The 102862-nt window shown below is 41.4% G+C and overlaps 1 protein-coding gene across 1 annotated transcript; it reads left to right on the top strand.

Annotated features, from left to right (window-relative positions):
* The first annotated feature begins 18428 nt into the window (after window positions 1–18428).
* lamb1a (laminin, beta 1a) lies at window positions 18429–97313 on the top strand. The gene is made up of 34 exons (XM_077595902.1): window positions 18429–18444; window positions 19101–19204; window positions 20247–20458; window positions 26496–26634; window positions 30337–30410; window positions 31548–31736; window positions 31836–31899; window positions 31974–32176; window positions 36127–36247; window positions 37311–37499; window positions 45053–45229; window positions 46976–47088; window positions 47290–47369; window positions 50551–50686; window positions 52127–52285; window positions 64807–64934; window positions 68868–68988; window positions 69126–69327; window positions 69398–69541; window positions 70830–71061; window positions 76188–76351; window positions 76719–76943; window positions 77048–77265; window positions 79949–80045; window positions 81631–82000; window positions 82091–82275; window positions 86475–86704; window positions 91086–91289; window positions 91360–91504; window positions 91744–91951; window positions 92070–92211; window positions 93851–94027; window positions 94146–94305; window positions 97000–97313. Exons 2-34 carry the CDS (start codon window positions 19174–19176, stop codon window positions 97137–97139), a joined length of 5379 nt encoding a protein of 1792 aa, XP_077452028.1. The 5' UTR covers window positions 18429–18444; window positions 19101–19173; the 3' UTR covers window positions 97140–97313.
* The last annotated feature ends 5549 nt before the right edge of the window (window positions 97314–102862 follow it).

The following is a 102862-nucleotide window of genomic DNA, read 5'->3' as shown; positions in this document are numbered from 1 at the left end:
GAATCACAAAAAAGCAGATCTGCCAAGAATTAGTGTCCACAGTCAAGCCTGTCTTGCATCTCCATGGACTGAGAGGCAGCCGTGCAAGAAGGAAGCCCTTGCTCCAAAAGCGGCACCTTAAGGCTCGACTGAAGTTTGCTGCTGATCACATGGACAAAGATAAGACCTTCTGGAGGAAAGTTCTGTGGTCAGACGAAACAAAAATCCAGCTGTTTGGCCACAATGCCCAGCAATATGTTTGGAGGAGAAAAGGTAAGGCCTTTAACCCCAAGTACACCATGCCGACCGTCAAGCACGGTGGTGGTAGTATTATGCTGTGGGGCTGTTTCGCTGCCAATGGAACTGGTGCTTTAAAGAGAGTAAATGGGATAATGAAGGAGGATTACCTTCAAATTCTTCAAGATAACCTAAAGTCATCAGCCCGAAGATTGGGTCTTGGGCACAGTTGGGTGTTCCAACAGGACAATGACCCCAAACACACATCAAAAGTGGTAATGGAATGGCTAAATCAGGCTAGAATTAAGGTTTACCAATGGCCTTCCCAAAGTCCTGACTTAAACCCCATTGAGAACTTGTGGACAATGCTGAAGAAACAAGTCCATGTCAGAAAGCCATCAAATTTAACTGAACTGCACCAATTCTGTCAAGAGGAGGGGTCAAGGATTCAACCAGAACCTTGTGGATGGCTACCAAAAGGGCCTAATTGAAGTGAAAATGGCCAAGGGACATGTTACCAAATATTAGCGCTGCTGTATGTATATTTTTGACCCAGCAGATTTGATCACTTTTTTCTGTTCACTCATAATAAAGTCATAAAAGAACCAAACTTCATGGATGTTTTTTGTGACAAAGAAGTATCTGTTCCAATCACTCTATCAGAGAAAAATCAGAGTTGTAGAAATAACTGGAAACTCGAGAGCCATGACATTACGTTCTTCACAAGTGTATGTAAACTTTTGACCTCAACTGTATATACACACAAACACATACATATACATAAACAGTGGTGTGCCGTCAGGGTATTCAAGGCCTTCTCTGCTGGCCTAAGAAATATCTGAATCACAGACTCATGTTAATTATATTTTGCCCATGAATACTTGAAGCATTTAACCAATCACATTTCAGCCATTATTTGTTGCCAGGGTCAGAAATTTGCCTCAAGGCCTTCACAATCAGTTCTGCAGGCTCTGCTGCATTAAATAAGCGTCAATAAGACTGTTGCTTTAACCAATCAGAATTCGATTTGGTGACACCAAGGCCTTCTCGCAGACGTAGGGATACGTCAATGCCTTCTCGCAGTCGTAGGGAAACGTCATCACGTTCACCAACTATGATTGGCTATTGATAGAGTAGGCGGACCAAAGCCAAAGAGAGCCAGCCAGAGATCGCAAACTCCACCCACAATGGCCGACGGAGGAAAACAAATGGATTTGGTTGCAGATTTGCTCACAAAGCCATTTTCCAGACGGACTTTTCTAGAAAAAAATGGACATCATTAAAAAAGGGTGGTCAACTCCGAAGCTAGCAATCCTGTTACAACCGGGAAAAGGGTTTGTTCGCCACTTTCAGTTCGCTAACTACGAGCGCTACCCCTGGCTCACGGGCTCCGAGGAACACTGCAAATTGTATTGCTGGGAGTGCTTGTTATTTGCCACCGATCGACATGGTGTTTGGAGCAACACTGGATTTGCAAATTTGACTTGTTTAACCAAAGCAGCAACGAGACACCAACGCACTGCCGGACACATACAAGCAACGGTGGTCTCCAAAAGTTTTGGGGAAACCCGAGTGGATTTACAGTTCAGCTAGCAAGTGCGCAGGGAAACAGAGCGCCACAACGAAAAGGTAAAGAAAAATAGGGAGATCTTAAAAAGTTTGATAGACTTCATTTCGGGGACACTTAGCACGACACACAATCCCTTCTGCGCAATAACTTTGGGGTGTGCAATGACAATGTGCAATATCTTTGAAATCTGTGCAATATTTTAGAATCTGTGCAATATTTTAGAATGTGTGCAATATTTTAGTATTATGTGCAATATTTTAGAATTCACCTAGCCGGGATGTGACTTTTTATACTTTTATACTACTATTTATGTTTTTTTTTTAAACTGGGAAAACACACTTTGAAAAGCTTGGAGTAGCACCACCAATTTTGTTATACGCAGCTGTGTATGATGACAATAAAGGCTTTTGAATTTGAACAATGAAAGCGCTGCATCCCCAAACAAAGGAAATTATGTGGAACTTCTTTCTCTCATTGCTGAGAGAAACACGGATTTACATTCCCACCTGTCCACTAATTAAGTGATTAGTGGCACGTCGGGCAAAATACAAAACAACCTGATCACTGCTATTGCTGAAGTGATGCGTGGCTGGATGATTCGCCTAAAGACGTTTTGCCGACGGACGTTTGACAGACGGACAGGTCGCCGAATGGACGTTCCACCGAACGGCCGTCCGGCCGAACGGATTCGGCCGAACGGAGGTTTCGCCGAAACGGGATTCGCGCACTCGCCCCGCCCCCGGATCGTGTGTGTACAAGTTTTTCAACCTCGGCCCGTGGGCCATATACGGCCCGTTAGGATTTTTAATCTGGCCCGCCGCCGGCGTTGTCCAAATTATAGTAAAAATCAATGATTCATTTCCCTTTGCCGCTCATCACTCTCAATTTATTAGTCTACCGTCAATGGCAGCCCGGGAATAAGCACTATTGGGCGGGCATGTCAGCCCGGGAATAAGCACTCTTGGGCGGGCAGATGTAGCAGAACCAACCGAGCCGTGAAATGACAACAATTGGGTCAAAGTCATCCTAAAACAGCATTTAATGATGAAATACAAATACTGGAGCTTTTTGGACATTAGAACCGAGCCCAGGGAAGTGAATTCCTCGGTAAAATGCTGCGATGATGTCGCGATAAGGCAAAAAAACGTCTATATACGTCCATTCGCCAAACTGCTCAAAATGCGTTTAATGATTAAATACAAATACTAGTATTATATATACAAATACTAGTATTTGGATTTAATCATTAAACGCTGTTTTCGGCTGGATTTGACCGAATTTGAGAGCATTTTGAGCCGTTTGGCGAATGGCCCTGTTCTTAAAATGTCCGACAAGCGACGACGTCTAGCTCCGCTGCCTCACAACGCGCAGCGGATTACTAGTCTGTATACACGATACCTATGGCAATACCAAGCAAAAAAAAGGACTCGTACGGTGTTTGTAAGGTTTTTGGGGGGTTTGTAAGGGGAATCATAATCATTTATAAGGGCAGTTATCGGCAGAGGTTGACAGGTATGGTACTGTTTGTCTCTGTAATGGTGAATGAGACTGTGCGGTGTGCTGATGGATTTAAAGCACATCTGGATGATTTTGAATTTTGTTTTTTTTGCTTTACACATTTGGCATTTTTGAGCATTCAGAAAGGCATTTTTCAATCCTACAGAACAACAAACTGGATGTAGAGTTTTGTCTTGCAAGAGTAAAGGAGTTTTGTGACACAGTTGAGCGCGAGAGGAGCCCATATGAGGAAATCTACGAGGCCACTGAACGCAGTGCGGGTGCTCCAAGCGCACAAAGAGGTCAAGTGCAAGATTCTCGCGTGCACTACCACGAACTCCACAACAGGATTCTGGACAATATTATTTGCCAGACGCGAACCAGATTTCAAGAACACGAAAGACTGATGTTTCTCTCCCTCCTCGATCCGCGCAGAAGTTTCGGGCATACCAGAAAACTTTCCCACATGCAGCCTTCTCCAGCTTAACCCAGAGCCACGGAGCACTTTTTGATCTGGTTAAGAACAGAACTGATTGTAATGTATGCCACAGATGATTTTACAGGAAAATCTCCCACTGATCTTCTTGACTTCCTTCAGCAGAAAAATCTGAGTGAGAGCATGGGGCGGCTGTACACATTAGTGGGTTTGACAGTGACCATCCCCGTGTCCACTGCTTCTGTCGAACGGACATTTTCAGACCTAAATAGAATCAAAACTTATGCAAGAAATACAACAGGACAGACTCGACTTTCAGCATTAGCTTTGATGGCGATAGAAAAGAACTTCTTGATGGACCTGAAACGCACGTGTAATCTGTACGACAGATTAATTGAAATCTTCTTGGGGAAAGAAAGGAGGATGGATTTTGTGTATAAATAAAAATATTTTTTGTTGAGTAAAATGTGTCTATTTTCCGAAATAATATTTAAATTTTTGGGGTTATTATTGATTATTTTTATATGTCTCGCAGCTGTAGCTGCAGTAAAGGTTTAATAGACATAAAATAGTTATTGAGCGTTGGATTGATTCACACGTAGCACTATTGAAGGCCCAGGTGTGAAATGCACGGCCCGCCACTGATATACAATGAATATATGCTATTGACATGCCGAATGTCCTGCTGTCCTATTCAAAGATTAACAGTTGTTGGATCTAGTTTGTTAATAAGTTGGTTAATAATGTCTTGCTGCTCATCAAAAGTTGTAATTTCATATTAGGGTGAAGTTAAATGAAGAATGTAGTGCAGTGCACTGTATTCACATGTTGAGCTACATCGTCAATGTCTGATCTCTAATGAAAACATTACCTGCAACAGTCAGACATAGCCCAAGTAGGTTTCGAGACAGTAATGTTCTGGCTAATGTCCATGTCAGCAAAATGCATATAAACAGAGCGCACAGAGTATAAATACTGGTATATTGCTAGACTTGTCTGGAGGGGGCTACATGGAAAAATTAAAACATCTGGAAAGATAAATTGGAAGAAAGTCTCTGTCATCAGTTCCAAGCACAGATTTTTGTTTAAAAGAGTTTTCTTTAGATATTGGAGGCAGGTGTTTCATCAGCAGACTAACTGCAAGTTCAATGAGTGACATCTCCTTTTGCTAATCAGCCTTTAAAGTTTAAAGGAGCCTGTTTTTAACAATTGAATGATATTGATTTGGTTTTTTTAGTTTTTTTGGTTCTCCTTGTTTTCATTCATTAACAGAAGTATAAATGCCAGCAATATACCGTTGCTTTCACTTTAAATAGACATTGGTGTAACTCAGTCCTGACTGAAAATACTTGTACTCATCACTCGAACTGGATCCTATTCAACAGGATTAGATAAAATGGCATGTGGGTCAGCTGGGACACACTCAAAGACAGCCAAGTACAGAGTTGACTAAAGACATTAGAATGTATGGTTCCTCTCTTGTGATTAATATTTCGCTACGATCAGTTTATGCCTAAGCTTTACTCGTTTGACTAACTTCATGCATTATTGGCAAAATGTGTCAAATGAAGGTGTGTAAGGTTTTAAACTAAGGGCCACAGGTCTGTGATAACAGAAGATTATGCCCGCAATAACAGCCCCTGCAAAAGTAAGACACAGGAAATGATCATCGATTTTCGGAGGAATCCTCAACAGACCACTCAGGTGAACATCCAGGGTACAGATATTGAAATCGTGGAGAATTTTAAGTACCTGGGTGTTCACCTCAACAACAAACTAGACTGGTCCACAAACATAAATGCCCTGTATAAAAGGGGCCAGAGCCGCCTCTACCTACTGAGGAGTCTACGGTCCTTTGGAGTGTGCAGGACACTGCTGAGGACTTTTTACGACACTGTGGTGGCATCTACAGTGTTTTATGCAGTGGTCTGTTGGCACAGTATTCATGGACAAAATATAATTAACATCAGTCTGTGATTCAGATATTTCTTAGGCCAGCAGAGAAGGCCTTGAAGGCCCTGACGGCACACCACTGGTGTGCATATATATATATATATATATATATATATATATATCGTGACCGGACATTTCGTCGAAAGACGTTTGGTCCCCGGACGTTTGGTCCCCGGACGTTTGGTCCCCGGACGTTTGGTCGATCAGACGTTTGGTCGACCGGACGTTTGGTAGAACGGACGTTTGGTAGAACGGACGTTTGGTCGCCGGATTCGCTCGCTGTCAAATTATGACAGAGTTTACTGTTGATATTTTGATATTAGATATTTAGATATTAAACTCACTCTCTCTCGCATGTTTATAATTTTGAGAGCTGGTTTCAACAGTAACAATCCGGCGACCAAACGTCCATTCTACCAAACGTCCGTTCTACCAAACGTCCGTTCTACCAAACGTCCGGTCGACCAAACGTCCGGTCGACCAAACGTCCGGGGAACAAACGTCCGGGGAACAAACGTCTTTCGACGAAACGTCCGAGTACCTATATAATAAATAAATACATGAATAAATATATAAATAAATAAGCGTGTTGCTGAAATATATATATATATATATATATATATATATATATATATATATAAGCTTGTTGCTGAAATATATATATATATATATACCGTATTTTCACGACTATTTGGCGCATCGTATTTTACGCCGCAGTGTCAGTAACGAGTGCTATTTCTGTATTTTAGACACACAAAGCACGCACCATTTTATTAGACGCATATATATTATATATTATATATGGATGAACATCGAAACGCAATAGCGCTGGCTACCGGAAGCAGCTTATTTCCGGGTTCCGGTGCGCAGTGACTGCTGGGAAATATAGTTCTTGCGCGCTACACCCACACGCTTAAAAACACGCTTTAAAAAGGCAAGCTCGAACAACCGTGCAAGCAGACACGTTCGCCCAGGCGGCAACGATCCATTGACAAACCGTAGCGTAAGAAGCCCGGCGCTGCCTGCCACTTTTCGTGAAGCTGTGTTCGCCAGCGATCATCCACTGCTCCCACGCCGCTCGTAACTTTGATTTGAAAGCCCGGTTGCTCGGCGCTCACACAGGGCGCTCTACATTATAAGGCGCCCTGTCTATTTTGGAGAAAAATTTTGACTTTTATGTGCGCCTTATAGTCGTGAAAATACGGTATATATATATATATATATATATATATATATATATATATATATATATATATATATTTATTCATGTATTTATTTATTCATTAACTTACTTATTACCTATCTATGTCTAAAATGCCTTTCCTATTTTTGCATCCTCACCCTCTTGCACCCTACAAAAATATAGCATTTTATTTTAGGTGTTTTGCTATTACATTTAATATGGGTGTGAAATGAGCAGACTCAAAATGGATTGTTTGTGTGCTCTGATGATAGACACCCATTCTTAAACACAAACAAAAAGACATGCAAGGAAATAATAGTCAGGAATAATGAGCAGCTGATCAAAGTTCTTAACAAGAAGACATACAGTTCAATCTTACAGTGTACACCCACTGTCATAAATTAGAGCTTTTTTACTGGTTAATTATATGATTGGGTGTTACGTCCGAATTTTCTTTTTTGTGAGATTGAAATGGATTGGGGTAGCTCTGAATGCACCGTCCTCGATGCAACCGATGTGGTTTTTATCCAGTTGTAGGTTTTTGATTTACTCTCTGGCAAAGGCAAAGGAGCGCCTCCACCTCCTTTTGCGGGTGAAACCCCCTCAACCCTATCATGGACTATGAAGTTGTAGTGATGCTACACTGTGTGGAATCTTTCGCCGGGACTGTCCTCTGCTCTCAAGAACGAATTGTCTGCTTGGGATGACTCATCTTCTCTCAGGGAGTTGATCGCTTTAGTCGTTCGGCTGGACAATGGACTGAGGAAGCGAGTATGACGGGGACGTCTGATGTCGTCTTCGGGAGATTTCTTGACTGCTTCCTTGGAGCATGCCATTGGCAGGTCACCAATGGTCTCAGTGATAGCGGGAGCCCCAGTCTCGATGGGGGAGGTGTGCTTGTGGCTAGGCGGGGAGCGGCTAAGGCAGATAAGAATGAGCGCGTTCCAGGCACCATGTTCTCTCCTGTGACATGGTTTCCCGATGCCGATCTGGATCTCCAAGTTCATGTGTTCCTCTCACCAAAGGCATCCATCCCTTCAGGAGGACAACAGTCGTTCTTGTGAGATGCCTCAAGACCAATTAAAAGAACTAGGAACACCTCAAAGCGGTACGAGACTGAAACTAGTCGATTCAGGGTCAGATGACTGTTTTTTTAACAATGTGTGGTTGATAATCTTAAATGCCCATAATAAGTATAATAAGGTTTGCTATGTCCAAAAGGGTGTTTCTTGGATCTCCATGGGCGTTTCTCAGGTTTGTTACAGATCCACTGAAATTCAAAATGTCCGGAAATCATTTTGAAGTCCAGTTTCCTAGTTATGCCATGCTAATTGCATAGTTGTGTTATGCTCTCCTGATTAAAAGTGCACAACCCTAATATTGGCAAAGGCATTGTGTAAATTGGAGTACCTTTGGCTATCCATACTGTTTACAATCTGCGACTGTAGCTCCCGGAAAAGCATCGCCAGCGAATGATAATTTATTTTAATTTGGGGAATGTCCCAGCCAAATATGATGAACACAAGGTGGTTTTTAGTGTGGAGCGCAGAAAAACCCCTCCTCCGAATCGTTCATATGACAGCGCTATTGAGCTTCTAGCCAGTGCACCATTGCCCAGCTCAAGGTTATATCAAGTCTCCAAATCCAAACAGTTGGTGTTAAGGGACTATATATCCTCATCACTAGCTGTCAGACAAGGCGGCCCGGCAGCTGAGTGGTTAGCTCATCAGCCTCAGATTTCTGGGGTCCTGGGTTCGAATCCAGGTCGTTGCTCCTGTGTGGAGTTTGCATGTTCTCTCTGGGCCTGCGTGGGTTTTCTCTTGGTTCTCCAGTTTCCTCCCACATTCCAGAAACATGTGTGGTAGGCTTGTTGGACACTCTAAATCAGAGTTTCCCAACCTTTTTTGAGCGGCGGCAAACTTTTTGCATTGAAAAAATCTCAAGGGGACACCACCATCTGACGATCTTTTAATTTAAAACACTGTCACCTATATTAACAATAGTCATTTTCTCATCAAAGTTTTATGAGCAGGAATCACATAAACCTCCAAAATTATTCCAAAATCTAATTTTTCACACTGACTTAATGTCACCAAAAGTTGATGTCCGCGGACCTTGAACAACTTCCGATGCTGAAAAAATAAGTAATGTAATGTTTTTGATCGCATAATTTTAAGACTTTTCTCCAAATATTACTTAAATCTCCTAATATTACGCAAAAAAATGTTGTGCTCACACAGACTTTAGATCGCCAAAAGTTGATCCCCTTGAAACGAAACAACTTCCAGCTCATGTTAGAGAAAAATAAGCAACAAAATTACTGTGTCACCATTTGAAACTTGTAATAGTCTCATCCCAACTCATTTTCTGAAGTGATTTTCTTTATCCTCATTAGTATGGCGTCGGGGGCGGTCTGGTGCGAATCCCAGCTGTCTCCGGGACAGAGGCGGGGGACACCCTGAATCGGTGGCCAGCCGATCGCAGGGCACAAGGAGACTGACAACCATGCACACTCACACCCATACCTAGGGGCAATTTAGAGTGTCCAATCTGCCAAACCATGCATGTTTTTTTTTCATGTGGGAGGAAACCGGAGTACCTGGAGGAAACCCACACACGGGAGAACATGCAAACTCCACACAGGCGGGGCGTGACCTGGATTTGAACCCAGGACCCCAGAGCTGTGAGGCTGACACGCTAACCACTCGCCCCACTGGGATGCTTTTAAAAGTTTCTCACTTTCTGAAATATAAGACCGAAAAAAACACCTGTTTTTTCCTTATAAAGCCTTCCAAATATCTCTTTAATGCAGGATTTGATGTCCAATATATGTGAAAGAGTATGAAAATAAATTATGCCATCAGAAGCCATGGAAATGTACAGCTGCCTTATTATAAACTGAAAAGGTCAATATACTAAAATAAACTCCAATAGAATCAGACACTACTTGTCTCTTCTGTCTCAATGGGTGTTCTAGTCTTTACATTGCCGAAGTGCCTGAACATGTGTCTCATAGTTAAACCATTTCAAAAGGATTAACAGAAACAAACTTCCAGCCATAGGTTTTAAAATGATCATTCATGGAAAGGAGATACTGGCTTCTTTAAGGTAATTACCACAACCCTGCAACCCTAGATATGCAGTATGGTAATGAATAAATGTTGGGACTATGTGTGTTGCTTAAAATAAACAACCTTGCTTTTAATCCAGTGTGTTTGCACCACTATGTCCAATGTCTAAGAATAGTCAGACAAACCCTTAATCTCTCATCATTGTGATCGTTTCCTGTCATAGATGGATCTTCCAAATAGGGATTTTTGGAATCCGAGAAGAGCAATTGCCTGTGGTGTATACACTGGTATTGAACACAAGGAGTTGATAATACTTACACACTAATTACTTGGACTGTTCTGAAAAAACTACCTAATTTACTCTTTTTTAAAGGAGAATTAAACCCAAACAATAACAAAAAAAGGTTGTCCCGTTGTGACCCGTTGTGACCTGGTAATGCTGTATTTTCATTCAATTTTAAGCAAAGCAACCGAAATTATGTGGAATTTCTTTTACCTTATTACATTCAGCAATACAGTTCACAAGCTATGTGAGTGCATGTATGTATGTTTTAGACTTTTTTTGAATACTTATTTTAGAAAAAATTTAATGTTGATCTGAATAGGGTTTCTCCATCTGAACTATAATAAATAATGGAGAGGTTGTTTTTGTGGCAAAGGCTTAGTCGTAGTCGGGAGTAAAAAGACTGGTGAGATGTCATCCAGAGATGTTAGTGTTTCTTCAAGGGATTTAGATAACTATCACAGCTAGCCCAATTGCAATGCCAGCCTGCGTTTCAACTACCAATCACTTGACCTCATTCACTGCCACACACGGCCATGTCCCCGCCATGCCCAGCTTTCTCCCCATCATTGCTCACCAGCTGGAGAGCTATGGTTGCCAACCGTCCCTCGAAAAACGGAATCATCCCATATTGAAGTATGCGTAATCTCCGAAGAGAGGCACTTTGTCTCTTATTATCATGAAACTTGAGTGTCCGATTTGTCAAAAGAACGAATATTGGTAGGATGCTTTTTCAAGAAAATGCAACCAAAGGTATTCCCCTGCCAGTTTTTGACGAATGAGCATACGAGTATAACAATAGGAAATCCTGCTCATCTCATTGGTCAAGTTACGGTCGCTTGTAATGAAGAAAACATGGCACTATCACCAAAAAGTAATGCAGCATTGGGATTTTTTTCTATATATTCATAAAGACATACATACATGCATATGCATTCATTCAGGGCAAAAGGGAGACACAGTAATCCCTCGATTAGGCCAAGAACTTGTATGGTAGTTTAGATCCCGACGAAGACCATGAATGCGAGCCTCAGCCAAGCACCAGTGACGCGAGTGAGCCTCGTGAATTTTCAGCAAGCAAGGGTTGGTTCGAAAAATTCAGACACAGATGCGGCACTGACAGAGAACCTAAACAACTTTTTTGCTCGCTTTGAGTCCAAAGCCTACCACCCAGTCACACCACATCGATCACTAAGTACATCCCATACAAAACGTGGGAAGAAGCCCCACCCCACTCGTTGTGGAGGTAGTGGATGTGAGACGTGTGCTCCAAGCAGTCAACCCCCGGAAGGCCACATGGAATACCAGGCAAAGTACTTGAGGCCTGTGCTCACCAACTAGCACCAGTCTTCACGGACATTTTCAACCATCATCCCAGTACCCAAGAAGTTACCTGCTAACAATCTGGGTGACTACCGCCCAGTACCTCTCACACCAATCATCACTAAGTGCTTTGAAAAATTGGTACTGAAACACATCAAAGCCTGAGTTCCTCTCATCCACGACCCACATCAGTTTGCATATCGGCCGAACAGATCCACCGAAGATGCAATAACCACTGCCCTACACACTGCACTGAGCCACCTTGAGAAAAGAGGGAGCTATGTCAGAATGCTTTTCGTCGACTACAGCTCTGCCTTTAACACCGTAAGACCGGCCATTCTTATCCCCAAGTTGGCCAACCTGGGGCTCCCACTTTCCACATGCTTTTGGATTGAGGACTTATTGACCAACCGACCCCAGCACATGAAGCTGGGTAGCTACCTCTCATCTGCCAGAACGCTCAGCACCGGCTTTCCCCAAGGATGTGTACTGAGTCCACTACTCTAGTTGCTCTACACACACGACTGCAGACCCACGCATCCTGAGAACATCATTGTGAAATGTGCGGACGATACCCGGACATTTCGTCAACGGACACTTCGTCACCAGACACTTCGTCCCCAGACGGTTCGTCGAACGGACGCTTCGTCGCCGGACAGTTCGTCGACCAGACACTTCGTCGCCAGACACTTCGCCCAACCTTAACCACTAACCTTAACCACTATTAAAGAAGACAAAGGAAATTCACATATTCTTTATTAAAGAAAATATAACAGCAAAAACTCGCTCGACAACACAAACACATTAACATTTGGGCGTGTGCAAGTACTAAACACACTACGCACAAAACGGTTCCTACGTTGAGCGCTCCATGTTTGGAAAGACCCCAAAAAGAATCAACGTGAAGTTCACAGATGGGAGTTTTTATTTTTCTGTATTAAAGAAAATAAAACAGCAAAAACTCACTCGACAACACAAACACATTAACATTTGGGCGTGTGCAAGTACTAAGTGTGCTCATCTCTAAACACACTACGCACGAAACGGTTCCTACGTTGAGCGCTCCACGTTTGGAAAGACCCCAAAAAGAATCAACGTGACATAACAACTCAGATGTCACGTTGATTCTTGTTGGGGTCTTTCCACCACTTCAACCTGCTGCCCTCTGGAAGGCGCTACAGACCTATAACTGCCAAGACAAACAGAATCAAGGACAGTTTCTTCCCAAGAGCTGTCACCATACTCTACTTGAGTTCTGCACCTAGGATCTAATCGAGAATTATTACTACTACTTATTTACTGTTTACCACCTATTTATCTATTACTATTTCGTTATTATTTATTTATCCTTAATATTTAGTGATTATTTATTTACCATAATTATATATTGATTTTCCATCTGTTTGCTTGTTTGTTGTTGCGTCCATAGACGCAGCAAATAGTGCAACTAGGCGCTGCACATCTCCAAAACCGTGGAACCGATCCTCGACTTCTGACGGAACAAGCCCGCCCCGCTCTGCTGACGTCGCTTGGACTACTTATTTATTCCATATTTATTGATTATTTAGTGATGATTTATCTCTACTAGATATTGATTTCTATGTGTCTGCTTGTTTGTTGTTGCGTCCATAGACACAGCGAGTGGTGTGACTTGGTGCTGAATGTCTCAAAAAAACTATGGAACTCATCCTGGACTTCAAACGGAATAACCCCGCTTCATTCTGCTGCACTTTGATCCGCCAATAAATGTTAAAAATGATCTGTAAACAAATGCAATCAGAGCACTCTTAGCCACTTTTATATGTTTCATCGTTGATTTTTTCTTAGCAATCCACACTTTTTTTCTTTATTGAAAGACATTTCATTTGCAAAAAACACTTTTTGTTCTGTCTTTAGTTTTGGCATTATTCCACCTTCATATTTATGCTTTAGGTGGGAGCAGCAGCAGCCAGTCAGGGCTGGGTGTTGCATGCTTCTGGGCTGGACAAACAGACAGTCTAACGGAGTGGTGTTCTTGCGTACTCTAAACTTTGAATTGGCAAAACTTATCCATTTGAGGGCGCCTTCCAAATAAATTGTATGTATTTGTTAGAAAGTTTACATTGATGAAATAATAATAAAAACAACAACAATTTAAAAAAAACCATAAAACAAAATGTGCATTTGGTGGGCACACTGCGCCCGTGTCTTTTGCTGGCACCCCAGGTGATTGCTTGGGCGGCTGAAGTGTAGGCTGCATCTGGCTCCAGCAGTGGCGGTCCGTGCATTTTTTCGTAGCGCCTTCAACGAATCAATCTAACTCCCAAAAACTATTTTATGGCTATAAAACCTCTACTGCAGCTACAGCTGCGACACATAAAAAATAATCAATAAATCAATGCACCAAAATGGGGTAAAATCCACTTCCTAGCAGCATTTAATGATTAAATACAAATACTGGAGCTTTTCAGACATTACAACCGGGCCAGGGGGGTGATTTTCCCGGGAAAAGACAGCAATAGACGTCAGTGGCGTATAGGCAAACATTGCCCAAAAATAGGTAAATCCAGCCGAAAACAGCATTTATGGATTAAATACAGATACTGGAGCTTTTTAGACATCAGAACCGGGCCCAGAGTATCATTTCCCCGGGACAAAGACAGCGATCAACGTCGATACGTCCATATACGTCCATACGCAAAACAGCAAAAAATGCACTAAAATGGGGTAAAATCCACTTCCTAGCAGCATTTAATGATTAAATACAAATACTGGTGCTTTTCAGACATTACAACCGGGCCAGGCGGGTGATTTTCCCGGGAAAAGACAGCGATGAACGTCAATGGCGTACGGGCAAACATTGCCCGAAAATGGGTAAAATCCAGCCGAAAACAGTATTTATTGATTAAATACAAATACTGGAGCTTTTTAGACATCAGAACTGGGCCTGGAGTAATAATACAATTACTTACAAAAAAAACAATATCCATCCTCCGTTCTTTCTTCCTTCTTTTCTATCGAAGCTAATGCTGAAAGTCGAGCCTGTCCTGTCGTATTTCTGGCATAGTCCGTCTTGAAAATGGCTTTAAATCAACACAACAATATATTTACTTGTGCAGCTCGCTCCAAATGCAGTTTGGTAGCTCTGGCTAATGGCTAGCCTCATAGTTGAAATATTATTTAGGAATATAGCCATATTTTACTCACCAAAATCCTTTTTAACTGTACACAATATCCATCCTCCTTTCTTCCTTCTTTTCGATCGCCATCGAAGCTAATGCTGAAAGTCGAGCCTGTCCTGTCGTATTTCTGGCATAGTCTGTCTTGAAAATGGCTTTAAATCAACACAACAATATATTTGCTTGTGCAGCTCGCTCCAAATACAGTTTGGTAGCTCTGGCTAATGACTAGCCTCATAGTTACCAACTCGAAATCTAATTGGTTAAAGCAACAGTCTTATCGACGCTTGTTTAAAGCAGCAGAGCCCGCAGAACTGATTGTGAAAGGCCTTGAGGCAGATTTCTGACCGTGGCAACAAATAATGGCTGAAATGTGATTGGTTAAATGCTTCAATATGAAAACACACATCTGGAAGCAGTGAAACCAGGGGGAAAAGCAATGAAAGGAAGCTAACAGACCATTTGGAATAATAAGTATTGATGGACAAAATATAATATGATTCAGATATTTCTTAGGCCAGCAGAAAAGGCCTTGAAGGCCCTGACGGCCCGCCACTGGGCTCCAGCAATGACAAGACCAAAATTGCCGACTAGTTCACTGATTGCATGAAAATACAGTTCATCTTGTGGGCTAGGGGCAATTTTGGGACTTGCCAACAAGCTGTTTTAATGAAAATCGTGAACCAGTGAAGTAGTGGGCATTTTTGTGCTTACATTAAATTAAGTGACCTCAAAATGCTGACCAGTTTACCAGAATTTTTCAGATAATGTAGACCGGACATGGCTGTGATAATCGAACAACCGTGAAGTAGCACAACCCCATTTATTATGACCAGATGGTCAGGCTTCCATACAATATTGAGAAGTGTATATTTTAAATGTTACACAATTACATGCATAAGATGATAATTTAGTGGGCAGTTTATTGAGAGCTTTATTCCAAGTCATGAAAATCCTCTTTGTCAGATTTGAGAGGCATCGTCTGGTCAGCAGGAGGTTTATGGCACACAAGAATCATGGTGATTGGGAGTTGTGATTGCTGTTTCTTTTTTGTACAAATACGGTTTTGTACTAGGACACCGTCAAGGCGAATGCCAAATTCGATGGCTGTGACCATGTTGTCATCAATCTCTGGGACACCTTGTTGCAAACTGCAAGCCCCATTCAAAATTTCTTGCTTATTTCTCAAAATACGAAGACCACGTTCTTCATACTCTTTGCCGTCATTGTTTTGGGGGAAATGCAACTTCTACTCCTCTCCTCTGTGGCGTCCACTCGTCTTACCCGCCCAGAGAGCTCTCTGTTTGGATAAGAGCCAGGGTGTCCGCCTGGTGCCAGCACTTAGAGGGAAATGAAACTTCCAACTTCCACTCCACTCCTCCGTGGCGTCCAGCCATCTTACCCAGAGAGCTCTATTTTCGGAAAAGAGTGACGGCGTCTGCCTGGTGCTCGCCATTTTTCTTATTCGGAGATGAGTTGAGTGGCAGTCCCCTGTCTTCCGCTTGCAAGTTTCAGCACAAATTTTGATATTTTTATGAACATTTTTTATTTGGATAGTTCAGAAAAATACTGTGATAGACTGAAGCCGCCAATGTGGTGGAGGATGACATTAGTAGTTTTTTTTCTTTGTAAATGATTATCATTATCATCACTGAAGTATAAATATCCTTGAACTAGTTATTTAATGGCCATTTCCACTTGTGCACTAGTATTACAGTAATACTTTGACATACGAGTGTCCAAACATGGGAAATTTGAGATACGAGGAAAATTCTGTGCACTTTTTTGCCTTGAAATATGAGACAAATTTGAGATACAAGCATACCAGATGGTTCCCGATGTGGCCATCCAGGTGGCCGAGTAGTCGAGAGGCTGCTTTTGAGAATAGAATCTCTGTTTTTTCGCAGCATCTCTCTCGCGTAAAGATATCTACGAGCACAGGTTCATTGCTACTGGAGATAGCATGATCAAGTCGATGATCTGCATAAAAGCCAGTGGAATCGACATGGACTTGAAAGCAAAGCAAGTATCTGAAAAAGACACCAGCGAAACCCTTCAAAGCGAGTCCTGGGTGGTTCGATAATTAAAAAAAAAAAAGAACTGGGATACACTCAGGTCTGAAGCATGTATTGTGGAAGGAGAGCTAATTAATCAGGTATGCTTAGGCCTGTGCATACTGACTAGAGTCAGGTTGACCTGCAAAGAGAACATTCTAGAATTTCCGCCAAAATGATGACAGTAAAGGGCATATATTTCATGTTTTCGATAATAACGGCGTGTAAAAGATGCAAGGTTTGCAAATAAAGAGTTGGATCTTGCGCTGTCTAAACCAGAACGTGTCTGATCGTGGAGTCTGTTCGAACCTCAATACATGGAGAAGCAGAAAGTTCCGACTTGAAAGCCACAGTGGAATACAATTAACATCTTTGCCTCGGTTATCGCATAAGAAGGTTTCAATTTAGTGTAACGTAAGATTAAAACTTATTTTTAAGGGTCCATAGTAATCTAAGTTCATTTAAATTAAATTTAAAGTTTATGTTAGCGGCCCGGAGGAATGAGTGGTTAGCGTGTCGGCCTCACAGCTCTGGGGTCCTGGGTTCAAATCCAGCTCGTTCCACAAGTGCGCAGTTTGCATGTTTTGCGTGGGTTTCCTCAAAAAAATGGTAGGCTGAACACTCTAAATTGCCCCTAATGAGGATAAAGCGGTTCAGAAAATGAGTGAACGAACGAATGAACGGATGAATATTATGTTACGAGGGCGTTGCCGTCAAGTCTCTCCCCTGTCCTTTTCTCTCTCCATCCTCCGTACACTCCGTGCTACTGACTGTCTGTATTCAGTAATGTCACATTTTAGTATTGAAGATCATAACCTCGAGATAGGTTTTTGTTACTTTGTGAGTAGGTGGTGAATTAGAACAAATAAAAATATGTTTTACTATTGTAATATCCTCTTTTTGGTGTTTTTTAGAGGGTGGGAACTGATTAATTTGTATTTAGTAACTTTCTATGGGAACATTTGATTTGAGGTACAAGTAAATTTACAAGTAAATTGACATTCGAGCTCGGTCCCGGAACGTATTAAGCTTGTATCTGAAGGTATTGCTGTACTAGTTAAAAGGCTGGTTTATTGAGATACAGGTGGAATAATTAATGACTTGCCTCTCAAAATAATATGCTGTCAAAATACCTGCTAGTCATTTTGTATCCAGTTTTTTCATCAGTATTTTATTCACAAGAGGCCAACTCTGCACCTAGGTTTTTAAGGATTAGTGAGAACATATTTGTGAAGTTGAATAAACGCTTGGAACTGATCACTGTCCTAGCACGTTTGTTATTTTGTAACAGGGAAGAAAGCAGTCATCCTTAAATACAAAAGTTCCATAAACTGACGTACTACCTCAGCATTAAAAGAACTTGTAAGTGTTACATAATATTTTTCAGAGAAAATAACATGAATCAGTGCTATTTATTGACTTTTTTAATCATCCCAGCTATCTTTGTGACGGCAAGTGGTACAAAAAATTAATGATTTTTTAACATACTATTATTGATCTCTTTGCTCCTCGTGCTTTGCAAATAAACTGCTTTTTGTCTCAAAGCTTCGCTCTGCAGGCCACTACAAGTTGGGAGTCATTATAATTAGTACCTACTACACAAGGCAGCAGAAACTGAATGAGTCTTTAGATGTGGAGGTGGGGGGTCACATTCTAAAACATCCCCCACCCAGACAGACACTCATCCTTTGTTCTTCTAGGTGAGATTACTGCAGTTTTACCGTGGGGTCGTGAGACAAGGCATTGAGGAATGTGCATGTGTCTGTGGTGGGGGTGTTCTGAAGTGAGGTGAAAAATAAGCAATGCAGAAAAAAAGTAATGAAAAAGTCAATTCGTGTGGTCTAAAACAGGCTACAATCAGTCAATTGCACCTTTTCAGTGGAACACAGGTGGACCAACACCACGTGTAACTTAACATTGAAAACAGACACCGATGTTAAAACAAGAATTAAATTAAGGCGGAAGCAACTCGATTTCATGCCAGACTTACTATACGCGTCTATTACTCAGAAATTAGATTTGTTGCGCTATCGGGGTGAAACTATGAAAGAACCCCCCCTCGCTCAAAGCAATTGTAAAGTTAACACAATCGGTGAAGAAATATCCTTTTACTCATTGGAATCAAACAAACAATAATTGTTGTTTTCATTGCACAATATTTTCATACAGTTGCACATTATATACAGTTGCACACCCCATATGTAGATTTTACACACACACAATACCTTCCAAAACCTTGTCAGCTAAATAGGGAAAATGTCGAGTGTTCACTATAAATTCTAGAAATATAGTTTAATTCTGAAAGGTATACCGGATGCTTGTACGCTTGATTAGTGATAACTTTTTTCAAATGTAGGCGGGGGTTCAAGTCTGATCAATTCCTAAAGTTATGTTCGAGTTTCTCATCTGTTTGATGGTGACCAACCAGGATGCTGAATTCTGAGCTCGTACTTCTATTTGGTGAGAAACTTTAAATATTTTCAATCAGTCAATCACTCACCATTTATTTTCTACATGGCTGTTTTTGTCCGATTTAAAAAAAAAAATAGAAACTCAAAACAGCTCTATGTACGGCAGTATATATATATTTATTGACTCAATAAAGGTTTGATATCAAAATGTAAGGTTATGAAATTTCGTTTTTTTAAGGAACTTAATTAAAAAATCCAATGCAACTGCATTTAGGTGAGTGAACGATGACAATTGTAAAAGACAATATGGGAATTACATGTTTTCTTCGATATAAAATCATGAAAAGGAATGGTTTATGGAGGATGCGTGGTCTTTAATCTCATCTCATTTTCTCAACCGCTTTATCCTCATTAGGGTCGCGGGGGGTGCTGGAGCCTATCCCAGCTGTCTCCAGTCCAGAGGCAGGGGACACTCTGAATAATAATAATAAAAATAACAATAACAGCAACAGTAACAGTAACAGTAACAACAACAATAATAGCAATGCTAACAATAATAATAATACTGCCATTGCCCCTGACAATGCCAATAACAATCTCTCATCTCATCTCATTTTCTAAACCGCTTTATTCTCATTAGGGTCGCAGGGGGTGCTGGACCTGGACTTGAACCCAGGACCCCAGAGCTGTGAGGCCGCCACGTTAACCACTCGCGCGACCGGGCTGCCCCAAAAACAATAATAATACAAATTATAGTAATATTCCATTACATTTTTAAAGCAGTTCAGTGTTATTTTACCAGTAAAATAATTTCGATGGTGTGTTGATATTGCCCTAGATGTGCTTACGAGACATAACACAATTACATGTCCCTCAAGTACTATTCCCATTTCTTACTTATAATTTGACGTACTAAAAACTGAACTGTAATTGTAACATTATTTATTTCACTCAATATTTAGATTTTTTTCGGTCATGAAGGAAAAGTGTCACGAAAACAAGTAATATGCTGATTGCCCAAGAGGAGCTTTTTATTATCTCCAATTGATCCCACTGATTGTCCAATCTTGGGACGGGGCTCCTGCTTCTAGGGCTGCAGGTGCTCACGTTGGTTCAAATTAAGCTTGTGGGGAGCCAAGGCCAGGATCATGTCAGCCTACCAGAGCTCAGTGATGTCTGCACTGAGGGCAGCTGTTACCCAGCAACAGGAGATCTTCTTATTGGGCGAGCACACCAACTTTTGTCAACCTCAACCTGTGGACTAACTCGTCCTGAACCATTCTGCATTGTCAGCCATTTGCAGGTAACAAAACATTGACATAGTGGTTACAAAAGTCTTTATTTGTATTAATTAATATTCTTAACTTGACTCGGTGATTCGGGTCCAGAGAGTGACTTTCAGTGCTGTTTTAATATTATTGTTATACATCAGGCTGTATCATATGCTCTACGGGACAACTTCAATAATAAGACATGACATCTAAATTTCACTTTCCTTTCATTAGCATCACTCTTCTTAAAACAAGACGCACGGTTTGATCAAGTAAATTCGAGTGAAAATAATCTTTAACAGTTTGAAAATAAATCCAACAACAATTACATTTTATTTTTATGCGTAAGAAATTTCAATAAAGGCAAACATTTCAAGGATGTAGGCAAAAGAGTGGTTGTCTGAAGTATATACATGTTACTATTTCAGTCAATCAAATGTCAGTATCTTGGATCATCCCGCCTACTTGTTATGCATTGGCTACCAACTGTAAGAAAGAAGAAAGAAGCAGAAAATTAATGACAACACTGGGCTTTGGCTCGTGACTTCAAAAATCAGACCAATAGAGTTTCTGCCTGTAACAGAGATTCAGAATTCACTTGTTCTCATTTTGCGCCCTATGTTTAACAATGTACAGTAATACCTCGAATATCACGGATAATATAGACTAGAGACCGCAAGAATTAAAAAACTGCGAAGTCGGATCACCCCTAATATTACTACACACTATACCACATGTTTTCCTGCCTATTCAAAAATACAAGAACACAAGTACAATTATCAAGAAGTGTATTTATTAAATATTACAATTCTAGGCATATGAAAAGACTAATGTATTTATCTAATTATAATATATAAATAAAAAATGTAAATACTAGTATTGTAATCACAATGAAAATAGTTCCTCTCCGCTTGATTTAAGTAATAATAATGAAAAAAAAGGTTATTGGGAGCTTTAGACCAAGTCCTCTTGACCAAGTCATATTTGAGAGGCATTGGATTATCAATGGAATCTTCAGGGAGCACCGGAGAGGCAACAAGAGGAGCTTCTTCTTGCGAGTGGTTTTCGGCGCGCAAGAATAGCAACCACCACTTATTTTCTTGTACAATGCTGTACAAGGACATGACACTATCCAGACAAATGCCAAATTCAATGGCCATGTTGTTATCAATCTCCTGGACCCATTGTTGCAAACTGCGTGCCATACTGAAGATCTCCTGCAGATGTCTTAATAACCTGTTTTTGGTTGTTGTTGTTTTTTTTAAGTGGAGAGGAACTAATTTTACTGAGACTACCGTAATTAAAGTATTTACCTTTTTTCATTTATAGATTATAGTTATATTGGATGTTGCGTGGTTGTCTTGGTTGACACGCCTCTGCAACATCACGTAGACATCGGGGACAGTGCCTCTGGATTGGCAGATGGGGTGGTGGTCCCCCTTTTTAAAAAGGGGAACCGGAGGGTATGTTACAATTATAAGGGAATCACACTACTCAGCCTCCCAGGGAAGATCTATTCCACGGTACTGGAGAGGAGGGTCCGCCGGGAGGTCGAATCTCGGATTCAGGAGGAGCAGGATGGGAGTTTGCCCAACCAGTCTACATGTGCTTTGTGGCCTTTGAGAAGGCATTCAACCGAGTCCCCCGGGGAGTCTTGTGGGGAGTACTCTGGGAGTATGGGGTTCTAGAACCCCTGATACGCGGGGTCCCGTCCCTTTATGACCGGTATCAGAGTTTGGTCTGTGTAGCCGGCAGTAAGTCGGATCCGTTTCCAGTGGGGGGTGGACTCTGCCAGCGCTGCCCTATGTAACCGATTCTATTTAACCGATTCTGTTCATCACTTTTATGGACACAATATCTAGGCGCAGACATGGCGTTTAGGGCCTCCGGTTTGGTGGCCTCAGTATTGCATCCCTGCTTTTCGCAGAAGCCATGTTTGCTTCATCAGGCCGTGATCTCTATCTCCCGCTGGAACGATTTGCAACCGAGTGTGAAGTGGTCGGGGTGAGAATCAGCACCTCCAAATCTGAGACCATGGTCCTCAGTCGGAAAAAGATGGCATGCCCTCTCCGGGTCATGGATCAGGTCCTCCCCCAGGTGCAGGAGTTTAAGTATCTTGGGGTCTTCTTCATGAGTGAAGGAATAATGGAGCGGATCGGTTCAGGGTCTGCAGTGATGTGGACTCTGCACCGGTCCGTTGCGGTGAAGAAAGAGCTGATCCCAAAGGTGAGGCTCTCAATTTACCAGTCGATCTACGTTCCCACTCTCATCTATGGTCACGAGCTGGGGGTCGTGATCGAAAGAACAAGATCCCGGATACAAGCGGCTGAAATTAGTTTTCTCCGCAGGGTGTCCGGAATCTCTCTTAGAGATAAGGTGAGAAGCTTTGTCATCCGGGAGGGGCTCGAAGTAGAGCCGCTGTTGCTCTGGATCGAGAGGAGCCAGATGAGTTTGCTCGGGCATCTGATTAGGATGCCCCCTGGACGGCTCCCTCGGGAGCTGTTCCGGGCACATCACACCGGGAGGAGGCCAAGGAGCTGGGGAAACTATGTCTTCTGCCTGCCTCGGGAACACCTGGATCTTACCGGAAGAGTGGGATAAAGTGGCTGAGGAGAGGGAAGTCTGGGCCTCCCTGCTGAAGCTGCTGCCCCCGTGACCCGACTTCGGAAAAAGTGGGAGAAGATGAGTTGAGATGAAAGATAGATTATATATAATATAGATTTATATATGAATACATTGCAGTCTTTTCATATTGTCATGATTTCCTGCGTGACACCGAGAACCCAGGATGCGAGGCATGAAAAAGGCGGTGACAGTGCTGCTGCACAACTCAGGCTTTAATGGCAAATATTCAATACAAAAGTGACAAAATAAACAGGGCAAGAATGCACACCGCGAGGAAAAGGCAAAACACATGACTTACGATTTACTGGGGAAACACGAGGTAGAAAAGGTAATTGAGGCAAACGGTAATCCAGGGTACACAGAGTAGTCACGGTAACAAGGGAATACTCCCACACTAACATCACAAAACAGTCCTGTTAATTTGACGTCACATGGGCTAATTATAAACACAAAACAAGTTGTTTTGGGAGGAACAGAACACCAGGAGGGTCACGAGGTGAGACGTACAAATCACCCAAACAGTACACACGAGAAGAACACGCACACCTCTATCCAAAACTCCAACAAAACATGACAGTACCCCCTCTTAAGGGACAAATCCCAGGAGCGGCGAGCAAGCCCATCAGGGGGTCGTCCTGGCCGGCCCGCAAAGAAGCGGCAAGGTAGCCTATCAGGGGGTCGTCCCAGCCGGCCCGCAAAGAATCGGTGAGCTCACCTGTCAAGTGATCGTCCAGGCAGTGCTACTAGGCTGTAGCGGAGCGTCTTGCCCTGGACAGTCCATAAAGATGTTACGGCGAGGTGGCGGAGCGACTCACCTAACACAGAGGCAATTTTGCCAGCTTCCTTGACCGGGGAGTCTGAAGGCGGATCGCCCCCATAGTCGTCAACTCCACCTCTGGCCTCCAATTCGTCGCTGGGGGGGCCTCCGTCACCGGCCTCCAAGTCGCCACCGGGGGGGCCTCCGTCACCGGCCTCCAAGTCGTCCCCGGCCTCCAAGTTGTCGCCGGGAGGGATCTGCGCCCCCGGCTTCCAAGTCGCCGCCGAGGGGGCCTCCACCCTCGGCCTCTAAGTCCTCAGCCTCCAAGTCATTGCTGTCGTGGCCCCCGCAGAAAGAATTGCGACCGTCGGGGCCCCCGCAGAGGGAATCGCCGCCGTCGTGGCCGCCCGAAGAGAGAATGGCCAGTTGTGTGAGGACCGTGGAACAAATTAGAGAATTTACATATAAAGTACTGCTCTACTTACGAAATTATGAAGTGACGAAAAAAGTTCTGGAATCAATACATTTTGTAAGTAGAAGTACGACTGTCTCATCTCATCTCATTTTTTGAACCGCTTTATCCTCACTAGGGTTGCGGGGGTTGCTGGAGCCTATTCCAGCTGACTTCGGGCCACAGGCGGGGGACACCCTGAATTGGTGGCTTGCCAATCGCAGGGCACAAGGAAACAAACAACCATTCACGCTCACACTCACACCTAGGGGCAAGTTAGTGTGTCCAATCAGCATACCATGCATGTATTTGGAATGTTGGAGGAAACCAGAATACCCGGAAAAAACCCATGCAGGGGTGGGAAGAACTCCACACAGGTGGACCAACCTGGATTATAAAACCGGACCCACAGAGCTGTGAGGCCAACGCGCTACACACTCAGCCGCCGGGCCACCTGTTTTACATGCAAAGAAACTGAATTATTAAGCATGTCTAAAGTAAGCGCATTACCTTCACTGTTTTCCCAGATAATATAAAACACCAACACCTGAAGGAAAATTTATTTTAGCGGGATGTGAGGTAGATACCTTGAATTGGTGGCCAGCCGATCGAAGTGTCCAAGGAAACGGACAACCATTTACGCATGCACTCATACCTAGGGGCAATTTAGATGTCCAACAAGCCTAACATACGTGTTTTTCGGATGTGGGAGGAAACCGGAGACCGGGTAGAAAACTAACGCGGGCCGGGAGTCCATCTAAACTCCACAGCAAGGTCCGAACCTGGGATTGAACGCTTGCTCTCAGAACTAAGAGGCTGACGCACTAATTACTTGTTACCGGGCCGCCGGCTTTATGTTAATGTAGGAAAATGTTTTTCTTTGCTTACAACTTTTGACATAAATGAATTTATAGTGGGGTGCTGGAGCCAGCTGACATGGGATGAGGGCACACACAGAAAACATAATAGTATCTAAAATATATATGTAAATAATATTATTTTGGTATGCAATTTAACACATTACTTTTTTTTACTTTAATACAGACAACATTCTTATCACACACCTCCAGTACGTCTAAGTTTTCCCGTAGTAGTACTGCTTTTTCAGAAAGCCCCCTGTCTACTGATGGAATGGAATGTTTGGAAGAAAATAAACTCCCTGTTGTGTATTACTTTGTGTGTGGCTCTGAAGGGGGTTATATAGTCTGCAGCACTTCCTGCGTTAACCACAACCCCCCTTCCCAACAGACACATATGAGGGTGCTGATATAACAAGAGACAGATGTTTGTCCAGCTGCTTAGGACACTGTATCAGAGTTCCCTCTCTAAAACCTGCCCACTTCTCTCAACAAACGTCTGCCTGTCATAAATCAGGAAATGTAAAGACTGAAAGAAAATATCTTCACATAAATTTAAGGAAAAGAAATGCTTGTTCAAATAATCCAAATATGCATCTCTTTGAACTATGATAACGGACAAAACAATGTTTTCAAAATATTTGGTCATCGTGGAGTGGAGTTAGCATGCAAGACAGACTCACATGCCACTACCATCACTCCGCAAAATCCACGCAGAATAGCTTCATGTTCAACAAGTTCCCCCCCATAATATGATTCAAACAATAAAGCAACACATAACAAAGTTCATCTAAATTTTACATAGTTGGGAATGTGAGTGTGAATGGTTGTTTGTCTGTGTTCCTTGTGATTGACTGGCAAACAGTTCAGGATATTTCCCACCTTCTGTCTATAGTCAGCTAGATAGAATCCGATGGGCCACAAACTGATTCAGAAGATGAATGGATGGAAGAATGTTTCTTTATTGTATTTTGGAAAGTGATGATGTGCTCCTTTTCTCTCTAAAAAGTCACAATTTAAATGTTATGAATTGTCTTCTTTACAATGTGATGAGGCAATCATGAGGGAAACATTATTATTAGTGTTATCATTTTAATGATCATATGAGAAAACTGGTCATACTCTGTATACAAACATATCTCTAGGTAGCCAGCTGTTATCTTGTCAAAATTTTCGCTGTTGTGAAAACTGATTGTCTTTTTGGGTGAGTTTTACCAAACGTCAGGTCATTAAATATTTCTCGAGTTTTGCTGTATATTGCCTCATCTAGGCACAACCACAAAGAAACAGGAATCTGAGGAATTCCAGCCTTAATAAACCTACTATTTGCCTTCTCAATTTGTGCCTCATGTTTCCTTTTTTTTTCTTTGTACCGTTAGGAGGAAAAGAAATGTTTCATGTGTGACTCAGCGACCCCCTACAATCAACCACCCAATCAGACGGGTAGCCATCGCATTGAGAATGTTGTTACTACATTTGCACCAAACAGACTCAAGACATGGTGGCAATCTGAGAACGGTAAACAAAAACAATGGAAGATCAAAAGCCATCACCTTTTGTGTTAATCTACATGGTGTCCTGGGCGAACATAGCCCCTATGACCAAAAGAAGCCATCACCAAAAAACCAACCACTGTTGACCCACAAAATCTGATACATTTAACCACAACCCATTTACTAAATCACAGTATTTATTCAGAATGTTGCATTTCTTAACATCAACAATAGTATACAACATAGAAAGAATACATGTACATTATAATATTAGGCCAAATATTTAAGTAATAAAATATGATTATTTGCATATTGCCTCAAAGTCAACCCTTGTGGCTTTTATTGCAGTCAATTGGTTTGTCACAGTGCCTACATAATTCCTATTAAAAATTGAAATTAAGGAAATAAAATATTAAACAACCACAAAAGTTAAAAACTATAACGGTATGTAGGCTTGTTGGTTAAGGGCGACAGAAAAAAAGCAACATGCCTTTGTCTTCTGATTGTTTATCATCTTCCTCTTTTTTGTAAAATAAGCACCTAATAGCTTGGGCATTTTTCCTCAAAATCATTTCTACGTTCATAGTCTTCTCAGACAGTAATCAAAAGATGAGGTCACTCTTCTCCCAATATCTTTCTGATAAGAAAACGACAAGCGGCAGGGTCAAGACTACACCAATACGTAGGTGTTGATATAGTCTCTTTTCAGTACGGAACTCTGTGAATTGAATTGAATTGAATCATTTTTATGACTACTACTATTTATGTGTGCACTTTATAATGAAGCTCTCATTGTACTTGTATAATGACAATAAAGGCTATTGTCATTATACAAGTACAATGAGAGCTTCACTATAAAGTGCACACATAAATAGTAATACTGAACTGACGAACGTAGGATTGTTAAAATGGCCCAGCAGGTAAAAGACGTACTGCCTCACGTCCCGCTGAATGTCATCACAAAGGACTTGGGCAAAACAAATTGTGTGAACGTGACCATAACAAACCTGCTGGAAAACAAGGATGATACAGAGGATAGTGAATGTCGCTCTTTGGGGCTTCACCTGTTGCAAATTTGCCTATAATGCCTATAATGACAATAAAGGCTATTGTCATTATACAAGTACAATGAGAGCTTCACTATAAAGTGCACACATAAATAGTAGTAGTCACAAAAATGATTTATATACGTACAATAAAAATTAAGCGAGGTAAAAAAAAGACTAAAGTGGTTAGCAACCGGTGAGGTAGCTATGGTGTTTTAGTGCAAGTATCAAGGTGCAGGATAAAAATGTAGTGCTAAGATTGAAGTAAATGTCTGAGAACATTACTTATTGATATGGACCTGGCTGTGTTATGGCATTTTACAAATAGTGCAGTGACAGTACTTAATGGAGTCTAGGTTGGGTTCTCGATGCAAAACTTGAGTTCAGTATGGTAACAGCTCTTGTGAAGAAACTGCCCCTGATTCTTTTTGTTTTGACATGTATTCTTCATCACCCTCTGCTTTGTCCCGTCGCAAGTTTTGGAAATGTTAAGCGCCAAGTTGTTGAGAGCGCACCACTCACTGAGTCTAAGGACCTCATCTCTGTAGTCTGCCTCGTTCTCCTCTGTGATCATGCCCACCACCATTGGGTCATCCGCTAATTTCACGAGGATGTTCTCAGGGTACCTGGGTCTGCTGTCATGCATGTAGAGCGAGTAACGTAGTGGACTCAGCACACAGCCTTGGGGTGAGCTGGTGCTGGGCGTGCGTGCGGGCTGGTGAGTGGGGGTGACTCAGTTTCAGGGTCGGTCTTTCCTTATCCTAATGTGTTCAAGGGGCATCATTAGAAAGCAAGGGGCATAAATTATAGTAGACAAGTGACCGAACCAAGCTCCACTCCCAAATGATTACGTTTTTTTTGGCAGACGCCCATAGGGGGTCTACCAGTTTGACCATTGAGCAACAAACATCAAATGACTCATTTATACGTATCAGACGTACCAATACAATCACATAATCTTACGGAAAATTGTAGTCACAAGTCATCCTCTGAGTCTTACGATCACGCCGGCGTAATCAATCGCACGGCATGTTTAAAGTGCCGTCAAAAATAAACTATTTTACATTGAACATTTGGGAAAGTGTGGAGTTCTAACTCACAGTTTTTATTTCTTATTTATAGACTACAGCAAACCAGAGATATCTTCGATTTAACTTAATCGTAGAAAATGTCCACTAGAATAGTGTTTCCGAACCGTTTTTGAGCGGTGGCACACTTTTTACTTTGCAAAAATCTCAAATCACACCACCAATTGAAAATCTTCTACAGTGATACCTTGACGTACGAGTGTCCCAACACACGAGAAATTTGAGATACGAGGAAAATTCACAGCAAATTTTAGCCTTTAGATACTTATTTAAAGTTTACTGTATGTTACGAGCACGTTGCTCTCTCTCTCCCTCTCCCTCTCTCCCTCTCTTACTCTCTTACTCTCTTACTCTCTCCCTCTCTCCCTCTCTCCCTCTCTCCGTCTTTCCCTCTCTCCAAAAGTCTATGTCCCCTAAACAACTTCTGGGTCACATGGCGTAAAAATAAGCAATGTATCGATTTCATTCTTGTTATTTTATGACTTTTTCTCCCAAGCTTACTTCAATTGCATAATATTACACAAAAAATAGTTTTGTGGTCACACAAACTTTATATCACCAAAAATTGATGCAAGTGAAACTTAACAACTTCTGGTTTGTGTTTCATTAAATATCAGCAAAAAAAATCTTGTGATATTACGATATGAACTTATTGTTCATTATATTTCAATTTTGATCTTATGTTATTCCTTTTTTTTCTCAGAATATTACAATGTATGAGTCCTTGGCAGTTAATTCCTCGCGGCACACCTGACCAACGCTCACGGCGAAACACTGCACAAGAAGGCACTCATGCTTTTTGGACAGGATATGTGATGTTTCATTCATTCATTTTCTGAACCACTTCCCTTACATGGGTTCGGGGGGATGCTGGAGCCTATCGCAGCTAAACGGATACCCTGAATCGGTGGCCAGCCAATTGCAGGCCACAATGAAACGGACAACCATTCACGTTCACAATCATACCTAGGGGCAATTTACAGTATTCAACCAGCCTACCCTGCATGTTTTGGGGATATAGGAGGAAACCGGAGTACTCGGAGAAAACCCACACAAGCCCCAGGTGAACATGCAAACTCCACACAGTGAGGACTGACCAGGGATTGAAACCTCGACCGCAGAAGTGTGAGGCTGTCATGCGAACCACTAGTCCCCAGGCTGTCGTGATGTTATATTTATGTCGGAAGTCGGAATTTGATTACTTTTGTGTCTTATTTTGGCCCAGTATGGTATTGTAATAGGTTATGGTGTCATTATAACAGTTGATGTTGTGTTGAGAAAAAATGTACCAAGCAAGAACAGAGGTCATTTTGAGTCAAGACCTGTCTTTTGCAAGTAAAAATCCTATAAACAGGAGAAGTTTAAAACTTGGACGTTGGATACTTAACTATGGTATTCCTGTATTTCATTGCTCCATTTATCACATGAACACAGAATCATGAATACGCATGACAAACGTAAATAAAATTATGGCATGCATCTGGAATTCAGTTTCTAATCAGATCTGTTTCAAAGCGATAGCCGCTGTTGCTGGTGATTATATAATCAGGATGATGATGAGAACAGTTTAGATTATTGCTTTTCTGTACACAGGTTTAGAAAATGTCACAGTCCAACTGAACCTGGAGGCAGAGTTTCACTTCACTCATCTCATCATGACTTTCAAAGTGAGTTTCAGCAAGTTGAATTGGGGTATATACCTTTGACAGTTGCTGGAAGAAAATGGAACTAATTTTGTCATGCTTGTCATTGTAAAAAAAAGATTCCATAGCATATTTTTCATATATACATCACTATACTTACATATGAACTACATTGCTCTTTTTATATATAGTTTGGTTGGTCCAGTACCCGGACGTTTGGTCGACGGACGTTCGGTCGAACGGACGTTCGGTCGAACGGACGTTCGGTCGAACGGACGTTCGGTCGAACGGACGTTCGGTCGAACGGACGTTCGGTCGAACGGACGTTCGGTCGAACGGACGTTCGGTCGAACGGACGTTCGGTCGAACGGACGTTCGGTCGAACGGACGTTCGGTCGAACGGACGTTCGGTCGAACGGACGTTCGGTCGAACGGACGTTCGGTCGAACGGACGTTTGGTCGACGGATTCGCCGCCGGACGTTTCGTCGACGGATTCGCCGCCGGACGTTTGGTCGACGGATTCGCCGCCGGACGTTTGGTCGACGGATTCGCCGCCGTACATTTCGTCGAACTGACGTTTCGGCGCCGGGTTCGCTCGCTCTCAAAATTATAATCATGAGAAAGAGCGAGACAGAGAGTTTACTGTTGAAAGCGATCAACCAGGTAATCTCTCGCTCTCAAAATTATGATCATGAGAGAGAGAGTGAGTTTGTAATTGCATTGACAATGTAAGAGCATTAATACCTAAATATCTAATATCGAAATTATCAATAAGTTGCGTATAAACATGAGAGAGAGAGAGAGAGAGAAGAGAGAGAGTTTACTGTTGAAAGCGATCAACCAGGTAATCTCTCGCTCTCAAAATTATAATCATGAGAGAGAGTGAGTTTGTAATTGCATTGACAATGTGAGAGCATTAATATCTAAATATCTAATATCAAAATTATCAATAAGTTGCGTATTATTGGCGTGTGTGTACATGTTATTCGTCGCCGGATTCGCTCGAGAAGTTTTAATAATTATATATTTTTAGTTTCACACCATTCTTGATTTCTTGTGGACTGAATTACTGTTTTTCATTGGCTCTTATCCTCAAAAACGTTTTGTCGTGCTGCATTGGTAATTTGTTGACTGTTTTTCATTGGTTCCCACCCTCAAAGACGTTTCGCCCTGCTGCCATGGTGATTGAACGCTCAGCAGACTTTGGGAAAACCTGGAAAGTATATCGCTACTTTGCCTATGATTGTGAAACGTCCTTCCCAGACGTTTCTGCTGGTCCCATGAAGAAGGTTGACGATGTCATCTGTGACTCGCGTTATTCCGACATTGAGCCATCTACTGAAGGAGAGGTAATATAAAGTAACTCTCCACACTTCAGAGAACATTTTCACAACAACTACAATTTCATGTGTTTAAAAAGAGTAAAAAATCTGCTTAATTTTTTTCAGGTAATCTTCAGAGTTTTGGACCCAGCTTTCCGGATCGATGACCCATATAGCCCCCGAATACAGAGTATGGACCTAAACAGATTGAGGTGTTTAGTTGCCACTGCCTATAGATATTTATTGATCATTAATGTTTCACAGATATGCTTAAGATCACCAATCTGAGGGTGAAGTTCACCAAACTTCACACACTCGGCGACAATCTTCTTGACTCACGTATGGAGATTAAAGAAAAGTATTACTATGCAGTCTATGATATGGTGGTACGGGGAAACTGCTTCTGCTATGGGCATGCCTCAGAGTGTGCACCAATCCAAAAAATAAGCTCTGTTCGCGAGGACATGGTAAGTTTTCATGGGGGAATAATGTTCAAATTTTCTCCCTTTCTTATTCTTGATCTTTAACATGGGGATAATTTATTTTATTTTCAGGACCACTCTACTTAATACAAAAATTATCACTTAGAAATACATGTGCGCGGCACAGTGTAGAGCAGTGGTCAGGAACCTTTATGACCAAGAGAGCCATGAACAATTCATATTTTTACATGTAATTCCTTGAGAGCCCTACTCAGAATTTAAAAGTAAAAAGAAACGTATGATTTTTTTTAGGTAATTCCAACACTTTTACAGTACAATAAGTATCTAAAGTATTTGAATAACATTGTTATGCTGTTGTTAATCAATGAGAATATGCAGAATGTGCAAGAGAGTCAAGAAAGATTATGACGAAATCAGTACTAGAGCTAGTGTCGACGCCATTTATATTGTGATATGCCAACGCAAAGCTCCCATTGGTCAATGGAGGAGGTAACGTCGCGAACACAGATATGTGCCAACGCGAAGCTACCATTGGTCGATGTAGTGGCACTAGAGATGGTGTCTGCGCCACTTTGATATGCCCCGGCGAGATTTCCATTGGTCGATATAGCAGAGCTCGGGGTAGTGTCAGGAACACAGTGATGTTCCGACACGAGGCTCTTTTTAGTGCGTCCACATTTTAGCTTCCAGGTTAGCAGAGAGCATAAAAAGAGACATTTCTGGCTCTCCTATGCTCGTATCTCAAATTTCTTGAATGTTGGGACACTCGTATATCAAGGTATTACTGTATCTGAATGGTTGTCTATCTATGCAATTGGCTGGTAACCAAATCAGGGTGTACCTAGCCTATTGCCCATAGTAAGGGTCTGGCACCCCTGTGATCCATGTGTGGACAAATGGCATGGAAGTTGATTGAATAGGGAAAAAAAAACAATAAATACTGTGATCCTTCACCCCTTCATGGCTGATGGCTTTAGTACATCACATTTTTTTATTTTAAGTATAAAAAAGTTCATAAAAATGTCAAAATCCATGGTGAAACTGGAAAGCGGAAAACAGGATAAAAATGGCGGAAGTCAGGCTTCACCTTTTTCTTCGGCGCTGAATTGGGTGGCACTCAGCGCTGAAGAAGAAGCGATATTTCCCCGTAGAATTACCGAGAAGGATGAGGTCTTGCCATTTCCTGATATCTTCGGATTATATTTCGAATCACGCACATTACCTTTGGAGAAAGACTACGCCGAGCCATTTCCAGCTTTGGTTGGATTTTGAGTTACCTTTGAAAAGGCCTCCTAAAGTTTGACGTTCCTTGATATCTTGCATTTCCTGTTTTTTGCGAGTAAATTTGGCAAAAACTGTCAAGAAAGACTATTTTTTTGAGTCGCCATTGAAATTGTCTCCTATATATTGACATTCCTTGATATGATAAAGGTGTAGCACGCCATTGCAGCATAAATGAATTTACTTCTTTTGTACATACAGTAATCCCTCGATTATCGTGTCTTCACTGATTGTGAAATCACTCTTTAGCGATTTTTTTTCCGCTATTAATTATTAAAATACATACGTATATAAATTTACAGTTTGTAAAAATGTGAAAATCCACGCTGAAACTCGTAAGCGGAAGCCACTCTTGCTACTCAGCACTGAAGGAAAATAAAAGTTAGAATAAGGGTGACCCTACTTCGCGATTTTTTGATTATTGCGGCAATGTCTGGTCTACATTAACCGTGATATTCAAGGGATTACTGTAATTGAGCTGGTAGGAACCATGTTAATATCAATTAACGCCCCTGCAATTAAAAGGGAGACAGAGGAAGTGAACGGACTTCCCCTCTGGAGAGGCATGCGTGTTGTGGCGATCTATATGCTGCGAATAAATAAAAAATAAATTCTCGTGAGGTCCACCAGCATGGTGAAGAGGTCCGAGATGTAGAAGCTGGTCTCTCCGCTCAGGTTACCGTGCTGCGCGTTGCAGCGACTGTTTTTCTCCACGAAGCGCTGCTGCTTTCGCTTGGCCACCGGCGCTCATGCGCTGCTGTTTACCGCCCAAAAGTCGCATCTTCCGAAGCGCGGAACTGTAAATTCTCGTTTGCAATAAGACCCACCTGTGAGAGGGGGCCAAAGAGGTCGGTGCGTCGACAGTTGGGCAGCGGCCAAAGGAGGGATCCTTGGCAGTCCAATCCCCGGCTGCAGATACTGGCTCTTCGGATGTGGAATGTCACCTCTCTGGTTGGGAAAGAGGTTGAGAAATTCTGGCTCGACATAGTCGGGCTCACTCCTACGCACAGCAGCTTGGGTTCCGATACCACTCTTAAGGGGGGTTGGACACTTCCACTCTAGAGTTGCCCACGGTGAGAGGCGCCGAGCGGGTGTAGGCATACTTGTTGGCCCCCGGCTCGGTCCCTCTATGTTGGGGTTTACTACCGCAGACGATAGGGTAGCATCCGTCCATCTCCGGGTGGGCGGACGGGACCTAACTGTTGTTTGTGCATATGCACCAAACAGCAGTTCAGAGTACCCACCCTTTTTGGAGTCCTTGGAGGGGTTGCTGGAGAGTGCTCCTTTGGGGGACTCCCTCGTTTTGCTGGGGGACTTCAATTCTCACGTCAGTGAGGAGAGGCGTGATTGGGAAGAATGGCCCCCTAATCGGAACCCGAGTGGTGTTCTATTGTAGGATTTCTGCGGTCGTCCTGGATTGACAATAATGAACACCATGTTCAAGCATAAGGGTGTCCATATGTGCACCTGGCACCAGGACACCCTAGGCCGCAGTTCAATGATCGACTTTGTGGTCGTGTCATCGGACCTGCGGCTGCATGTCTTGGACACTCGGGTAAACCGATCACCACCTGGTGGTGAGTTGGCTCCGATGGTGGGGATGGATGCCCGTGCGGCCCGGGAGACCCAAACGTTTTATGAGGGTCCACTGGGAACGCCTGGCAGAGTCCCCTGTCAGAAGGAGTTTCAATTCCCACCTGCGACAGTTGGGAAGAGGCGGGGGACATTGAGTCCGAGTGGACCATGTTCCACGCTTCTATTGCTGACTGGAGGTGCGGCCGCAAGGTGGTCGGTGCCTGTCGTGGCGGCAATCCCAGAACGCGCTGGTAAACATCGGCGGTGAGGGATGCTGTCAGGCTGAAAAAGAAGTCTCCCGAGGCAGCTGACGGGCACCGGGTGGCCAAGCGGCACGTGGCTCTGGTCGTCTCCAAGGCAAAAACCCGGGCATGTGAGGAGCTCGGTGAGGCCATGGAGAACGACTTCCGGTGGCTTCAAGGAAATGTTGGTACAAATTTTGGATGTCTCAGAAGCGGGAAGCAGTATGTATATATGTATTTACATACATATGTATGTCTGTGTTTATTGCGTATTTTCAAGTTGCATGAACCGCAAATTGTTTTGACAACATAAAGCCTATGTGATCACAATACTGCTTTTGCTGTAATATTTCGAGATTTAAAAAATTAATTAAAGTAATTTGTAAAAATTAGAGAAAAATTGAAAGTTAATATTAGATCTTTGTATTAAGTTTGTTTAATTAGTGAAAAAATCTTTTCACCAATTTAGACTAACATTTTCTCATAAACATAGTTAGTGTGTAAAAAAAAACCTAAAAAACATTTTTCAGCTAAATAAGCTTTATGAACAGGTTTTAATTTCGAACCACACATTTTATCAAAATGTAAAATATGTCTCGCAAAAATGACCTTTAATAATAGAAGTATTGCAAGTCCTGCGATTTGAGTATTGTGCATGCTCACATCATGATGTCGCGGTTCAAATGACACATTGTTCAGGCCTACTTGCAATTGAGTCGTTCTACTTTGGGCCTGTAATTGAAAGCCTGTGTCTTTGCTCTCCATATTCACCGTCACTCTCTAGCCCATGGACAATCTGCAACACAGTCGTTGCGGATTGCTTTTCCAGTGACTCCATGATGTTGCTGATTTTTTTTTCTCGATTTTGTTTCCCAGGTTCATGGTCACTGCATGTGTAATCATAATACCAAGGGACTGAATTGTGAACAGTGTCAAGATTTCTATCATGACCTACCATGGAGACCAGCTGAGGGACGTCACACCAATGCTTGCGAAAGTGAGTAGAAGCACTGGTTCACAGAATATGATTCTCATGGTCAATAAATTGGTGTTAATGTAAAAAAAATGCAAGGTCACCTTTAAAATCCAACAAAAGTCTGCACCTCATTGGAGTTGAGTTCATTCATTCATTATCCGTACCACCTATCCTCACAAGAGTCGCTGGGGGTGCTGGAGCCTATCCCACCCAACTATGGGAACCAGGTCGGGGACACCCTGAATTTGCTGGGCACAAGGCAATTTATAGTGCTCAACCAGCCTACCATGCATGATTTGGGATGTTGGAGGAAGCCGGAGTACCCGTAGAAAACACAAACAAGCCCGGGGAGAACATCCAAACTCCACACAGGGAGGACCCACCTTGGATCGAACTCTCCATCACAGAACTATGAGGCCGATTCTCTAACCACTTGACCACTGAGCCGTCTGAAGTTGAGTTGACTATAATAAATTATATTATTTATTTTCTTAATTGGTTACACAGTGAGAAGTGGGTCGCACGTCAGTCTCACTTTTCTGAAAACAATGGTTCAATCCTGCCTTCCTGTGTGGAGTGTGCATGGTTTATCTATGCCTGCATGGGCTTTCTCTGGGTACTGTTTTTCTCCTACATCCCCAAAACATGTATGGCGAGGGTGCTCAAACATTATTTGCTCCTGCTCTACTTTTCAAGTGGCCACTTCCTGCGATCAACACTTTTTCTGGGCCACCGACAAAGCTCAGCAGTTACCGCTTGTATAGGGGTGCCCACACTATCTCATCTACTAAAGAAATGATCAAGTAAAAAAGACCCAAATCTACCAGTTGAATGCCAAGGTACTAATTGTAGATCGCATGACATTAAGATCGCGATTGATGAGCACCCCGGATTCATAATATGCTTAGTGAGCACTCCAAATTGTCACAAGCCATGAGTGTGTGCATGAATGGTTGAAATTTAAACAAAAACTAAAATAAAAAAAAATCTGTTTTTTGTTTTCACAGAAAGTCTGAATTTTAATCAGAGTTGAGTGACTTGGATTATACATATTTTGTTGAATAGATTTGTCTTCTATTTTCAGGGTGTAATTGCAACCAGCATTCAGATTCATGTCACTTTGACATGGCTGTCTACATGGCTTCAGGAAATGTCAGTGGTGGTATGTGCAATGAATGTCAACACAATACAGCTGGAAACAACTGTGAGCAGTGCAAACCATTCTACTTCCAACACCCAGAGAGAGATGTTAGAGATCCAAACATCTGCGAGCGTGAGTCATGGATAGTCTTTTTGATCGTTTCCAAACAACTTGAGCATTGCAAAAGATATGTCATCACAACTGAAAGTTGAAGAGAAAACACGATTGTCAATAAGAAGTGATTTTATCACTGATTTAGGAGGGTGAGCAAAAAACAGATTAAGGCTATTATCAGTGAAAAAAAGAAATTTTCTGGAGATGAACAAAAATCACTACAGAATATATTAAAAGACATAAAGGCTTCAGTTTCTTCTTTTTAGGTTATTGAAGTACAATACAGTGGTATCTGTACTTAAGAAATGAATTGGTTCCATAAGTAGTTCCATAAGTAGTTTCACAACTTTTTTTGAGTGTAGAGCCATATTTCAAATGGAATTAGCCTAATTTGTTCCACAATCTTAACCCTCTAAACCAGGGGTCTCGAACTCAATTTACCTGGGGGCCGCTAGAGGCCGAGTCTGGGTGAGACTGGGCCGCATCAGGATTTCCACAAGAAAAGCACTGATAAAACTTTCCAACGTTATCAAATATCTTTATTTTTTAACAAAAAATAATGAATTAAATAAATTAACTTAAAGATGAATAAAAAATAAATCAATCAGTAATATAAAACCAAATAATACTAATGAGCATACAGTAGATATACACTGGCTGGCTAAGTAGAGAAAATGAATTATTTTTATTCCGTTTCAAATGTCTGTATTAACAGCTCTTTAACCTTTAACTTTCTGAACTTGAATGGAACATTGAACATGAAATATTCTGAACACGGCTTCTTTTGCCTACTCCTTGCTGCTAGAGACCTGGCAGCGCTTCTTCTCACATAGTCACATTTGGCTTGAGGGAGGAAGCAGTGGAGACCCTTAGTAGAGCTTGAAGATGCTCATCAGTAAGTCTGGACCTGTACTTGGACTTATTGAAGTTCAAGGTGGAGAAGAGCTTCTCACACAAGTATGTGCTCCCAAAAAGGCACATGGTCCGCTTGAACCTTCGGGAAAGTTCAGGGAAGCTGGGGGTCAACTCTCTCAAAAATTGCCCAAGCTTGTCTGCTTCTCCACTCACCTCCCTGAACTTGGCTTTGAGTGCAGAATTGCACTGCAGGTCAATGAGCTCCATTTGAAGCTCAGGAGGGGCATCTTGCACATCAAAGGAGAAGGGGTCCGCAAAAATTTGAAATGTGGCTTTGTGTGTCTTGAAGTCTGCAAATCTGTGATCAAATTCCTCCTGTAGCTTCGAAATGGCCTCAACATACTTCTCACCACTGAATGGTGTGCCTGCATCCACGAGAGCCTTGCATGCTGGGAAATGGCAAAGGTTTGTCTGAGAGAGCTGGGCTTTCCATAACACAAGTTTAGTGCAGAATGCTCTCACGTTGTCATAGGCAGCACTGACAAGTTGCCCCTGGCCTTGTAGCTTCTTGTTCAGTACATTAAGCTCATGTGTGATATCAACAAGAAAAGCCAAGTCCATGAGCCATTTGGGATCACTTAGCACAGGATCAATCAACTCACAAACGGCGTAGCTAGCTTTGACTGCTGCATTACTGTCTTTGGTAGCCTTCTTGAAGAGATCCTGTTGCCTCAGAAGACGGCAACCTGGTTGGCTCTCTCATCTCCCTGGTATTTTTCGTACTCCTCAGCATGTCTCATAGTACAATTACGTTTCAAATTGTATTCCTTGTGCACCGCAACTTTTTCAGTGTAAATGAGACACGTCGGGGTGCCCCTGTGTTCAACAAAGAAATATTGCACTCCCTACTTTTCTTGAAACTGTCTGTGCTCATCACCGACCTTTCTCTTCACGGCAGGCTTTGAAAGAGACATCTCTGGGGCTCTGTAATATGTTTTTCCACTTGGAATGAGTCTCGGGTTGATCTTTCACATTCAGTCCCGCGGGTTTGTGGCGCATGTGCACTTTCGCTCTCCGTTTCAATCGCGGAGATGGCTACAGACACTGACACAGACTGGATCACGGATCATATCGCCTCATTCAGTTCTATGCTGAGAGCAGCGGAGGAGTGTGCGTGCCGAGCGGAGGGATCGGCCTCACGGCTTCTCCTCCGCCCAGCTGATTGGAGGAATGAATGAGTGAGTGAGCGAGGCACTGGACAGCCCGGCCGATGTCCCGCCCTCCAGAGCCGTATACCTCACCGTGATTGGTTCATTCAGCTCCGAACCAAAGTTCCCTCTAATTTTTTGTTGGTCTGAGCAGAAAGACAACCTCCCTGAGCGCACTGAGTACCAGTGTGAGCGACATCATCGGTACTCGGATGATTCGCCTAAAGACGTTTCGCCGACGGACGTTTGACACTCTTGGGCAGGCAGATGTAGCAGAACCGAGCCGTAAAATGACAGCAATCGGGTCAAATCCATCCTAAAACAGCATTTAATGATTAAATACAAATACTGGATGATATCGCGATGGAGGCAAAAAAACGTCTATAGACGTCCATTCGCCAAACGGCTCAAAATGCTCTCAAATTCGGTCAAATCCATCTGAAAACAGCGTTTAATGATTAAATACAAATACTAGTATTTGTATTTAATCATTAAACTAACAAACACTAGTACGACCTGTCCGTCTGTCAAACGTCCGTCGGCGAAACGTCTTTAGGCGAATCATCCGGTCACGACATCATCATTGCTCGCTATTGGCACACCAGTATCACACCTGCCACAAGCAGGTGCATGTCAATGTTCCCTCTAATTTTTCATGTAAAACATGCTGTAAAACAAGAAAAACATGAGTGGACAGAGCTACTGCCACTGGCTGCCACTTAAACGGCGCCATCATGGGGAAAGGGGTAAAAAAAAAAAAAAAAAAAAAAAAAAAAAAAAAAAAAAAAAAAAAAAAAAAAAAAAAAAAATTATAAACAAAAATTCGATCTTTCATATTAAGACGGGGGCCGCAAATTATCGTCCCGCGGGCCGCAGTTGGCCCGCGGGCCGCAAGTTTGAGACCCCTGCTCTAAACCTTTGAAAAAGTGCTTACCAATTTTGTATGAAATATGTAAGCAAATGTATGCATGTAAGTGAAAAAGAGGAAAAAAAATGAGAAAATTATTTATTAAGCCATTAAAATGAATGAAAAATCCAAAAACATTTTACAATGGTGACGAATTTGTTACGGTCAGTTGTACATGAATCAGCAACACACCACCGTCCAGGGCTGATCAGCCATTGTCCGGGGGAAGGAAAAAAACGTGCCATCAATAGGGGCTTTTGGTCGGACAGTCACGTTCATACTCTGCCGGTAGGCTCTACCCCAAATGGGATGGTGCTTTGGTCCACCTGGACATTTTTAGGTCGGACTGGCGGCATTCCCTCCTTTTGGTCCCAGTGGTTGGTATCCCTTTACGGGGTGCCTGCAGGGCGTTGACCTCTGTTCCGGCATAATGGAGACGCAGCTTCCTGCTAGCAGATGGAAGGCCAGCTAGGTCTTGGGAGATAGTCAAAGGGAAAGCAACTCTTGCATGACAATTTCAAAATATATGTACACAGTAATCCCTCGAATAACGCGGTTAATGTAGATCAGACATGGCTGCAATAATCGAAAAACCGTAAAGTAGGATCACCCCTATTCTTTCTACATACCGTACTACATGTTTTCACGCATAAACAAAAATACAAGCACACAAGTACAATTATCAAGAGATGTATTGATGAAATATTACATTACAGGCATATGAAAAGACTGTAATGTATTTATCTAAATATAATCTATAAATAAAAAAATGTAAATACAGACGCTCCCCTACTTACGAACGCAATTGGTTCCGAGCGATTGTTCATAAGTTGAATTTGTTTGTAAGTTGATTCAGTGCTATATTTTGTATTATAATTTATGTTTAAGGCCGATATAAGTATGTTGAAGGTTTATACAAGTGCATTTGTATGTTTAAGGCTTGTATAAGTAACACGCATTGGTTTGTACTGAAAAAAAACATTTAATAAAATGGAGAGAATATGTACAGTACTGTAGAGAGAGAGATTTATGTATTAGAAACTGGCCAAAAGAAGCGACCTAATGACGATTGCACAGTTTTCTTATTTTTTTCATCATAAATGATGAGGTAGCACTGTATGGCATCATTCAATTGATTTGCAAACTTTGTGCAACGTTCAATATTTGGGTCCTGCTGCTCGATCTTTCTGTTTATAAATGGTACTGAATGTGCAACGCTCACCACTCTCACGCGCATCAAGCTTCGTTATTATTGCCACTCGTTTCAAATGAAATGGCTTGCCTCTTCCTTGCAACTCCCTCAATAGAAGCCTTTAGCTTTTTACCAACCATATTCAATATTGGATGCATGAGATATTTAATGATACAAATGAAAAAGGTTCTTTGCACACTGGAGATACATTCACGCACTTCCGCATTGCAACGAAGAAGAAGGTAGATGCTGGGTGAGCTGAGCTCTCACAGCGCCAGGCGTCGGTATTAGCGGCGGAAAGAAGTACTACTCCGAAAAAGGGGCGAAATACAAAATTGGACTTGCGAAAATTTTTGGACTTAAACGCAATTTGCAGACATGTTCGTATGTACCGTTGTTCGTAAGTTGAATGTTCGTAAGTAGGGGAGCGTCTGTACTTTAAGTACTGTACTCACTGAAAATAGTTCCTCTCTGCTTGATTTAAATAATAATAATAATTATAATAAAAACAACAATAACAACATAACAACAACGACAATGACGACGACAACAACAACAATAAGAATAAGAATAACAATAATAACAACAACAACAACAATAATAATAATAATAAAATGGTTATTGGGAGCTTTTGTCAAAGTACTCTTTGTCAGATTTCAGAGGCATTGTATCAGGCGTACAAGGAACATGGCAACCGCCGTTTATTTTCTTCTACAAATATGCTGTTGTATAAATATATGACACTGTCAAGACGATTGCCAAATTCCATGACTATGTTATCATCAATCTCCTGGAGACATTGCAAACTGCGTTGCATATTGAAGATGTCCTGTAGAAGTCTCATCATGCCAGCTTCATTACTGTATCTACGGCGTGAATCCCTCAGAATGCTGGTTCATTTTTTTTTAATTCATAGTGGTTACCACTCGCTTAGTGTCCTTGCAAAAGGATATTGTGGCCGTTTTCGCTTCTTCTTTCTTGGTAAAACGCACGGTAGATTTATTTATGCCGCAATGGCATGCTACGCCCTTTGGCATAGCAACGTCACTTTTTCTCGGTCATGTAATCATGCCTCTTTTTTCCTGGGCTCATTGTATGCCAGGACACTTCGGAGACATTTTCATCGGTGACTCAAAATCCAAACAAAGCAGGAAATTCACTCGCAACAAAACAGGATAAGGCAGGATGTTGCCCTTCTAGGGCTTGTTATATTATTATTCTTCTACGGTAAAATATGACTTCTTCTTCAGCGCTGAGTGCCGCTAAATTCAGCACCGAAGAATAAAAGCCATGACTTCAAGCATTTATCCCGTCTTTCGCTTGCGAGTTGTAGCGTGGATTTTGACATTTTTATTAACCTTTTTTATATTTAATATACAAAACCGCGATGTACTGAAGCCACGAATGTTAAACCTGCAAAGTGGTGAAGGATCACAGTATACCAAATCTTGGCAGTGTATTTATCTTTAGTTTTTATATTTATATTCCGTCTGATATTTTGTAACTTGGTGAGTTTTCCATATCATGGAAGAAAGCGTTTCACATCAAAGCTTTTCATAACCCGAATATTTTGTGTGTAGAAGCATTCGTAAGGATGCGTACCACTTTACATACTTTACATTTGAATTTCCAATTTACTTACCGTATTTACTCTCATATAAGCCACTTTTGTCGGACAAAAAAATGATGACTGAATCGAGGGTACGGCTTATATGCGCATAAAAACACGACATGTACGAAACTGCAGGTTGACGACGATGACACGGTGACCTCACGACAAAATGACCCAAGAATATGCGGCCGATTATTTCAAAATAGAGAAAAGATAAACAGATAAAACACTAAACAAAATGTATTTTGACGTCTATGAAAATAATTCAAGGAAAAAATAAACTGAATCTTGCATAAAAAGTGAAAAAACACCCGTTCCCGTCACTGCTTGTAGTTAAACATGCTCAGACTGGCCAGACGCGAGTACACTTGTGTCTGCTATTGCTCGCTCACGGTGCCTCCATCTCACCGTAGGTACATGCTCTGACCATAGCATTTACCATATCAGTACATCACAATAGTTTAATCTGATCGAAGGTCTTGCGATCGATCGTTAAAATATAAACCTTGATACCTGCGTAATGTTTATGCTATTATTGCACCCAGAGACTTGGTGAACTACGTATAGTACTATGGGCATATTTCCTTGTTGTGCTTACGTTACTTCCTTTTTGAATTTGTCTATGTGCAAACAACACCCTCCCTTTCGGAACACAAAGGAAACGATTGTACATTTGTCATTACGAGATAAAAAAAAATTCCGCTTTGATTTTTTTTCTTTTTATTTCTTGTTTGAAAGAGACAACAATTGCAGTAATATGAACCATAAAAAAAAAATCGAGATATTTCGACATTAGAAGCAATTTTGCCGCCACAACTTAAACCTCTGGTAAGAAATTTGTCATTTATGTCATTACAAAGCATTGGATTCTCATCAAGATAGACTTATTTCTTTTTTCAAATTGAATAATTTGATATTTTGCATTTAGAAAGACGGGCATATTAACTTATGATATTGACCCTAATAATATGCTTGTGATTCATACAGTATCTCAGAAATGCCACGTGTGATGATTTTTCTTAAGATTTTCCTTTCAAAGTATAACACATTTGTACTCCCTATTTAAACCATAAATATGGAGATGAAAATTGAGAATCAGCGGGCGGCTTATAAGCGAGAAATTGTAAAGTTCAACAATTTTAAGGCAATTTTAGGGGTGCGCCTTATATGTGCAGGGGGCTTATGTGGAAGTAAATACGGTATGCTTCTGTTCATGCGTTTGTTCGGTTTATATTTTATTCACTGTAATAGAGTCAACAAATGAAAACATCTAGAACACGTGTCAAAGTGGCGGCCCAGGGGCCAAATCTGTCCCGCCGCATCATTTTGTGTGGCCCGGGAAAGTAAATCATGAGTGCTGACTTTCTGTTTTAGGATCAAATTAAAATGAAGAGTATAGATGTATATTACATTTCCTGATTTCCCCCCTTTTAAATCAACAATTGTAATTTTTTAATCATTTTTTGTTTTTAGTTCAAAAATCATTTGTAAAATCTAAAAATATATTTAAAAAAAGCTAAAATAAACATTGTTTTAGATCTATAAAAAAATGAATATTCAGGGCTTTTAATCCAGTTCTTTTAATCCATTAAAAAAATATATATTATATCTAAAATGGTCCGGCCCACATGAAATCGAGTTGACGTTAACGCGGCCCGCGGACCAACCCGAGTCTGACACCCTTGATCTAGAATAACCAATGTCAAGATCTTGTGAATTTGTTTTCTTCACACTGTTTCTTGAAAAAATAGAATGACAGTTATTTAACCAATTTCTTGTTGCCCTGTGTCTCTGTAGGATGCAAATGTGACTCTCTGGGTTCTCTAAATGGGGGAATTTGTGATGGGAGGACAGACATTAGAGTAGGACTTATTTCTGGCCAATGCCACTGCAAAGTCAATGTGGTTGGAGAACGCTGCGACCACTGTAAACAGGCGTATTATGGGCTTTCTGATACCTCAGAAGGATGCAAAGGTATGACATGATCTTTTACAATAATAATCCATTGAGTGATATGTAGAAGGGTGCCGTCCGTCGTCACACGTTAAATGAAATCATGCTTTATGTCATCTCTATGTTAGTAAGTTTATTCACACACATTTACTAAAATTAGGATAATGAGATGAGAAAAGTGACAAAATATTAACGTGATCCAAAATAATGCCTGAAATGCCAATTGATCAACACACATTGTCCGTGGATAAGAGTGTAAATAGTCTCAATGTTCCCAACAATTGACTGGAAACTAATTCAAGGTGTGCCCCGCCTAGTGCCCAAAGTTGGCTGGGAGGCTCCAGCACCCCTACGACCTTTGTGAGGATAAGCGTAACTCAAATTAATGAATTAATAAATAATCATACAGGCCTAAGGGGGTCCTTGGTTTCGTGACCGGACGATTCGCCGAAAGACGTTTGGCCGACGGACGTTTGGCCGACGGACAGTTCGCCGAACGAACGTTTCGCCGAAACGCTCTCCCCGCCCCTGGATCGTGTGTGTACATGTTTTTCAACCTCGGCCCGCCGGCCATATACGGCCCGTTACAGATAACATTCATTTAGGAATAACAAGGGCATGTACTGCCCCCCGCTGGACATATTTCTAAATACAAGTATGCACTACAATGTGCTGCCAATTTTTTATATTTTTTATTTTATCCTTGCGTTTAAAGTAGTAGCCATTTGGAGATCACACAGAACAGTACGGGACAGAAGAAATAGAGAAAATAAAGTAGTAGTAACAGTAAGTACTACTGTAATGAAATTGTAAATCCAGAAATCCTACTCCAGAAAACACCAGCATAGAAAACGTTGAGATTAATCTTTGAATTAAGGTTCTCAGCAAATCATTTTGAATATATATTTCCCAAAATAATGGGAAATTATTTAAAATTAAACTAGAAGTAAAAGTGTGTTCATGGCATTTTCAGATACTGTTCTCTAGAATTTCACATAAGTCTTCTAGTGTTGTTTTTTCTCAGTGTCAGACATCAATCACCAGCTTTGATAAATTACATTGCATGTCCAAATGACTACTACTTTAAATGCAAGGATAAAATAAAAAATTTAAAAAATTGGCAGCACATTGTAGTGTAGTACGTACTAGTATTTAGAAATATGTCCAGCGGGGGGCAGTACATACCCTTGTTATTCCTAAATGAATGTTGTCTGTAATGGGCCGTATATGGCCCGCGGGCCGAGGTTGAAAAACATGTACACACACGACCGGGGGCGGGGAGAGCGTTTCGGCCAAACGTCCGTCGGCCAAACGTCCGTCGGCCAAACGTCTTTTGGCGAATCGTCCAAGTACCCCTTGGTTTACCCTATATTGTATGCTCTGGGACTTTACTTTCAAACTCTACATTTTGTATGGATTCTCAATATAAGAAAAACAGGTGTATGTACCGGTCTGGTATATGTACGTTATCATCAGGGAGGACAGATAATAGTCTTAACTCCCCGCTTTTTTTATTTATTTATATTTTTTACCCGCAAATCTGTAGTTTATGTTTTTAAATGATAGACCTCTGAGACTGGTAGCTTTTTAGTGGTTATCACTAGCGTTGCAGCGATACAATTTTTCGGCTCCCTATATTGATTCCATAGATTTTAAATGGTTTGACAAGCTCCATTGAAAAGCTATATAATTGTGCTAGCCAAACATTTCAATTAAGGTGCATCAGTCGTGCATATTCAATAACCAAAAAAATGTCTTTCTTTTTAGCCTGCACTTGCAACCTTCTGGGTACAGTTCCCAATGGAAATCCGTGTGACAGTGAGACAGGAAACTGCTTCTGCAAACGACTTGTGATTGGAAAGGACTGTGACCAATGTGTTGTGAGTTAATCGTGTACAAATCAAGCTTAATCAACTAAAACCTAAAAGAATATGGAAGTTGATTATGTGTTGCTATAGTAAGTATGGATTTGTGGGAAGAAATAAGAGCTTAAATAATTTTATCGCAAGTCTTTGAAGGATGTAACCAGTTGAGGTGTCATGAAATTCTAAGAGCTGTTCTCTCTTTGTGGGTGTTCAAAGTCTGAACAGTGGGGTCTCAGCAATGATATGGATGGATGCAGACCATGTGATTGTGACCTGGGGGGAGCAATCAACAACCAGTAAGTTTATGTATGCTTTCTGATGGCCAATTACCATACGTGAACTCCCGTCTCTGAACCTCTTCGCCAATCAACTTAAAGCCTGGCTGTTAGACGAGCAAAATTGCGATCACAACGCTGTCTAAAACTGTGCGTCTTGTGTGTGTGTGTCATCGTTTGCACAAGGGACTAAAGATGGAAATTAGCCCTCGCCTACAATCTTGCATATTTACATACATATATGTTCACTCACATGAATATGAATATGTTCATTAATATGTGCTGTCTGATCTCATCTCATCTTTTTCCGCTTTATACGAAGTCAGGTCGCTGAGGCAGCAACTTCAGCAGGGAATCCCAAACTTCCCACTCCCCAGCCACTTTATCCAGCTCTTCCGGGAGGACTCCAAGGTGTTCCCGGGCCAGTCGGGAAACTCTCCTCCTCGTGGCCTCCTCCCGGTGGGACGTGCCCGGAACAGCTCCCGAGGGAGACGTCCAGGGGCATCCTGATCAGATGCTCGAGCCAACTCATTTGGCTCCTCTCGATCCAAAGGAGCAGCGGCTCGATTCCGAGCCACGCACGGATGACCGAGGTTGTCACCTTATCTCTAAGGGAGAGTCCGTGCATGCGCAGGAAACTAATTTCAGCCGCTTGTATCCAGGATCTCGTTCTTTCGGTCACGACCCACAACTCGTGACCATAGATGAGGGTGGGAATTTAGACAGACCGGTAATAGAGAGTTTCACCTTTTGGCTCAGCTCCTTCTTGACCACGATGGACCGGTGCAGAATCTGCATCACCGCAGACGCCGCACCGGTCCGCCTGTCGATCTCCCGCTCCATTCTTCCCTCACTCGTGAACAAGAGCCCAAGATACTTAAACTCCTCCACCTGGGGAAGGACCCAATCCCTGACCCGGAGAGGGCTTGCGACCTTTTTCCGATTGAGGACCATGGTCTCAGATTTGGAGGTGCTGATTCTAGTCCAGCATGCTTCACACTCGGTTGCAAATCGTTCCAGAGAGAGTTGGAGATCACGGCTTTATGAAGCCAACAATACCACATCACCTGCAAAAAGCAGTGATGCAATACTGAGGCCACCAAACCGGAACCGCTCAACACCAGGGCTGCGCCTAGATATTCTGTCGATAAAATTTATGAACAGAATCGGTGGCATAGGGCAGCCCTGGCGGAGTCCAACCCCCACTGGAAACGGATCCGACTTACTACCGGCTATGCGGACCAGACTCTGACACCAGTCATAAAAGGACCAGACCCCGTGCATCAGGGGTTCCTGAACCCCATACTCCTGGAGTACCCCCCACAAGACTCCCTGGGGGACACGGTCTAACGCCTTCTCCACATCCACAAAACACATGTAGACTGGTTGGGCGAACTCCCATGCCTCGCCAAGGACTCTGTAAGGGTGTAGAGCTGATCCACTGTTCCATGGACAGGACAAAAACCACACTGCTCCTCCTGAATCTGAGATTCGACCTTCTGGTCCTGCTCAGTACTGGAATAGACTTTCCCAGGGAGGCTGAGGAGTATGTTTCCTCTATAATTGGAACACACCCTCCGGGGGACGACCAATCCAGAGGCACTGTCCCTGATGTCCACACAATGTTGCAGAGACGTGTCAACCAAGACAGCCCCACAACATCCAGAGCCTTTAGAAACCCCGGGCGGATCTCATTCACCCCCGGGCCCTTACCACAGAGGAGCTTTTTAGCCACCTCGGCGACTTCAACATCCCCAGAGATAAGGTCCTCCTGGGCCACACGGGCATCTGCCCCCACCATCAGAGCCAACTCACCACCAGGTGGTAAACGGTTGACAGCGCCGCCATTCTTTGTCTGGTCAATCACCTCACACCAGTTTGCCATGGGTGACCCTACAAGGCCCCAGACAACATAGCTCCAAGGATTCAACCTTTGCGGTTTCACTACATCGCAGATTTTTTTCTGGGGGAACGTTTTTTGTAAGTTCATAAAAATGTGAAAATCCATGCTGAAACTCGGAAGCAGAAGCCACTCCCCTGTCCTCCGCTTGCTACTAGAACTCAGCACTGAAGTAAAAAAAAATATATATATATATATATATAGACACTCCCCTACTTACGAACGAGTTAGGTTCCGAGCGATTGTTCATAAGTTGAATTTGTTTGTAAGTTGATTCAGTGCTATATTTTGTATTATAATTTATGTTTAAGGCCTATATAAGTATATTGAAGGTTTATATAAGTGCATTTGTATGTTTAAGGCTTGTATAAGTAACACGCATTGGTTTGTACTGAAAAAAACATTTAATAAAATGGAGAGAATATGCACAGTACTGTATAGAGAGAGAGAGAGATTTATGTATTAGAAACTGGCCGAAAGAAGCGATCTAACGACGATTGCACAGTTTTCTTATTTTTTTCATCATAAATGATGCGGTAGCACTGTATGGCATCATTCAATTGATTTGCAAACTTTGTGCAACGTTCAATATTTGGGTCCTGCTGCTCGATCTTTCTGTTTAGAAATGGTACTGACGGTCGAACGATTCAATGTCCGTGAAACGCTCACCACTCTCACGCGCATCAAGCTTCGTTATTATTGCCACTCGTTTCAAATGAAATGGCTTGCCTCTTCCTTGCAACTCCCTCAATAGAAGCCTTTAGCTTTTTACCAACCATATTCAATAATGGATGCATGAGATATTTAATGATACAAATGAAAAAGGTTCTGTGCACACTGGAGATACATTCACGCACTTCCGCATTGCAACGAAGAAGAAGGTAGATGCTGGGTGAGCTGAGCTCTCACAACGCCAGGCGTCGGTATTAGCGGCGGAAAGAAGTACTACTCTGAAAAAGGCGCGAAATACAAAATTGGACTTACGAACATTTTTCGACTTAAACGCAATTTGCAGACATGTTCGTATGTACCGTTGTTCGTAAGTTGAATGTTCGTAAGTAGGGGAGCGTCTGTATATGTAAAATTATTTTTTTTAAATAGGGGTGATCCTACTTTGCGTTTTTTTTGTTTATCGTGGCCATGTCTGGTCTACATTAACCGCGATAATCGAGAGATTACTGTAGTGTCTCAAAGATGGGGCATAGGATACGGGTTTTGGTTGAGTGGGTGGAGATGAGTCATCAATTATGGTTTCATTTCAAGTCACCTCTGATGCAAATTCACACATCGATACTCTCTCAGGTGTAATCAGCTGACTGGTCAGTGCGTCTGCAGAGATCATATGTTTGGACGTCGCTGTGATCAAGTTGAGTCTGGATTTTACTTCATTGCCCTGGACCACTACACCTATGAGGCAGAGGATGCCAAGTTTGGACCTGTGAGTAACCTATAACATGTTTTCTCATCTTGATTGACAAAATACTGGTAGATAGAAATATACTTTATTCACACACAAAGGAAATTCTATTATAATATACATTTATTCACAATTGCTAAGTTATAGTTTGCCTTAATTGCAATGTAACAGATAGCCTTGATAGCCTTTGACATTGGACTTTTTTCTTTAGCGACTGCATTTCCACCACATTTGATCATTGAAATATGTTATCATGAATAAATAATAAATAATATCATGAATATATTATTAATAGCCACCCAATGACCAATCAACAAACTAGACTGGTCCACAAACATAGATGCCCTGTATAAAAAAAGGGGCCAGAGCCACCTCTACCAACTGAGGAGTCTACGGTCCTTTGGAGTGTGCAGGACACTGCTGAGGACTTTTTACGAGACTGTGGTGGCATCTACAGTGTTTTATGCAGTGGTCTGTTGGGGATGGGGGAGCATGGAGAGGGACAGGAACAGGCTGAATAAGCTGGTCAGAAGGGCCAGCTCTGTTCTGGGCTGTCCTTTGGACTCTCGCTGACCAGGATGATGTCCATCATGGACAGCACCTCCCACCCCCTGCATGAGTCTGTGGAGTCCCTTCGAAGCTCTTTTAGCAATAGACTGCGGCACCCTCATTGCAAGAAGGAGCGCTTCCGCAGATCCTTCCTCCCATCAGCTGTCAGGCTCTTTAACAAAGAAATGGCTGAGTGTTAAGACCTACTGTATGCATGCATGTACATCTGTGTATGTATGTACATACATATATATATATATATATATATATATATATATATATATATATATATATATATATAAATATATATATATAAATAAATACATATATATATATATATAAATATATATATATATATATATATATATATATATATATATATATATATATCACCAACACGCTTATTTATTTATATATTTATTCATGTATTTATTTATTAACTTACTTATTACCTATCTAATTATGTCTAAAATGCCTTTCCTATCTCTGCATCCTCACCCTCTTGCTACTGTGACAACGAAATTTCCCGAATACGGGATGAATAAAGTTATCCAATCCAATCCAATGATGCAGTGCTTCTTCCACCTGACTTTGGTGCGGGCAGTCTAGTTCGATTCACACTCGGTTGCGATGTGATTGTGAGCGTGAGTGGTTGTCTATTTCATTGTGCCCTGTGATTGGCTGGCAACCAATTCAGAGTGTCCGCTGTCTGCTGCATATGGTAGGCCTTGTGAGGATAAGCGGTTTGGAAGAATGAATGAATAAATGAATATTACTAATATGTTTAAATGTGATCAGTCGAAATCTATCTAATTTTTTTCCGTAACTATGGTCTAAATCATAAGCTCTTCCATGTTTCCACCCTAATGAAATATGGTTTTGCTGATTGTCTAATATTTTTGGTCCCTATAGGGTGTAAAGGTGATTTCAAGGCCCAACCCTCAGGATCATAGTCCGACCTGGACTGGTTTTGGCCTGGTCAAAATCCCAGAGGGAGCGTTCCTTGAATTTACTATTAACAACATTCCTTTCTCAATGGAGTATGACGTCCTCATCCGTTATGAGCCTCAGGTAGGACATGGACACATAAAGACTACAAAGGTTTTTTCACAATATTCTGTTGATGGGTGGTGAGAGTGACTGTAGTGTTTTCCGCTGAAGTTAGAAGAAGACCTGCAACTAAAACAGCAGATTAGAAAATAGAAAATGTTGACTTTCCCTTTTGCATATTGGAAAACAAACAATGAGAAATACCTATGCAATCTTAAAGAAGAATTGTTTCCAAGATCCATACATCTTAAGCGAGTTTGTGTTTCTGGGCAGCAGCTTCAGCATGAAAACCCAGACTTTCTATTTGTGAGATACCGTGCAAACCAAAAAAATATATATATATTTTTTACCTTGTATCGAGGATCGTAGTCTTTCGGTCAAGACCCATAGGTCATGACCACAGTTGAAGGTAGAATCATAGCTTGACCAGTACCCTATTTACTGGCATGTGAGCCGCTTTTGTCGGACAAAAAAATGATGACTGAATCGAGGGTACGGCCTATATGCGTATAAATCACAACATGCACGAAACTGCAAGTTGACGACGCCAGGACATGATGACTTCATGATGTAACAGGTCTCATAAAACCCGGACAAATAGACCTAGGGACAGTTTTTTTCCCAGTGCCATCAGGGCTCTGAACTTGTACTAGCACGACACACAATCCCTTCTGTGGATAACTTTGGGGTGTGCAATAACAATGCAATATCTTAGAATGTGCAATATTTTAGAATTACCTTGCCCGGATGTGACTTTTTAAATTACTTATTTATGTTTTTCGTGTGCGGTCGATTGGTCGTCGGTCTTTTGGTCGCCGTCTTTTGGTCGCCGGTCTTTTGGTCGCGGTCTTTTGGTCGCCCCGACCGCGACAACGGGCGACCAAAAGACCGGCGACCAAAAGACCGGCGACCAAAAGACCGACGACCAAAAGACCGACGACCAAAAGACCGGCGACAAAACAAGGTAAAACAACACGGTCTACGCATCAATAAAAGCCAACAATGGCCATGAGCAGTTTCACTGAGCCAACGTGTGAGTGTATAAGAGTTTGTATGTACATGTGTTGTCCCTTTAAGAAGCTACGTCAGTCAGGGTTTTAACAAGTTCTCCAACAAAAAACAGTAAAAGTCCGGGAAATTTGGAGCTTTTCTTTAGCCTAATAATTACTAGGGCATTAAGTATGACTAAATAGTAATTTGCAGTTTGTATTTAGGGAATTTGAGAAACGATTTAAATGGTAATTATCACTTACCTTCCGGGCGACCAAAAGACCGGCGACCAATCGACCGTGTACCATGTTTTTATTGGGAAAAATGCACTTTGTGGTGTAGCACCACCAATTTTGTTATACACAGCTGTATATAATGACAATAAAGGCTTTTTGATTTTTTGATTTTTGATAATGGCGCAGTGACATCATGACACCAGACAATGCAGCCGATACGGTCATTCATTTCAAAATAGAGAAAAGATAAACAGATAAAACACTAAACAAAATGTATTTTGACGTCTATGAATGAAATTCAAGAAAAAAAAACGTACGTATCTTGCATAAAACGTGAAAAAACTCATGTTCCCGTCACTGCTCGCTCGGGGCACGGCCATTTTACCTAGGTCAGGGTGCGGCCATCTTACCTAAGGCCCTGCCGTCTAAACGTAGTTAAACATGCTCTGACTGGCCAGACGTGAGTAGCCTTGATTGTGAAATAAAACAAAATTCCACTTTGATTTTTTTTCGTTTTATTTCTTGTTCGGAAGTGACAACTATTGGAGTATTATGAACCATCAAAATAATTGAGATATTTTGACATTAGAAGCAGTATGGCTGCCACAACATCTCAAACTTCTGGTAAGAAAATTGTATGATCTGACATTAAAAAGCATGAGGTTCTCATCAAGATAGACTTATTTCTTTTTTCAAATTGAATAATTTGATATTTTGCATTTACAAAGACAGGCATATTAACTTCCTTATGATATTGACCCTAATAATGTGTTTTTGATTCATAGTGTCTCAGAAAGACCACGTGTGATGATTTTTCTGAAGATTTTCCCTTCAAAGTAACACATTTGTACTCCCTATTAAAACCATAAATATGGGGGTGAAAATTGAGAATCAGGGGGCGGCTAATACGCGAGAAATTGCAAAATTCAACAATATTAAGGCAATTTTAAGGGTGTGGCTTATAGCCTTGCAGGTGGCTTATATGCGAGTAAATACGGTAAATATCAGCATCTTGCCAAAGTGTGACCAAATACATCATCTATTAATTAACTCAAAACCTAAATGTAAATTCACCTATGCCACAACCTTGAATGCATCAGCCTTAAAATATCACTATCCCCACAGATGTCAATAACTTTGATTTGCATATAAATACCTCCATCCGCCTCTATAGGGAGCTTTGGGCCCTACTTAGAAACTTAGGGAATGTGACACAAAAAATGAAGTTATCTTGCTTGAAAATTTAAAATATCAACGGGTTCGAAAAATCAAATCGGAGACAGTTGAAATCACTGTTAACTAAATTTAACTTTACACAACTAATCAAAAGGCGGATGAGTGGTTAGCACGTTGGTCTCACAGTGGGGGACCTGGGTTCAAATCCAGGTCGGTCTACCTGTGTGGAGTTTGCATGTTCTACCCGGACCTGCGTGGGTTTTCTCCAGGTACTCCGGTTTCCTCCCATATTCCGCTCTATTTTTCGACCTGCTGGGCAGAATTCTGAGATGCGGTAAATTTTATGATGAAAAGAGAAACCAGGTAACATATACATATTTATTTTAAAAAAGGCACAAATACAAGGCGATTCCTGGTAAGAAATTACAAATTCACTGATGAAAATCAAGTGAAACGTCGCTGTTGTAGCTGTCTTCGTCATTCGCATCACCTTCCCCATCAGCATCGAGATTCTGAGTGAGTTCACGTTCATCGTCGCCAGCATTGGCTCGCGCTTGCTGGAGAAGTTGCAAACCAGTCTGAATCGGGCCGTCTGACCTGAAACAATGGATCTGGCAATCCTTCGAGCCGTCGAGAGCGTTGGTCAGTCCGCATCCCTTGAACGACTTGATGATTAGATCCTTCAGCAGATGATCCCAAGCATCGACCATCCATTTCAAATAAACTTCCATTGTTGGTGCTCGCATGTTGCCGAATTTGGTGTAGCTCTTCTCGATATGCAACATCCAGTTCTCATAGAACTGTCGGACTTTGGCCTTGAGTAGACCTCGAGGGCCTGTATAAATTTGGTGCAGCCTCCTGGAATCACGGCCACATCAATATGGACCTTCTTCAATTGCTTCTTGGTGGCATCGCTAATATGACAACAGTATGAATCCCAGGCAAGAAGGCATCTGACCACCTTCTCAGGTTGAGAAAAACCTCTATTTCACCGGCATACCGCTCTATGTTTCAAACTTTTCCCGTAGTGACATTCAATTAGAGGTGACGTTCAATTAGAGGTGCCGTTCAATTAGAGGGTGCCGTTCTATTTTTCAATTCTTCCACCAAGGAGCCGTTTTATTAGAGGTGACGTTCAAATAGAGGTTTTACGGTATACAGACGCTCCCCTACTTACGAACATTCAACTTACGAACAACGGTACATACGAACATGTCTGCAAATTGCGTTTAAGTCCAAAAATGTTCGCAAGTCCAATTTTGTATTTCGCCCCTTTTCGGAGTAGTACTTCTTTCCGCCGCTAATACCGACGCCTGGCGCTGTGAGAGCTCAGCTCACCCAGCATCTACCTTCTTCTTCGGTGCAATGCGGAAGTGCGTGAATGTATCTCCAGTGTGCAAAGAACCTTTTTCATTTGTATCATTAAATATCTCATGCATCCAATATTGAATATGGTTGGTAAAAAGCTAAAGGCTTCTATTGAGGGAGTTGCAAGGAAGAGGCAAGCCATTTCATTTGAAACGAGTGGCAATAATAACGAAGCTTGATGCGCGTGAGAGTGGTGAGCGTTGCACATTCAGTACCATTTATAAACAGAAAGATCGAGCAGCAGGACCCAAATATTGAACGTTGCACAAAGTTTGCAAATCAATTGAATGATGCCATACAGTGCTACCTCATCATTTATGATGAAAAAAAGAAGAAAACTCTGCAATCGTCATTAGGTCGCTTCTTTTGGCCAGTTTCTAATACATAAATCTCTCTCTCTACAGTACTGTACATATTCTCTCCATTTTATTAAATGTTTTTTTTCAGTACAAACCAATGTGTGTTACTTATACAAGCCTTAAACATACAAATGCACTTGTATAAAACTTCAATATACTTATATCGGCCTTAAACATAAATTATAATACAAAATATAGCACTGAATCAACTTACAAACAAATTCAACTTATGAACAATCGCTCGGAACCAATTGCGTTCGTAAGTAGGGGAGCGTCTGTATATACAGTTGTGGTCAAAAGTTTACATACACTTGTGAAGAACATAATGTCATGGCTCTCTTGAGTTTCCAGTTATTTCTACAGCTCTGATTTTTCTCTGATAGAGTGATTGGAACATATTCTTCTTTGTCACAAAAACATTCATGAAGTTTGGTTCTTTTATGACTATATTATGGTTGAACAGAAAAAAGTGATCAAATCTGTTGGGTCAAAAATATACATACAGCAGCGCTAATATTTGGTAAAATGTCCCTTGGCCATTTTCACTTCAATTAGGCGCTCTTGGTAGCCATCCACAAGCTTCTGGCAAGCTTCTGGTTGAATCTTTGACCACTCCTCTTGACAGAATTAGTGCAGTTCAGTTAAATTTGATGGCTTTCTGACATGGACTTGTTTCTTCAGCATTGTCCACAATTTCTCAATAGGGTTTAGGTCAGGACTTTGGGAATGCCATTTGAAAACCTTAATTCTAGCCTGATTTAGCCATTCCAATACCACTTTTGATGTGTGTTTGGGGTCATTGTCCTGTTGGAACACCCAACTGCGCCCAAGACCCAATCTTCGGAACGATGACTTTAGGTTATCTTGAAGAATTTGAAGGTAATCCTCCTTCTTCATTATCCCATTTACTCTCTGTAAAGCACCAGCTCCATTGGTAGCTAAACAGCCCCACAGCATAATACTACCACCACTGTACTTGAAGGTAGGCATGGTGTACTTGGGGTTAAAGGCCTTACCTTTTCTCCTCCAAACATATTGCTGGGCATTGTGGCCAAACAGCTGGATTTTTGTTTCGTCTGACCACAGAACTTTCCTCCAGAAGGTCTTATCTTTGTCCATGTGATCAGCAGCAAACTTCAGCTGAGCCTTAAGGTGTCGCTTTTGGAGCAAGGGCTTCCTTCTTGCACCTCAGCCTCTCAGTCCATGGAGATGCAAAACACACTTGACTGTGGACACTGACACCTGTGTTCCAGCAGTTTCTAATTCTTGTGACTCTCGGTTGAATCTTCACCCTCCTGACAATTTTCTCTCAGCAGCAGGTGATAGCTTGCGTTTTCTTCCTGATTGTGGGAGTGACAAAACAGTGCCATGCACTTTATACTTACAAACAATTGTTTGCATTGTTGCTCTTGGGACCTGCAGCTGCTTTGAAATGGCTCCAAGTGACTTTCCTGACTTTTTCAAGTCAAGGATTCACTTTATCAGATCCATGCTGAGCTCCTTTGACTTTCCCATTGTAGCGTTTGTGGGCGTTTGCATCCAATGAGCCCTATTTAAATGGCTTCAGATAAGTCACCAGCTGTAGTCACTCATAATCACTCACAAGAAGTTAAGAGGCCATGCTATGAAGCTCATTTCACTGATTCGTGTTGCTGTATGTATATTTTTGACCCAGCAGATTTGATCACTTTTTTATGTTCACCCATAATATAGCCATAAGAGAACCAAACTTCATGAATATTTTTTGTGACAAAGTATCTGTTCCAATCACTCTATCAAACAAAAATCAGAGTTGTAGAAATAACTGGAAACTTAAGAGCGCCATGACATTATGTTCTTCACAAGTGTATGTAAACTTTTGACCACAACTGTAGACATATATATATATATATATATATATATAAATATATATCTATATAAATATATATCTATATAAATATCTATACAGACGCTCCCCTACTTACGAACATTCAACTTACGAACAACGGTACATACGAACATGTCTGCAAATTGCGTTTAAGTCCAAAAATGTTCGCAAGTCCAATTTTGTATTTCGCGCCTTTTTCGGAGTAGTACTTCTTTCCGCCGCTAATACCGACGCCTGGCGCTGTGAGAGCTCAGCTCACCCAGCATCTACCTTCTTCTTCGTTGCAATGCGGAAGTGCGTGAATGTTGTCTCCAGTGTGCAAAGAACCTTTTTCATATGTATCATTAAATATCTCATGCATCCAATATTGAATATGGTTGGTAAAAAGCTAAAGGCTTCTATTGAGGGAGTTGCAAGGAAGAGGCAAGCCATTTCATTTGAAACGAGTGGCAATAATAACGAAGCTTGATGCGCGTGAGAGTGGTAAGCGTTTCACGGGCATTGAATCGTTCGACCGTCAGTACCATTTATAAACAGAAAGATCGAGCAGCAGGACCCAAATATTGAACGTTGCACAAAGTTTGCAAATCAATTGAATGATGCCATACAGTGCTACCGCATCATTTATGATGAAAAAAAGAAGAAAACTGTGCAATCGTCATTAGGTCGCTTCTTTTGGCCAGTTTCTAATACATAAATCTCTCTCTCTCTCTACAGTACTGTACATATTCTCTCCATTTTATTAAATGTTTTTTTTCAGTACAAACCAATGTGTGTTACTTATACAAGCCTTAAACATACAAATGCACTTATATAAACCTTCAATATACTTATATCGGCCTTAAACATAAATTATAATACAAAATATAGCACTGAATCAACTTACAAACAAATTCAACTTATGAACAATCACTCGGAACCAATTGCGTTCGTAAGTAGGGGAGCGTCTGTATATCTATATCTATATATAAATAAATATATCTATATACATATATATAAATAAATAAATATATCTATATACATATATATATATATATAAATATATATATATATAAATATATATATATATATATATATATATATATATATATATATAAATATATATATATATATATATATATATATATATATATATATATATATACATATATATATATATATATATATATATATATATATAAATATATATATATAAATATATATATATACTTACGAACGAGTTAGGTTCCGAGCGATTGTTCATAAGTAAAATTTGTTTGTAAGTTGATTCAGTGCTATATTTTGTATTATAATTTATGTTTAAGGCCTATATAAGTACAGTGGTACCTCGTCATACGACCGCTGGTCATACAAAATGCTCGTCTTACGGGGGAAATTTCGATCGAATAATTCGCCCGTTATGCAGTCAAAATTTCGTGATGCGACCAAGCCAGGTCTTTTTTTGCATATCTTTCGTGTATAACAATATTTACGAGCACGGAACGATTAATTCAGACGAGTTCCTCCTAGGACCAGGAAACGCACAACGCGCATGCAAAAAGAAGGCTTTCTGGGTAATGAAGTATACTCCTGCACACAACACCCATAGGCAATGGCAACCTTTCTCAGAATAAAACTTCATTACCCACAATCAATACGTGGGAAGCTCAGATATGTCATTTCCTGTTATTCTTTCTTAGGAAAGGTCCCGCGATCGTTCCTTAAAGACTATTTCTCGTTGGCAAGTGGTCGTGCGTTATCCTATGGTGAGGACATTTGTGTGCATCATTTTGGGAATATTTTGAAGGCATTACAACAGCAAACAGTTGATCGATAGCGAACGTGAGGGCAGAGGCGTGGCAAACCGCCAACCCGAAAAACGAAGGTAACAAAAGTAATAAAATGGAGAGAATATGTACAGTATTGGAGAGAGAGAGAGAGAGAGAGAGAGGGGGAGAGAGAGAGAGATTTATGTATTAGAAACTGGCCAAAAGAAGCGACCTAATGACGATTGCACAGTTTTCTTCTTTTTTTCATCATAAATGATGCGGTAGCACTGCATGGCATCATTCAATTGATTTGCAAACTTTCTGCAACGTTCAATATTTGGGTCCTGCTGCTCGATCTTTCTGTTTATAAATGGTACTGACGGTCGAACGATTCAAGTTGTATGCCTGTGCAACGCTCACCACTTTCATGCGCATCAAGCTTCGTTATTATGGCCACTCGTTTCAAATGAATTGGCTTGCCTCTTCCTTGCACCTCCCTCACTAGAAGCCTTTCGCTTTTCACCAACCATATTGAATAATGGCTGCACGAGATATTTCATGATAAAAATGAAAAAGGTTCTTTGCGCACTGGCGATACGTCACGCACTTCCGCAACTTACGCACTGCAACGAACTGGGCAGAGGAAGGTGGATGCTGGGTGAGCTGAGCTCACAGCGCCAGGCGTCGGTATTAGCGGCAGAAAGAAGCACTACTCGGAAAAAGGTGCGCAACACAAAATCGAACTTACGACATTTTTCGACATAAACGCAATTTGCAGACATGTTCGTATGTACCGTTGTTCGTAAGTCGAATGTTCGTAAGTAGGGGAGCGTCTGTATATATATATATATATATATATATATATATATATATATATATATATATATATATACCGTATTTTCACGACTATAAGGCGCACATAAAAGTCTGAAATTTTCTCCAAAATAGACAGGGCGCCTTATAATCCAGTGCGCTTTATAGATGGACCAATACTAAAATTGTTATCACGATAAAATAAAATAAATCCGCCGATAGGACAACTATGGCAAGCAGCCCCCGAATCTACTATTTTCCCGTAGATAAAGTACTGCGCAGTGACTGCTGGGATATGTAGTTTTTTTTTGTCAATACACCCAATGGATTGTGGCCTGCCGATCGGCATCAACACTAGCTAGCTACTATTCGCGAATGGACTGTGGTCTGGGGATCGGCATCAACACAGTGGCGAACCATGGGACAGCCTTGGAATAGTTACGCTAGCTACTAGCTAGCTACCATTTGGGAATGAATTGTGGCCGCCTGGACGAACGTATTAAACTCAGCGTTTTCGATGGACAAATGTTCAATTCGGACACAGATAATGAGGACTTTGATGGTTTTGTGGGTGATGATGACGTGAGTACATAGTAAAATGCCTAAATAAAGTGCAACCGAACTCAGTCTTGCTTCCGTTGCCTTTTTAACAACGTGTTTTTAGCGTGCGGGTGTAGCGTGCATTTGGTACATGTAGCACCAAATTAGTGTGTTCGCCGTTGTAGCATATTGATATTATTAGTGCAAAGTTATCACAGCCGTCAACCTGGGTGTATTGACAAAAGGACTATTTATCCCAGCAGTCACTGCGCACCGGAAGTAGCGTCTGTGGCTGTTTTCGTAGACAACGCTATTACGGTTCGATAATCATCCATAAATAATATATATATGCCATGCCTGGCTTCACGAAAAGTGGCAGGCAGCGCCGGGCTTCTTACGCTACGATTTGTGAATGGATTGATGGAAATGACGGTGACTCTGAGAACGAAGAGAGGGGCTTTTTGGAAGGCTCGTTTGGGCAATTGTTTAATTCGGACACAAAATGAGAACTTTGAGGGATTTGTGGGTGATGATGACGTGAGGCAGTTGTAAAATGTCTAAATAATGTACAACCGAACTCAGATTTGCTTCCGTTGCCTTTTTAAAACATGTTTTTAGCGTGTGGGTGTAGCGTGCCAGAAATATATTTCCCAGCAGTCACTGCGCACCGGAAATAGCGTCTGTGGCTGTTTTCGTAGACAACGCTATTACGGTTCGATAATCATCCATAAATAATATATATATGCCATGCCTGGCTTCACGAAAAGTCGCAGGCAGCGCCGGGCTTCTTACGCTACGATTTGTGAATGGATTGATGGAAATGACGGTGACTCTGAGAACGAAGAGAGGGGCTTTTTGGAAGGCTCGTTTGGGCAATTGTTTAATTCGGACACAGAAAATGAGGACTTTGAGGGATTTGTGGGTGATGATGACGTGAGTGAGTTGTAAAATGTCTAAATAAAGTACAACCAAACTCAGTTTTGCTTCCGTTGCCTTTTTAAAACATGTTTTTAGCGTGTGGGTGTAGCGTGCAAGAACTATATTTCCCAGCAGTACGTACATACACACACACGCACGCACGCGCGCACACGCACACACACACATACATATAAAATGACCATATAAAGTATTTCAACACCTTGCTGTATTGCAAGTTCTCAGTTAGAAATTGAGAGAATGAAGGTTAAATGAGTGCTCTTATTGATAATTTTGATATTTCAACACCTTGCTGTATTGCAAGTTCTCAGTTAGAAATTGAGAGAATGAAGGTTAAATGAGTGCTCTTATTGATAATTTTGATATTTCAACACCTTGCTGTATTGCAAGTTCTTTCAGTTTGATAAAAATGACCATATAAAGCATTTCAACACCTTGCTGTACTCTCTCTCTCACTCTCAATTGGTTTGTTTCCATTTACACCTGCCCTTAAAGCCCGCCTATCACGTGAGGAGGGCGTGACTGGACATTTCATCGAACGGACGTTCGGTCGACGGACAGTTTGGCGGAACGTCCGTCCGGCGGAACGTCCGTCCGGCGGAACGTCCGTCCGGCGGAACGTCCGTCCGGCGGAACGTCCGTCCGGCGGAACGTCCGTCCGGCGGAACGTCCGTCCGACGTTCGACGCCCTCCTCACATGATAGGCGGGCTTTAAGGGCAGGTGTAAATGGAAACAAACCAATTGTCTCACCCTCCTCGCATGCTGCTGGCCTGAGTGGCCTCTGGTTGGCCTGACCTGCCTCTAGTCAACAGTGCACGGAAATCTTAACGAGGGAGGGGCAGCCCTGTAGACCTTACAGAGGCTGAGGAGTACTATACGGTAAACTCACTCTTCTGTTCCCCTTTTTAAAAGGACCACCACCACAAAATCCAGATCATTAAATAGACGCTGGGCAGATGTGGGAGGATTCTAGATACTAGACGTTCCCATCATACTTTCATCTCCTATCACATTAACAAACTAACAAACTCTCCCACCTTGGACTATCCTCCTCCATCTGCTGTTGGATAAAGAACTTCCTAACCAACCGACCACAAACTGTTAGACTTGGTTCCCACCTTTCTTCCTCCATTACACTGAGCACTGGCTCCCCTCAAGGCTGTGTACTGAGTCCTCTTCTGTACTCCCTGTACACTTATGACTGTACACCAACCCACCAGTCCAACTACGTCATCAATTTTGCTGATGACACCACTGTGGTCGGACTCATCTCAGAAGGGGATGAGGCGGCATATAGAGACGAGGTCAACAAACTGTCTTTGTGGTGCTTGATGAACAACCTCACACTGAACAACACAAAAACTAAAGAAATAATCCTGGACTTCCGCAAACAGAGCACAGATCTGGCCCCACTCCTCATAAATGGAGTTCGTGTAGACAGGGTCCAGTCCTTTAAATTTCTGGGGGTCCACATCACGGACAAGCTCTCCTGGTCCACAAACACCACGGCAGTAGTGAAGAAGGCGCAGAAACGACTCCATTTCCTGAGGGTACTCAGGACGAACAACTTGGACACTAAGCTTCTGGTAACCTTCTATAAAGTCACTGTGGAGAGCATCCTGGCATACGGCATCACAGTGTGGTACGCTGGAAGCATGGCAGAGGACAAAAAGGCCATGCAGAGAGTGATCAACACTGCCCAGAGGATCGTCGGCTGCTCTCTGCCCTCACTGGAAGATATTGCCAGCCCTCGTTACCTCAGCAGAGCCGGGAACATTGTTGGGGACCCGGACCACCCTGGTCACGACCTGTTCCAGCTGCTTCCCTCTGGCAGGCGCTACCGGTCTCACAAGGCACGGACAAAGAGGCTTAAGGACAGCTTCTTTCCCACAGCCATCAGGACTCTAAATTGCAGTAGCACGACACACAATCCCCTCTGTGTAACAACTTCGGGGTGAGGAAAGATGAAGGACGTTGGGCGGCGATCTGCCTCCTGCTGGCTGACTAGGTAAGTAGGCAGACAGTGGGAGGTAAGTGATCCATTTTATTCTTTGTTGGCATCGGTGAGGCAAACCTTTCGCAATCGCCGGGAGTTGGTTGCGCTCGGGAGGTGATGCGATGTATCCATCACGGCAGAATGCCAGCAAGTCTGAAACTATCACTTGGTTGGGCTCTTACCTGAGAAAAGTGCACTTTGTGGAGAAGCACCTTCAATTTCGTCATACGCAGCTGGGTATGATGACAATTAGGCTTTTGTCTAGTCAATAATGATGACAAGCCTAAGTCTGATTTTATTTTATTTTTTTTATTTTTATTTGGAACTCATATATCTACTGGTGGTAATCACTTGACAGGTCTTAAACCCTATCTCCACTTTGCAACCATGTCTGACGACCATAAAGTTATTCAAGAAATAACATCCAGGGTCTTGTGGTGCCAAGTGCACCATGGACACCTTTAGTAAAGTAGTGTTTTTGTTCAACAAGGAGTATCTGTTTGCTCATTTAGTTGCCTGACCAGTGGGAGGAAGTTCTGATGAGTGTGACAAGATTGACACCTATCAAAGCAGACAGCAGATGTATAAACACTGTGCCAGATGATGACCACCAAATGACTTCCCTTCACCCTGGGTCACGGTAATTAATGCCTTGTTTTCTTTTATATTTTCAAATATACTCAACAGTAATAAGTACAGAGCAATTTTGAGAGTGTCAATTCAATTCTAAAGGGATTTAATTTCAACACTTTAAAAGTGTCTATCTTGGTCCACTCTAAACCAAGTTAAAATAACTCTTTTGAAAGTGTTAAATCAGTTAACACAACACTGTAAATATTTGAAGTTTAACACATTTCAGTTTTGAATTTACTTAACCCCAGTGTTTAGTGTCAAAAGTTAAGACTGAGTGTTTTTTTAACACTGCATAATATTTTAATTATTTAGCACTATTGAGACTCTAATATCTAATTCAAACCTACTACATAGTTAAGTACACCACATAACAGCACTGAAATTACAATTATAACAGGTAACAATATGGCAATGTGGCCCACGGTACTCATCTCATTTGAAAAGTGTTAGTTTGTTGTATGTTCTGTGATAAATTAACCCTCGAGCTGGGAAAACAGAGAATCTCCTCTCATCAATACAGTCATACCTCTATTTATGAATGCCTCTAGGTACAAAACTTTCAGGTTACAAAAGCTTTTTATATGCAAATGAGTGCCTCGAGATACGAAAAAGATCCAAGTTACAAAATTCCCCAAAAAGCAAATGCATTTCCTTAGCCGTTATTTTATTTTGAAAATATTGTCGTGTATGCATTGATTCTCCCTTTAGAACCTCTCTACACTCTACTGCAGTGTTTCCCAAGCACTGTGCCGCGGCACACTGGTGTGCCGTGAGCAATGGTCAGGTGTGCTGTGGTAAATTGCAAGAAGTTAAACAATGTAATATTCAGAGAGAAAAAATAATATGAATATAACGAGATTTAAATTTAACTATTACAAGGTTAAAATCAAAATATGACGAACGTTAAATTATTGATTCTACTATTACAAGATTCAAATTGTGAAACAGTCATTTTGTTGCTTATTTTTCTCAAACATGAACCGGAAGTTGTTTGGTTTCTCGGGCATCAACTTTTGCTGAGGTGAAGTCTGTGTGACTGCCACATTTTTTTGTGTATTATTAGATTTAAGTAATAATTGGAGAAAAGCATAACATCATGCGAAAACATTACATTACGTATTTTTGCATCACTCGAACCGGAAGTTGTTCAGGGTCATCAACTTTTAGTGACATTCGGTCAGTGTGAAAAATGACTATATTTTGGACTAATTTTGGAGGTTTATGTGATACATGCTGATAAAACTTTGATGAGAATGACTATTGTTAATATAGGGGCCATAGTTTTAAATTAAAAGATTTTCAGATGCCGGTGTCCCTTGAGATTTTTTCAATGCAAAAAGTGTGCCGCAGCTAAAAAAAAAGGTTGGGTAACACTGCTCTACTGGGCTCTCATTGGCTGTCTCACAACAACCATTATCCATGTTTCAAGATTCTCTCTAATGTAGTTTTGACCGTTTTGTCAAGTAAAGTTCGAGTTCTGACAGTGTTTTTTTGTTGTTGAGCTTTTCCAAGTGTGTATAAAGCAGCTGCTTCTGTTTTTATTACCATGCCTCCAAAGAAAATGACCAGTGGTCAGCAATGAGGACATTGACGAGTTGGTTGAAGGGCATAAAAATGAACTCTTTAGAGTTAATGGAACATTCGGCAATACAGGAGGAATATAACGAGAAGGCGGACGAGGAGGAAGCAGCGAGCATTCCAACAGCAAAAATCAAAGAAATGTTGGAGAAATTTCACGAACTTTCTGTCTTCGTAGAAAAAACACATCCAGAAAAAGTGCTCACGAGTCGTGTGATCGTCTACTTTGACGACGTTTCTCTGTTGCATTATAGAAACATTATTAAAAGTCATCAAAGGCAATCGTCTTTGGATAGTTTTTTTCTCAAAACATCTGTCAACCAGCACAGCAGAAGGGCCAGTTAAATCCAAACAGGTAAGAACCAGTAGCAACTAATAAAACGGGTGAAAATTTTAATTTCTAAGAAATCAAAAAACGTTAATGTTTTTTGTTGATTAATGTTGTGTTTATAAGATGGGTGTTTATGTGTCCGTGTGGTTGTCATAGGGTTTTGTGTGCTTGCGTTTTGCCTCTTGTGTTCCTTTGAGCTTCCTTTCCTCCATTGCGCAAGGGAAGCCCCGAGGGACACAAGAGGCAAAAAGCAAACACACACACACACACATCCACACAAAACCTTAAAAAGACATGACAGTGGTTGTGCGCTATCTTTCTGTGTCCTACTGTTAGCATCCTCTTGTTCCCCTGAGTTTCAACATGGATAGATTTTGTACGATTATTATTTTAAGACATTTATAGATCATTTTCACATAGTTTTTTTCTCATTTTTGTGTGTTTCTTCATATCTTTCATACAAAATTGGGAACCTTTGACCAATTTTAAAGGGTTTAGTTTGTAGTTGTGTGAGGACCGTGGAATGACTTAGATAATTTACATATAAAGTCCTGCTCTACTTACAAAATTTTCAAGTTAAGAAAAAAGTTCCGGAACCAATTAATTTCGTAAGCAGTTGTCGCCATGGGGTTTTGTAATAGTGATTGCAGCTTTGACGAAAGCTCAAACTACAGTGCTCGCCGCCACTTTGGCCCAGGCATTGACAATCCATTCCAAATCGTGCGACGCTTCCTGCTCGTCTGTGTATGGAGGGTTAAAAGCACTACAAGCACACGGAAGTCAACTGCCTTGCCACTCATCTGGGATGTTTTCAATGGATTTACCGCACTGCTTGGAATACGCGGGGAGGCTATTTTTAGGGTGAACGTCTGCTGGGTTGATCGCAATAAGTAGCATGTCAGCAAGAAATGAAACCGACTCGTCCATTTTAGAGAAAATTTTAGACCTTTAAGTGCGCCCTATAGGTGTGAAAATACGGTATATATTTTTTTACGGAGATATAACATTTTTTGCTAGATCGCCTAGGTCTAATCAATGTAAACAGTGTCCACTGCATGTAAAACCATTTTTGAAGAAATATACTGAAGTCTTCATAGAAACAAAACAGCTCCAAGATGATACAGGATTCATTCATTATTCGAAGTGCTTATGCTCACAAGGATCGCAGGGGGTGCTGGAGCCTATCCGGGCACCAGGCGGGTGATTGGTGGACAGCCAATATCAGGGCTCAAGGAGATATACAACCATTCACGCTCACACTCATACCTAGGGGCAATTTAGCGTGTCCAACCAGCCTACCATGCAGGTTTTTGGGATGTGGGAGGAAACTGGAGTACCTGGAGAAAACCCACACAAGCATGGGAATAACATACAAACACAGAAAGGTCCGAAGCCTGGCTTTTAACTTTCGATCTCAGAACTGTGAAGCTTATGCACTCACCACTCGTCCACCGGGCCGCCTATGATATGTACCTTGTAAAACTTTATAATACCGTATTGTATCCACAATATTGATCGACATTCAACCAGATCACTTTACGACCGCTCAGTCTTAACCAAATGTGGTCATAAGTCCACGACTGCCTGTGCTTTCCATTTTCATGACCAAATAAGATATTGACTGGGTTCGTAATCACAAGCCAAGAGCATGTTGTGGGTAATGTTTACACAATTGTTAGCTAGTATAAGCATTCAGATGATGTAATATTTATATTTGAACATTATATAAGTTGCTCCTGAGTATAAATTGCAAGGTCATCCAAAGTATGAAAAAAACTTAAAGTCTGGGAAACACATTGCAGAAGAACAGTTTGAGTTCTGTCAGTTAATATAGCTCCTTACTATGCACCTGTGATCATTTAATTTTTTATGAGCTTATTAATGTGTACATTTTGCAAAAATTGAGATACTGTATTTAAAGCATTATTCATGTATCTGGCATCTTGATTTATCTTGTGATTTCACTACAGTTATATCAACACAATTCACAATCAACTTTGGAGATGTTTCATACTTACTTTCCTTTCTTAGACACATGGCTTTTCCCAGACCGGTTTGCTTTGAATCAGGTTTGAACTACACCATCCGCCTCAGTCTGCCGTTGTACTCAGCCCTCAGTGATGTTCAGTCTCCATACACTCTAATTGATTCGGTGAGCATACATTAAACCTTATAAGCATATTTTAGAAGGTAACATAAACAGTAGCTCATTATTTGTAAATGTAAAGGTGCGTTTTCTGTCTGACAAATATCTAGAAGAAAAAAAACTACTGATTTTGTTCTTGTCAGATTGTGCTGATGCCTCACTGTAAGAACTTGGACCTGTTCACCACATTAGAAGGCAGGGAATCTGGTGAAAATCATGGATGGGAAACTTTCAAACGTTATCGTTGTCTGGAGAGTAGCCAGAGTGTTATCAAGACACAGATGACTGAAATTTGCCAAGATTTAATTTTCAGCATTTCTGCTCTTTTACACCAGGGAGCCAAAGGTACAACCTCTAAAAGAAATTGATGTTAAATTGAAATATATATATTTCCTAAATATGTTTGTCCTTTCAGAATGCCAGTGTGACCCCCAAGGATCACTTAGTACAGTCTGCAATTTGAGTGGAGGGCAATGTCAATGTCGACCACATGTTGTTGGTAGAAACTGTGACAGGTGCGGTCCTGCCACTTTCCAGTTTGGACCAAGTGGCTGCAAAGGTATAAAATCCAAATTTATGTAGCAATAGGCTAAATATTATTCATATACACATTACAGCGCAAGATACCGCAAAACATCTAAAATAGCTGCGTTTCTCTTGGTTTTGTTGACTAAATTTTCTGTAAGGGACAACATTTACCGTATTGATCCAAATATAAAACAATGCCTTTTGCATTGAAATAAGACTGAAAAAGTGTCAGTTGTCTTAAAATCAGGGTCTAGACATTGTACCCATTCACAATACTAAATGACGCCAGATTGGATTGGATAACTTTATTCATACCGTATTCGGGAAATTTCATTGTCACAGTAGCAAGAGGGTGAGAATGCAGATACAAGAAAGGCATTTTAGACATAAATAGATAGCATAGATGTACATGTGTACATATGGTAGGTAAAGATACTTTTAAAGCAAATGTTGAACACATTTAAATTGAATAGAATGTCTTTATTGTCATTTTACAAGTATAACTAGATTTAAAGCTTCACTATAAAGTGCACACATAAATATGTAATAAATAAATCAGTAGTCAACATAAATAAGTAGTCAACATGAATATGTGGTCACATAAATAAGTAGTCAGGTACAAAATATGACTAAGGTGGTTAGAAGCCTGTGGAGTTTTAGAGCAAGTACAAGATAAGATAAAAAAGTCTATATTAGGTCCTCCTAGGTGCGGAACTTGAGTTGATGTAGTTATTGCAATTTTGTTGTTTTATCACAGTAGATTGGTCCATTTACATTTAAAAAAACAGAAGCCATTCATTTACAAATGTGATTGCACTTTAGTTACATATTTAAATCTTCAGATATTAAGATGTGACAGACAGTTTTTGAATGATTTGAATGAAGCAAAATAACATGTTTTTTGTCTCAAATATATTGTTATAATCATTTGTTTCAGATGTACTGTCATTATTTTCTGTATAAAAGTTGAATATGGTGTTCAAAAAGTCTTTTTTACAAACTTGAGTCTTGAAAAACGGGGGGTTGTCTTATATTCGGGCCAATATGGTACTTCCTGTTAAAATTCTTGTCATTTTAAGAATAATGCATCATAGCTGAGTTTTGCCAATCCCAGGAGTAAAAATCTTTGTTTAATTTTAACTTCTCTTTACCTTTGTGTTTACTGTGAATTAACTTTTCCAAGAACTCCGTTTAAGGTGTTAACACACATTCAAGTATTGGGGCTGATATATGTAACTTCCCAATATAGTTCATGTTTTCAAAACTAATGATCAGATAACTCATTGAAAAATTAATACCGCATCCTTCTCTATCCACAGAGTGCCACTGTAATGCTCAAGGTTCTGAGAGCCCACTTTGCGACCAGGTCACTGGTCAGTGTGTGTGTGTCCCGGGAGCCTATGGACGTCAGTGTAATCGCTGTCTACCGGGCTATTGGAGTTTCCCTATATGCCGTCCATGTTCATGCAATGGACACACAGAAGACTGCGATCCTCACAGTGGACAGTGTCTTAATTGCAGGGATTACAGCACAGGGCACAACTGTGACAGGTGAATTAATTTTAGATACAATATGCCTGATAAATATAATCTTTACAGGTTACATGGCTGTGATTGGTATTACATGACTGGTGCGCGTGTTTGCAACGCACAAACACAATTTATGCCCAGAAGTTTTCTTATCACCTGTAAAATGAACACTGCATAGTAACTCAGTGTAACTTTCTTGAATTTCCAGGCGAAAGCATTGTTTTTTTTACTATATTTTGCAACCATTTCTTTTTGTAGCATAACTTTCTCCATAATTTCAAATTGTTCCCTCAGTCACTGTGGACTTTTTTAATAAATGCGGTAAATCTGGTTCCTATGGCAGTGGTGAAATCTTGTGCTTGAGACGGAAACAATTACAGTGGTACCTCGACATACGATCTTAATCCGTTCCGGGACTGACATCGTATGACGAGATTCTCGTAACTCGAGCTAACGTTTCCCATTGAAATGAATTGAAAACAAATTAATTCGTTCCAACTCTCTGAAAAAACACCAAAAACAGGATATTGGATTGGAAAAAAATGTTTTATTTCTTCTAATTCGCCATCTATTAACAAAGTAACACATAACTAGTGGTTTAATAGTAATAAAATGTGTTTAATCGAACTAAAATTGGGCAGATTTCGCCGACGGGAGACAGAGACGTTTGGGGGTGTGGGGGGGTTCGTTTTTTTTCCCCACGACAACGCACTCGTAAACGGAACAAACAAATTTAAATGAACTTGGATTAATACATACAGACACTCAAACATACATTTAATGTAACTTTACAAAAAACTGAATTCTAATTTTGTTGTAATCTTTTGTTACCTTCGTTTTCCGGGTTGGCGGTTTGCCACGCCTCCACCCTCACATTCGCTATCGATGGGCTGTTTGCTGTTGTACTACGTATTCCCTTCAAAATATTCCGAAAATGATTCACACAAATGTCCTCACAATAGGATAACCCACGACCACTTGCCAACGAGAAATAGTCTTGTAGTACATTTTAGCGATCGCTCCGCTGCTCATAAAGATCGACTCGCAACTCCCTCGTCGTAATGGCTCTGGTTGCAACCGCTTTGAACGGCGCCTATGAGAGAGAGTTGCGACCAGAAATATTACAAAGAGGGAATTGCGAGCCAGTGCCGCTGATGTTCTTAGGAGCGGCGAACGAGAAGTAATATAATACTCCTCGTATTAGATAATAAAAATAACAGGAAATGCAACAGCTCAGCTTACCCACGTATTGATTGTGGGTAATGAAGTTTCATTCTGAGAAAGAGTGCCATTGCCTATCAGCGTTGTGTGCACGAGTATACTTCATTACCCAGAAAGCCCTCTTTTTGCCCGTGCATGAGCGTTGTGCGTTTCCTGGTCGATGCGTAGGAGGAAAAACTCGTCTGAATTAATCATGCAGTGCTCATAGATATTGTTATACACGAAAGATATGCAAAAAAGCTTGGTCGCATCACGGAATTTTGATCGCATGACGGGTGAATTATTCGATCGAAATTTCCGTCGTAAGACGAGAATTTTGCATGACGAGCGGTCGTGTGACGAGGTACCACTGTACAGTGGTATCGCTACTTACGAACATATGAAATATTCAGGTTACGGAAAGCCTCAATGGGAAAATTGTCCCCAGATACGAAAGATATTCGAAGTTCCAAAACCCAAAATCTCAAAAATTAAAACATTTTTTGTAGCATCCTGTATTTTATTTTGAATTGTCGAGATAGTTTCTCTTTAATTGGCATCCTAACACTCTGCTTCGGTGAAAGAGAGCTTTGCTTCCATTGTACCGGACCCGAGATTTCCGTAATAATAATAATCGGACATAGGCTTTGTCATCCTCATTGACTCAAAAAAAGCCTAATTGTCATCATACCCAGAAGATCTGCGTATGACGAAATTGGTAGTGCTTCTCCACCAGGTGCGCTTTCCCGGCAAAAGGCCCAAATAAGTGATCATTTCAGACTCGTTGGCATTCTGCCGTGATGGATACATCGCATTACCCCTTGAGCGCAATCAAACCTTGAAAAGGAAAAAGTTTGCCTTGCAGATGCCAACAAAGAAAAAAAAAGAGGAAAAAAACGGATCACTTACCTTCCACTGTCTCCTCACTTACCTTCAGTCAGCCAGTAGGAGGCAGATCACCGCCCAACGTCCTTCATGTTACCTGACCCCGAAGTTATTACACAGAAGGAATTGTGTGTTGTGCTACCGCAAGTTCAGAGTCCTGATGGCTGTGGGAAAAAACTGTCCTTAAGCCTATTTGTCCGTACTTTGTGAGACCTGTAGACTCTGCCAGAGGGCAGCAGCTGGAACAGGCTGTGACCAGGGTGGTATGGGTCCCCGACAATGTTCCTGGCTCTGCTGAGGTAACGAGGGCTGGCAATGTCTTCTAGTGAGGGCGGAGAGCAGCCGACGCTCTTCTGGGCAGTGTTAATCACTCTCTGCATGGCCTTTTTGTCTGCTGCCGTGCTTCCAGCGTACCACACTGTAATGCAGTATGCCAGGATGCTCTCCACAGTAGCTCTATAGAAGGTTACCAGAAGCTTAGTGTCCAAGTTGTTTCTCCTGAGTACCCTGAGGAAATGCAGTCGTTTCTGGGCCTTCTTCACTACTGCCGTGGTGTATGTAGACCAGGAGAGCTTATCCGTGACGTGGACCCCCAGGAATTTAAAGGACTGGACCCTGTCTACACGTACTCCATTTATGAGGAGTGAGGCCAGATCTGTGATGTGTTTGCGAAAGTCCAGAATTATTTCTTTAGTTTTCGTGGTGTTCAGTGTGAGATTGTTCACCGAGCACCACGAAGACAGTTTGTTGACCTCATCTCTGTAGGTCGACTCATCCCCTCCTGAGATGAGTCCGACCACAGTGGTGTCATCAGCAAATTTGATGATGGAGTTAGACTATAGGGTTGGTGTACAGTCATACGTGTGCAGGGAGTACAGAAGGGGACTCAGTACACAGCCTTGAGGGGAGCCAGTGCTCAGTGTAATGGAGGAAGAGAGGTGGGGACTAAGTCTAACAGTTTGTGGTCGGTTGGTTAAGACGTTCTTTATCCAGCAGCAGATGGAAGAGGATAGTCCAAGGTGCGAGAGTTTGTCAGCCAGAATGTCCGGTATTATAGTGTCAGGAGTGGCTCATTTGTCACTCCTGGCTTGCCGTCAGGTCAGAGCAGCTGCAGACAATCCTTGATTGCCTCCTGGTGTGGGTATTTAAGCACCACACAAAGGATGGGTCATTGTCGGATCGCTCCTGCAAGTCCTGCATGCTCCTGTATATTCCTGCATGCCACTGCGTAAATTCCTGCGTGACACACCACGTGTCACAGCATACATCGCTACAGGTATTATTCCCCATTTCCGGTTCTGCTACGTTTTGGGATATACAAGCCCTTGTTATTTTGTAAAGCGTTTGAGTAATTAAAGCTACTGTTATGAAAACTGCACGCCTTGCCTCCCTTTGCTTCCCCGCAACTGGGTCCGAATCTCCCCGATTGCGCCACGACGTCGTGGCGCGATCGTGACATAGTATTGAAGGCTGAGCTATAGTCAATGAAAAGTATCCTCACGTAATTCCCATTTTTCAGGTGGCTCAGTGCTGTGTGTAGAGCTATGGCGATAGCGTCCTCAGTGGACCTGTTTGCTCTATAAGCAAACTGATGAGGGTCAACTGAGGGAGGGATTGTATCCCTGATATGGCGGGCGACCAACTTTTCAAAGCACTTCATGATCACAGGCGTGAGTGCAACAGACCTATAGTCATTCAGGGTGTCAATGGTTGGCTTTTTTTGTACTGTAGGAGGACGCGAGAGCCGGCCCAAGTGGGGTAGTGGCCAGGGGACAGGGAAGAATAGCGCGAGCCCAACTCAAAAACGGCGTTCCCTAGGCAGAGGCGAGAGCCAGCCCGAAAGGGGTTGCGGCCACCAGCGGAGTATGAGCGCGACCGTCCTACCAAACGCCCCCTTTTGGACACTTTTTCATATTTTTCCAAACACCATGGCGGCAATGTGTTCCTGATTCGTGTGCCTTTGACCCTTGTTCGTCACAGTGCTCCCCTACGTTGTTTCTTGAATTTTTCTTAGTGTGCTTAATGCAGCTTTATTATTTGCCTCTCATTATCTTCAACCCAAAAAGTCATTTCCGGCACGCCTGAAAAGAAAAATGTGCTGCGATATCAAAATGTCCCCAATTCTTGCTATTGCCCAGCTTGATGAAGTATGGCATGCGCATTTTAGGAAAAATGATCATCAAAGGCAATCGTCGGTGGATCAATATTCCACCAAACGTAACATAATTTAAAGTTGTTGTGTGGGTACTTGCGTGTCTCCATTTGTTATGCTACCATACGTTTGCCTCCTCCTCCACCCTCAAATACGTGCCCATCCATCCCAATGGAAAATGTCTTTGCATGTCTTATTAATTTAATGGGTTAATGTTTTTTTTTTTTTACCACACAAACAAATGGTTTACTTTTATCATTATTAAAGGATTTTGGGGTAGTATTTGAAATCTTAGAATGGCTGGAACTTATTAAAATGTAAAATGCGTCTAAACCAGGGGTGGGCAAACTATTCCACAAAGGGGGTTTGGGTTTTCATTCCAACCCATAGAGAGGGCACATTTTCATATGCTTTATTTATTTTAAGACATTAATAAATAATTTCCTTATAATTTTCTCTCATTTTTGTGTTTCCTCACATCTTTCATACAAATTTGGGAGACCTTGACCAAATTTAAAGGGTTTAGTTGGTAGTTGTGTGAGCATCGTGGAACGAATTAGAGAATTTACATACAAAGTACACCTCTACTTACAAAATGTTCAATTTACGAAGAAAGCCTTGGAACCAATTAATTTTGTAACTAGAGGTACGACTGTATTTAAATGCTCTGATGAGATGGGATACATGGAGCTCCACCCACATGGGCTCTGTAATAGAACATGCAAGCAGGCCAGCAGCAGGACATGACATGCGTCAGACAGATTACTAAAGACACAAGTTGTTGAACAACTGTTTGAGTTACAAACTTTGCAAAGTCCATCTTAAAGAACATGCTGCTCTGGTGTGTCCAGAAAGTTCATAGCTCCATGTAGAATTAGGAAGAACCTCATGCTCTATCTTTTATTCTCAGATGCATGGATGGTTACTATGGTAACCTGACGCTGGACGCCAGTGACCATTGTCTCCCGTGTATGTGTCCTGATGGTCCTGGTAGCCTGCGGCAGTTTGCAAAAAGTTGTTTCCATGTTGATGATTCTCAACAAGCTACATGTGTCTGTAACACTGGATACAAAGGTATTACTACAGATAATTACTATGGATGGACAAATACTAAGAGGATTTTAAAAAACTGATTCTGGGATATATCACAATATTAATTGGACAATTCTCATCGATTCAATATGAATATGAACTGACATTTACATGTGTGTTTTGGTGGAAACAATACAATAAACAATGAATAAAGCTTGTAAGTACCTTAGCAGAGATTTGCATGTTGAATTTCATCCCATTTTTTTGTGTGCCAAGATTTCAGCCCGTCTATATGCATTCAGGCACTTTATGATTTACAAATAGAGCACTTTGTGTTCCCCAATGTTTTCAATTGAAACGGATGATGAAAGCAGAAGCACTTAAAATCCGGTGCCCATTTTTTCACCAGGTACTCGCTGCAGTGAGTGTTCCCCTGGTTACTATGGAAATCCTCACGAAGTAGGGGGGTTGTGCCAGCCCTGTCAGTGCAACAACAATATTGATATGATGGACCCGCAATCCTGCAACGCTCAAACGGGTGAATGCATGCACTGCCTTTACTACAGCGAGGGGCATTCCTGTGAAAATTGCATGATGGGTTATTATGGGAATGCCCTACTGCAAGACTGCAGGAGTAAGTAGAGATTTTTGCGCAGTTGGTTCCTAGCACCACTTATACTCACATTTAGGAGTCCTTTAACTTGGTAATTACTGTTGAGGGATTGCTTTGATCCACAGAGTGTGTTTGTAATCAGCTGGGGACTGATGCTGCCAGCTGTCCATCATCAGGTGATTGTCACTGTGATCACAGCAGTGGCCAGTGTCATTGCCTTTCTAATGTGATTGACCAGCACTGTGGCCGTTGTGCACCTGACACCTGGAACATTGCAAGCGGTAAAGGCTGTCATGCCTGTGATTGTGACACAAAGCATTCGTATGGGACCTCGTGCAATGAGGTGAGCATTACAGCTGAAATAAGTTGTTAAAAAGTACAGGTGGAGATTATGCCGTAAAAATGTAAGCTAAAATATTGGCTGGTGAGGGTGCCTATATTTTATCCTTAACATTTGGGAAAACCATAAAATGCATGTAATACGGTTCTTGGGTAGCTTTCAATTAGATTTTGTGGATTTTGATTTTTTTCCAAATATCATGTTAATCAAAATTAAATGTTGTCACCGTAGAGGAAAAAAAGAGAACTTTCTGCAACAGCACTCAGAGCCCAACTCCTCTGGGTATATGCAATTGAGTAAGTCAATCTCACCCCCCTGCCCCTGGAGTCATGGGCTGAACAAAGTGGAAAACACTATGAGGCGGCAAAGATTAAACAGTAAATTATCTCATCTCATTTTCTGAACCGCTTCATCCTCACTAGGGTCACGGGGGGTGCTGGAGTCTATCCCAGCTGACTTCGGGGCAGAGGCGGGGACACCCTGAATTGGTGGCCAGCCAATCGCAGGGCACGAGGAGACAAACAACCATTCATGCTCACTCTCATACGTAGGAGGGGCAATTTAGAGTGTCCAAACAGCCTATCATGCATGTCTTTTGAATGTGGGAGGAAATGGGAGTACCCGGAGAAAACCCACACAGGCCCGGGTAGAACATGCAAACTCCACACAGGTGGACCGCCTTGGATTTGAAACCAGGTCCCTCACTGTGAGACTGACGCGCTAACCACTCAGCCGCCCGGCCACAATAAATTATATTTACTATATATATATTTACTATATATATTTATTTATTTATTTATTTATTTATATATATATATATATATATATATATATATATATATATATATATATATATATATATATATATATATATATCTCTGTCTCTCTCTCTGTCTCTCTCTCTGTCTCTCTCTCTGTCTCTCTCTCTGTCTCTCTCTCTGTCTCTCTCTCTGTCTCTCTCTCTGTCTCTCTCTCTGTCTCTCTCTCTGTCTCTCTCTCTGTCTCTCTCTCTGTCTCTCTCTCTGTCTCTCTCTCTGTCTCTCTCTCTGTCTCTCTCTCTGTCTCTCTCTCTGTTCTCTCTCTGTCTCTCTCTCTGTCTCTCTCTCTGTCTCTCTCTCTGTCTCTCTCTCTGTCTCTCTCTCTGTCTCTCTCTCTGTCTCTCTCTCTGTCTCTCTCTCTCTGTCTCTCTCTCTGTCTCTCTCTCTGTCTCTCTCTCTGTCTCTCTCTCTGTCTCTCTCTCTGTCTCTCTCTCTGTCTCTCTCTCTGTCTCTCTCTCTGTCTCTCTCTGTCTCTCTCTCTGTCTCTCTCTCTCTCTCTGTCTCTCTCTCTGTCTCTCTCTCTGTCTCTCTCTCTCTCTCTCTCTCTCTCTCTCTCTCTCTCTCTCTCTCTCTCTCCTCTCTCTCTCCCTCCCTCTCTCCCTCCCTCTCTCTCTCCCTCTCCCTCCCTCTCCCTCCCTCCCTCCCTCCCTCCCTCCCTCCCTCCCTCCCCCCCCTCCCTCCCTCCCCCCCTCCTTGGGCGTCGAGCCACTCCTCCTTCCTCCCGCCCCGCGTGTTGTAGATGGCCAGTTGGGAACCCAGGTAGGTATCCATGGAGAGAATGTCCTGGGACCATTCAGTGGGAAAATTGTCTCTGAGGTTCCAACACCCTGGTGTACTCCTTATAAATACCCTGAAAGTGAACCGGGAGCTTCCTTCTGGGTCCAAGGTTGTTCGGATTGTTCTGTTACATCTTTGGCGACGTCGTGCGTGGAATCGTGGAAGTGGACCCAAATGCAGTGAAGCAGGCAATGGAAGAGGAAGGACTGCTCTCACGAAACTTTAATAACTTAGGCAGGAGACATAAAAATAACAAAGACTTGGTGTCAAATAACTAAATCAAACCTGACGTGGGAAACATGGGGAAGCGAGGAACATGGAACGTGGAAATGTGGAAACAAGGTAGACGATCCGACCAATGACAAAACAATATTGTGGGGTTTAACTAGACCGAGATGGGTTGATGAGACAATTAGGAGGACCTGGGTAACACAAGAGGGAGCAGGCAGAGGATACATCAGGGGTGGAGAAACGTTAGATGAACACAATAGGCAATCACTCGAACAGGACACACGGGAGAAAAAAGAACAACAAAACCAAGCAACCCAAACAATGCTCAAGGATTCCTTTTCACCTCACTGGCCATTCTGCACTCTGCTCTTCCAGTTAGCTTTGCAGAGTGGCAACTATCTTGAACCCCTATTTTTTATAACTTTTCTAACTTTTGGGACATGGCCATGAAGGCTTTTAGAGATACTTTTGTATGCCCTACCAGCCTTATATAGCTCAACAATTCATGCTCAGGTCTTCAGAGAGCTCTTGGTGCCTCAAATTAGCTCTTGTAGAAGTAAGTCATTGACCTAGGGGTTTTCATTTTTTTTCAATATGCACAGTAAATCTTTTATACATGTGTTCAGTGAAAATTTAAAATAATAAGCTGTATTACTTAAAACAGAAGTGGTTTATCTATTGTGGTGACTTACATTTCGAGAAGGCCACATGTTTTGTGAAATATACACGGAAATCCAAGAAATCCCCAAAGGTCCACATAATTTGTCTTGCTACTGTATTTTGAAGCTGCATGTGTTTTAGTGGAAATAATTTGCGGGGAGAAGTAAATGTCTTAAAAACTGCATATCTTATTCATACAGATCAGTGGTCAATGTTCATGTGAGCCCGGATTTGGAGGCAGGACATGCAGCGAGTGTAGAGAGCTCTTTTGGGGAGATCCAGAGATCAAATGTCAAGGTAGGCAATGTTTTTGTTGCATCGTGAAGAACGTGACCGGACATTTCGTCGACAGACACTTCGTCGCCGGACGCTTCGTCGAACGGACGCTTCGTCGCCGGACAGTTCGTCGACCGGACACTTCGTCGACGGACAATTTGTTGCTGAACACTTCGTCGCCAGACAATTCGCTTAACCTTAACCACCATAAAAGAAGACAAAGGAAATTCACATATTCTTTATTAAAGAAAATAAAACAGCAAAAACTCGCTCGACAACACAAACACATTAACATTTGGGCGTGTGCAAGTACTAGATGTGCTCGTCTCTAAACACACTACGCACGAAACAGTTCCTACGTTAAACGGTTCCTACATTGAGCAATCCATTTTTAAAATAAAAGGCAATAAATAAAATTATTTTATTTAAAAAAATATTAAAAAGAAGACAAAGGCAATTCACATAGTCTTTATTAAAGAAAATAAAACAGCAAAAACTCGCTCGACAACACAAACACATTAACATTTGGGCGTGTGCAAGAACTAGATGTGCTCGTCTCTAAACACACTACGTACGAAACAGTTCCTACGTTCTTTAATAAAGAATATGTGAATTTCCTTTGTCTTCTTTTTAATAAAATAATTTTATTTATTGCCTTTTATTTTAAAAATGGAGCGCTCAACCAAGGAACCGTCTAACGTAGGAACCGTTTCGTGCGTAGTGTGTTTAGAGACAAGCACATCTAGTACTTGCACACCCCCAAATGTTAATGTGTTTGTGTTGTCGAGCGAGTTTTTGCTGTTTTCTTTTCTTTAATAAAGAATATGTGAATTTCCTTTGTCTTCTTTAATAGTGGTTAAGGTTAGTGGTTAAGGTTAGGTGAACTGTCTAGCGACGAAGTGTCCGTCGACGAATTGTCCGTCGACAAAGTGTCCGGTCGCCGAACTGTCCGGCGACGAAGCGTCCGTTCAACGAAACGTCAGGGGACGAAGCGTCCGGCGACAAAGTGTCCGTCGACGAAATGTCCGGGTACCGTGAAGAATGTAGCCGATAAGAGCTGTTTATTCACATATGGTACACACACGTAGAGTTGCTGAACAATTTCGAGATTTGCAATAGCAACCTAATGTCGTTATAATGTTTATGTTACACAGAAACCCATTATGGAATTGAACTGTTGAGAAATTGATCCATCCATTCACCATACAAATTATCGTTCTAGTATCTGCTGTAACATTAGACTTAAGTGTAACCAGTCACTGGAATATTTTGTTTTGAAAATAAACCAATTGCAACCACAGTCAGCCTCACACGTTTGGAAAATTCCGTCTTTAATTAATCTAACATGCATATGTTGCCAGAGTACATTGAGTAAAAAACACGCTGGTTATACAGCAAAGCTGGAGCCAAAATTCGAACCATGAAACTGTAAAACAATGCTCAAACTGTGAAAAAGCCTATCCTCTGTGCTAACAATCAAACTGCATTAAATGGGACCAGTTCAGGTTGTGCTGGCTCCAGTGCACTTTCGACCCTAATAAGAACAACATGTACAGTAAATTGGCTGGATGGGAATTATATCTAAACTTTTTGTTTCTCCCTTTAGAGTGTGACTGTGAATCAAATGGCATCACTCAGGTTCAATGCAACAAGGACAATGGTCATTGCATTTGTAAAGAAGGGGTGTCAGGTCTACGTTGTGATACATGTGCCCGTGGGTTCTCTGGTACCTTCCCCAACTGCCACCACTGTCATCAATGCTTCGCTGAGTGGGATGCTGTCATTGGGCAATTAACAAATCAGACACACCGCTTAGCAAACAAGGTAAATGCTATCAAAACAACTGGAGTCAGTGGGCCCTACAAAAAGTCAATTGACACCATGGAAAGAAGTGCGTCTGACATCCACACAATCCTAACCCAAAACCCAGCTTCAGAACATCTAAATGATCTCCAACAGCTTTTACAAGAGGCCAGGTAAATTTAGATACAATAGTGCTTTTTCCTAAATGGTGAGATTAGATTTAATCTGTTAATGATCACCACTGACCTCTTTCTGTTCAACAGTGACTTGATGAAGTTGCTAAACCAGTCACTGAACCAAACAGAAAAGATTCTAATCAGTGTGCAAGAGGATGATAACAAGGTGGAGAGTAAACTAAAATTGATGATGGCGGATGCCCAGAAACTTGAGCAGACCGTTAATGACGTTCTGGATCAAGTTGAGTTAATCAAGAACTCTGATGTTAGAGGTTAGAGAACTTGAATGTGCTGTGTGTGTTTGATAAATACGGATGTGTTCATGAATTAGTAATGAATTACCGTATTCATTCGAGTATAACGCGCAAAATTTTGTACCAAAAAATTTGAAGACAAGTTCGGGTGCGCGTTATACATGAGGTACCCGTATTTTCACGACGATTCGGCGCATCGTATTTTAAGCCGCAGTGTCAGTAACAAGTGCTATTTCTGTATTTTAGACACACAAAGCATGCACGGTTTCATTAGACGCATATATATTATATATGGATGAACATCGAAACGCAATAGCGCTGGCTACTGGAAGCAGCCTATTTCCGGGTTCCGGTGCGCAGTGACTGCTGGGAAATATAGTTCTTGCACGCTACACCCACCCGCTAAAAACATGTTTTAAAAAGGCAACGGAAGCAAAACTGAGTTCGGTTGTACTTTATTTAGACATTTTACAACTCACTCACGTCATCATCACCCACAAATCCCTCAAAGTCCTGTGTCCGAATTAAACAATTGCCCAAACGAGCCTTCCAAAAAGCCCCTCTTCGTTCTCAGAGTCACCGTCATTTCCATCAATCCATTCACAAATCGTAGCGTAAGAAGCCCGGCGCTGCCTGCCACTTTTCGTGAAGCCAGGCATGGCATATATATTATTTATGGGTGATTATCAAACCGTAATAGCGCTGTCTACGAAAGCAGCCACAGACGCTATTTCCGGTGCGCAGTAACTGCTGGGATAAATAGTCCTTTTGTCAATACACCTAGGTTGACGGCTGTGAAAACTTTGCACTAATAATATCAATATGCTACAACGGCGAACACACTAATTTGGTGCTACATGTACCAAATGCACGCTACACCCGCACGCTAAAAACACGTTGTTAAAAAGGCAACGGAAGCAAGACTGAGTTCGGTTGCACTTTATTTAGGCATTTTACAATGTACTCACGACATCATCACCCACAAAACTATCAAAGTCCTCATTTTCTGTGTCCGAATTGAACAATTGTCCATCGAAAACGCTGAGTTTAATACGTTCGTCCAGGCGGCCACAATTCATTCCCAAATGGTAGCTAGCTAGTAGCTAGCGTAACTATTCCAAGGCTGTCCCATGGTTCGCCACTGTGTTGATGCCGATCCCCAGACCACAGTCCATTCGCGAATAGTAGCTAGCTAGTGTTGATGCCGATCGGCAGGCCACAATCCATTGGGTGTATTGACAAAAAAACTACATATCCCAGAAGTCACTGCACAGTACTTTATCTACGGGAAAATAGTAGAGTCGTGGGCTGCTTGCCATAGTTGTCCTATCGACGGATTTATTTTATTTTATCGTGATAACAATTTTAGTATTGGTACATCTATAAAGCGCACTGGATTATAAGGCGCCCTGTCTATTTTGGAGAAAATTTCAGACTTTTATGTGCGCCTTATAGTCGTGAAAATACGGTACTCACTTTTATGAGCAAATCGCAAGGTTTTCGGAGGTTTCGACGTCCACCATTTTGAATTTTCCATTCTCGACCCAACTCTCGTCACGTCAAAGATTCTAGGCGAGAAGAGAAGGCAAGATGGCGGACTACACACGTGTTCCGTCAAAGTGTTCCAAATATGTATTAAAACTGCAGCTATCCCGGGAAAAGGCTCCAATGACAGGGCACGGAGGATAAACTGCCCCGGCACGGAGGATAACCGCCTCCGGCACGGAAGAAAACCGGCCCCGGGCATGGCAAATAAACACTTGAAAATGGCCTTCTAGAAGGCAAGAGTTCACACTTAGAAAAATGCTGATTTTTTTCAGACTTTATTTTAAAGTGACTGATGCGCTTCCAAATGTCGCCCAGGGCGCTCCATTCCTGGGGAACAGAGCCCTCTGAGAATTTTACAATTTCTCTCGTAATAGACGCCCCCTGATTCACAATTTTCGCCTCCATATTAATGGTTTTAATAGGGAGACACAAATGTGTTATTTTGAAGGGAAAATCACATGTAGCATTTTTGAGATACTGTATGAATCCAAAGGATCGTATGCTGAATTGCACATTTGAAACAATATCATAAAGAAGTTAAAATGCCTGTCTTTGTAAATGCAAAATATCAAATTAATCAATATGAAAACAGAAATAAGTATCTTGACGAGAACCTGATGCTTTTTAATGATATACAGACGCTCCCCTACTTACGAACGCAATTGGTTCCGAGCGATTGTTCATAAGTTGAATTTGTTTGTAAGTTGATTCAGTGCTATATTTTGTATTATAATTTATGTTTAAGGCCGATATAACTATATTGAAGGTTTATATAAGTGCATTTGTATGTTATGGCTTGTATAAGTAACACGCATTGGTTTGTACTGAAAAAAAACATTTAATGAAATGGAGAGAATATGTACAGTACTGTATAGAGAGATTTATGTATTAGAAACTGGCCGAAAGAAGCGATCTAACGACGATTGCACAGTTTTCTTCTTTTTTCTTCATAAATGATGTGGTTGCACTGTATGGCATCATTCAATTGATTTGCAAACTTTGTGCAACGTTCAATATTTGGGTCCTGCTGCTCGATCTTTCTGTTTATAAATGGTGTTGAATGTGCAACGCTCACCACTCTCACGCGCATCAAGCTTCGTTATTATTGCCACTCGTTTCAAATGAAATGGCTTGCCTCTTCCTTGCAACTCCCTCAATAGAAGCCTTTAGCTTTTTACCAACCATATTCAATATTGGATGCATGAGATATTAAATGATACAAATGAAAAAGGTTCTCTGCACACTGGAGATACATTCACGCACTTCCGCATTGCAACGAAGAAGAAGGTAGATGCTGGGTGAGCTGAGCTCTCACAGCGCCAGGCGTCGGTATTAGCGGCGGAAAGAAGTACTACTCCGAAAAAGGCGCGAAATACAAAATTGGACTTGCGAACATTTTTGGACTTAAACGCAATTTGCAGACATGTTCGTATGTACCGTTGTTCGTAAGTTGAATGTTCGTAAGTAGGGGAGCGTCTGTAAATAACAATTTACTTACCAGAAGTTTAAGATGTTGTGGCAGCCATAATGCTTCTAATGTCAAAATATCTAAATTATTTCGATGGTTCATATTACTGCAATAGTTGTCACTTTTGAACAAGAAATAAAAAGAAAAAAATCAAAGCGGAATTTTGTTTTATTTCATAAAAGGAAAGTAACGTGAGCAGTACAACCAGAAAGTGTGTCCGTAGAGGTCTAGTGTTCACCAAGTCTCTGGGTGCAATAATAGCATTAGATACACATTACGCAAGTATCAAGGCTGGTATTTTAATGATCGACCGCAAGACCTTCGATCAGTCTTAACAACTATTGGGATGTGCTGACATGGTAAACACTACGAACACATCTATCAAGGCTACTTGCGTTTGGCCAGTCAGAGCAAGTTTAACTATGGTAAGATGGCAACGGCCTGAGCGAGAAGTGGCAGGCAAAAGTTTTTGCACGTTTTATGCAAGGTACGTTTTTTTTTCTTGAATTTCAAATAAATGTTGTTTAGCATTTTATCTTTTTATCTTTTCTCTATTTTGAAATTAATGACCGTATCAGCCGCTTTGTCTTACGTTATGGCGTTTCGCTTTTGTCGCCTTGCAGTTTCGTGGATGTCAAGTCTAATTTATAACCATATAAGCGGTACCCTATATTTAGTCAGCTTTTTTAGCGACTAATACAGCTTATATGCGAGCAAATACGGTAGTTCTATAATACCTAAACCAGGGGTCTCAAACCGGTCCTCAAAGGGCCGCAGTGGGTGCAGGTTTTCATTCCAACTCAACAAGAGGATACCTTTTGCAAGTGTAATCAGTTAAATCAGTTGATTGCAGCCAGGTGCTACTTATTTTAGAAGACACCTGATTGGTTAAAATGTCGGCACTGGATCGGTCGGAACAAAAACCAGGACCCACTGCGGCCCTCTGTGGAATCGGTTTGAGACACCTGACCTAAACCATTTTACTGTAGAATTAAGTATTTATGGTCAGAGGCTGAAGATTTTGATTCCAATAAAAAGTGCCATTAATCTTGGCAACCTATAAACATGACAGAAAAAAAGGTCAGCAGTTTGCTTGGTCAATACAATATTTTGTGTACATGATTTAGAAAAGTAATAGAGCTTAGTTTGTGTTGTTCTAAAAGTATTTTGTTTAATCAAAATATTTTTTAACTATTACCAGGGGCAGCTAACAGTATTACCAAGTATTCCATGCAGTCTCAGAGGGCTGGAGAACGAGCAAACGCATCCACGATTGACGTCGACAGCTCTGCTAATCTACGGCAATTGACAGAGGACAAAATAAACCAAACAGGAGATGAATTCCTTAGGAGACACTCTGAGCATGCACAAAGACTCGATGACCTGGCCAGCCAAATCCAAACACTGGACTTGACAGAACTCAGCCACAAGGTACAGTGTAATTAGAGTGGCTTGCGAAAGTATTCGGCCCCCTTGAACTTTTCAACCTTTTGCAACATTTGAGACTTCAAACATAAAGAAATAAAAATTAAAAAATGGGTCAAAACTCAACAACAAGAGGGACACAATCATGAAGTGGAAGAAAATCTATTGGATATTTTATACTTTTTTAACAAATAAAAACTGAAAAGTGGGGTGTGGAATATTATTCGGCCTCTTTAATTTCAGTGCAGCAAAATTACTCCAGAAGTTCAGTGAGGATCTCTGAATGATCCAATGTTGACTGATGATGACAAATAAAATCCACCTGTGTGTATTCATTCATTCATTCATTCATTCACTCATTCATTTTCTGAACCACTTTATCCTCATTAGGGAGCGGGGGGTGTTGGAGCCTAATCCAGCTGACTAGGGGCCAAAGGCAGGGGACACTGATCGCAGGGCACAAGGAGACGGACAACCATGCACACTCATACCCATATTAGGGGTATTTTAGGGTGTCCGATCAGCGTACCATGGATTTTTTGGAATGTGGGAGGAAACCGGAGTACCCGGAGGAAACCCCTGTAGGCCCGGGGAGAACATGCACACCCCACACAGTTGGACCGACTTGGATTTGAACCCAGGACCTCAGAGCTGTTAGGCCGACACGCTAACCACTTGTTCCGCCGGGCCGCTGTGTGTATTCATGTCAACGTATAAGGGCTGCCAACTACTCCGTAATTTCAGGAGGTTTTCCGGAAATGCAATGCGAACTCCGGGACTCCGGACAACTTCCCTCAACTTCGTAAATCCCCCAAAAAATTCACTACATTTTATTATGAAGCAGCCATTTCGGAAAGATACCAAATTTCCAATTTAAATGCCTCGAAATTCATACCATCACTATGGCTTCCGCTATCTTGATTCAACTGCACTGTAAACCGGGAGAATTCGGTAACACAAGTGCATTGTTAATCGTCCGAGTTACATGTTCTGATGAATGATTCGTCTTGTACGACTTCAGCGTGGCAAATCGATTGCACAGGTAGCCTCTATCGCTTTAACATTTGTGTTTTTGTTTTTTTCATAAGGAAGGTATTATTAAGGCTGACTAAGTAGCTTTGTACACTCTTATTCGTGTTTTACAGCCTTTCTATCTTTTTTTATTACATTTTAATATTTCTTAATACATTCCGTTTTACTTAACTTTGTACTTTATACTTTAATGTTTTTACAACTTTCTTTGTTCTATTAGATTGGTTTCTTTCTGCTAGTTCTTTTTTGGAACCATTCATCCATACTTCACTTCTTTTTTTCCCCCAAGATGGCGCCGTCAAGCGGCAGCAGCTCTGTCCACTCTTATTTATTTTTTGTGTTTTACAGCCTTTCTCTCTTTTTTTAATACATTTTAATATTTATTAATACATTCCTTTTTACTTTACTTTGTACTTTATACTTTTTACTTTAATGTTTTTACGCTAAATTGGATTGAATCATACCTATCTATAAGATCACAGTGCATCAGGATACAAAATCTACTTCACGGAATAAGTCTTAGGGTACCGCAGGGGTAAGTGCTAGATCCATTGCTCTTCAGTCTTTTCATAATTGATCTGCCAAGCAGTTGTCCTTCGATTGTCACTTGCCAAATGTATGACGATGTCCATGTGAAAGACAAAAAACATGCTGCACGGGAACAGACAGATGCATGACAAATAAATGCCTGTCATTAATCCTTTTTGTTTTAAGTGATATTTTGAGAGCATGGTGTCGTTTTTTCATTAATGACTATGTGAATGAGTGGTTAGCGTGTCGGCCTCACAGTTCTGAGGTTCTGGATTCAAATCCAGGTCTGTCAACCTGTGTGGAGTTTGCTTGTTCTCCCTGGGCCTGCGTTTTCTCCGGGTACTCCGGTTTCCTCCCACATTCCAAAAACATGCATGTTAGGCTGGTGGACAATCTAAATTGCCCCTAAGTGAGTGTGTGTGTGAATGAATTTTTGTCTCCTCGTCCCCTGCGATTAGCTGGCAACCAATTCAGGGTGTCCCCTACCTCGTGCCCAAAGTCAGCTGGGATAGGCTCCGGCACCCCCTGGAGTGAGGATCGCATTTGTGAGGATAGTGATTTTAAGACTGATGCATTCAATGTTGTGTGCGTTAACCCATTCAATCTTTTTACATTTAAAGTTCCCCAACATAGAACATTGCGTTGGCAGATCGAAATTCAAATGGCGCCGACACTAACTCTAGCTCTGCTTTCGTCATAATTTTTCGTTTCATTAGACCCCCTTGCACGTGCTACATAAACTCATTGATTGGCAGCAGCATAACAATGTTATTAAAAAAATGAGATACTTATTGTACTTTACAAGTGTTTAAATCAGGGGTCCCCAAACTTTTTCCTCTGAGGGCCACATAACTTTTCCCTTCTCTGATGGGGGGCCGGTGTCAGTTTGTAACAGAAAAAGTGTGACGATCGTAGGGGAGCTTAAAAAATGTATTGTTTTCCAGAAAGCCACACATAACCAAATAACCCTTTCCAGGTTCTTTACAGAAAAAGTCAGGAAACAAATAATAACAATATTAATAAAATAAATAATAACTAAATAACCCTCTCTGAGTTCTTGACAGAAAAAACAGGAAATAAATAACACTATTTATGAAATAAATAATATCTAAATAACTCTCTCTGGGTTCTTCATAGAAAAAAAGCCATGGAACATTAACTTTCTGTTGTGCCATGCACACTCTTCTCCCTTTGCCCTGATGAAGTTTATGCACGACACCACAACCTTCATTACAGAATCCCACGTCAACACTTTGCAGCACAGTGCTTGCTGGTGAATTAGGCAGTGGACTCGTAGCGGGGCGGTGAGACCCCTTTTTTCCAACTCACGGTTCATGCGTCCTATTAAACCGCGAGTTTCGCCCACCATGCTAGGAGCCCCGTCAGTCGTGATGCTAGCCAGCTTTGACCAGTCCAGGTCCAACTTCTCCATGGTTTGGCACACTTTGTCAAAAATATCCTCTCTCGTTGTGGTCCCTTTGAGACTTTGGAGGGCTGCCAGATCCTCGCATATCTCAAAGTTTGCGCTAACGCCACGAATAAAAATGAGCAGTTACGCTGTGTCTTGCACGTCCGTGCTTTCATCCAGTGCTAATGAAAAAAAAATCAAATTCTTTCGTCTTCTGCTGCAGCTGGGCATATACATTACTCCAGATTTCTTCAACGCGTCTTGTGATTGTACTCGCCGACAGACTTACGGCATTAAATGCATCTTTCTTCTCGGGACACACTTCCTCCACGACAACATCCATACATTTCTTAAAAAACTCTCCGTCAGTGAAAGGCTTACCGTTGCTTGCTATCAGTTTAGCAACCCGAAAGCCGGCCCAAACGGATGCCTGCTTCAGCTGAGCTTGACGTAGAAATGTAGTCTGCTGAGATAATAGTCCAACTTTTCGCTTTGAGAGTTTGTCTGCTCGTATTTGGCCTTGCACGCTATCGTACTTGTCTTTGTGACGGGATTCATAGTGCCGGCGAAGATTGCATTCTTTGAATACTGCCACCGTCTCTTGACAGATGAGACAAACAGCCTTTTCTTTGCATTGAACAAAAAAATAATCGTTTGTCCACTGCAGGTTAAATACCCTGCATTCTGAATCAATTTTTCTCTTAACTAACCTTTTCGCCATTATTCCGTTCTCAAACAGGTTCAGGTTGCAGAGTTTTTATATGCTTGAATAGCATCGCAATAGCGATGGTACCAGGGCTCCGCCCTCACCTGCGATCGTCCAGATGTCTCGCTAACACTCTGCTCACGCATGCAACGGTGGAAGTGCCCGCATGCATCAAAGGCAAACACTCTCCCTGCGCGTGTCACCAAAGAAGCAATGCGAAGGCCCGCTTCACTGGGATGATTTGTGGGCTCAGCAGGGGTATCCGGCCCGCGGGCCGTAGTTTGGTGACCACTGGTTTAAATGACAAAAACAAATGCACGCATTTACTTTTACTTTTAAATTCTGTGTATGGTCTCAAGGAATTACATTTAAAAATATGATTTTTTTATGGCTCTTGGTCTGCCTTGGTTGAAAAATAAAATGGAATAGATTACTCGAGGACGTCTATTAGGTAGATTGTTTTGCCTCAAAAGGGTTTTCTCAGATTTTTTTTACATGATTTGAAGCTTTTGTGATTGGTTTTTGAGATCATTCTTCTTTTTGTATTTTTCTTTTCATAATCCCCACTGTTTAAATGTCACCGTGCAAGTCACTGAATCCTGATTGTAAATAGCTAATAATTTACACATCACTTGCTGAAAGACTAATGAAATAGGTTCGTTTCTGTACAGTACACTGTAACATTTTTTTTATTGAATGTATCTCTACAGACATGCGGTAATCCATTAGGCCAGGACTCATGTTCCTCTCCCTGTGGGGGATTAGGATGTGTAAATGCAGAAGGTGGCCCAATGTGTGGAGGGGAAGCATGTGATGGCGTGTTGGCAAAGGTTCATTCCAACTGGCAGAAAGCTTCAGACTCTGAACAGGATATATTAAATGCCATGGAGGAAGTGGATAAATTTGCCAAAATGGTAAGATCCTAATGTCTGCCAATTTGGTTTGATTTCAGATTGTCTTTCTTCTCACCTTTACTATGTTTAGGTGTCTGAGGCAAGGCAAAAGGCAGATGAAGCAAAAATCAGTGCCCACAATGTTCTTTTGAAGACTAATAACACCAAACGGTACATTAATTGGAGCAACAAGGAGCTAAGGACCCTGATTCGAGAAATTCGAGACTTCCTTACAGGTAAATCTTTCTTTTTTAAAATGTAAAATCTGTAGATTGTGAAGTAATCAGAAAGTATACAAATCATTACACACACACAATTTCTTTAGGAATGAGATTTTACTCAAGGCTTAATATTGAAGTGTATACAAGAAGGGTAGGGTACCTTCAGAACTTCAAATAAAATGTATGGTTAGTAAAATAGATGCATTCTTGCCTAGTCTAACCAAACTATCCATGGGTTAATCTGTCATTTTTAGATGAGGGGGCAGACATTGAGAGTATTGAAAAGGTTGCTAATGAGGTGCTAGCCATGCAGATGCCAACTACTCGAGAACAGCTACAGAACCTTACAAATGAAATTCGAGAGAAGGTGGGAGAACTGGGCAATGTGGAAACCATTCTTCAGCAGAGCACTGACAACATTGAGAGAGCCGAAGGTTTGCTTGAACAAGCTCGTCAAACCAGGTGTGATACTTATTGTGGTCTGTGTTAATTTCATTAAGCATCTAAGAAACTATTTATCAGCTTCTCTTGAAATTCTGTCAAGACTGTAATAATGGAACAAACTCTTCATATTCAACAGTCAGAACGCAACTCGTGTGAAGGATTCTGCAAAAACGGTAAAAAAAGCTCTGGATGTAGCTCAGTATGCTCAAACAGCTGCCAGCATTGCAATCCAGCAGGCAACCGGCAATATCAAGAACACCAACAAGCTGCTTCTCTCAGTCAGTCCTCTGCATTTAAATAATCAATGTACAGTGGGGCAAATACATATTTAGTCAACCACCAATTGTGCAAGTTATCCTACTTGAAAAGATTAGAGAGGCCTGTAATTGTCAACATGGGTAAACCTCAACCATGAGGGACAGAATGTTGGGGGAAAAAAACAGAAAATCACATAGTTTGATCTTTAAAGATTTTATTTGCCAATCATGGTGGAAAATAATTATTTGGTCAATACCAAAAGTTCATCTCAATACTTTGTTATGCACCCTTTGTTGGCAATAACGGAGGCCAAATATTTTCTGTAACTCTTCACAGCTTTTCACACACTGTTGTTGGTATTTTGGCCCATTCCTCCATGCAGATATCCTATAGAGCAGTGATGTTTTGGGGCTGTCGTTGGGCAACATGGACTTTCAATCCCTTCCACAGATTTTCTATGGGGTTGAGATCTGGAGACTGGCTAGGCCACTCCAGGACCTTGAAATGCTTCTTACAAAGTCATTCCTTTGTTGCCCTGACTGTGTGTTTGGGATCATTGTCATGCTGAAAGACCCAGCCACGTCTTATCTTCAATGTCCTTGCTGATGGAAGGAGATTTTCACTCAAAATCTCTCGATACATGGCCCCATTCATTCTTTCCTTTACACGGATCAGTCGTCCTGGTCCCTTTGCAGAAAAACAGCCCCAAAGCATGATGTTTCCACCCCCATGCTTCACAGTGGGTATGGTGTTCTTCGGATTCAATTCAGTATTCTTTCTCCTCCAAGCACGAGAATCTGTGTTTCTACCAAAAAGTTCTATTTTGGTTTCATCTGACCCTAACATTCTCCCAGCCCTCTTCTGGATCATCCAAATGCTCTCTAGCGAACCGCAGACAGGCCTGGATGTGTACTGGCAACAGCTGGTGGACACGCCTGGCAGTGTTGTGTTACTGATAGTAGCCTTTGTTACTGTGGTCCCAGCTCTCTGTAGGTCATTCACTAGGTCTCCCCGTGTGGTTCTGGGATTTTTGCTCTTGTTATCATTTTGACGCCACGAGGTGAGCTCTTGCATGGAGCCCCAGATCGAGGGAGATAATCAGTGGTGTTGTATGTCTTCCATTTTCTAATAATTGCTCCCACAGTTGATTTCTTTACACCAAGTGTTTTACCTATTGCAGATTCAGTCTTCCCACCCTGGTGCAGGTCTACAATATTGTCTCTGGTGTGCTTCAACAGCTCTCTGGTCATGGCCATAGTGGAGTTTGGAGTGTGAGAGACTGAAGTTGTGGACAGGTGTCTTATACCGATAATGATTTAAAACAGATGCTATTAATACAGGTAACCAGTGGAGACCTTGTAGACCTCTTTGAAAGCCAGAAATCTTGCTTTTTTGTAGGTGACCAAATACTTATTTTCCACTCTAATTTGGAAATAAATTATTTAAAAATCAAATAATGTGATTTCCTGTTTTTCTTTCCACATTCTGTCTCTCATGGTTGAGGTTTACCCATGTTGACAATTACAGGCCTCTCTAATCTTTTAAAGTAGGAGAACTTGCACAATTGGTGGCTGACTAAATACTTATTTGCCCCACTGTATGAAAGTATTTTTTTATAATCACAGGCATGGAAACAATTGTTTTCTGTGTTGTATTCAGGTAAAGTCACATACATCAGATGTAGATATAAAACTGAACAATGCCACGAGGCAGCTGCAGCAGCTTGATGAGGATATAACACTGTTGAGAGAGCGAACCCTTAATGCCACACTGAGCAATGATTGCACTATTCATGATGCTACAAGTATAAGACAAACTGTCAAAGAGGTAAAAAGGGTAAGTTGAAATATTGGAAAGATTCACTGACCATGTAAAAAATGTTTCTAGCAATAGTAGTCTCACTGGATTGTAGTTCTCAATTATTCTTTCATCTTCTCTTCTTAATGCCACAAAGTCCATGGACTCTGAACTGAGAGACAAATACTTGACTGTACAGCAACTAATTGATCAAAAAGGGGGTGCTGTGGCTGATGCTAAGAAGATTGCAGAGTTACTGCAGACAGAAGCAAAGGAGCTGTTGCTGCAGGCCAGTGACAAGCTGCAGATTCTCAAAGGTGAAATCAGTCTCTTTACTTTTCAGTAGTCAGTTGTTGAACAGCAAACATCAAATTGTTAGTATTGCACAATTATTGAGATCCCCACGTTGTTATCAATTCTAACTACAATAGGTCTAAATCAGGGGTCCCCAAACTTTTTCCTGTGAGGGCCACATAACTTTTCCCTTCTCTGATGGGGGGCCGGTGTCAGTTTGTAACAGAAAAAGTGTGACGATCGTAGGGGAGCTTAAAATTTTTATTGTTTTCCAGAAAACCACACATAACCAAATAACCCTTTCCAGGTTCTTTACAGAAAAAAAGTCAGGAAACAAATAATAACACTATTAATGAAATAAATAATAACTAAATAACCCTCTCTGAGTTCTTCACAGAAAATAAGGAAATAAATAACACTAGTTATGAAATAAATAATAACTAAATAACTCTCTCTGGGTTATTCATAGAAAAAAAAGCCATGGAACATTAACTTTCTGTTGTGCCATGCACAATCTTCTCCCTTTGCTCTGAAGTTTATGCACGACACCACAAACGTCATTACAGAATCCCACGTCAACATTTTGCAGCACAGTGCTTGCTGGTGAATTCGGCAGTGGACTCGTAGCGGGGCGGTGAGACCCCTTTTTTCCAACTCACGGTTCATGCGTCCCATTATTGGACCGCGAGTTTCGGCCACCATGCTAGGAGCCCCGTCAGTCGTGATGCTAGCTAGCTTTGACCAGTCCAGGTCCAACTTCTCCATGGTTTGGCACACTTTGTCAAAAATATCCTCTCCCGTTGTAGTCCCTTTGAGACTTTGGAGGGCTGCCAGATCCTCGCAAATCTCAGTTTGCGCTAACTCCACGAATAAAAATGAGCAGTTGCGCTGTGTCTTGCACGTCCGTGCTTTCATCCAGTGCTAATGAAAAAAAGTCAAATTCTTTCGTCTTCTGCTGCAGCTGGTCATATACATTACTCCTGATTTCTTCAACGCGTCTGGTCATTGTACTCACCGACAGACTTACGGCATTAAATGCATCTTTCTTCTCGGGACACACCTCCTCCGCGACAGTATCCATACATTTCTTAACAAACTCTCCGTCAGTGAAAGGCTTACCGCTGCTTGCTATCAATTTAGCAACCCGAAAGCTGGCCCGAACGGATGCCTGGTTCTGCTGAGATAGTAGTCCACTTTTTCGCTTTGAGAGTTTGTCTGCTCGTATTTGGCCTTGCAAGCTATCGTACTTGTCTTTGTGATGGGATTCATAGTGTCGGCAAAGATTGTATTCTTTGAATACCGCCGTCTTGACAAATGAGACAAACAGCCTTTTCTTTACATTGAACAAAAAAATAATCGTTTGTCCACTCCAGGTTAAATACCCTGCATTCTGAATCAATTTTTCTCTTACCTAAAGTTTTCGCCATTATTCCGTTCTCAAACAGGTTGCAGTTTTTATATGCTTGAATAGTCCGCGATGGTCCCAGGGCTCCGCCCTCACCTGCGATCGTCCAGATGTCTCGGTATCACTGTGCCCGCGTGCATCAAAGGGAAACACTCCCCCCGCGCGTGTCACCAAAGAAGCAATGCGAAGCCCCACTTCACTGGGATGATTTGTGGGCTCAGCAGGGGTGCAATGAACCAAACACAAGATTAAAACATCCCAGTCTTCAAGGCCAAATAGGAAAAAAATCCGATAGCGTCTCTTGTATTGTTCAGAGGGCCGGTCCAAATGTGCCGGTGGGCCGTATCCGGCCCGCGGGCCGTAGTTTGGTGACCCCTGGTCTAAATCAACAGTCCCGTGATGATACAATGTCAAATATATGAAATATTATATACTATATATGCTGATATTGCAGTCTGCTACAGTTCAATTTGATTCAAAGGCATTCGATGGTTTTAATATTACACACTCTTCACATTTAACAAAATCAGTACGGAAAATGAATGAATGAATGAGTTCCATTCTACCGCAAGCAATAAAAAATACAAATGAATTTTGATGTCTAACAATTCTGTTGCTGAAACATTTCAGGCATTTTAATCAAAACATTCTTTTTACAAAACGGCAAATTGATGACATATGAATCAATGTTTTGGATCAAATTTAATCCAATAGTACTTGACAAATCAACACACAATTAGATCGAGTAATTGTGAAACCCTACTTAGTAGTTACACAAACATGCTGTACACCTTAAATTGAACAGCCATCCAAGTGTCCTTCACTGGACAACAAGGCACACAGTTCTTGCCAAGCACGAGCAGAAAAAAAATCTCAAATAGAAATTACCCAAATGATTCTGTCAAGTCTAGAAACTAAAATTTGAAAACATTTAGTTGATGGCCAAACAATCTTGCAATGTCAGCATGGGTTCGATGGAATGGAATTTGGGATTATTTGAAAGGGACAGAGTATATGCCCAACTATGCTGCGTGAAGGTGTCAAGATAATATATATGTGGAGTTTTTAAATGACCATACCCTATGACAGCTGAATCTTCTGTAGTAAAATACATCATTCTTGTGACAGTGCAAAATTTGGAACACTGAATTATTAGTTTTTATTGTTTTGTTTCCCCATGAAAATCCAGAAGACCAAAAAAAAATGTTTATCATAATTGTCTTCACTTTAACTAGTTTTGATGTGTTAGGAAAAGAAAAGAAAATGACATGATGTATTAATAAGTCATGAATTCTAATGGTTCACATTTCAGAGTTAGAAAAGTCATTTGCCGAAAACCATCATGCCCTAGAGATGAAGGCAGAACAACTGGTGGAGCTGGAGGCATCAGTTAAGGAGCTGCTGCAGCAGATCAGTCACAAAGTCACATTGTACAGCACCTGTTTATTCTAAAGTCAGCCCCAAGTGAGGCTCCCTTTTAGCTACTGATTTAAATTAAACAAAGAAAAGACAAAAAATCAGAACCTCCACATTTATATTTTAAGATAATGAGTATCATTGTTTTATTTTTTTTTTGCTGTGTTGTACCATTGATTTAATTAAATGTTTAATCATTACCCTGTAAAATGTGTCAAGTTCTTCATGTGTGTGATGCAATGGTGGTCCGTGCATTTTGTCGTAGCGCCTTCAACGGGTAAAATCCACTTCCTAACAGCATTTAATGACTAAATACAAATACTGGAGCTTTTCAGACATTACAACCGGAGCGGGGGGTGATTTTCCCGGGAAAAGACAGCAATGAACGTCAATGGCGTACGGGCAAACATTGCCCGAAAATGGGGTAAAATCCAGCCAAAAACAGCATTTATTGATTCTCTGCCCTCACTGGAAGACATTGCCAGCCCTCATTACCTCAGCCGAGCCAGGAACATCATCAGGGACCCATACCACCCTGGTCGCAATCTGTTCCAGCTGCTGCCCTCTGGCAGACGCTATAGGTCCAACAAAGTACGGACAAATAGGCTTAAGGACAGTTTTTTCCCCCCACATCCATCAGAACTCTAAATTTTAAAACAGCCATCCAAGTGTCCTTCACTGGACAACAAGGCACACAGTTCTTGCCAAGCACGAGCAGAAAACAAATCTCAAATAGAAATTACCCAAATGATTCTGTCAAGTGTAGAAACTAAAATTTGAAAACATTTAGTTGATGGCCAAACAATCTTGCAATGTCAGCATAGGTTCGATGGAATGGAATTTGGGATTATTTGAAAGGGACAGAGTATATGCCCAACTATGCTGCGTGAAGGTGTCAAGATAATATATATGTGGAGTTTTTAAATGACCATACCCTATGACAGCTGAATCTTCTGTAGTAAAATACATCATTCTTGTGACAGTGCAAAATTTGGAACACTGAATTATTAGTTTTTATTGTTTTGTTTCCCCATGAAAATCCAGAAGACCAAAAAAAATGTTTATCATAATTGTCTTCACTTTAACTAGTTTTGATGTGTTAGGAAAAGAAAAGAAAATGACATGATGTATTAATAAGTCATGAATTCTAATGGTTCACATTTCAGAGTTAGAAAAGTCATTTGCCAAAAACCATCATGCCCTAGAGATGAAGGCAGAACAACTGGTGGAGCTGGAGGCATCAGTTAAGGAGCTGCTGCTGCAGATCAGTCACAAAGTCACATTGTACAGCACCTGTTTATTCTAAAGTCAGCCCCAAGTGAGGATCCCTTTTAGCTACTGATTTAAATTAAACAAAGAAAAGACAAAAAATCAGAACCTCCACATTTATATTTTAAGATAATGAGTATCATTGTTTTAGTTTTTTTTTTTGCTGTGTTGTACCATTGATTTAATTAAATGTTTAATCATTAGCCTGTAAAATGTGTCAAGTTCTTCATGTGTGATGCAATGGTGGTCCGTGCATTTTCTTGTAGCGCCTTCAACGGGTAAAATCCACTTCCTAACAGCATTTAATCATTAAATACAAATACTGGAGCTTTTCAGACATTACAACCGGGGCGGGGGGTGATTTTCCCGGGAAAAGACAGCAATGAACGTCAATGGCGTACGGGCAAACATTGCCCGAAAATGGGGTAAAATCCAGCCGAAAACAGCATTTATTGATTAAATACAAATACTAGAGCTTTTTAGACATCAGAACTGGGCCCGGAGTATCATTTCCCCGGTAAAAAGACAGCGATGAACGTCGATACATCCATACGTGAAATGACAAAAAATGCACTAAAATTAGGTAAAATCCACATCCTAGCAGCATTTAGTGATTAAATACAAACACTGGAGCATTTCAGATATCAGAACCGGGCCCACAATTGAAATATTATTTAGGAATACAGTGGTACCTCGAGATACGAGCTTAATTCGTTCCGGGACTGAGCTCGTATGACGAGATTCTCGTAACTCGAGCGGAAGTTTCCCATTGAAATGATTGGGAAACAAATTAATTTGTTCCAACTCTGAAAAAAAACACCAAAAACAGGATATTGGATTGGAAAAAATGTTTTATTTCTTATAATTCGCCATATATTGACAAAGTAATAAATAACGAGTGGTTTGATAGTAATAATGTGTTTAATAGGAGTAAAATTAGACACATTTCGCGGCGGGTAGAGACAGCGGCATACACGGAGGTGGAGGGCTGTTCGGGGCTGACTTTATCCACGGCAACGCCGCACTCGTGTAAAACATGTTTTTTTCCTTCTAATTCGCCATGTATTGACAAAGTAATAAATAACGAGTGGTTTAATAGTAATAAAATGTGTTTAATAAAAGTAAAATTAGACGCATTTCACGGAGGGGAAGGGAACGTCACACACGGAGGCGGAGGGGGGCTGTTCGGGCTGACTTTATCCACGGCACTCGTAAACGAACAAACAAATTGAAATTAACTTGGATTAATATATACAGACACTCAACGTTTAATGTAACTTCACACAAAATTGAATTCTAATTTAGTTTTAATCTTTTTTACCTTTGTAACGGGTTGGCCCCACCCCGACGTTCTGCCGGAGTCTTCAAAACGAACGCATCAAGAGTTGTTTGGAACTTGCCGCTTCCCCGTGTCTGATTACCGAGTGTACATATATTCCAGATCTTTTCTTTGCAAAACTCTGCTGATCCATTGTTGTTTACCTGGTATGTAAATGTAGACTAAAGTGGGGGAAAAACGGGTATGGAAATGCAAAGTCCGCCCAATGCTCGTAGAAAGATTTTATACACGAAAGAGATGCAAAAAAAATATGCCATGGCCACCTGTCTTGGTCGCATCACGAAATTTTGACCGCATCACGGGCGAATTATTCGATCGAAATTTCCCTCGTAAGACGAGCATTTTGTATGACGAGCAGTTGTATGACGAGCAGTTGTATGACGAGGTACCACTGTATAGCCATATTATACTCACCAAATTTTTTTTTTAACTGTACACAATATCCATCCTCCTTTCCTATCGCCATCAAAGCTAATGATGAAAGTCGAGCCTGTCCTGTCATATTTCCGGCATAGTCCGTTTTGAAAATTGCTTTAAATCAACACAACAATATACTATTTGCTTGTGCAGCTAAGTTAGCGCACTGAAAGTGCCGCACACACCATTTTCCCGGCTGTAACAGGCTTTCTAGCTTCGGAGTTGACCGCCCTTTCTTAATGATGTCCATTTTTTTCTGGAAAAGTCCGTCTGGAAAATAGCTTTGTGAGCAAATGTGCAACAGAATCCATTTGTTTTTGCTTCTGTCGGCCATTGTGGGTGGAGTTTGGGATCTCTAGCTGCCTCACTATGGCTTTGGCCCGCCTACTAGCCAATCATAGTTGGTGAAAGCAATGACGTATCCCAGCCAGCAAAATGCTAATGCGTATGAAAAAGCATTGTGGGGTTGCCAACTCGAAATCTGATTGGTTAAAGCAACAGTCTAGTTTAATGCAGTAGAGCCCGCAGAACTGATTGTGAAGGCTTTGAGGCAGATCTGATCTGGCAACAAATAATGGCTTAAATGTGATTGGTTAAATGCTTCAATATGAAAAACACACACCTGGAAGCAGTGCAACCAGGGGTGAAAGCAATGAAAGGAAGCTAACAGACCATTTGGAATCATAAGTATTGATGGACAAAATATAATATGATTCAGATATTTCTTAGGCCAGCAGAGAAGGCCTTGAAGGCCCTGACGGCCCGCCCCTGATACAGTTGTACCTTGACATAGGAAAAATTAATTGGTTCCAAGACTTTTTTGTAACTTTAAAATTTTGTAAGTAGAGGTGTACTTTATATGTAAATTCTCTAATTCGTTCCACGGTCCTCACACAACTACCAACTAAACCCTTTAAAATTAGTCAGTGTCCCAATTTCATGAAAGATGTGAGGAAACATACAAAAATGATCATTTTTTATATCAGTAAATGATTTATTAATGTTTTAAGACAAATAAAGCAGATGAAAATCTGTCCTGTGCCGCCAAAATGTGTGGCCGTTATAGATGTAATACCCGTGTCTGTCCACCCGATGGCGGCAAGAGCCCGTTCTACCAAGGGTGAAAGTGGTCCACTTTCTAGTACATTTTAGACTTTTCCGTGTGCCCTATGTGTGTGAAAATATGCGCCACGTTGCATTTGTACGGTTTTTAATCGATTAATAAGGAATTCAAAATAAAATAACGGATAAGGAAATGCATTTACTTTTTGGGGGATTTCATAACTTGGATCTTTTTCGTATCTCGAGTCACTCATGTGCATATAAAAAATGTCATAACCTCAAAACTTTCGTACCTAGAGGCATTCATAAGTAGAGGTATGGCTGTACTAGATGTCTAGTTTTTTTTCCATAAAAAATATTGAGTATGCAAATTGCAAATTTCTTAAACATCTTTGCATCTTAAGGTAGTCACTTTGTGACATCAGTTACTCTTTAATAAACAGTCATACTAAAGGACATCAAGCAGAAGTATTCAATGTTGCTGATAGTTTATGTTTTTTAATATTAAACAGTCACCAAACATTTCACTTTCAGATCTCTTTTTTTCCCAGTTCATTTGTTTTTTTTTCGGTTTCAATGTTTGGTGTGAGGAGCCTGGCCTCGGCAGAGGTGCGTGGGCCTGTGAATGAGACTACCTAAGTGTACACAAATGATGTTGAATTCAGGAAACTTGGGTGCTTTGATTAATTATTACTCATTCCTCCATTGAGGGGCCACCCTGAATTGATGGCTAGCTAATCGCAGGGCACAAGGAAACAGGCAACAAGGAAACTCACAACCATATCCAGGAGCACTTTAGACTGTCCAACCAAAACTACCATGCATGTTTTGGGGATTTGAGAGGAAATCGGTGGACTCGGGGAGAACATGCAAACTCCACAAAGGAAGGTGCAGACCTGGGATCGAACCCTCAGTCTCAGAACAGTGAGGTCAACGCGCTAATAACTCGGCCAACGGGCCACCTAATTATTACTCCTGAAGGGAATTAGTATTTTTGCCACCATGCTAATAAATAATTACCCTTAGACATGCCTGCTTCTATTGCTTCAGTAAATAAGTCAGCGAGTTAGACCAATTCTTGAATCGTTGCAACAGTTCATCTGATAAGCAACCTTCCCTTTTCAGGCACAAAAATAAACGCTCTCTACCGATAAGATGCTGTGGAAAATAAGGCTAAAAACCAATAACTAATGGGTGGTCCGGTGGAGCGAGTGGTGGGGTCCTGGGTTCAAATCCAGGACACGTCCACCTGCGTGGGGTTTGCATGTTGCCTGCGTGGGTTTCCTCGGGGTACTCCGGTTTCCTCCCACATTCCAAAAACATGCATGGTAGGCTGATTGGACACTCTAAATTGCTCCTAGGTATGGGTGTGAGTGTGCATGGTTGTCCGTCTCCTTGTGCCCTGCGATCGGCTGGCCACCGATTCAGGGTGTCTCCCGCCTCTGGCCTAGAGACAGCTGGGATTTGTCCAGCACCCCCACAACCCTAATGTGGAAAAAGCAGTTCAGAAAATGAGATGAGAACCAATAACTACTTAATTGTTGAGATGCAGTCACATCTGAAAATACATTTTGGCAAACAGGGCTTGAAGATTTGAAAGAAGAAAAAAAGTTTAAATTTCCAAAAATAAAAACAAGAATGCTAATATCTGAAATTGAAAACATTTGTGACC

The sequence above is a fragment of the Stigmatopora argus genome, chromosome 3, assembly GCF_051989625.1.
Source record: "Stigmatopora argus isolate UIUO_Sarg chromosome 3, RoL_Sarg_1.0, whole genome shotgun sequence".
NCBI classification, from domain to species: domain Eukaryota; kingdom Metazoa; phylum Chordata; class Actinopteri; order Syngnathiformes; family Syngnathidae; genus Stigmatopora; species Stigmatopora argus.
This window is presented reverse-complemented; position numbering and strand designations above follow the sequence as displayed.

Coding starts and splice junctions, on each gene's coding strand:
- lamb1a (XM_077595902.1), top strand. CDS start 19,174: ATGCTGAATTCTGAGCTCGTACTTCTATTTG. Junction 64,935..68,867: donor TCCCTTCACCCTGGGTCACG/GTAATTAATGCC, acceptor TTCCTTTCTTAG/ACACATGGCTTTTCCCAGAC. Junction 94,028..94,145: donor CTGTCAAAGAGGTAAAAAGG/GTAAGTTGAAAT, acceptor AATGCCACAAAG/TCCATGGACTCTGAACTGAG.